General features: G+C 38.6%; 1 long non-coding RNA gene across 12 annotated transcripts; it reads right to left on the reverse strand.

Moving 5' to 3' along the window:
* Window positions 1–4617: 4617 nt before the first annotated feature.
* Window positions 4618–90903, reverse strand: LOC122233046. Of its 12 annotated transcripts, none has more exons than XR_006210487.1 (14): window positions 90801–90903; window positions 90642–90705; window positions 89422–89522; window positions 60534–60624; window positions 57994–58060; window positions 56555–56655; window positions 54623–54777; window positions 51313–51380; window positions 50910–50982; window positions 48330–48387; window positions 46136–46295; window positions 9953–10052; window positions 8303–8521; window positions 4618–4757 (listed from the first exon to the last, which is right to left on the reverse strand). It is a non-coding gene; the product is annotated as an uncharacterized LOC122233046 (long non-coding RNA). The 12 variants fall into 12 exon arrangements; XR_006210486.1 differs by having other exon boundaries at window positions 50910–51000; XR_006210483.1 differs by having other exon boundaries at window positions 8303–8448; window positions 50910–51085.
* Between the last annotated feature and the right edge of the window lie 53276 nt (window positions 90904–144179).

Consider the following 144179-nt stretch of genomic DNA (forward strand, 5'->3'; position numbering starts at 1 on the left):
TCATCTTCTGCAAATGTAACATACTTCACAAATATTAATTCCCAGCACTTACACATAATGTATGATAGTTAACTGCTATATTTAAGATGAGGTTAAAAAAGCAGGGAGATTAAATCTAAATCAGGTCCGTGGTAAACTCAGGATAAAGATTCAAAAGAAACATTTCATTCATTCATTCATTTAAAATGTTTACTTATTTATTTTTGATAGAACACAAGCCAGGGAGGAGCAGAGAGAGAGGGAGACACAGAATTTGAAGCAGGCTTCAGGCTCTGATCTGTCAGTGCAGAGCCCGATGCAGGGCTCCAACTCAAGAGCCATGAGATCATGACCTAAGCCAAAGTCAGATGCTTAACCGACTGAGCCACCCAGTCTCCCTGAAATATTGCATTTATAATACTGATTTTTCATGTTCCTCAGAAGTCCAGGCAAGGGTTCTTCTAGGTAGACAGGAGAGTTTATTTAAATATTTTCAAAGTGATGTACTAAAGTAGATGTGTCAGTATTTTCTGTATGCATGTGAAATCCTTGAGAGATTACACAATTAAAAAGGAAATAAATGAAACCTCACCTTTTACAGGACCAAAGTTCCCTTTCGCTGAAAGCATGCTTAGAGAAAGAGATTTCACTATTTTTAAAGAGGCGTGTAATCTATATGTTTATTTTTTTTCTACACCAGAGATTCTGTCTCATGGTCAGAATGTGTTGCTTAGCACTACCTAAGGGATCATGAGCTTTTCTCTCTCCATTTTCTTCCTTTCAGAACAGAGAAAGGGAGGCAGAAGTTAGAGGCCAGCAAAATCTTTCTTTGTAGGTACACTTTATATTAGTATATACATCCCCCTTTTCTTCATTAAGCTGCAGGACTCAGCGTCTTTCTAACACCTTCTTTCTGAAGCGCAACGCATTTCTCTGTTAGGACTGGCCAAGGCTTGGGAAATCATATTTCTAGTGGGAAATAGGAAGACTTTCTCTGAATAACTTTGAGTACTTGCTTTGACCATATAGAAGCTAAGACAAAAATGCTGCATTCTCTCTGCTGGCAAAAGAAAGGCATCTAGAGAGATGCAGGGCAGATAGGTTGAGGTGAAGAGTTAAAATGAACCTTAAGACTCCATAAGGAGGAACTAACATTTTCGCCGAGACGGAAGTTAAGTGCTTACGTGTTATAGTAGCGTCAGAAAACCCTTTCATTTTAGATTAATTTGGAACTGTATGGCCTGCAGGAAGGAAAAGACCCAAGATAAAATTTTAAGTAACTGCAGCTGTATTATTGAAAGATCACAGTAATTTGTTTTATTTCTAACCTTTTATTCTCCTAATTCCTTGTCACATTGTTTCATCAGAGAAAGCATGCCAGAAAAGGCTTGCCAACATTGTTTAACTTAATAGAAGAGATACATTTATAATTAGCCGTATGTGTATATAATAGGAGTTGGAATGCTAAAACTTAAACATGCTATGTTAGGTGTGGCATAGTGGATAAAAAGTGCTGGTTCTGTAAGAGGATTCAGGTTAAAAGCCTGGCTCTCCCTGGACTGGACTTTGCCTGTCTCTGCCTCTTTTTTCCTCCTCTCTAAAATGATACAGTATGTGTAGCAAAGGCACAGGGATGGGGTGAAGACTAAAGTAATCGAAGTGCCTCAGAATAGTGGCCAGCCCAAAGCAGGTGCTCTAGAATGTCAGTTGTTACCACTGAGTTAACATCATTCTTTTTATACTGCTAATATTTTTATCTGTTCCTTCCTCCTGGGTGAACTTCCGGCTCATCTATATTAAGTGATCACAATATAAATTTCCAGTGTCTAGAGTAGGTTTCAGGTTTTTTTGTTTTTTTTTTTTTATAAACAAAATCCTTGGCAAGCTTCCCATTGTGTTCCTTCCCCCCCCCCCCCCCCCGCCCCCTCTCCCACTTCGCCTCCAAGCCTTCATTAAGGGACCCACACTGGATTAATGAGTACAGACATTGACTTGTTTTTCATTTGATGGCTTTTATTTCCCTGGCACACACACACACCAAGATGTTAAGACACGATGGGTGGGGGATAGTAGAGACCCTTTGAGTAAAAGGTGAAGATGCTACTGATGTGCCACAATGTTATTTTCAGTTGAAGTAACTGCCTCTTTTGTTACTTGTTCAGAATGCACACAGAGGTGAAGATAAAACACAGGGATCGGTGGGCGAGAGAGAACGCATTCCTGGAGAACTTTACAACATACTGCACCACAGTTTTGAAAGGTCATCACAGTGCTACTTAATATTCTTAATGTGCTGGGTATTGTTTTCCATACTGAATCCCAAAGTGCTTTCAGCAGCTAGAGAGCTGCCAACCCTTTTGCACCCTGGGTTTTCTATTCCTTTCCCTCCCTCACTCCCCCACCCATCTCCTCCACTTTCCCCTTCTACATCTTGGTGCTCCCCCTCTCATTCCCTAGTCCCCTCTCACCATCGCTCCCTGGTGCATTTTTTTTTATGGTAAATACAATAATTGTGCCGTATAAGCCCACAGGGATAATGGGGCATTTGTCTCTGTGTATCTTTTTGGTAACTAAACCGGAGAAAAATGGTGAGGATTCCCTTATTTACAAACAATGTACACACAATTCCATTTAATTGGAGATGGCTTAGGCTGCTTTCTGATGTAACCTCCTTGCTACTTCAGATAAAGAACCTACTCAGGCTCTCATTTGAGCAGGCATTTTGCCTAAAAATTGACCCTTTGAGAGTCTCAGGGCAGCTCTCCACGGTTGTCATTAGCCTCTAGTGTGCATGTTGAAAAGTAGCACACGGATTGGATGCATCCCAATCAGTTAGAGTGTAGCTGAAACTTGTACCAAGTATAAAAGAAAAAAAATTAAATCAAGCCAGTTGGTCTAAAAATAGCTTCCCCAGCTCAAACTTGAAGTTTTTGGTGAAGGACCTGTCTTGCATTTTGATATTAACGATAGCAAATGAGGGTGTTGGTTACAAGTTTATAGAGCCCAGTTATCTTGTTGAATAAAGAATGGACTGGCTGGCATTGGTTGTGATGAAGAATTATTATGTCATATATATGGGTGAGGGAATACACATGTATCACATTAGATCAGAACATTTGTCCCTCCTAAATATTCTAGCCAGGAAATTAATTCATTGGAAATCTTATTTACACATATGTTAGAGATGTTTATTACTTGTTCATTTTATGTAAATGGCTCTACTTTTATTAAAGACAAGTATCTATTTGAAAAGAAAAGTATTTCTCAGAGTTCTCACTCAGTGATGCCTGCATTTCACTGAGCTTTAGAAACAAGTGCCAGCTCTTGAATTAACACATGCCAGTTTCGCACAAGTGAAGGAAAAGTAATAATACCTAACATGAAGGATTCGTTTGAAGATCATACATGCAATATAGGGTATATGCTGGCATTTCACAAATAGCAGTTAGTATTTTAAGAAAACATATTTTCCATAAAAATGGAGACCCATGGAAAAATTGCGTCTTTCATACCGGATCTCCTGTCTTTAAGCTCCTGTTACTCCAAATTAGCTGCCACCTCTAACTATCTCTTTCTGAAAATGCCCTACTGACAGTGATGCCGTAATGCTACCTGGCACCAGTCTACTCTCCATTAATAAAAATGAAAATAATCGTCATCCTTAATAAGAACTGGGCCATTTTCCGTTAGTAAAAATCGGACCTTTCAGGCGTCTATCTTATCTAATCTTAGCCTTTCTGTTCTTAACAAGTTTACAGAAAGCCAATTTCACCCAATAAGTAGAAACAGGCATATGTTAAAAGAACACATATTTAACAAATGCACATATGCTTACAAATATACGTCCACATGTGTCCACACATACGTATGCTTGTGGAAATTCAAGCACCATGGCATTTATTAATGGAAACCAATGTCTCCAGAGAAGGCAAAGCATAGTACTGAAACAGAAAGTAGTAAAAATGAGCAGACTTGAAAAGAATATGGTTAGCACACACATGTAAAGAAATGATAGGGAGTCAGGGGGCTGGGAGGCATAGCTAGGCACACAGGGGATGAAGAAACGTGTGTAGCTTGTCATGGAAGTAACCCCAGGTTGCAGGACTGTGATGCCAAAGCAAGTGCAGGACTGGTAACAGACCCACAGGTAAAGCTACATTGACGGAGAGGCCTTTCTGGAAAGAGAGAAGGAAGTGAGGATCCTTCACTTCTACACATTGTGAGGGTTTCCATAGGATCAGAATTTGTTTAGCTATATATATTTTCATTTAATAATCTGATGTTACCAGGACATGTGGGGAAGGAAACGTTCTGAAAAAGGAAGTGGTAATGAGGAGAAAAGTCCTAGAAAGTCAGACTATGAAATGAATGGATTGGTGGGTTCTCTAAGTACTTAATTTCCTGTCTGGGAGGTAGGGTTCTGACTCTGTACCTTATGAGTGAGGTGACCTATCAGGCTGTTTGCTGTGACGTCTGCTGCTTTCCTGCCTGTTTTATCTCCTGGATGCCCACAATAATCTTAGAGGAGACAACAGAGAGCGAGCATATGTTCAATACAAAGGCCCCGTGAAATCTGTGAGCCTGCTGTGCATCAAGTCGATGTAATTCATTTATTTTTTTAAAGTGGTGATGATACGCTCTTTCCTCTGGATGACAAATTACAGAGCACATCTGAAAAGCCTTCTCTTCGGGGAAAACATTCTGCTGCTTTTTTGTTCCTTGCATAGCATCTTTATTATGTATGATGAATAAAGAAAAGCAACATTGACTGAAGAGCCCTAAAAAGAAAAAAAGATAAAAGTACTGGATTTGAATATGTGATTATAATAACAGACACAAAGATAATACACATGTTGTATAGACAGTACTAAGCTAGGAGCAGCCATCCTTTGAAAGGTTTTTTTTTTTTTTTTTAACTCTTTAAGATATGAATTATGGCTAAGTCTTACTGTCTTGTCACTATGTTGGGGGCAGAGTCTAGAACTGGTCAAGTTTATTATAGCAGAGGCCACCATGAAAGTTTCTCTCTGTAGGATTCTGTCGGTTACCTGCAAATTGTGATGCCTCTCTAAGAAATACAAGAGAATAGCTTTGCTTTTCTCAAAGAATACTTTTGCTAGTTATTACTAAGACTTGCGTTAGTCCTTGCAGTATCTTTGCTATGCTTACAATGATAAAGATTTACCACTGATGTTTAAATATTATGATTATGATACTTGTCTTCAGGCTACCCGGCATCTTTATCATCTGTGATTTCTTAGTGTCCTCCCTAGACATTTCAGATACTTTTCCTGTCTCCTAAAAACCCCTTATGTTCCTCCCTGTACATAATTGTCTCTTTCTCTAATAAAAATCAAAGTCCTCCAGTCTGACCACCCTCATCGGCTCTTTTCTTCAGCTTCATCTATCTCTTCTATGAACTCAGAACCAGAGAAAGGGGAAGGGCACCTCTTGTCTGAGCCAAGTCCCTTTGTCACCCTCCACTTAGATCCTCTTTCTTCCTGCCCCAGGGGTCTTCCTGTGTTCATCATCTTTGTAGCAAATGTACTTCCTTCCAAAACTTCATGCTTCCAGGAATTTATAGGTCCCTTTTAAGTTGGGAAAACCATTCCTTTGATTCAAATATTCATCACCATTCAGTGAACATTTGTTGAATGCCTATGTATCACTTAGTGTTGGGTGTTTGCAAGCAACTGAAACATCTGGTTACCTTGAACAAAGAAGGAATGTATTGGAAGGCTATGGGGTGACCGTAAAATGAGTGGAAAAGTTTCTTTGGCCTTGGAGATGACATAGGCCAGAGCAATTCAGGAGAATCCAGGTGGCAAAGACTGAAGAAAGATCTCTTCTTGAAATGAAATCAATTTTAACCACCCTCACTTTCTGTATCACTCTTCCCCAAATTGAACTTCTAGGGGGTGACCGGTTGGTTAGGGCCACAATCCTGTTGGTAGATCTGAGAAGGGTAGGAAATATGGACTTAACAGTCTCACTAGGTAATACTGCATCCCGAGTGGGAGGAGTCGTTTTGAGGCGCTGTTGCCAGGAAAAAGAGAACGGGTATCAGCAAACCCAAAAAATAGCTAGTCACGGTCATCTACAATATGTCAGCTAGCCACCATGCCTGCCTTTAGAATAGATGATGAATAGAGGAAAACTAACATTTACTCAAAGGAAAATAATGATAAAAGTTGTGGAAATGAATGTCAGTTTGTGATAATGAGTCCAAATGTATACATACCATGAGATATATAAGAGAAATAGTCTCTTTTCAAAGGTGAAGACACATGAAATTAACTAAAACATGAATTATGACTAATCACACTATCTTGTCCCCGTGAAAAGATAAGAGACTGGAGCCAGTCCAAGATGAGCAAGTACCTGTCCTCAAGAGCATATGGTCAGTGGGGAGTCCAATGTGGGAAGAAGTAATTTTAAGACAATATAGAAAGCTATTGATATGAGGACACAGAGAAAGAGCACCTAATCATAGGGTGGGCTGATTCTGAGGATGTTTCCAGGAAGAAAAAAAAATATCTCGGCTGGAATTTAAGATCAAACAATCTGTGGTAGATGGAATGGTGCAGTGGTGAGAAGGCCATGCTAGGAAGAGAGACTAGCTGGAGGAGAGAAGCAGCATGCATGTAAAACTTGTGTGGTCACTATGTGGAGAAGGAATTTGAGGGAGCAGAGGTTGGAAGTAGGTCTGTAAGGCACTGTTAGAGCCATCACGGAACATATTAGAGAGGGCCAATAGCATGAGGATTGGAAAATGCCTGTTGGTTTGGTAGATAGGAAGCCAGTGGTGAGGTGGGAAAGGGCAGTTTGAGTAGAGCAGGAAAGACAGGAAGAAACCAGATGTGGTGCCAAGGAGGGAACTGGAGGTTCATGGGAAAGGAGAGAAGGAGGTTGACAGGAAATGGAGGATAGCATGGTGAGAGGTGGAGAGAAAGGAAGAAAAGCAGACTGACTCACACCTGATGGGGACTGAGCAGTGACGCCTGTACTCTTACACACTGCAAAGGTGAGGTTGGTAGAGAGGAAAAGACTGAGGACACACAGAAGGACACATAAAGATCAGAGGAACAAGAAGGAATGTTGGCCTTAAATGGAAGAGATTACTTCTCCTCTGATACTGGTGATCAGAACTAAGAAGAGGTGTCAATATATGGAAGTCTGTGAGTGGGAGGACAAGGACATTGAGAGAGGCTTTCATGGGTAACCTCAAGAGGAGACTAGGCACACTTGGGCATTAAAAGAAAACCTAGGTTCACATTTTGGTTCCACTATAAAAGCCAGGTGACCTCTGGAAAGTTACTTAACCAATCTAAGCCTCAATTACCCCATTTCTAGAATGGAGACCTGAAAGTACCCACCTCAAAATTAAAACACTGAGTACTGTCGCTGATACCTAGCCAGGACTTAATAATGGTATCTATTAGTAGCTGTGTAAGTATATACAAGCAAAGTATTAATGAGTTAGTTTATAATACACATGATCCCCTATTTGAGAGTAGAGTCTAGAGCCAGTGAGCCCCAGCCCTGCCACTTATCTGCTGTGTGACCTTGGAATGATAATAGTACTTACCTCGTAGGGTTATTGCAAAGATTAAATAAATTAGTTCACATAAAACACTCAGGATTCTATTATTGGTATCCTGATTTCTATTTAAGTTTCAAAACAGCACCCTTCAATATATATTGTCATCTGTATTTTATAAGGGAGGCCCTCAGAGTGCAGAAGAGTTCAATGGCTTGCCCAGAGGTAGATATCTAACAAATGGCAGAGATGGACTAAAACCCAGATTCCCTGACTCTCCACATTTTATCTGCTGGGCATTAACTATGACTTTGGATGCACTGCCTGCCTGTGACCTTTAGTACTGCTCATCCATACTCTTAACTGGTCATCATCACATACTCTGTCAGTTCTTCTTGACCATTAGCCTCCAGTCTCATCCTGGGGTCTAGGCAACTAATTGTTTGTCCTGCCTTTGTGACCAGGGCCTGAAGCTCCAGCTACTGATGGTCTGTATGTAGGTAAGAACCACAGGGTAAGTATAAATTTGATTCACCTGAGGATTGTTCCATGAGTACATGATGGAGGTCACAAACATTTAAGAGAAAGGATACCATAACACCTAGTGAATGTTACATTTGTTTCTGTGAATGTAGTGAAAGAGATCTGGCCCGTTCCAAAGATGCTACACATCTGTGCCTGCTCTACCTATGCGTGTCTACACGCATAGCATCTTTCTCATCAGTATGGCCAGGCGTTTCATTGCAATACAATTCAGCTCATTGGAAGCACCCAAAGACTTACCTTCTGGAGTGTACTGTGGATGCTTGACAATAAAAGTCTGACTCTGTTTCTGCTCTTGTAGCAAATCTGATGGGAATCTCAGTTCCAAACGTTATATCACATCGTGACCTTTCTTTGATGTATCTTGGTGTGGCAGACAGATGTATCTAAGCATCAAATCCAAAGTATTTCAGACTAGCCTTGTTCTTCGTAACACGATTAGGAGACAGAATGACCCTTCTGTGCAATCCAGTTTTACCATATAAAAGAAAACGTACGTAAAAAGCAGATTCTCCATATTTAGACATGAGGTTCTTTGGGGTCAGGTTTTATTTAATTTCCATACACTTAGGTTTTACGTTCAAAATGTATTTCCACTTCATGGACTTAATGAGTCAAACATTAAGGATTGAAAGGAGAATTCCAATAGTATTTTAAAACAATTAAGCTGCAGAATGTCAATATTTGGACACCTAAAAAGAAAATATTTCTTTTAATGAGTGCTAATGTAATCATTAATATACCAAAGAAAGGGTGCATGGAGACCATTGAATTCACTAATGTCTTAAAGAAGGGCAGTTTTAGTTCAACTGCTAAGGAAATGTTTTATTTCAGCTAGGAAGAAAAGGGTTTTATATACAAATGAAATGGCTTTACAGTATGGGAAGGATTTGGAGGGAGTGAAAAAGAAAGCCCTAAGCATCAGAAGTATTAAACAGGGATGTGCAGGAAGGACAAGGCGGAGAGGAGGGCGGGGTAGAGGGTGCTCTCTAAATGGGCTTCATTTCAGATCCTTGACTGCTCTTGCTGGCTCCACATTAGAAGCTGCCTCTGTAAATGGTAAAGGGACCCTTACATATTGTCAGGGCCACCTGATGCATGGCTGTGAACCTGACAAACACAGGGCAAGAGAAGGCACAAAATAATGGGAGAGCAGACCCTGGGACCCGTTTCAGGCCAAGAAGAGAGCAGAAAGATGCACAGAAGAAAGTCGCACAGGTTTCTGCTCTACTCAGTTATCTCAAACCCATAGGATCAATGTCAATTTTAAGCCAAATTTACTAACCTGGAGACTTAGGATTTTTCAACATCCCTTCTGTCACTGGTGGGAATTTTGATATTGATCCATCTCAGAGGGACTGTGGAATGGTCCCTCTGATGGATTCTGTGGTATAACTAAGGATAAGAACTGGGTACTTAGATTTTGTTAGAAAATGTGGGAAATGAGTATCATTTGTTAGAAGAAGAAATATTGAAACAACAACAGGGCTTACAAATGTGTTGACTGAAGGGAAAAAATTTAAATAGAGACTTGGGTGCCAAAGAAGTAAAGGGATGTAAAAATGTAACCAACTGTCTAAAAAGATTTAGTAAAACCATTCATTTGCTTAGCAAATATTTTCGAAGAACCTACTATGTGCTAAACACTGTGCCAGGCTCTTCATATACCATGGTTAATAAGACAGTTGCTGACCTTGTGGAAGATCCAGACAAGTAGATAGGAGTTAACAATGAAGTTTGATCTGCGTTCTGATGGATGATCATACTATAATGAGACCAAGAGCCAGAGCACCTACCTGAGCTTCCAGTGTGTTACTGACAACTTGTTAGGAGATGTGAAACTAAGCTGATAACTGAGGGGAAACGGTAGCCAGGCAAATGCAAGCATACCTGGAAGACTGAATGGCTGAGGCCTGGAGGACACCCGAAAGGCCTGCACAGCTCACTGGAGAAGTTGGCGGGAAAGGTAGACCACTGGGGCGGCAGAAAGCTGAAGGAAGAGAAGTAACATTTATTGAGAAACCACTGTGAGGCATGTTTTACATACATTATCTTATTTCATCTTCAATATAACAGATTTTGCCTTCATTTCACACATGAAGAAAAAAGAATTGCAGGGAGAATAGGTGACTTGGCCAAGGACACACAGCTTAGTGCCAACCCCATTAGAACCCAACCTCAACCATTTCTGTCCCTGAGCCTTCATGCTTCCCATGGATTTAAGGAAACGATAACCATTGGCACCTGGGCGGCTCAGTTGGTTGAGTGACCAACTTCGCCTCAGGTTATAATCTCATGGTCCGTGAGTTCGAGCCCCGTGTGGGGCTCTGTGTTGACAGCTCAGAGCCTGGAGCCTGCTTTGGTTTCTGTGTCTCCCTCTCTCTCTCTACCCCTCCCCTGCTCACGCTGTCTCTCTCTCTGTCTCTCTCTCTCTCAAAGTATAAACATTAAAAAAAAATTAAACAATAACCTATTTTCCAAAGATGGCTAATTAAACCACAAACCAAATCAGTCCTAACCTTTATTTTTTTTTTAATTTTTTTTTTTTAACGTTTTATTTTTGAGACAGAGAGAGACAGAGCATGAACGGGGGTGGGGCAGAGAAAGAGGGAGACACAGAGTCGGAAGCAGGCTCCAGGCTCTGAGCCATCAGCCCAGAGCCCGACGCCGGGCTCGAACTCAGGGAGCGTGAGATCGTGACCTGAGCTGAAGTCAGAGGCTTAGCCGACTGAGCCACCCAGGCGCCCCAGTCCTAACCTTTAAATAATGTCAAATCTTTTCTGGGGAAAGTTTTCATGTCTGGTACAGAGTCCCTCAACGAAAGAGTGACAGGTATATGGAGTGTATGGTGTAAGAAGCAAAGTGATAGTAATATAACGGGAACCACGGTCTTAGTTTCCTTGGATCTTCAGTATATCCGGTAAGGTTGAGGTGCATTTGCTAAATCCACATCACCCTGCTGCTGCTTGTACTTGCAGCTGAATGCAAAATTCGTTGCTTCCTGCTCCGTTCATCTTGGGACGAGGACTTTTTTGATTATAGTTAGTTTTACACTGGTCTGTGTCTTCTATGAGTTGTAAAATCTGTCTCACAGACTCACTTGGTAGAGTGCGTGAGATCGGGCCGATGTGGATTCCTAGTCCTACTGTAAACTACGCACTACGGTAAAGTGCGCTTTATATACTTTAATTGAGTGCAGTGGTGAGGTGGTACATGTTGAACAACCGGTTCTTAGGGGAAATAAATTGCTAATTTGTAACATTTGCCAATTTCCACAGTCTAAATGCTCCCCTGGTTGCCAGCTAGCAGTGTGATGTCACTGAGTGAGGACTTCGAAGAGCTGTGTCAGAGGGTTGTGTCGTCTAGTTTTCCCACCATTCACATATACTAGATATAAAAAGGTAGTAAGATAATCAGCAAGTACTGTGTTTTGAGTACTTACTGGCTTTAATGTCAATATGGCTTATTTAATTGCAAGTTTATATAACTTGATTTTTAGTAATGGGTGTGTCTAACAATTGGCTCATAGAATTCCTGAGAATTTAGCAATTGGCCCTTCCGAGCAAGTAGCAGCTGGCTCCAGCACACCGCTGAATCATGAGCGTCTAAGGCAGGAAACCTCTTTGTGCTCATCATTGTGTTTTCAGTGCTTCGTATGTGGCCTAGAACTCAGAAGATGTTTGGTTCATCAATAAATGATGAATAAAAAAAAAAAAAAAACACAGGCAAATGCAAAACCAAGTTGCTGCCTCAATAGGAAAAAGACCTTAGATATGTCCCATAGCCTCTCTGGTCTCTCATGCTTCATCTGTAAGGCAAGGGGCTTGGATGATTTTCACTGACCTATGGCTCCCTGCAGCTCTCACATTCTCCATATTCTAATGACCAAAAGAAGCAAAATCTGTGATTATCCAACTATTTTCTTACCTGTATGCTTATATTGTGATGACAACATTATAATTACCTCATGTAGGACTTAGGCACCAAGTGAATATGAGATTCAGAACTTACTTTATCTTGAATAGAGATGAAGACTACTTAATTTGCTTCTATTTACTCTGGAATTGTTAGGCCATTTGTCTAGATTTGCTTTAGCAGGGCATCATCATGTGGTCTTATATATTTGGACTTAATGAAAAAATCTGACTATTTAAGTGATAGGGGAAAAAAAGGTCCTCATTTTCAGATGTTTGATAAAACTTAAATGCTAACTTTTTTGGAGCAATGAGCTTATGATTAATTTTGTCAAGCATTTCCTTTGAAGGGGAGATCAGAATAAACACTAAATTCAATAAATAACCACATTATGAAAAGAACCCAAATGTTCATTGATGATGAATAGATCAAGAAGACACACACACACACACACACACACACACACACACACACACACACACTGGAATATTACTTGCTGATTAAAAAGAATGAAACCTTGCCATTTGCAACAACACAGATGGAACTAGAGTGTGCTATGCCAAGCGATATAAGTCAGTCACAGAAAGATAAATATATGATTTCACTCATAAGTGGAATTTAAGAAACAAAACAGTTGAGCTATATTGGAAAGGGAAGAAAAAATAAGATAAAAACGGAGGGAGGTGAACCATAAGAGACTCTTAAATGGAACAAATTGAGGGTTGCTTGGGGGAGTGTTGGGTGGGGGGGATGGGGCTAAATGGGTGATGGGCTTTAAGAAGGACATTTTTTGGGATGAGCACTGGGTGTTATATGTAGGTGATGACTCACTAAATTCTACTCCTGAAGTCATTATTATACTATATTTAAGCTAACTTGGATTTAAATAAAATTAAAAAAATAATAATAAACACTAAAGATAAAGCCTTTAACATAGTTTAAGCCATTTTTCTAAAACTCGTCTGATCCCCTCTTTCCTCACGGAATACTGTTATTCCATGAAACCCAGTTTGGAAAATGCTGGTCTTGATGATTTTTGATAACTAGCCATGAATTGGACCAGAAATAAATGGTTTTATTATTTGTTTACATGTGTTGAATAATTTACAATTTTGAAGTTTCATGTTTTCAATGATTAATTTAGAATTCTACCTATCCAGGTGTTATTAAACACCATTAACCTGATCTTTAGTAGAAAGCAAAAACAGATGGTGTATTAGAGTAATCTCACGGTAAATGTGGAAAGACTAAGACCTTTTCCTCTTCCAGATTTCCTGAAGATATTCAGTATAATTTGCCACCCCATTCACCTTGTTTGTAAAATGAGGCAGATAGACTAGATATGTCTCAGAGTGTCAGATTTATGCTGTTAGCCATGTCACCAATGCAGAGGGAGCCCTGTCAATGGGGAGGATTATGGTACTAAAACCTGAAACACATTTGGAGAAGTGAAGGGGGAACCAGAGAAGAGTTTAATTAATCTACATGTTCTGATGTTTGAATGTTGACACACTCAACCACACTTAGGTCCAAGAGAACTTAGAAAAAAAATTTCCCCTGGGAGAATAGACTTGATTTACATGGGACTTCTTTCATTAAATTCAGTGAAGCCTGCAAAACTTGCTAATGAAGGAAAATTATGAAGTATTCTGGCTCAATTTGCTTGCTTTTTCCATAATAATTTGGCCTCAGACCATCTTACACAGACTCTAAGGTAATCAAGTTTCCAAGAAATTAGCCTCTCATTCTTTAGCTTAAGATTCAGAGAAGTATGTTTTGCTCTTATCAGAAGGATTAAGAAGGTACGGTAAAACTGGATTGGTAATCTGACTTTATTGTAAGACATTTAGGTTATGTTAGACATTAAATTTTAACATATTTTTTGAATATATGCAGATGTCTCCATAGAACTTCTCAACTTTCCTAAGGCATTACTGATCTCTCAACCCTTAGGAAAAAGGTCTAGAACAGATGTTTCATGGAAGTGTGGGGGTGAAATAGTTAATTAAGTCTTTGCTATTTCAAGGATTTGAGATTTTTATGTTGCCCTCTCCAATCTATCCTATACTTTGCAGTCAGAGTGATCAATATTAGCATACAGATCTGTTTAAAACTTTCCTTTAAAGCGGTCCTAGTGCTCTGAGCAGAAGGTACAAACTCCTCAGCTGGGAGGTCCGATATGATACAACTGTTGTCTGCCACTCTCCTCTTGAATAAGTTAGGGTGGGCTTTACATTGGTTTTTGGTTTTTCCATGGTGTCACTCAACTCTCAAGTGTTTACCACACCACAGATTACTCAGGCATCAAGAACAGCTCAGGTCAACAGCAAGGATTTGTTCATTGTAATCTACTTAGGGACTCAGGCTACCTGGGTGTCTCCACGTCAAATGTTGCTGGTTGTTCTACTAGAGGGAAAAAAAGCTATGGAGAGTCCCACCTCAGCAACTAGGTGCTCTGACCTTGACCTGACCCTTGTGCTCACAACTCATGACCATAACTAGTTACAGGAACTCATCTAGCCACAAGAGAGCCTGCTGTGTGTCCAGAGGAAGAGAGGGGTGAACATACTGGTGAACAGTGCTGATGACTGCCACAAGGCTTCAGTTTTTTGCTATTGACTGTCCTCTACAGATCTACACTCCAGAGGTCATCACAACACCATCCATTTAGCTGTTCATGCCCTTCATCACAGCACGAGATCTGTTCACTCAGCCTCTTCACCTATGCAATTCTTTCACTTACTCCTCTCTCTTCCTTCCCCCTCCTTCACTTTGCATTGAGGCTCAGAATATTCTTCCTCTTCTTCCTTTCCTCTTCCTTTATAACTCAGTTTTTCTATTACCTTGTTCAGGAGGCTTCTCTCTGCATTCCACAAAGCTGGCTTCCACAAAGCTGCATTCCACAAAGCTGACCAGTCCCTTCTCTGGTCTCTGTAACAGAAACTGTATCACACTGTATTGCAAATGCTTGTTTATCTACCCCTGTCTTGGAGATGGGTAAAGAAGCATTTATAATTCACTGTTCCAAGTACCTTGCACAGTGCCTGGCAAAGAGTCAATAAATAAACAATTAATAATTGCTGTTTGAGTGAATTGGTTCCAAGAGCTTCTTTATAGTGAATAACTTAGCATCATTATGGATGTGAGAAATTCCTCATACTCTAGTTTTCAGACTATTGCATTAGTTAAAAGAATGATCCAATCATAGGTCTATTGGTTTACTTGATGACAACAATTCAGAAAATGAGTTTTAAATTTTCATGTGGCTGAGAATATACCTAGCCACTCAAGCTAGTGGTGCCATACATGGGGTTGAGCAGCAGCATGTAACATGGAGTGTAAGTTCAAAGTAAAATATTCTAACGTACTTGGCCCTTAAGAGCATAAAGTAAATAGTCACCAAATAATACTGCTTGTTCTTAGAATCCAGCCTTGCAAATACAGCTAGTCAACACAAACAGGTCAACTTTGTTTAAATACATTATTTTCCTTCTGTGAACACTTAGAAACTAGAGGAAGAGACAATACAAACATTTCTTGCTTTCAACTTGACAATCTTCAAAAGAAACTTTCAACCTATGCATCAATCATATGGGAAATTTAAACATGAAGTAAGAATAATTTTATGTCTCATTCCACAACTGATAGTGTGTGGTTAAATTACCCAAGGAGGGAGTTGAGAATACCAATCACTGTCATTGGCCTATTCTTCAAATTCTGTCCCATGATTTGCCAAGTTTCTCAGACGAAGCTCAAGCAACTCAAAGAATTAACACAATTGTTAAGGCACATTCTTAAAGTATAAGCATTTGGGATTAGCTCTGAGCCTTATGTATAAAAGTTGCCAAAAAACCAAGGGGATAATAGCATATAAGCAGGAAGAAAATTTTCATGCTACACACACACACACACACAGACACACACACGCACACACACATATGTGTATACATAATTATTTACATATATATTACATGCTTTAAAGTCTGAGAAAATTGTTACTAGAACATCAAACACCAGGTAAACTCATTTCATGGGAAAAGAATACAAAGAAAGGATTAAAAAACAAATAGTCTAATTCTGTAAAATACTTGACTCAGATTGTGGAGACCTGTTTTGTTTCCTTCAGAGCCAGAACTGGGAGAGATTAATAGTGAACTACGGTGAATGCATTCTGAGGCCAAAACTTAACATCTGCTGAAGGATAGGTGTCAATTCCATGGGACACTGGGGAAGAGAAACCCTCTGGGTCTCTGCAGTGTTGCTTTTCTTCTTTCTCAACCCCCCAAAATGGATACAACCTTAACAGAGTGAGAGGAGAGCCAGCTTGGCCAAAGAGGACTCACAGGCTGAGATTTGTTCCATGTGGTCAGCATAATCCTAGACCTAAGGGGACTCTTTACATAACTACCAAATCCAAACACCACTTTGCAAGGTACCCAAATACTTTAAACTTTATGTTTTGCAAATAATGCACAATTAATGTTGCTTATGAATTTTACACAATCGTTGTATCTTGATATGTGGTTACATTTGTGTACAAATTTGTTTTGATAATTTTATAATTTCTTTAGGTAGTCAATTTCTTGAAGACATGGAACATGTGTGGAATGAGAACTATAATTTTTTTTTTTTATAACCTAGCGTCAGGTATCTTAGGAATGGTAAACATGTGTAAGAATAATAATGAAAAAACTATTCCAGAAATGACATGAAAGTGCTGAAAAGTTCTCAAGACTTTATAGATAGCCTAGAACTAATGTTTGATTTGGGGACAAAACAGATAGAAGTCTGAAAAGATCTTTCCCCACTGTGAAGTTAAGTTGAAGGTAAGTTGACAGTATTTATGAAAAATATTAGCTAACTTATGTTTAAATAATTGTCATAATCATTATCTCAGTCAAACATATCTAAGTATTTTTACAGAAAAGTGTTTAACAACTTAAATAAACTCTTAGTGAGCCAGGGAGTGGGAGAGGCAAACAGCTGTTATACCCAGTGGTCAGAATGGTGTATTTACTCCCTGTAAGGGGTTAAGGAGGTCACTCTCATGCCCTTGAGAGAAGAGTGGAAAATGGTAGACAGCTGCCCCCACTGTTGGAGCTTACCAGAACTAGAAAAGGCAGGTCTAGATGAAGTCACTGGCTCTGAAAATCTGACTTCTTCCTCTCTTGACTGTTTTGCTAGATGGGTCCTGAGACTGCCAGAGTCCAGGACCTAACTGAAGCTTTCAAACAGAGAATGTGCATGAGAAGCCATCGAAAATTCCATGTTTCAGAGCTCACAAGATTGGTAAAGGTCACTGAGCCTAACTCTTTCATTTTACAGATGGGAAACCTGAGGCCAAAAGGGGTTCTGTGACTTGCCCAAGCTCACACAACAAGTGAGTAACACAAAAGCCAGACTCTTGACTTCCAGCCCAGTGTATTTTCCATGACACAACACAACACATGAGTCATCTGGAGAAAGGAGCCTAGAATTATAAGGGTGGGGCAGCAATTGAAGAGAGATTTAGGTATGTAGCTTTGGCAGAGTGCTCTCTTTAAGACAAAGGAGTTATTCTGGAGTAAATGTCCCCAGTGTTAACATTTAGAAATCACAATACCCAGTGGGATCTTCAGCTGTCAGGGTAAGAAGTTTGCTTTCTAGAGAAAAACAAAAACAAAAACAAGTTTGCCCTGACAAGGGTCTAACGATTGCATGGGCTCTCTGTGGGACCACAGTCATGAAAGCTTGTCTTGGTTTGTCAGAACCCCACCATGGAAGGGTGGACTGCAGGCCCCTGTGGCTAGCAAAAAGGGTGGCTTTGGGAAGGGTGGTACTTTCTAACAGATGGCTCCCATCTGGCCACCAAGTCAGAACCACTTTTGTGAAAAGGCTGCTGCTTTCCAGGGTTTCTGGCATGTGCGTTCCAAACAGGATCAAGAACATCTGGAGAACTTGGAACCAGAAATACGCTTAGGTCATGGCCTCTAGGCAAACGATCAGCAAACGGAGTCACTGAAATCTCTGTTTCGGAAAGCATTAGCTGAGGGTCTGGAAGCAGTGCTTAGGTGAGCCCATATCCATAGGTCCTACTTCTATCTCTGCCTGCTTCTCTGGGTTGGGCTTGTACTGGAGCCCAAGTTTCATATGTGAACAGTGCTTTCCAACTAAGGAATTTAGATGCACAAGGGAACAGAATAATCATAGATTCATAGGGGATGCTGGGATAGGTGGTGGAAGACCTGATCCTTGAGTCCTTACAAATGTCTGTGGTGGGTATTAGGAGGAAAGGTATGGGGGAACGGGGTTCTTCTAAGACATTGAGAGAAATCTGAAATATTTAGAACCTCCCTAGCATGTTGTAGAGTTGATGGCATGAATGTCATGAGGTGAGGTTTTGGTTTTCTTGCTGTTCCATATATTTTCTGTGCCCAGAAAGGAAGGAAAAAAGAATGACAGAAATGTAATGTGCATAGCATATATAAATTTTACTCTGAAATGGAATTTGTAGAAAAGTGCCTTTACAGTTAGGACTGAGAATCTAAGATAGTTCTCTATATTTCCGAGCTCTCTACTACCACCATCATCTACCCGCACAGTTATCATTTTAGCACTTATTACCTTGTAATTTTCCATTTTCTTCTTTCTGTTAGCTTCAGATTCTAAATACCTTGAGGGCTTTATTCCATGATCCATTCAGCACAGAATTGTACTTATTGAAAGACCAGAAGCAATGATATTAATGCAGCAATAATTGACAGTGATGATTATGATTATAGCAACAATTGTACATGTGCAGCATTCTATATGTGGCTTGCAAAGCACTTTCACATATATTGTACCATTTCAAAATTTGACTAAATTTGTGGAGGCAGATGGTTCCCTTTGAGAAAACTGAACCTCAGAAGGAAGCACTTCCCCTTGGGCTCCCAACTGATAACTGAACAAAATTCAGCCCAGGTCTTCTGTCTCCAGTTCAGATGCTTTTTCAATGGTCAAGAGGGTATCTAGATTTCAAACAATGTGTTCGTCAGAGAATTGACTCACCAAAGTTGCTAGTTTTATACATATACATTATGAGAAATGGAGGTGTGTACAATCTTGCCTTCAGTGTTTAATTATGCAAAATTTTGGAGCAACAAAGTCGCTTTTAATTAAGAAGCTTTATAACGGTAAAGACTAATTCACAACTAAACCAAACCAAAAAAAAAAAAAAAAAAAAAAAAAATCAAAGGGCCTCTAAAGCCTTAAATGAAGAGATTCTTGAGTAAAAACGTTAGTTGTTCAGCCCCTTTTTTGGGTACCACAAGCAGTATGTCTTTATTCATATCACGTAACATTGATTTTTCCCATCTAAAAAATGATAAAGCTGAACCAAATGGTGCATCTGTCAATTCCTGTCCTTAGTCTGTACAGGCTGCTATAACACAAACATCATAGATTGGGGGCTTAAACTACAAAAATTATTTCTCATAGTTTTTGTGGCTGGGAAGTCCAAGATCAAGGTGCTAGTAGATTTGGTGTTGGGTGAGGACCATGGTTCACAGACTTTCATCTTGTCCTTGTGTCATCACTTGGTGGAAAGGGCAAGAGAGCTCTCTGGGGTCTTTATTATAAGGGCACTAATGCCGTACGTGAGGGCTCCACCCTTCTGACCTAATCACTTCCTAAAGGCTAAAGGTGTGCCTTATAATGCCATCATATTGGAAGATAGGATTTTAATATATAAATTTTTGGAGGACACAAACATTCAGTCCACAACACTTCCCATGACAAAATTCCATGCTTCTGTTATGCTAATTAAAAGAGTTGGAAGGTAAGCGTTAATTACGGCTGTGCAAAGCATAGTACTCATTTCTAGTGGGGGAACTTCTTTTATTTGGCCACTTGAACACAGTTACTGATATGCTGTTAATTAGGATTCAGGAGATAAAGTTCTCCATATACAAAACGGTTAGGAATTAGAAGTCAAGGTTTGAAAGGTCACTTTTAATCAGTCCGTAACTATAGGAAAATCAAGAAACTGGGAGACATGTTCCTTAAGGGTTTGAAATTATGCCCCTAGATTGGCCATCTTCCACAGATTACCATCGGTCAAGGACATGATCAAGCACATTTAGTAAAACTACATTGAAGATTGTATTCTAAAAATAAGAGGTTTCTTAAATGCACTTCTTCACATCCTATTTATACTATTGCCTCTCCTCAATTCAGGAGCTCTGCCTGCAGGGCTGGACACTGCCACTAAAATCACTAGGATGACCTTTCTAAGGAGGACCAATGGTCTGTTGGTGAGATGTGCTAATAAATCACATGCAGAACCTGATATCCAGTGCTATGTGGAAATTACTGTTTCAGTAACCTCATAGAATGGATTCACAGTCATATCAAAGCATAATTTGGGAATGGAAGCCTTCCTTATGTAGGAAATGTTAAGCATAAGAGTGGTTCTTGTTCGCTCACAGAATCTCCTAACGGGCATCTGTTTAAATCCTGTGGTGAGAGAACTCAGAACCTAGAATCAGTAAAATATTAAAATAGCCTACTGAAAATGAATTCACTGAGGGCTTACACCAGATGCATTCAAAAGTCAACAATTTTAATGCAACCTGGGTGTTCATGAAAGGCCCAGAGAGTTACAGGCTGAAATCTTAACGCAGCCACCTCTGCGTATAAAATCTAAATTTTAAACTGTAGGTTTCATTCAAAGCAAAGTTGCTAATGCTGAAGGATCATGTTGGATCAGTGGGAATTGTTTGCAGAGGACTGGCAGGGAGGCCAAAGCAGTGGAGGCTTGATGATGGTGTGGGTCTCAATCATCCAGAATGGCTTTAGCTGATGCACCCAAATACATCGGAACCATTTTCTCTGAGTTTCAGAATCGTTTCTAGGAGTGTATGGAGCTTGTGGAAAATTAATCACTCAGTAAGGCCTTCCCTTCTCTGTTCATGTTTTTAATGACTAAAACCCAAGTAGAGTGAACATGAAGAAAAACTATGATAAAAATTAATCTAGTGGGTAGATATCAGGAACAGTCTGTAAATTGTTATGGAAATAATATCAATAGTAACATAAGCAGCATACGTGGAATGTTTACTTTGCTGCAAAATGTATGCTGAGATGTTAATTCTGACAACATGCATGTGGAGGTAGGTATGAATGTTCTGATTTTATAGAATTAAGGAAGTGAGCCTGGGAGAAAAGAAGCAGCATGCTCCAGGACACATGCCAGAGAGCTCAACAGTCACAGTTGGAATGCAGATGTGTCTATACTCATGTTCTCTCACTCTCTTCCTTGCCGGGAGCAATCTAGCTGAAGGATGGTAAACAACATGGAGGAAGTTCCTAGAGGAAAATTGGGAATTTACATGATATGATGATCTCATTTCATATGATGATGGAAATGAAATTAAATTTTAGCTTCTAGCAATTAAAAGCTCTCTTTTCCTCCTATTCCTGCCACTGCCTTTGGGTCTCCCAAAGGTTGGATATTAACCATACAACAGAGACTTTTTGATACTAGAGCATGATTTATTCCAAACTGTTGGTGGCCCAAGGACTATGTCATTCACTTGGCATGCATTATTGCTGTGAGCCTCACTATGATGCAGCAAGATGGCTAGTATTCCCATTTTGCAGCTGATTAAAAAAAAGTCTCAGAAAGTTTAGGTAATATTCCTAATATCCTGCACTTCTTAAGTGGAGTGGGATAAGAACTGAGGGCTGCTTGACTCTGACAACCAGCCCTGTGGGAAAACAGGGTATGACCTGTGTTTCTGATCCCAGGCTACTCATTAGAAACACATAGGACTTCAAAATAAAAAATGCCTAGATTTCCCCTCAGACCAATCAAATCAGAATTTCATGGTGAGGGAGGACCTGGGTCTCCATATTTTCCAAAAGCTTCCCAAGAGCTTCTAATAAGTGGTCAAGAGTGCGAACTATTGCCATATCCAGCCATTGACTAAGCCAGTTTGTGGCACATAATAATCTTTCAACAGCACGCTGACTTAAAGATTAGGTTTTGTTGTTGTTTTTGTTGTTTTGTTTTTTAGCTACTATGACAAATCTAATCTCTTATATGCTGGTAAATGGTATCTGATAGCTGACATTATCTATTCAATTGTTAAGGATTTGATAGGCAAGGATTTTCCTGGTAGTGGATAAACATAAGCAGGAGAGTCAGAAGAGGTACGGCAAAGGTCTATCTATCCTGATGGCTGCTTCATTTTTCTAGTAGATGTGGAAATGGAATTAGTAGCCATTGTGTTTAGGACTTAGTCCCGGTGAATGCCAGAGTACCCATTCCCCAGGATGGCATGCAAGAGCCTTTGGTGGACTGAGAAGAAAATTCTTGTCATTGTCCTGAACTTTTGCATCAGTGGTCACATACTCTTGATGTAATAGACACAGGTAATTCTGGTCATAGCTTCCACTATCAGTTCTCTGCAACATAATGGTCAGCATGATATGGCATAGTACGGACTCTGCTTTACTTGAGACTCATAGAATGATGGAATGAAGGATTCTATGGGTAGATAATTTCCTCCAGTGACATTTTCATGGTCCATGACAGAAGGAATGTTATTCCTTCCTTCTCACTCTGACCTCCTTCTCAACTCCAGACACATAGTAAATGATTACACAAATCTGGGGATAAAACTGTTCCAGAAGTGAGAGACCCAGCTATGTTTGTAAAGGTTGCCTGAGATGATTCTTTCGAGTCCCCACAAGCTATCATGTAAAAAAAAAAAAAAAAAAAAAAAAAAAGGACCTAATGATTTGCATTGGTAATTATGACGTTAAATTTAAATTCAAATAGGGAGATGGCTAGCAGAACGTGTTTTGAGTTTAAGTTGTCAGTATTCTGTGTCAAGTTTGAAATCAGTATACTCAAACTGGAAGCTGCTTTGTAGTAGAATCTGTGATTGAAATGCTAAAATATTGTTTTAAAATATGGATCCATTGGAAGAGATAATAATGGTGCATATTTGCATATTAGTTGGATGGCAGATATTTAGCGTGTTCCCATGCTCCTGGAAGGCATTCCTGATTGATCAGGATACTTTATCTCCTCTTTCTCTGGTTAGGCACAGACATGTACTCAGAAACATTATTAGCACTGTAACCCATGCAGCAACTGCTAATAGATCAGATTTGGCACAAAAGATAAAACCTATTATAGCAAGTTACAGCTTACAAATTATATTCATGCTTATTACCTTGTTAATATTGCAAAGTTAAAGCCTCTATAAGATATTAAGGTGGAGGTGATTATAAAAGACGGCAGGGCTGCTCAAATTCCTTTTGAATGATAGGTAAATACTGCAACCTTTTAAAAAAAAATTTTTTTTTTTTTTAACATGCTTCCATGTTCCTAAATCCAGCAGGGGGAGTATCCTGCTTTCTCAGACCCCTTTTAACACCTAATTTCAATGCTGACAGTTTATTTTATCATCCCCGCCCACCCCCCCACCCCCCCATCGTGGAGGAGCCCATTGGGAAAGATCACATTGGGCCTTACAGGATCGACTATTGAGGGACTTAAAGCTCTAGTCCTCCACTGACAGAGTCCTATCTGTGGTACCTCTTGCTCTTCTCTTCTCTTTGACACCAAAGCCATATATGGGCTGTAAGCATTTTTGTTGGACGTCCTATCTTTATAACTGAACATGAAATCATGATCAGATACTCTCTATAGTCATAGGTTGTATGATCTCCCTGTGTACTGGATAGGTTTCAACTTAAGTACTTATATCCAATCTCCCAAATTCCAACTTAGTTTATATGGTTCTGTTTCTTGCCCCCATTAAAGGAAAGATTGTGGCATTTCTTACAGGAATAGGCTGCCATTTCCTTGCATGTGAGGTAATGTCCCTTTGCTAACTGGCATCATGCTTGTTAGATCAGTGCATAGTTGTGGCATACTTTATAATATAAGGAATAAAAATCTTTGTTGCCCTCAAAAATGTGCCTTAATATGAAGAATTGTCAAACAATGGTTCATGGGCTAAATACAGCCTGTGACCTCTTTTTGTACAACTCTTGAACTAAGAATGGGTTCAACATTTTTTAAAGCATTGTAAAACAACAACCAACAAGAAAACCAAACTACATACATGAACAAGAATATGCAACACAGACTGTATGTGGTCTGCAAAGTCTACAATGTTCTGTAACTTGCTTTTTTCTTTATTTTTTTTTAATTTACACGCAAGTTAGTTAGCATATGGTACAGCAATGATTTCAGGAGTAGATTCCCTTAATGCCCCTTACCCATTTGGCCCATCCCCCCTCCCACAACCCCTCCAGTAACCCTCTGTTTGTTCTCCATATTTAAGAGTCTCTTATGTTTTGTCCTCCTCCCTGTTTTTATATTATTTTGCTTCCTTTCCCTTATGTTCATTTGTTTTGTATCTTAAAGTCCTCATCTGAGTGAAGTCATATATTTGTCTTTCTCTGACTAATTTCGCTTAGCATAATACCCTCTAGTTCCATCCATGTGGTTGCAAATGGCAAGATTTCATTCTTTTTGACTGTTGAGTAATACTCCATTGTGTGTGTGTGTGTGTGTGTGTATGTATATATATATATACATATATACATATATATACATATATACATATATATACATATATATACGTATATATATACATATATATACATATATATATATACACACACACACGCATGTATATATATATATATATATACACACCACATGTATATAAAGATATATATATATATATATATATATATATATATATACACACACACACACACACACACACACACACACACACACCACATCTTCTTTGTCCATTCATCCATTGATGGATATTTGGGCTCTTTCCATACTTTGGCTATTGTCGATAGCGCTACTATAAACATAGGGGTGCATGTGCCCCTTCGATGTAACTTGCTGTTTACAGAATAAGTTTGCTAAGTCCTGCTTAAGATGATCATAGTAATAGCAATAGTATGAATAAAAGCTCACTACATAGTGCATACTATAAGCATTCTTCCTATTTTAACTCAGTTCATTTTCATAGAGACTGTGAGATAGTGTGGTAGAAAGCTTTTAAGACTGTCCCCAATAATCACTACCTATGACATTCATGCTCTTGTGTGAACACTTCCCCTTCTGCATGGGCTGTATTTACAGACTCCTTTCTAATGAATAGTTATTTCCTTCTAATAGAATATAGCATGGGATATAGAATATGATAATGGGATATTACTGAGATTAGATTATAAAAGACTGTGGCTTCCTTCTTGAATTTTCTCTTGGGCTCTCACATCCTTTATCCCCTCTTCCTTTCCCCTTCCCTCTCTCTCCTTCTTCTCCCTCTGATGGTTGCTATGGGAGAAGTCAGATGCCAGGTAGAGATGCCCATGTAGTAAGCAACTGAAGTTTGCCAATTAAATCCATGTGTGAACCAGGAAGCAAATTCCCCACCCCGCCACCCCAGTTAAGCCTTCAGATGAGACAACAACCCAAACCAGCAACTTGTCTGGGAGACCTTATGGGATATATTGATCCAGAGACAGCCACCTTTGCTGCATCCAGATTCCTAACCACAGAAATTGAGATAATAAATATTGTTTAAAGTCTTGAGTTTTGGGGTAAGCTGTTAGGTATTAACAGGTAAATATGGATTCTGGCACCTGGAAGTGAAGATATTGCCATGACAAATACATAAAATGTGGAGTAGCTTTGGAACCAGGTGGTGGGCAAAAGCTAGAGAGGATGTAAGACTTTAGGAGGACATTAATGAAAGCTTAAAGTACCTTGAACACTTCATAGAGTTAGGGGCTTTAAGGACACTGAGAGTAAGAAACTGCAGGAAAGTAAAGAATACAGGAGAAGGAGGATCTTAACTTAGTGGCAGAAATAGTAGGAATACTGTGGCCTGTAGTTACGTGGAAGATAGAAAACAGGGCTAATGAATTGGCTGATTTGCAAGCAAAATGTTAAAGATGCTGTATCATTTCTTCTTCCTGATAACAGTAAACTGTGAGAGGAGAGGGATTGAGGGATGAAAGGAAAGGAGCCAGGACTTGGTCGTTTTGATAATGATTCTCTATGAATGATAAATGATGTTAAAATTAAGAAATAGCTTCTAAGCATAGATCAAATAGAGGGTACTGTCAGGAAAACAATCTAAAGATGAAGCTGAGGATGTGTTCTTAAGACCTCAGAAAGATAAAATGTAGTGCCTCAGTGTACTAGTTAGCCAAACAAAAGGCTCTTTAGAGCAGGTAAGAGTGTGCCTCACATGTGCTCTCTGTTACACAGCAGGACCTCTGGGAAGTTTAAGGCCCTTGTCTATCAGTCACCTCAGACTAGCCCAATATAGAGAAGGACTAACTTGGAAGAGAATTGTAGATGTGACTTTTCTTTAATGGAGTGAACACAAGTAGATTCACAGAAGACTTATTAAGATCTTATAACTGTTACATATACAGAAACATGAAGACTTGGGAGGGAAACAGAAACAGGGCAGAGGAAGCCTTTGTACCTCAGAATTCTATTGGGAAGCAGACTAGGAGAGCTGTTCAGCTGTAAACACGTGGTACTTTTCATTGATAAAAGGAAAGAGGACTCAAAGAACAGAGCCAAAAGCTCAGAGGACATAGTTGAGAGCCATGAAGAATTATTCTCAGGCCTTGAGCCCTAACTGGGGAGCTTTCAACACTTTCCTGGCTAGATTTTAGGATTCCCATGTACCATGACTCTCTTGTGCCTCCCTTTACCCCTCTGTGAATGGGAATGTGTATAGTGGTTATCCAATGCCTATCTCACTACTATATTTTGGATGTGTGTGGGGAAGGGAAATTTTCAGTTTCACAAGTCTAGAATCTTCATCTGAAGAGCAATACTCAAGAACTACACGTGAGGAGAGTCATCTGTAGCTGGGCCTGACTTACATAACAAGATTCTGGATTGAGTTGATGCTGTCATTGGATGAAACTTTTGGGGGCCTTTGGAGGGTGTGTCTTTTTCCATATTGAAGGGAATGTGAGTCACTGGGGGGGGGGGTTGGTGTCAAATAGAAGACTGTGATAGGCAGCTTCTAAGAGAGTCCCCATCTACAGGGATTCATGCCCTTGAGTGTGAACAAGATTTAGTGACTCATTTTTAACAAATATACTGTTGCAGAAGTGATGGGGTGTGACTTCTAATCATAAGTTATAAAAAAGATTGTGGCTGCAATCCTGGATGCTCTCCCCTTACTCTCTTTTGCATTGCTTGCTCTGGGGAAAGCCAGCTAGTGTAAGGAAGCCCTGTGTAGAGGGACTGAGGCCTGCCAACAACCACGTGAATGAGTCTGGAAGCAGATCTTCCCCTCCTTCAGGTAAGCCCTTCGGATGAGACCATATCCCAGGCCAACAGGTTGACTGCTGAGAGACCATGAGCTAGAGGCTAAGCTAAACACGACTGGACTGCTGAGAAAAATAAATTGTGAGATAATAAATGTTTGTTGTTTTTAACTGCTAGATTTTGGAGTAATTTCCTACATACTAATAAATAACTAATATAGATAGTACAACAGTTATCTACATTTTCTGGAAGAAATTGAGATGTAGAAACCTATTCATTGCCATGCCACTAATAAGGGGTGGAGCTCAGATTTGAACTCAGGCAGTCTGGCTCCAGATTCTGCATTTTGAATCACACAGATCATAAAGAGACTGAAGTAAAATAGATGAGAATGTACATTAAGAGTCCCTTTGCTGGTGTGGGTATATGGGTTTGTAAGCACATGTATGCACAGATATATTCACCATTAACATTCTTGGAAAGCAGGGATGGTGCCTTTTGGGAACTTTATTACCAGGTGGTGCTGGGTACAAGCATATATTTTTTAAAATAATTCTTTCTGTCAAGTAATACTTACTGAAAGTCCAGACTAGCATTCTGCTGTAACCTGGGAATTCCTGAAACAGTCTTTGGTCTCAAGTACTCACAATTTAGAGAGAATATGTGGGAGTAGGCTTAAATCAGTGAAATAAGTCCCATAGCCAAGTTTCCCCCTCCATTAGTGTTTTAACATTGTACACATTATGAGTAAGATGTGGGTTTCAAACTACTTTGCACAAGCAAAGGATGGTTGTTGTGATTTGTAACCCACCTAGAAAAAGAAGTCATGACATTATTCACTTTTGTATTTAATACCTTTGAAAGGTTTTATTAGTAGACTATTTTTAGAGCAGTTTTAGATTCACAGCAAAAATTGAGGTGCAGAGATTTCCTTTAGACTTTCTGACCCCCACCCCCACAACAACTAATACCTTTTATTTTTTATTTATTTATTTATTTTTTTAAATTTTTTTTTCAACGTTTTTTTTTTTTTTTTATTTATTTTTGGGACAGAGAGAGACAGAGCATGAACGGGGGAGGGGCAGAGAGAGAGGGAGACACAGAATCGGAAACAGGCTCCAGGCTCCGAGCCATCAGCCCAGAGCCTGACGCGGGGCTCGAACTCACGGACCGCGAGATCGTGACCTGGCTGAAGTCGGACGCTTAACCGACTGCGCCACCCAGGCGCCCCAACTAATACCTTTTAAAAGTGAAGTTGAATCACCAATTCTCGCTGAAAAATCTCCAATGGTACCATAACATATACGTAATTTAGTCAGTTCATCAGGTATTAATATGCCAGGGACACATGTATTCTCTTTGGTTCCAGGGCTGCAGTAAACTGCTAGGTGATAACTTCAATTCAAAGAATTTAACATACCTCACTATTTTTATTTGCACATTCTATGTGTTTCCTTTTTGTGTGTGCAAAATGCCACCAGGAGACCAAGATTTTGTAGACACGGCTCAGTCAATAGTGAGAGCTCTGCTTTTCTTCTAAAGGGGTTGAGTTGGGAGTGGCAGGATCTGGGGACATGGAGTAAGGGGGTATATGACTTTCAGTGATGGAAGGCTGTTCCTGTCAGACTTCTGTGTTATATTAAAGGTATCTGTCAGTTGTCAGCATGTTTTCTTGGGTTCCTTAGAGTAAGTGTTCACTGACCTAGAATAGACCTCTTGAAATGTATACCTACCTCATTGTTGCTCCTGATATGTCATTTTCATTGGCTTGGTGATCAACTACTAGCGGAAGAGTGAGCGAAGCATCAGTGACTTTGAACTCACTTGCACAGTCACTATTTCAAAGCCACAATTATGTCAAGGAGAAAGATACAGATGCTCCTGGCAGTGTAACTTCAACCCAGCTTTTCTTCTCAGAATGCCTAGTGATCAGGGGATATATCCAGTGCCACCCAGAAGGCGGTCCGGTCCGCACACTGGTAGTGTCCATTTCACCTGTGAGCTTATTAAAAGTAGAAATACTCAAGCCCCATCCGGGTGTAATTAGTCAGGATCTCTGGGGCTGAGCCCAGCAAGCTGTGCTTTAATTGGTGATTCCTATTCACACCGAAGTTTGAGAAGCGAGGTTATAAGACTGAACTACAAGGTTATTAGCATTGTCACATTTTTCTGAAATCTGAAATGCAGGTTTCCCCCACTATCCAAAAGTATAGCTTTCCTGAGGCCTTTCATAAACTGAAATGGCACAGAATGAAGGGTATCCACTGCTTTCTGAAAGTTTGCATTACCACTTCACTATTACAGAAGGCATACAATAGTATGGTAATAGCTTTTCCTAAAAGTAAAAATCCTCTTTGGATTCGTTTTGGTTAGCAAAGCCCATTACTAATACAGGTCTTTTGTAAAAGCAAAGTGATGTCACAAGAACCTTCTTAAAGTGGAAGACACCTGTATAAGAGTTTTGGCTCTTGTGGCAAGAGTTACTTTGTTTGTTTACAGTAAATTTTTTTAACACCCCTTTTTTTGTTCTGTGTAGTAGTGAAATTTGAAACGTGGTTTGCAAGAAATCATTTAAAAAGGGAGAAAACGCCTAAATGGAACAAGTTGATGCTCCTCTAACTCTTTTTTTCCCTTGAGACCCTTCTGTAATTTTTGGCTATGTAGAGATTGATTTTTCTTTTCATTTCAAAAATGCTGCTAACTTTGCTAATTGTAACAACTTCAGAATTTAAATTTGTGGTTAGAACTGAAATGTCTACCCTTAAATCCCTTCTTTACAAAACAAGTGATTGTTGTCATGGCTCCATGGGACAAACATAAACTTCCAGTGCCATTAGAAAACAATTATTAGCAAGCTCTAATAACCGTTTATTATAGATAAAAAGTTATTTAGTTATATAACTTCTCAGATGACAGTATTTAAAAGAAGATGCATATCTCTTAATCTATCTGGGGGTCTTCTCAAATTAATTGTCAGTTGAACTGTGCCAGGAAATTATTCTGCCATTTATATACTATTTTAAGCTTTATTGCAGATGTAGAGCCTCATGTCAAGGCTGGAACATTCTTAAGCTTTCCTGTCTCTTCCAAACAAGAAGATAATAAACATTTCTGACAAACTGTAATCAGGAACTGGCTTGGTAGTTAATGAACAGGTCAGAGGTGGCCATCAGGGACAGTTCTGAAGAATGTTCATAACGAATGCTCATTGGCTTAGACCTACAGCTTCATAAAAGTGGTGATAACAAGCATGGGGTGGGGGGATTAAGGAGAGGAAGTTTCTCCATGGCCTCCAGGGGTCCCAGCACTCACTCTTCTCTTGTTTTGCTTTCCTTGTGTTTCAGAGAGTCTGGGGTGTGTCTAAACTATCAATCCTGAACTGGTCAGCAACTTGGAGAGCTAGGTTTGGTTTAGCCCCTTCTCTGTGGCCCTGTGGGAAAGACCGCCATAAACTAGGACAAAAGAAGATGAGGTAGATATTGGAGCTGGCTGGGAGGGATGTGGCAAGAAGGCCCTGTAGGAGGCAAGATATTTTGTCCTATGTTTTCCTTCCTTTAGCAGTCCTGTTACTGACAACTGATGCTTTGTTCTTTAACCGCGGTGGGTGCCATTACACCATCTTTGCCTGCTGCTGCCACCGTGTCCCCCTTCTAACTGACCAAGAAGGGTAGGGATCATAAATCCTGCAATAATTCTTGATTCTCTCACCACTTTATCCCGGTATCGTGAATAAAACATACCATTCTTTTTTAAAGAATGGTGTTTGTGTGATTATGGCTGCAGGTGTGCTGAATCTGATGTTCATGTGCCATATAAGGCAAATTTCAAGTATATTACATAGAAACAGACCCTTATTTACTGAGGGATACCATAAAGCAAAAGCAATTGAGGAAAGCTAACAACCTCTGTAACCAAAATATACACTAAAACATGATTTATGCATATGCTAAATTATTTCCCATTGTGAACACAAACAAGAATTACCTGCTGTATTAATACTTTGAAGAAATTTTTGAATATCTACTACTGTTTGACCATTTTGGTCCTGGGACTACCATGCATGATTTGGCACCTGCCCCTGTGGGTAATTAGACATTGATCAAGGTCACCAGCTCACTGTCTCCCTCCCCAGCCTCCTGTCCCGTTTTCTGTTCCCCTTCTCTGGTCCTCTTTCCCTTCTTGTCCCTCTGTCTGTGTTCTTAACATTTTTCATGTAACTGGTCCCTCAGTGGTATGACTGGTTTAAAAGTCATTGTAAAATGGCTGCTTCCTAAAAGTACTTCTTACATTCATGGGTTTCCAGAACTCTATGTCAGGACGATTTACCATGTGTGTATAAGATAGTAATTTACCTAGCACAGTGGATTTCAAATTGTGGAATTCATTAGAACCACCTGGAGGGCTTGTTAAACCACAGATTGCTGGGTCCCATTCCCAGAGTATCTGATTAGTAGGTCTAGGGAAGGGCTCAAGAATTTGTCTTTCAATAACGCTCCAGCTGGTACTGATGCTGCCAGTCCTGGGACCACACTGGGTGAACCATGACTTATGACATTGTCTTAGGGGCAGTTTGTTGGTTAATGTGTCTTTCTTAGTGCAATAACTGGAGAAGAAAAACTTGCGGTAGAATATTTTCTGGAGATGAAAGACCAGATGGGGTTAAGAACCCTAAGATCATTCACTTTCTCCAGACTGCCCTTAATCTCCAGGAAATTCCCTGTATTTGGATCATTAACACTTCAATTTACATTCCTGTTGATAGAGCCAGAGTGGCTGTTGGCTAAGGGATTTTATCTTCACTGGGTGGGAATGGAGTAGCATTATGGTATATCTTCTCTCCAGATTTCTCCTGCTGGGTAGATTGTGGCCATCTGTGCATAATATTCCATTTAGGATACTTGTGTACTTTTTCTGTTTCTTTGTGTCACAATTCCAAATAACTGCTCATATGTCTCTTCAAAGACTATTTTAATCATTGGCAATGAAAGCAAACAGGAAATTTGCTAAACGATCTGGATATTCAAATATGTAGTAATGCAGAGACTTCAGGAGAAAGTAGTTTGGTAAAATTTAATTGTTAAAGGTATCTCAACTTAATAAAATGTCATGTTCATGGAGAAAAATGAAAATATTTACTTCAAAAAATGCTGAGGTATTCAATTAAAATACTTTTTTCCTTTTCCTTTGTCAGTATTTATTTAATACTCCTTCCCTTCATTCTTGTTTTAAATGATCATTTTCTTCTGGTTACATCTTAAATTGATCACCTAATAGAGTTTACTGCTTAATTTTTATTGGTAAAAGTAAATTGATAATATTGTTTGTCTTGATGATTGTAAATATTTTATAGTTTCTGTAGTCATTAAAGCAAAATGATTTTGCTAAAATTAAAGGAAAAACTGTGTTTTAAATTTGTACGAACATTATCATTTCCTCATTGTTGACCATAATAGCTTATGATAAATAGATCTCTCCATTTTCCATTTGAGGCCTCCATCAAGGACAATTACTAAGTAACTTTACAAAATTAGCAAATAATATTCCAGATAGAGTTACTCTTCTCTTGAGCTAGGCCATGATTTTGATAGCAAGATAGATTTATTCTTATGGCACCACATTAATGGTAAGAAATGCTAAAGTTTGCTAAGTGCTGTAAATGTAATTTTGGCACATCATTTACACTTCTTTTCAAAGCTCTTTTAGTTTTCCAAAGTCTACTTCAAATAGAGATACTAATTTATGAAAAAAAGAGAGGCTTTTAGGAAGGCCCCTCTTTCTTGTCTGTTTCCTGAACATCAGGCTAGAAATATGGTTCTAATGGTGGCCATCTATTGAAACAGAAATGGAAAAACCTCTAAACGTGGTGTCACCATCTTGAACTTTGAGATGTCCAGGTTTCACATATAGTCCGTAGTTAGCTCTCATTCATTCATTGTTATTCGTCATTCATTCGAGTTAGCTCATCATTCGTTGACCTTAGTTCCAACTTTGCCCTTTGTATTGGAATAAGCATCCACTGTATGTCCTCTTTATTATACCCATTACCCAAGTTCCGTTAAGGAGAGAGACTGTCTTTTAAATAAGTCTGTATTCCCCATGTAACACAGCAAAGTAAGCATTCAATATGATTTTTTGGTTGGTTTCATCTTTTTACTTCAACATAGATTATCTTAAACTCTTCCTCTCGTGTTTTGTCTGTGTTCTCATTCCTTCCGTTTTCCTTCCCTCCTTTCCTCTATGAGTTAGAGGATAGAAATCAAAGCTAGCAGCTCTTGCTTGAAGAATCTGTGTCTCTCTAGTACTTGATATCTCTTCTGTTTCTTCAATTGCTTCCTTATTTCCCTTCCCCCCCCCCCCCCATAAACATACTTTTCTTTTTCCCATCTAGAAACAACCACAGAAACTTTTCTATGAATCTCTAACCCTTTGAGTGAACACTTATTTTTGCCCCTTTGACTCTTGGCCTTCTGGAGAAGGAAGTTGTCCCTTAGCATCTTCCATTCGCTTCCTGACTCTCTGGAATCTCAGGATCTGCCACATAACTCCACTGAAACTACTCTTTGTAAACATTACTCTGACTTTCCACTTCCCAAACTGTACCCTCTTAAACCACCTTCTGTCTTTCTTCAAACTCTCCTCTCTTGGCTTCCCTGGCACAGAGCCCTCTTGATTCTACTCCCATATCTGTTGCCCATTCTATCTTTGAATCATTGTCGCCTCTTCTTTCTGTTATTTAAATATGGATATGCTCCAAGCTTCTTTGTCGCATCCAATTCTGCTGTTTGTTTTCTACTTTCTTTCTTCTATTTGTTTCATCTGCTTCCATGATTCAACTTTTGCTTTTGTGCAAGTAACCTCTATATCTTTTTCTCAACCCCACAATTTTCTACTATGCTCCTAATCCGTGTTTGTGTCTGGCTTCTAGAAATATATATTTGGGTTTCTCATTTGGATTTTAACTTAAGCATATGTAAATATAAACTCATCAGTTTCTTTTCCTTCTCTCCAACCAGTATTTGCTTTGAAATGCATCTGTGAAAAAAAAAATCTTTCTTTGAGTGACTTTAGCTTGAAACTTCAGTACCATCTTTGACAATTTCATCTTATTCATCTAAATCATCAAATCCTGGTAGTTTTTCTTCTGTCATTCATGCCTTTATTTTTACTTGTATTCTCTCTACCCTGGCTTAGTCCCTCCTTAACCCATGCTTCAACTATTTGCTACCAAGATTACATCACACCTATTCCCCCTTTACCCTGCCTATTGTTTCTGTTTTTCTCCATTTTCTACCCATTTGAGCCATCCTGAAGACTTGTAGTCTTACTTGAATAAAACAACACAAAAGTTGTATTCTTTGCTGCTCTAAAAATGTCAGTCTTTCCTCATGTCCTAACAAGTAAATTTTAACTCATTGGTCTGGTAATCAGAATGTTCTAGTTGTAACTTGCCTGCCCCATGATATCTAGTCCATATTCTATGTTCCAACCATGTACTCTGTTATATTGTCAGGTTTGATCCCAGAGACCTATTGGTTCTCCTAGACTATGTAAGATTTTCTTATAGAGATTTAAAGTGATTAAAATTATTTTAATCAAAACTAGTAACATTTTATCAAAGAAACAATATGTTTAAATTAGCATGCTAATAAATAAAGGACTCTGAAAGAAGAGTGTTTTAAGATTCCCAAAGCTTTTCCTCTAGTTCAAAGAATCTCAGCTTATAGGGGAGAGGAAAAATGGTATGCCTCAGCTGAGCTGGGCCTATCTTTTTCCTTTTGGCAGTCAAATGGAGTAGCAAAAAGGCCAGGTTGTGTGCCTGTACTGTACAGATTGTAATAGTGGGGAGGCAGTACGGGGAGGAAATGTGGTAGCATAAGTTATCCCAGGGAAAGCAGTCCATTTATTTTGTCTGCAATGTCCAGTTATCTGTATAATTTACTCCCTCACCACCTTGTCAAGTCTGTTCAAATGGCCACCTTTTCAATGGAGCCCACCCGGGTCATCTTATTTAAAATTATAAATTTTTTTCCTTCAGGCACACCTATTTCCCCTTTACCCCGCCTATTATTTTCCCTCCATAGAACCCCCCACCTTCTAACATTTTTTGTAGTTCTTTATTGTGTTCATTATATGCTGTCCTTGCTAGTATTTAAGTTTTATGAGGACAGGTGTCATGAACTACTTTATTATCATGATGCCCTTTTTCTTATTTTTATTTAAAAAATCTTTTTTAGTTTATTTAATCTCTACACCCAACATGGGGCTCAAACTCACAATCCCAACATCAAAAGCCCCACACTTTTCTGACTAAGCCAGCCAGGCACCCCTATAATGATGCTCTTCAAAGGATGTCTAACACCTAGTAGGTGCTCAGTAAATATATTTTGAATCAAGGAAGAAATTATTCAATAAGTAATTTTTGACATGCTAAGCAACTGCTAAGAGCTGTGCTGATTATGGGGACCTACAGTGGGAAACAAAGCAGAGTTAGTCCTTGCCTTTGTCTACCTTACAGTCTAGTCAAGAAAACCTGTGCCAACATTACAATGGAACAGATGAGTGTTGGGGTGCCTGGGTAGCTCAGTCGGTTGAGTGTGTGACTCGTGGCTTCTGCTCAGGTCATGATCTCACAGTTCATGGGTTCGAGCTCTGCATCTGGCTCTGCTGGCGGCACAGACCCTGCTTGAGATTCTCTCTCTCTCTTTATCTCCCTCTCTCTCTCTGCTCTTCCCCTGCTTGCACTCTCTCTGTCCCTCTTAAAATAAATTTTAAAAAAAGCAAACGGATGAGCGTTTTGCTCTGAGAACACTGAGCTACACAAGGGACCTATTGTTGGATGTCAGTGAGGCTTCTCTGAACACATGATAACCAAGCTGAGAACTGAGGATGGTTATGAGTTGAGGAAGTAAAGAATGAGAAGAAGAAAGAGGTCTCTTTCAGCATATGGAAAACATTACTAGTTCAAGGAATTGCAAGAAGTCAAGTGGCTAGCCTGTAGAAAGTGGACAGCTGGTGCTGGAAAGAGAAGCAGGTGAAAGGTGGGATAGGTTTTTTTCAAGTCCTTATAAGGAGTATAAAAGTTGTACTTTTCCCAAAGGTCGGTGGTCTCTCAGTACACACTCTATTAGCTCATGTAATAGAATGCATTTCAGAGTATGGATGTCTTCTAGGTGACTTTGATCCCCAATGGATTGAAAAAATACATTTTAAAGAAGCATGCACTCAGAGTATTCCTAGGTATAATATCACATTTTTATTTTTAGCATTTGTGGCTGTAGAGGAGTCACAATTCTGACCATGGTATATTTGGTTTGGCATTAGCCAACAGCTTGTTGTTTAACTAATATTCACATTTTACTTAAAACAGCACAGCACATTTTAATGTTATTCTCCAAAATAATCAGATAAGTGATACATATTGGGAAAGGAAAGAAAATAGCTTTAGGAGGTATTAGATATCTTTCTTGGTAAAACTTACTGTGATATAGGTGTCCTCTAATTAATATGTGTTAACATCCTGCTTTCATTATATAGGCCAAAGCCCAGACCATGTCATTGACATAGGTAGAGGTTTGCTTTCCCTTAATGCTTTCCCTTTAGTTCCTCTCCTTTTAGAGTTTCCCGTGGACGCATTAATGCCCTTCTTGGACTTTCTGGTTACGTAGAGAGACACTCTACCACTATTATTACGTGGCATTATTGGTTGTTCACCCAACCAATCTGTGCTCTTCTCTTACCTACCCTTTCTCTTTCCTATTCTTTTTGGGTCTCCCTAGGTGACTTGTTAACCAGTGTCTAATAATGCTAATTCATTCTGCTGCTTTTATGACTACTGGAACTCTTGGAAGTATTTGCATTATAAATGATGAAGGGTGCATTGAATCAGGTTGTATTCATGAAACTTACAAAAATCAGTGCAGCTGAGTTGGAGAAATCTTGTTTCTAAGGAAAAAATAAGAATTCATGGTGGGACTTATAGTGCCTTTAATTTGACCTTACATGTCTGATACTTAGTCTATTTCTAAGGCCTCTCAGTTTCCACAGAATCCATCTTGATAAAACTTCACTAGAGCTTTACTGTCTCCTGTTTGTGACAGACTGCCCTAATTTGCGTGAAACTGCCTAGTAGTGTAGAGCAAAAACATTAGTGTTACAGGTAGAGGAACTCTAGTTCCTGACAGTCACAGAAACTGATATGTTGCCTAACTTCTTTGAGGCTTGTTTACTTTTCTTCTTTTTCTAGAATGTACTTCTTTCCATAGAGTATCAATTAAGTATTAAATGATTATCAAAGTATTTCAGAACTTCAAAGGATATACAAATAGGAGATGGTATTTAAATGGTTCCTTTTAGAGTTCTGAGGGTTTTGTTTGTGTATGATTTAGGGAGGCTGCTCAACTGAAGAATTCCAGCTATTGCAACTCAAATACTGATGCATAAAATTTTTAAGGCTTATATTTTTATTTGTTTAACTAGAACTCACAGTTATAACTTCTTACTTGACTGAAGTAAAATTGTTCCATATAAGAGAAATATATCCTCTACAAATAGAATGTACAGAAATAGCATCTGAAGATTTATTACAGAAAGGAAACAAATGGTGCACAATTAAAATAGGCATGTTCTCCAGGAAAAAATGTCTCTAGCAGGCTTCAGAACGCTGACTCTACTTTTGGATTTGTCTGGTCTGGCATACATACCAAGAATCTAAAGTATTTTAGGGTGATGCAATCTTTTATTTTAGGGATCACGATATGTAAAATCGAAGGGCACCCGGGAGAGAGTGATTCAAAACCTGGCCCAACAAGAGGCAGTGTCCATGGGTGTCGGTGACCTGGCCTGACCCAACTCCTGGGCTGCTGCCGTCATGGCCATTAATTATGTCCATCTGTCACTGGAAGTGTCAGGCACACCTCTGTCATCAGGTAGACCATCTGCTCCTGCTACTTGCCCATGTGAGCCTTGGTTGTTCATTCCAGGGTGGCTATTAATGGGACAGCAGCTTAGGGATGTTTCAAAGTGGCATTTTTGTCTGTTGCCCTTTTGGGCCTCTGGGGATCTTAGAATAGTCCATTCTCCCCATACTCCAAAGCCAAAACCAAAATCAAAACCAAAACTATTCCTGCCAGCATTTCAATTAATTAGGAAATCAAGAAGGCCCTAATCTCCCTGAAAGATCAACGTGGAAAGAAAGACTTTTTTCACTTAAAATGCAGTCTGATTTCAAAAGTATTAAATACATTGGTAATCATAATAGCTTTCAACCTGATGGCAATTTAATATTTTATCTCGACCTGTAACTTTGATATCTTGCCTACAAGATTTCAAAGAAGGATAGAGAAAAGACAGAGAATTGAGAAATCAGCTGGATAAAGTAGCATGACCTAAAGGAAGGAGCTAGCTTGGAGTCTACTTGACTTGGGTTTGAGTCCCAGTCCCCCTTACTCCTGACAAAGCTGTGAATTCATAATGTAAGTAAGCTAAAAAAGTGGATGGATCATCTGCTATAAAACTCATATAGTTCTCTTCACAGGAATAACAAAGCTCTAACCCTAGAGCCTAACCAGTTATTTGTAAAAAGAAAATGGAATGACAGGACCTCAGGCAACAAGAAAAAACTAGTACCAGCTAAGATAGAACTTTACAGAAAAAAGATGACACTAAATTATCTGGGTCATTATTTTAGGAACAAACTGTGTTGCTAAACTCAATAGAATGGCTATCTTGTGCCATTAAGAGAAGACTGAATTATGTTTTGCATATATATTTCATAATATAATACCATGAAGTGAAAAAGATTTGGAGACAGTTATCTTTATTTACCTAGAAAAATCACCATTGACTATCTAGAGCATCACATTGACAGATTAATGGGATATTGCTGTAGTTTATTCTTAATGACTAATAATATATTTCTATAGGTTATTAAAAAAACAACTTTTTCCTCAAAGAATCATAATGAGTCTAGAGACTCTTCTAGTTATTTTGGTGGGCTCAAGAATTAGCATGAGTATATTATTATTTTATGAACTTTTCTTGTTATGGGATGGGGTTTCTGTAGAACCAACATTTCACACAAGGAACTTTTATTCTCACAATGCATTGAGTGAACTAACTGAGTTAGTTTCCAAGGTTTTTACTGGTGGGAATTTAAAAAATTTAGACTGGGAAAACTGTCAAGTTAACCCTATAGAGACATGCATACATAAACACCTCTCTCTGAAACTTGATTGTTTCATCCCGTTTCTCTTAATGACTACCATAGATCAAATGGTATTTTTAAAATTAGGATTTTATGATGCCCATTAAAAAAAATTAACTTTGTTCCTGAGTCAGGTAAAGATTAGAGAAGGAAGGCAGGTTGATTCTGTGGATGTTTATATATTAAACTAGCTAATCAGATGTTTGAATCTGATTCGTTTCCCTCCTTGGCATGTGGAAATAGGCAATTTTCCTTTTTAGGCATATGCTACCATACGTGGCTATGACAAAATATACATGTAAAGGGTTGGGTTACCATATACCCTTGTGTCCCCAAGGCAGACATGATTTATGTCTTATGTCTTGACATCCTGTCTGGTTTAGCGTGTATCTAATATTTTATTTTTTAACTAAGTGATATCATTAATGTCATATTAAAAATAAACCACGGTGTTCTACTGCAGTCTCATTTAGTAGTGTATGAGATGCATTTGCAGTGAACAGAGTTCCCTCTTTAAATTGTGATGGAATATGAAAGCCAAATGCTTTTCCCCAACCCTTTCCAGAAGCAAGGTAAGTAATAGTTCCCTTTTGAAGGTTGCATGCTCTCTGATAAAAATAAGCCTTCTAGGGCATGAGTAGATCTAATGGTCTTAAGTTGTGTCAGAAGAAGTTCTGATACTGTTGTCCCTGCGGGCCGCTTGGTTTTTCAGCTGTTTGGTCTGTGGCCCAGGCCCCAAAGTGCACAAACTTTTCAGGCCACTAGTATGTAGGGCCAGTGGGAAACAGTAAATTATACATTAGGAGTAAATGAAATATGCGTGGGGAAGTACAAGTCAAGCAGTTCTGTCATGGTGCATATAGAGACAAATCTGAGTCACTATATTTCTGTCGTAGTGATTTTGTCATTTACTGTCTGGTTCAAATCTAAACATAAGTATTTGTTTTACCCAGGTAGTAAGAATTATTTCAGAGTTATCAGAGAAAGTTCTTACAAGCCAAGTTGTTCACTGTTTCAGCTCTTACTGGTTTCTTTCTGGAAGCCAGGTGAAATAAAAATTAACTTAGGGGAGATTAGACTCATGTAAGTCTGGAGATGTCATTTCTCTTTAGTTGTCAAAGGAGTGCCCAATAAGATATCCCAGAAATAGGTTCATGTTACCATTGTGCTATTGGTTTTGTAACACTTTTATTAAAAATATTTTGGGGGAGGGGCGCCTGGGTGGCTTGGTCGGTTAAGTGTCTGACTTCGGCTCAGGTCATGATCTCACGGTCAGTGAGTTTGAGCCCCGCGTCGGGCTCTGTGCTGACAGCTCAGAGCCTGGAGCCTGCTTCAGATTCTGTGTCTCCCTCTCTCTCTGCCCCTCCCCTGTTCATGCTCTGTCTCTCTCTGTCTCAAAAATAAATAAACGTTAAAAAAAATTTAAAAAAATATTTTGGGGGAACCTGTGTGGCTCAGTCAGTTGAGCTTCCAACTCTTGATTTTGGCTCAGATCGTGATCCCACGGTCGTGAGAACCAGCTCTGTGTCAGGCTCTATGCTGAGTGTGGAACCCGCTTCAGATTCTCTCTCTCCCTCCCTCTCTCTGTCTCCCTCCCTCTCCCTTCCCTCCCTCTCTCCTTTTCTCCTCCTCTCCCCTTCCCTCCTTCCCTACATCCCTTCCTCCCTCTCCTTCTGACCCTCTCACTGGCTCCTGCTCTCTCTCTCTCAAAAAAGAAAATCTTTAAAAAAATATTTCAACAAAGCCCTTTGGTCCCAATGAATTTTAAGTGTAGAATAATGAAAATATCCATTTCTCAAACAATTGATCATGAATGAGAAACGTAGAAAACACTTATTGACATTTCCTGTCCACCAGGAGGGCTGTAGTGATGTTAGTAACTGTATGAAACCAAAGACACAAATCTGAAGGAGCACCAGGAGCTATTTCAGAAACTACTGATTATGTTAAAGAGATTACATGTGAAAAAGATGATTTAGCACGTATAGCTGAAGAAAGTGCTTTTATCATCACTCTGCCCCTTCATTTAGAATAAATGGCTGTTCCTGAGTTAATTTAGCTCATTCATTTCAAATTATCTTGTGCAGAAAGTGAAGCAAGAAGAGTTATTACTGCATTGATTTTATTAGCAGAAGAATTTTGCAAATATTAAATGGTATAAATGTTGTATCAATGTCATCAGCTGCTTCGAATAGAAAAATCAATTAAGCTAATTCCAATAATGGCTTGATTATTTCCATTCAACTTATGGAATAATGGTAAATGTTTGAAAGTTAATTTTGTTGAATATGAAACACTTGACAATTTTCTAAGTGCTATAGATTCAGTTAAAAATTCAGACATACTGGTGAGATTGTTTCTTGCCATAATAGTAGTACAGTTATACATGTTGGTGGAGGATTGAATCATCCTCAAAATGGCCTTGTTAAATTAGACTTATAGAGCAAACATTACTTGGGTTGGCTGTGCATATAAGTCATAATTATGTCCAAACAAGCTGATGTTCTACCAGTGGTGATATTTTCCCAATTGATACAGAAATTATAACTTTCAAAATTTGTAAATATTTTGTATATGCAGGTTAGGATAACTGATATACAGAGTAAACTTATGTTGCATTTAAGAACAGAAAAAAATACTTCAATGTGGTAATACTTGCTTTTTCTCTTGGCTGTCTACAAATTGGATTTTAGGAATGTTTACAACTTTGAAGAATCTTTTTGCATATCAACTTTAGTGCCCTTATAATCACATTGAAACTTTTTGTAATGGACTATTCTAAATTTTGATTACATGTTGTTTCAAATCAGTTGGGTGAAGTCTTTGATCAAATTACTTAAGAAATGCTAATTTTTTTATTTTTTTATTTTTATTTTTTACCTTTAAAGCTTTGAGTGAATTGCATTACTAGGGGAAAAGAGCTTACAAATAGTAAGAAATTGAAATTTACTTCTCCATGAATATGGAAGGTACTAAACAAATTAAATCATGAAATTTTAAAGGATATGCAAATTATAAATCACAGAAATAGTTACAGTTCACATGCAAAAGTCTACCAAGCTTGATTTAGGGAAAATGCTTAATATAGCAAATACTACAAACATTAGGGTTCCAATTCTTCCTGAAATTAGCAAAATCAATAAATTTCTACTAGATGAAACTAAAAAATAATATTTACTAAGTGTTTATTATATGCCAGCAACTTTTCATGGATTATCTCATTAAATCCTCATGACAACTCTCTGTGATGGGTTAAAATGATTTTTTTTCTGGTTGAAGACATATAGGATTGAGGAGTTAAGTCGCTTGTTCAAGATCACTACTCTTTACTACTCTATTGCGTCTTTGTAGTTGGGATCATATCAGAGTTATCAGAGAAAGATCTTACAACCGTTGTTGTAGTTAACCATTGTTATAGCTTTTATTTAGCTTGTGTTAATTTCTGCAAGCCAGTTGAAATGGAAAGTTATATTTTTGGGAATATGAGACTCATGAAAGTTGTTAAAGGAGTAACCAGTAAGATATCCTTAAAAGTATTGCAGCTCAGTTTATGTCATGGCTAATATGTAATACAGGAGGGTGAGACTGTAAGGTAACATCCTTCCAAGTTTGTGGTGACCAAGACCTCCACAGGAAAAAACCCACAAAGGGAACTAGGGGAAATGTTTTGTGGTAAGGAGTGAGTCAAGCCAACATTTATAGCTGGGTAATTAAATGAGGGTTTTTTTTTTTTTTTTTTTTTTTTTTTTTTTTCTGCAAGGCAAAAAGCAGGGGAAAGAAAGCCACAAAACAAGAACATATGCAATCTAAAAAACCTGATTGGCTGCAACAGTGTGATATAGTCTTGTCTTTTTGAAACAAGTCATATATCAGAATTACCTAGGACACTTAAAATAGCACATATTCACATGCCCCACTGAGAAGGACTATATCTGAAATTCTGGCAGTGGGATTCATCCTTGTTATTAAGAGCTTTCAACATGATTCTTTGATCTATCAGGATTAGCACTACGAGGCCAAAATGCTCTCAAGCAATAGGAAGTTGCTGCACTTTGGTTAGTTGGAAAAAAATTACCCTGGGAAAGTAGTTGAGTTCCTTTAAAAAAAAGTGGATAGATTTTTGGGATGTTTACAACTACAGAGACTTTCTGGACTAGCTGGGCAACTCAAGTTAGAGCAAGTAAAGATAATTTGGATAAATAAGAATAATTCCAGATTTTAGCAATTTCTCCTAAATTATACATTACAATGATAGATAAGTAAAAAATATCATTTATTGAGAGTGAACAATTTTACTGGCATCAATACTAAGTAACCTGATGTCGTCCTCTTTCTTCATCCTCCTTCATCCAGTTTCTAGTGAATTTTTACAACTCTATTATGCCTATTCTCATGTAATGCACCCTCACCCACCCACTCAGTAACTTGCTTTCTATCATTTCCTACTTTTGTCACCCTTGGGAACCATTGCTGTCATCACGATCAACAACAAATATTTATTAGACACCTGTTATGTGTAGGCTAGTGCGTGAGGTATAAAAATAGGTTCAAGTCATTTCCTTAGAGAGCAGACTTTGTTCTAGGTTTGTGATAGGGCATTCACTGAGACCAAGTGCCATGTGGCTAAGGATCAAACAGATGGCCAGAAGACAGTCATTGCAAAGGAGTAGGCAGATGCTACATGGAGGGGCTGGGGCTCAAGTTGAGTTTTGAAGAATATATCAGGGCTTTTGTTGATAGACATGAAGAGAGCATTTGGCAAAGATCCAGAGGCGGGGAAGTTGATGTTTCTGTATGAAACAATGAATACAGCAAGTGGTAGGATGGCTTTGTTGTTCCTTCTTAGCTCCCTTGAGCTAGAGTGTCAGGAGTAGATTTTATAGTTTGTAACCTCTGTTTTGGTTCAGGGAATTTAAGGTGGAGGGCAATATTCATAATTCATTCAGCTGATTGGATTGGCTTTTTATTTCTCCACTACTTCTTTCAGCATCTTATTACTGAGTTGTGAAAAAATTAGAAGATGGGAAAGATGGATAAATTCAATTTCAAACTGCTAAGCCAAGTCAAGACATTCAGTGATCTTCCTCTGAGTCCTAGAATCCAAGAACCAGAGCATGCAAGGGGCCTTTAAGAATATTACTCAATCCCTTCATTTTACATTATCTGAATTCATCTAAGTCATCTCTGAAAGTTATTATCAGAGTCCTGCCTGGAATTGGGACTGACTGGCTCCCATTCCAAAGCTCTTTTTTTCTGAAAAGTATGGCTTTCCTCCACCATGCAGTATGAGGAAGTTATGTTTCTTGTTTTCAATTGCCAAAAAAATTTGAAAGACTAATTTGAAAGATTCCAACTCATTTTGACTCATTAGATTTCATTCTTGCTCTTGAATGAGAAGCAATGGAGACTAGATAGATGTAGGGGCCCTGTTGTGGGCAGAGCTCTGCGTTGCAATGTAGGCTCTGCCTTCTCCCAGCTTACAGCACCCGACACAAGTTCTGAGATCTTTGTGCGACTTGGGTTGTCATTTGCAAAGAAGGAAGAATCTATTAGAAGGGCACTAAAGGGTTGTCTTTATTTGCTCTGAATTTTGTCTTTTTTTTCATGTTGGAAGTGCCAATTGCCAGAAAGTTGGATTGTGTCATGACTATATGTAGTTTGAATTGCAGGATTTACTCTTGCTAAATATATACTGATGTGGTGGGTTATTCTACTTGTCAAGTGTTTCTTAAATCAGCAGTTGGAGTTGGCATTAGTGAATGGGCACCAATGACTGTAGTTCTGGAGTCCTGGCACAAAGAAAGTGATTTTGCCTTCTTTTGCTGACTCTAGGCGAGTTCAGCAAGAAAGAAAAAATCTGCAGAGATGGTTTTGACGAAAACTTGGCATTTTGCTTTAACTCTGTCCACAAAGATACCCATTCATGATTAATGAATGCTTATTAAATTAGATGAATGGGGAGGACCCAGAGGGAATTTCATTGCCCAAATACAAAAGCATTGCCCTTCCGTAGAAATTCTCACGTATAGTGATAGTTTGCAGCTTTCTGCAGTGAATTTAACTCTACTTTACCCTCATACATTGTAGTCTTCATTTTTCATGGGTCAGGCTGGTTTTTCAACCTTGGATTATTTTCTTCAGGTTGCCTAGGTCTCTCCTGCCATAGGTTCTGACACGTGGCTGCCATCTTTATTTTCTAGACACTCACCTGGCAACTTTATTTTCTGTGTGATGTTGACATAAGTAAAGTTCAAATATGTTAACGTTCCTATCTCAGCAATTTTGGAGCCTAAAAAGTCACTATTCTAAGGAGAAGAGAAAAGAAAAAAGAGAGATAGATATCAGAGAAGCCATTTGTAATTAAGATATAGAGAACTAAAACCTCAGGGGGAATATCTGTCATAGCCACTGTGGAGAGAATCATCTTGTTCCTGGATGAGGGTTCCCGGATAATTTTTTCTCAGCATTCAAATCCATCAAACCAAATCACAAAGGAATTTTAAGGAAATGACAAGTTGAGGCTAAATTATGGGAGGTATATATCATAAAGGAAATGATGTACTAGTTAAGATAAAGTTTTGGCTGCTGTAATGAAGAAACTCTAAAACAATAATGACATAGATAAAATCGCCGTTTACTTATGTCTTACTTAAGAGTCTGGCCAGATGGTCCCAGGCTTCTGTTGTGGTGCTACAATCTTGAGGGACATAAGCTTTTCTTCTTTTTTATCTTGTTGATCTGCCATCCTCAATGCCAATCTCATCTCGTGGTTCAAGATGGATGCTCCTGCTCAAGTCATCACGGACACACTTTAGTCAGCAGGAAGAAGAAAGAGGTAGTCAAGCTCCTTCTTGTTAAAATCATGTATAGTGTTTCTATTCTCATCCAATTGGCTAGAACCTAGTAAGATGGTCACATCTTACTGGAAGAGAGGCTAGGACGTGTAGTCTTTAGCTTGGTGGCCGTGTGCACAGCTAAAAAGTGTCAGTATATTAGAAAAGAGTAACTGCAATCTCTGTCACAGGGAATAAAATTGAAGCCCTATTGTGCACTTAGCTTTTTACATAAATAATAATGACAAAAACAATAATATAGCAATAAAATCTACCATTTAGTGTCCTCTACTGCTTCCTTACTTACATTAGATCCAATGTTACAACAGTTCAACAAGCTAAGCAGTTCTCTCATAGGGAAGAAAACTGAGGCTCAGAAAAGATAATCAACTTGCCCCCCAGTGCAGAGCTGAAATAACATTTTTTGAATGCAGGCAAATTCTCTGATTCCTGGAGACCTCAGAAGGCTAAGATAAAGAGGTTTGGATTTTCTTCTGTAGGATGTCAGCAATTGAAGAAAGCTTGATGAAACTTAGATGAGCAATGTGTTTGGAGGTCAAGATAGATGGCAAAGTGGAGAGGTGGAAAGCAGGAAATGGTTTAGGGGCTGATGATGTGGGATCATGGGGCCTTAGATCAAACTGACAAGGGTGAAAATAAAAATACAGGACACAGGCAGGAGATGTTATTAGAGAACACTGTAGGGTGCAGGCAGAAGATAGAAACTACACCTACTTGAAGGAGAGCGTTTCGGAAGAGAAGTGTTAACTAGGTATAAAATTACTAACTAGGTAGCAAAAAGGGTAAAAAACGAAGTCTATGATAATGGTCCTCAATCTGGGGTGATTTTGCCCATCTCCCAAGGGGTTTGGCAATGTCTGGAGATGTTCTTGGTTGTGGGGAACTTGTTGGGAGGAGTCATTGGCATCTAGGGGGTAGAGGTCAGAAATGCTGCTGCACATCTTAAAATATACAGAACAAATCTCAATGCCAAAGAAATATCTAGCCTGAAATGTAAGTATTGCTCAGGTTGAGAAACGCTGCTTTAAGATATGAAGAGGTAGTGACTACAGGAAGCAGCTACCACCCCATCCTAGGGCTTCGGAAAGGAAGGGAAATGATTGGCATTATTGAAATTTAGGAGAAAGAGCCTTGTGGTGCTGACACAGACCTCTGACGAGGGAGCACTGGTCAGGTGGTGCTCATGGCCTGAAGGCACAGGGTTGTTGGGGATGATGAGGCTAAGTGCTTGAGACACTGCAAACTGGATCCAGCGGAACAGAGAGACTTAAAATAGGCATTCTGATAATATAATCAGTTGTGGGATGCAGGAAAAAAGGAATGAAAAATGGCTTTGAGGTCTAATGCTTAATCTTACCCATACTGACAGAAGTATTACCCTAACCACTTGATTTGGGGGAAAAAAAAAAAGATGAGTTTAGTTTTTAGATTGTTGACCTCCACATGGAATCGTCCAGCAGGCAGTTGGAGGACTGTGGAGGGCAAGGAACTTAAACTTTAAGAGGGCATGATATCAGCATGGGAAAAAAGGTGGCATTGGATACATAATTGTCAGATTTGGCTCATTTGGGATCAGGGGACAAACACATCATGCCCCTCGCATCATCACCCTAGAAGTGTTTTCACATTTTTTATTTAGAAAAGTTGCATCTCTGGGGTGCCTGGGTGGCTCAGTGGTTGGGCAACTGACTTTGGTTCAGGTCATGATCTCAAAGTTTGTGAGTTTGAGCCCTGCATCGGGCTCTGTGTTGACAGCTCTGAGCCTGGAGCCTACTTCAGATTCTGTGTCTCCCCCTCTCTCTACCCCTCCCCTGCTCATGCTCTGTGTCTCTCTGCCTCTCAATAATAAATAAACGTTAAAAAAATAAAAAAAAAGAAAAGTTGCATCTCTGATAAGGATTTTTCTTTTGTATCATTGTATATACTAGGCCATATGGCTCTTATCTTTGGGCTATTCTTAAATGAAAACTTATTTTTTCATCAACCCACCTTTTGTTTGTTTGTAGCCAATACAGTCTTTCTGTAATCCCATTCTTCTCATGTTTCCCTTATAAAAAATGTGTAAATACACAAATTTCATGATTTTTATAATTATGCTTCTTCATTTTACAAAGAGATTAAAAATAGGTGAATTTTCAATTGGTTTTATGCATGTTATACATACTAGAACAGACAAAAGATGTTAAATAAAAACTAAGGAAATTTGAACAAAGTATAGACATTAAGAATAACGTATGGATATTGGCTCATTAAATGTAACAAATGTATCATGCTAATGTAAGATTTTAATAATAGGAGAAATCAGTGTGGGGTATATGGCAACTCAGCACTATTTTACAGTTTTTCTGTAAATCTAAAACTAATCTAAAATGTTTATTTAGAAAAGGAGATTTTATTAGTGGTTAAGGTTTGAAAAACAGGAAAGTGTCTATAGCAGACATCCTTCGTTGCCCACCTCCTACTTTACCAGCTTTTATTCATTCATTTGCTCTCTCCCATGTTGTTCTGTGCTTCAGAAAGGCTAGTTCAGCCCCAGAGAGTATACCCTGTGTATCATTTTTTGAGGACTGCTGGAACAAAGTAGCACACACTGGGTGACTTAGAGTAACAGAAATTTATTCTCTGACAGTTCAGGAGGCCAGAAGTCCAAATCAAGATGTCAGCAGGATTGGTTCCATTCCATTGTCTCTCTCCTAGCTTTTGGTAGTTGCTGGCAATCCTTGGTGTTTCTGGCTTATAACTGCATAACTCCAAGCTCTGCCTCAATCTTCAGTCAGCTTCTCTGTGTCTTTGCTCTCCCCCTCCTTCCTCATATAAGGACACTAGTCATTGGATTTAGGACCCACGCAGGATATCATTTCAAGATCCTTAACTTAATTACATCTGCCAAGACCCTATTTGCACACAAGGTCACATTCACAGTTACCAAAGTTTAGGATTTGAACACATTTTGGGAGGCACAGAACTCAACTTCCTATATACTAGCTGTTTAAAATGAATAGCAGTGGCCAGTGATCATTTTCATCATGGGAATCTGCCACAAGTCTGGCCCAGGAGAGGAAAAGGAAACTTTGATTAGGTCTTTCTAGGAAAGGTTTTATTTCTCTTAAATAGTAAAGACAGCCTCTCTTCTTCCTTTGGACATTGGCGTCTAGATGTAATGACTAGAACTTTACAGCTATTCTATGACTCTGTGGGGATGTTGATAATGATAAAGCCACTGTATATAGAAGGGCAGAGCCAAGAGTCAGAAAGAAAGTTAAAGACTTAGGAAATTATACCTGAATCCTCCTATTTTCAGACTTCTTATTTTCTGGGACAAAAATGTCTTTGTTTTTTAAGGCATTTGAGTTGGGAGCTCCTGTCACTTGCAGGCAAAGGAAGTGCAACAGATAAACTATCTATGTTTACATGTTTCTCAAAAGAAAATTTAATAGTCTCAGTCATCCAGTGGAAACTTTTAGATGGTGTTTGAGTTTTCTCAGGACCTAGTATGACATTGAATAAAAATTGAATTTAAAGGAGTTAAAATCTCATTATACAGAAGATTTAAAATACCTTAAAATATTAAAATTAAGTAAAATAAGGTCTTTTCAACATTAACTAGTAGATTTTGATATAACACATACTTTAAATTTGCTTTTAAATTTTCTGATGAGAGGATAGTCATTTCTAAAAGCACATGTAGAGATTAGTAAACCACCTTACTGGAACTTAATGTGTCTATAGCAAATTATTGAATACTTGGGTTGGGAGTCAGTAATCTGCCACCTTCCAAAAGTGACTTTCTAATAAGAATTCCCTTCTATGGAGAACTTTAAAAATTGTTATTATCTAAAAATTCTAGCGTTAATTCAGATGACAGATCTTAAATGGATACTGTTGCTTCCACATTAGAAGAATCTTATTTCATCAAAATAAGGCCTCTGAAATAATGGACCTTAAAATATGTTTTAAGTCAGATTGTTTGTTGCAAAAAATACTCTGAAAAGTCCAGGTTTTTGTATATCTAAGTGCTAATTTTCAAGCCAATTTTACCTATTTATTTTGATTTTTAGGCTGATTTCTATTACTGATTTTATTGATATCACCTACTGATTTGATTTTATTACCAATTTTATTGGTGTGAACTTTTTGTGATGTGTCACTCCTATTGAGGCCCAGAGGAAGATCTAAAGAGACATTGTCACATGTGACATAGGTCAGAAGCCCAACTTACTCCATATAAGGGGGGAAGTGAAGGGTGAGGGTTGTGTTCATGGCAAAACAATTGAGGTACCACATTTCCATGTCAAAGAGCTTGTTTTAGTAAAACAAGGAAATCCTTTTGTGATCTTGGTGTTGGTAATATGATCACTACCAATATGATGTGGCATTACTTTCTACACACAGAAACTTTATTGCTTTTAAGTCAGTGAAATCACTTTACTGCATCCCTAAAGTATCTATATTATCTATTGTATCTATATTAGACTATAAAGTCTGGTTATCATTTACTATGCTACTCTAGGTTGAAAGCTGATGGATCACATGGGAGGGAGTCATCAGTGTAGGGGAAGGTACGAATACCTGAGACATCTGGCCAGTGGTAGATTCCAGAGAACCATTTCAGCGGCATGTGACTTCTTGGGCTGCATGGCTTCTGCCCCAGAATCAGGTTCTCCCCAGACAGAGAGAAGGAAGGGATACAGACAATTTTTGGAAGGTCTTTTATACACAGGGAACTTCTGGATTAAGCTGGCATTCTTCAATTACAATTAGAATATTCATTTTATATTTTCTATTTAAATGGCACGTGCCTATCAAATCAATATCTATTAAGTAGGGCACAAATGAGATAAATAAAATAGATGAGAAGAAGTTCTTGTTTTGAAGCTTTTGAAAGGAAGAGTGACTTTGTGAAGATATTGATTTATATCTATATGCTGAGATAGCTACTCTCTTCCTGTTCCTGTTGGTTTGTTTACTATACCTTGTCTGCTTAACCGGATGCTGGGTGGGCATCAGCAGATTTTCTCAAACCTCTTTGGTTGTCTGCATCTGTTGATATAGGGAAGCATCATAGAATAGTACAGTCATTTCCAAATTCTTCTTTTAACAGCGCTTCAACTAAGCATCTTATGAGGTAGTTGAAGACATAAACAGATGAACGTAGAGCTCGTGCATTTAGAACAGGCAGAGTACAAGTGCCTTCACCTCCATCTTTTGAAAACCACTGTCGTACTTAGTCATTTCAGCCAGTGAATCGGTCAGTCAACAAATACTTATTTAATAATGATATTTGCAGATGTTGCCCTTGCCTGTCTGGAGCTTACATTCTGGATCAGAAAGCAGGCACTAAATGCATGCTTCACCCTGAGGTAAATGTCCTGATTTCAGGGCAAGGACAAGATGCTGAGCAAGATACTAACAGGTACTTACTTTAGGTTGAAAGAACAGGTGAAGCTTTTCTGAGGCAGTGACATTTAAGATGAACATCAGGGAAGAGTAAGAGTTGTCCCAATGGAGAGATGGGGAGAGTGTTCCATGTGTGCAAGGTGTGCAAAGCACCTGAGTGAGACAAATTTGGTGGTATTAGGGGATTTGGGGTCAGAGAGGCCTGGCCTAGACTTGGGGTTCTGGGTCTGTGTTCAGCAGCCCTGTGACTTCCATCAGGTTATCTGCTTTCTCTGCACCTTAGTTGTTTCACTGGAATGTGGGGCCAGCAATACCCTTGCAGTATTTTCCTCTGGATTAAAGAGGACTACGTAAAGCAGCTGTGCTCAGTAGAGCCTGTTTTAGCATCGTCATTGTTGTCATTATTTTTATTCACCTTTAGAGAAGTCTTTTTATGTTATTGTACTTAATACAGTCATGTTTTGTACTAAGGGGTTGGGGGTCACATTTGGGTAGTTAGAACAGGAAATCCACTGTACATTAAAAAAACTATTAGCTCAAACCAAAGTAAAATATTCTTCACCACCCCATCATGCTCCCATCCGTTCAGGAGCTTATAGGTTTGAACATGGGAATCTGATTGAGAAAAGGGTTATCTTTCTTCAAGTTTTATCTTTTCTGTTTCTTCAATCTTTCAAGTAAATTTTAGGGAATCTTGTTCTTTCTTTGATTCTTGTCTTGGTAATATTGACTCAAAAGCAAAACCCATAAAGCTAGGGGAGCACCAAGTATGCAGTTCTGTTCTTCCCCTTCTGTGTGGAAATGGCATCTCAGAGCTCAAGGGCTTGTTGCATGGGTGTGCGGGCAACATACTTTATCCTCATCCACCTTCATGGATAAGCGCCTTCCGGTGGGGCAGGTGTGCCTGGGGGAAGTACTACCCTAATGAGCACAGTGTCTGATCTGGATTTTGTCCTAGATCTTACAATGAGATGAAGAGGGCAGGAGAGGGAGGAGACATCTCTTTCATTGCTCTTTATATTGACTTTTTCTCCCAGAAGCCGTCTTGGGAATTAAGATTTTTCATGCTCTTTCAGCGAAAGAAATGATGAGCAAATTGGTTCAGTATGTTTCCTATGTGACACTGTCTTAATTAAAAAAAAAAAAAGGTATTTTCTGATTGCATGAAAAGTTGTATATGTAATAATCATAGAGTGTACTCCACCTTTTAAAAAATTGTTTTTTAATGTTTATTTATTTTTGAGAAACAGTGAGAGACAGAGCGTGAGCTGAGCAGGGGCAGAGAGAGAGAAGGAGACACAGAATCTGAAGCATGCTCCAGGCTCTGAGTTGTCAGCACAGAGCCCCAACGTGGGGCTCGAACTCACGGACCATGAGATCATGATCTGAGCTGAAGTTAGACACTTGACTGACTGAGTCACCCAGGCGCCCTTTTACTCCACCTTCTTGTCAACCATTCTTGTCTCATTTTGAATATATTTCTTTGAACATTGCTTGTCTAAGTCTTTTTGTTACCAGGAAGGAACAACAAACTATAGAAACCATGAAAGCCGTTATGATTATCCATCACTCCCATGCTATATTCATTTATTAGTTCTTTGAACAAGTATTTACTGAGCACTTACGATGCACCAGGCTCAGGCAAGTTTCAAGGATAAAACATGGACAAGACTCTAGTTACTCTGGTCTGTGTCTTGCAAGCCACAGCAGTTATTGGACAGGGGTTTTTTCAAAGTGCAGGTGTCTTTTATTTTTTCTTTATTGTTTAGCTTTCACTACTCATGACATGTTGGTCAATGTTCTGATGGTATTAAAAGCGTGGAATGAGGTCATAGCACTTTCTCTGTTCACAGTGTTTCAGTAGCCTGTACAACTCCAGACATAAAAGGACACATATATTTATTTATAATGGAAAATAGCTGTCCACATCTTTCACATGGCATATTTTTCTGATCGTACAATATAGATCTTATCTATAAATGTATGTATGTATACATTGTATACATGTACATAAACATATATGGTAGAAAAGTGAGAACCTATGGAAAAACCGAAGGAATAAAATTATCTGCAAGCCTACATCCAAGAGATAACCTCTGTTAATATTTTGGATTATAGTCTAACATGTTTTATTGTATACATATATGGTATATGGGTATTGGGGAGTGGAATTAATATTTATTGAGTCTTATATTCTTGGTGCTATTAGGCTAGGTATACATATTTTCTCATTGAATTCTAACTACCCTTGCAGTTGGGGGAATAGTGTTCTATCCAATTTACAGGTAAAGGGATTTTGACTTACCCATGATCTCTCAGCTCGTAAGTAAAAGAGGTGGGGTGCATGCACACAAAGAATATATTTTAAAAACCCTTTCTATTATAGCTGACTGTAATTATCCAGACAGTTCCATATTTATCCAGGTACTTGTCAGGATGAGGGTAAAATTAGAAATTGACATTGTCCTGGTTTAAGGGGGGAAGATAGGGTGGTAGAGGGGGTCTGCTTTGTAAGATGTGAAGTTTTTTTCTCTGCTTCCTTTTATTTAAATAAGCATTAAAAAAAAACCCAAATCCTTCTGTAAAATAAATGAACTGGTCCAACTGTTTACTTGGACTTTCTTTTTAAAAATCTTTTAAAGTTTATTTTGAGAGAGAGCGAGCACAAGTGGGGGAGGAACAGAGAAGTAGAGAGAATCTCAATCAGGCTCCTCACCACCAGCACAGAGTCCGATGTGGGGCTGAACTCATGAGATCATGACCTGGGCCAAAACCAAGAGCTGGATGCTTAACTGCCCAAGCCACCCAGGCGCCCCTTACTTGGAACTTCTTATGAAGTTTTGAAGGACATTTATGTTGACCTTGGGGCATGTTCCTGGTCCCACCTGGCAATGTTGGAGAGAGGAGAGTGGATTTCTGGCATGTGAGGCACCACACCCCAGTGGGGCGGGCTTTCGCTCCCTGTCTGGGGCTCAGATGCAGCTTCACGCATCCTATGAACAGACTGTAGCACACACATGGTCTCCGCTGTGTAAGTTTCCTAAAAAGCAGGGCAGAATGACAGGACTTGGTCTCTCAACCAAGATACTAAAGTAGTCACAGCGTTCTTTTCAGCACCTATGCATTGTCAGTTTAGTAAAAACAGTTGTGTAGGTATTCTTGCAAACTGGGTTGTAAAATACAAGCCTTTGGGCCTCCCAATCACAGGCTGGTGTTATGGGTTCTGTTTTCAAAGCACTTGCTTATAACCATCCTTCTTGTATTACCTTTCCTCCATGTGGTGAGTGCTGCTACACCCCAGTCAAAGGAAGTACGTAAAAGTAGGGTCAATCTCATTGTGCTTTTGCGGATTAAAGTTTTCTCATGGAAACTATAAAGGCTCATCTAAAAACCCTTCTATAAACTATAAAATAAGCCCCTAAGACCTACTTGAATGTCTATACATTAAATGCTTAATGTAGGTACAAAGACCAAAGTGATTTTTGCTTTTCTAGGGTTTCCTTCTGAAATTCCACAAAGTCTTTCAAAGTTACAACCACAAGGAATTCGAGACGCACGCTTCATCTGCATGCCACCTAATCTTCGGGGTGTTGTGTCTTAGAGCACGCAGTGCATAAAATCACTGAATCCACACGAGCCTCCGGCAGTTTAGAATATTTATGATAGAGAACAATAACAAGGTAAATTAGGATGGAGCTCTGGCTTGGGTTTTAAATTTCCCAGATTTTACAAGTCCAAGCATTCTTTTGCCATCCTGACAGGGTTTAATACTCAAGATATGAGCTTCAAGGCCTTGTGAGGGTAATCAGATTTTAACTATGCTTCCACGTTTAGTTCTTAAGGAGTTTAAAAAATACAGTCATTAATTTGAATTGCGACTATTGCGACATACAGTTCTTGAAAATTTTACTCTCTGAGCTATTGACTGGATAACCATGACAAAAGCACTTTCCCAGCATCAGCTAAGCAGATCGTGGGCCCCTGCTGTACATGTTCTCCTGTCAGGGGAAAGGGGCCTTAGGAGCTGGTGGATATTTAGGAGTGGTGACATTATTTCCCTCCCAGCAAAAGCAAAACCCTTTTCCACCCTTTGGTCTTCTCCTAAAATACCAGTATCATAAAACTGTCTTTTAAAACGTTTTTTTTCCCCAAAGATACAAAATGTTGATATGGAAAGGGAATTTTTCAAGAGGAAATCTGAATATCTGCTGTTATGAATATGGAGGCAGGCTTGGGTTCGGTTAGTGCATAACTGCCTGGACAGGGCCTTATTTCAGACCTTGACTCTGGCATTGGCTCCACAGAGCTGCCTGCTGCAGCAGCGTAGAGGTTAATGCTGGCCGCAGCTCTGCTGTGGAAAGCAGATGAGTAATCCCACCTTTGGAGGGTGACACTTCCTCACACATCCTCAGTATAAACAATGCGCAGGCAGCGGGGTATTTGCTGGCAAGGTATATTTCTGTGGGAGGTAGGGAGCAAATGAAGAGGCAATAAAAAGAGACTTAGATAGTTGAAAACTACAAATCTCAACGTGGCAAACAGTTCAGAGCATGGTAGCTGGCCAAGTAGAGGAATCTTAAGTGCGCAAACACACGTCTAATCTCTGAGACCCTCCAGGTGGATCTGTGGCAGGGAAATGTCCTGCTGCATTTCACCTAGTATGTTCTCTAGACCCCACAGAGGAACCCCTCTGGGTTTCTTCCTAGCCCTTCTGCTCGTGTTGTCATCCTGGCCCTTTGTCTAGTCAGTGTCTCTTCTCTTTATATTTGTCTCCAGATGGATGCTTCTTGGGAGACTGGAGTCTAACCTAAACATACCATTTCTTTTTGATGTGCATGATTCTCCCTTTCATCAACTAGGAATTCTTCACAAGAGCTTAAGGGGCATCTGGAAATATCCACCCAGGCTTCACATTGTCCTGCGGAGGAGAACTTTTACATCTGTTAAAGGAGAGACATGCCCCCCACCCCTCACCTCCCAGTAGGCAGGTAGTGGTCCTAGGATGCGGTCTTTCTGAGAGCTGTAGAGACCACATTACTCTGCACTTACTTTTCCTGTGTGTGGAACTGATGCACAGTATTGGGTCAGATGTCCACCCCCCCCCCGCCCCCACCGCCATCATGGGACATCTTTTAGAAATATTGTAATGGGAGATTAACTATTTCTCTACGTCAATTTTGGGAAATTTGTTATGTGGTGCTAGTCTGAAGAGTGGTTTCGCAAACATCATGGATGAAGAAACAAATAGATTTTTTAAAAAGTGCAAAGAGACTTAGATAGTTGCATGATGGCTAGAAGCATGTTTCTAAATGCCTTTGAAGATCCAGGGAAAGTTGGCTTGAGGTGGATTTATAAATTTCCTTACCTAAGCTGAAGGATATTTGTGACTCCAGTGTTAAAACAAGCAAGAAATCATAAAAGCAAATTAAGTACCTAGTTTCTGGACAGAGCAGTGAGAATGATCTTTTAAAATATGATCCGACGATTCTGGGTCATCCATACCCAGTCTGTAATCATGTCTTGCTACCACCACCATGTTCTCTGGGCTCTAGCCCTACATGCTGAATCCACCAAGTTCTTCTCTACCTCAGATCCTTTACATATGCTGTTTCCTCTGGCCCTGATGGGCTTCCCAGCCACTCTACATCTGCTAAATTTTTCTCACTCCTGAGTACTATTTTTTTTTAATTTATTTTGAGAGAGAGAGAGAGAGAGAGAGAGAGAGAAAATCCCAAGCAGGCTCTGCATGGTCAGCACAAAGCTTGATGCAAAACTCAAACTTAAGAACAGAGCTACCCACGTGCCCCCCGAATACTGGGTTTTAATATCTTTTTTTTCCCCCAAGCAGGCCATCTTCTTTGAACCCCTAGTCTTGTTTACCTCCCTCCCATTATCCATCTTAATTGCCTACAGTATATTTTTTAGAGCACTTATCTCAACTAGGAATACGTGGCCACTTGGATGGTTGTTTTTCATTGTCTCCTGGGCTAGGCTATAAGTTATAAGGGCAAGGAAATCTTCCTTGTCCATCATTGTGTTTTCCACACTCAGCACAGAATATGGTGCATAGAAGTATCTAAAAGAAGTATCTAAATACTTCTAAATAAATAATGGATGGGTAGAAAAATGGATAGGTGGAAAAATAGATTCTTGGAAGAATAAATGGAAGAATGGATGAAAGAATGAAGGATGCTTAAAATAGTAATCTAGAATAAGTTTTGCATTTTTACCCAATTAGTAGTCTGAGTTTAATCACCTTAACCAAAAATCAGAAGATAAGCCCTCTCATCCTTAGATGCCAGTTGGATCTGTCTCCTGGGAAGCTGGAAACAAACAAACAAACAAACAAACATTTGTACAAAAAGAAGAGACCACATGGGCACTGCCTTCCTGGGACCCCTTGTTTAATATATAACAGCCCTATTTACTTTTGTCATTGTCCTATCATAAGATTAACCACTGAAGAGAAAATGCTCCACCTCATTGGTATTTATGCCATTTGTTGTATTTCAAACTGTAATGCTTCAATATTGTGAATATTGTGAACGTGCTCTTTTTTCAATGAATATAACTCTAAGTGAGGATTATGAGATGAATGGACTTTTACTGATACAATATAAATACTAGCATTGCTTACTTAAGGAAAACTATGTAAAATCCTACACCTTTGACCCATGAAATGGGTCTCACCAGTTCTTTCCAAAGCAGAGAACTTTCTTTCTCCTTGTGTTGTGAATGCACAGAGAGACTCTATTAAAACATTTTTTGTCTGTACATCTATTATATTGCTACACCATTTTATTTTATGAATAAGCCAAGGAGGAACGTTTGCCTCTCATAAATCTTTTACAAGAACAATTCCAGCAAAAGAAACCGCAGATGTAACTGCCAGTTTTAAATTTCTAACAAATTACTCTGCCAGCCCCACGTGTGCTTCCAAGTTGAAAGCTCGCAATACTTGGAAATTTTATGGAGATTCCTGCATTTTAGCTTTGGGATGAACTTAGCCAATGCTAAAATCATGTTCTTATTTAAGCCTAAGGAATAATGGTGTTTAATGTTTACTTAAGACTAACCTCTGCTACTTTGTCCCTGTCTACTATCTTGCCTGCCTTTGATTCCTTTCTTCACAGATGTCCCCAGTTTTCCATTGAATTCTGTGTTTCATTGGCTTGCAGGGTATGACAAACACAAACTCTTGGTGTCAAAAGTAACACTCATCACGTGGTCTCCCCCTGAGTACATTAATTCTCCTACTGGACTGTTGGGTCCTTGTGCAAGGAGGATGCACGTCACCTTGGTACCTCTCAACGCTGTACAGTGACCCATGTCTTGAGGATGTTTAGTTAATGTTTATAGAATGAAGCCAAAATAAGTATCTTTTTTGGCTGTTGTTGAGTTATTTATGGTACTAATTTTGTGCCACATATTTTGTAAAGATTTTGAAATGTGTAAAAAACTGCCACTTCTTCATATGGGGGCATGGTGGTGATATGGAAGCAAGCATCTTCAAACCTGATAACATTATGATGTATATGGCATATATTACAATACAACTTAGGGTATGACTTTAATAGACTTGAGTGGAACATAGAATTTTTTTCTCATAGATACTGATAAAGAAGTAGATAGTTTTATACACAGATATATACAAATATGACATCAGGTTCAAGGACTCTGTGTAAAAGCAAATACAAGGTCTACTCTTGAATGATTGCTCTTGACCTTGTAAAATCTTATGAAGAGATATTTGTGTATCCCCGTTTTTATACTTTCTAAGCTATAAAAGTGGGTTTCTACCTCACCTCATTAAATTTTGCAATATTACAGTTTGGAATTAAATAAAAATACAGAATTTGGCTTGATTTTTGAGCCTGCATTATAAATCTAACTTTGGTAACATTTTAAGTTCTCTTTATGTGTGTTTTTTCCTAACTCAAAAGTCTTTAACAAATCTTTCTTTAAAAAAAAAATTCAACTTATTGAATAGGTAATACAGTCACATGGCACAAACCAGTATATGATATGTCTCTTTTCCTCTGACCCCCAGCTACCCTGTTTTGCTTCATGGATTTAATTACTGTTTACTATGACTTATGTATCTTTCCAGAGTTAGTTTAGATTTACATATGCTTACACATACACATGTGTGCTTTGTGTGTGTGTGTGTGTGTGTATGTGTGTGTGTGTGAGTGTGTGTGTTTTAAATGCAAGTGGTAGCATCCCATATACCTTACTTTGCACCTGCTTTCACTTTAGAGCATATGTTCAATCCTTTCTTTTACCCTGGGTCAAATATTTGTGTTACAGTGACTTTCCATTTGTGGGTTCATGTGAATGTCTGTTGCAAGTCTGTTCAGTAACTGTTGTATGTAATTGAGATAATCTGTAAAATGACCCTATGGGCTAAGCCACCTGCAATATTTTGCTTTCTTTATTACAAAAATGGATAAGACTCTGGCTTCTGTCCATTGAGGGTCACAGTCTCTGTGATTATCCTTATTACCAGCTTCAGTTTCTGACATGTTGGGCAAGATGAAACACAAAACTACTTTAGTAAGCCGCCTATAGAAATTTGGCAAAGAAACAAGAAATGCCTATCATTTATTTCTTATTATATTCCGCCTGCTTAAAAAATGTCTTTCATTTTTGCTCTGACATGTCTACTCTACTGATTTCAGTCACTAATTCTTCTCATCACCCCCACCCCAACTTTTAGAAATTCTAAGGTCCTGTGTTTACTTGCTTAGAATCCCATTGCTGTCCTTCGACACATTTAACATATATGCACATTACCTTGTTAATCAGCTTTTCAGCTTGTCCTTGCTGGACCAGAAAATGTCAGGGATGGGAAAACATCTTTTCTTGTCCTCTTTTATTTCTTTACCTAAGAAGTTAAAAAGAAACTGTGTCATTGACTCAAACTGAACTAGAGCAGAATTCTGCCTGTTAGTGGGGTGGCAGTAATAATTCTGTGACTCACACTCTTGCAGTAAGGTGCTTAGTATCATGTGTTCTAAGAGTAGATTTCTGCCTTTTTGTTTGTTTGTTTGTTTATGGTTCAGACAGTCCAAATTCCGTACTTCTAAGGCAGGGAGTGGGAGTAAGAGAAGAAAGAATGATGACTTATTAGAAAGCCTTGTTCCAACCTAAATAGTTGTGGTTAACTAGTCATGTGTCATTAGACAAGCCATTCAGCATCTCTGATGATGGCATCTTCAACTACTCTGAGCAGAAGACGGCATGTTTACTTTCATGTAGCTTTCATTTGTTGCCCATTGGATTCTCATTTTTCTGATGTCTTGTTACATTTATTTGTGCCACAAATCATGGTAGCCTCGGTTTTCACTCCTGTGGAAAGTGGTGCTACTCACCATTTCTCTGACTTTCAGTGCTGCTATGGAGATCAAACAAGGTTACTATATGTGTGATACTACAAAGTACCTGCAGATACAAAATATTAGTATACTGTTTCTTTATATGTGTACTGGAGCTGAGCTCTAATTGCTTCACGTGAACCACTCTTGTTTCCTCAAGGAGGATGGGGTTAGTCAGCTCCAGAGAAGGCGGAACTGTTGCTCTGTGCACCGTACTCCCTGCATTCACTCCTCTTTGAAATGCACTTGTCTAATGCTGGTGTCAGATCATTTGAAAAAAAGTTCCTCTTAAATACAGAGAACAAACTGAGGCTTGCTGGAGGGGGGTGGGGGGTTGGGGGATGGGCTAATGGGCATTGAGGAAGGCATTTGTTGGGATGAGCACTTGTTGTTATATGGAAGTGAAGAATCACTGGGTTCTACTCCTGAAACCAATACTGCATTGTATGTTAACTAACTTGAATTTAAATAAATAAAATTAAAAAATAAAATTATCGAAATTTGAAAAAAAAAAAAAAAGCAAGTTCCAATTGCCAGTTCTCTCTTACAAGTCATTCTTTTCTGTATTTCAAGGAGATGAGTTTACGGTTAGTCTAGTTCAGTCTGTGCAACGAGTAAAATGCATTGGCAGTTTCAGACTCTCTAATAGAAATGCTTTGAATTACCTACAGCTAATTCTTCCTCAGTTTTCAATAGAAAACTGCCCGATCATTTGTGCACAGAATCTGAAGACTAGGAAAAGGCTGCACGGTATTTCTCCCACATTTACCCAAAGACAGGACAGAGAAGTACAGGTTACAGTCCAGTGAGTTGGGGCCATGCACAAGTGACACATGGCAATCCAAATCTCTGCCTTAGGGGCGCCTTCACGCCCAGCGGCAGATTAATAAAAACAAGAAGAATGGGCATTTTGTGAATCACATAGTTTCCTTAAAAGAGACATGGCTAAGACAGACCTAGAAAAAAGCTGATCATTTAGGATAACATAAAATCTTTCATCTTTACTTTCAGAATATTTCTAATGACTCCATTTCTGGAACATTCCAGATTTAGAATTTTTTTTTCCTGAATGAAAATGTTATGATTGACTTGTGTATGAATGTTAGAGAATATGCTCATTTTAGGCTAGCCTTTTCAAATAAAGGCAAATCAGAATTTAACATTGAATTATCAGTTACTGAACATTAAAATAGCTTGCAAAACATCACAGAATATATTTGAATGCTGTTGATTTTCTTGAGTGTATAATATAATTTATAATAAATGAGGGAAGATTTATAATCAATTATCCTTTTATTCAGCAAATACTTATATATTTCCATGTATAAGTTAGTGTTAAGGAAGAAAGTTGGAAATTTATGAGGAATAAGATATCATTTTGAATAGTCTGAATTAGGAGAAGAGTCACAGCATAAATATTTGGAATGAAGGAATTGAACAAGATTCTAAAAACGAATAATGCCTAATTAAATAATTGTGTTTTATCCATTCAATCTGTGGGGCTTAGTGATGGTACTGAAAAACAATTCTAATGCTTTTCAAAACTCAATTTAAAAATTATTTTTCAAATTTTTCCTGTGATTTGTGGCCACTTTGATGAAACCTTCCATTAACAGATATTTGCTAACATTACTTCCTCCATAAATTTCCTTAAATTTACTGCCATTTTGTTCCTTAGGATGTTGAAAGGAAACTATTTTGCATAGTACATTATGCCAAGAGAAAATCACTTTATTAAATAAATTTAAGTAATATACTATATTGCTATTACATAAGACTTCATATTTTGAAGAATAAGTTGGTGTCCACCCTTTTATTTTGGAATAGTTAACTAAGGGCAGACTTTATTATCCAGGAGGAAAATATTCTATTATGAAATGAATAACTTAAATGCATGTTCTCTTTTATCTAGCATGTTTGCGAAGTATTCCCTTTCAGTCCTGGATGAGGCCACAGGGATACAAACTGTTCAAAACAGGGATAATTCCAGTGCTCTTTTTCTGTTAGCCAAGCCAATGCAGGGAAAGAGCCAAGTTGAGTGGGACACATTGGGATGGTGGGTGCATCACCCAGGACGGAACAGTCATCCCCAGTCCTTGTGCCACAGGAAAGACTTTGTGGATAATCCATGCAGATTGCATGCTTTGATTTTGTTCATTTAATAAAATAATTGGAACAAGTAAACTAGAATCATGTTTTGAGTGTCTGCCCATGTATAACATTTTTGGACTGAGTAGTTAGGTTGTCACAAAACACCCTCTTTTCTCACAGCTTCTGCCTCTTGCTGTTGCAGAGACATTTGGCTCTGCACCTCCTTTACGAGCGGGTGTTCCACGCCAGAGCCAGGACTCCAATTTCCATCCTGGTTCAGAATCTGCAATCACAGAACTCGATATTTTACCCCTCTATTGCCTCCTTTCTCTCCCTTCATTTATGGCATCATGTGTATTTTTATGAATCCCTTCCCTTTTTCAAAGTTAAAAGAAAGAAATAGGTAAACACAGATGCTCCTGCTGTAACTCCATATGGAAACCCACTTTCTAAATGAGCAAGTTGTAGATCTAAGTAATGAACTGAGCTGTCTGTCTCGAGCTTTTCCCTCTGGGAGTGTGCAGCTGGATGGGATTCTTAATTCAAAAGAGCGAAAAGAAGGATATGCGTGTTGGGGGCGGGGTGTGTGCAATGGAAGGATCGATGTAGTCTGTAGGGACATGCAGGGAAAAATCTGCAAAATGTTAATCTCCACCATCCCAGATGATTCTCAGCCTATTCAGTTGTAGGTTTACAGTAGCATTCTAGAGACACTTGGAATTTGAGAAGTCAGGATTAGATGAACTTTCTGGCTATTTCTTGTACCATTCACAATTTAGGAGTCCTATTTCATCAGAACCAAATCAAAAGGCTGTCTGTAGGAACATGAAGTCAAAGTTCTATTATCACCTCCTTGATCCATAATGTCTATATTCACATTTAAGAATCCAGTTTATTAAAACAGATATAAGATTTGAGGGCAGGAACCCTTGTACATTTTTATAGTATAAACCTAGCACTGTGAACTTTCATGAGTGGTTAGGTGGGTCAATGAAAGGATTTTGTACATAGCTTAAAATTAATAATCAATGATTAGATTTTTGTGAAATCTTATTGGTTTCTTTGCTTCTTTTAATTTATAGACATACAATTTTTTGAGGTTTGTAAATGATAAATTCAGATTTTATATGTTTTTTTTTTGAAAACTTGGTAGATACTAGGTAGGCGAATAATTTCTGGAGATATCTTTGAGTCATGAAGTTGGAAAGAAATAAGAAATAGAATTGTTGCTGATCCCCAGCAGAATTATGCTGGTATTCAAAGACTGATTCATAGAGCTGTAGAATTTGCTTGGTGGGTTCAGAGTAAATCCGGGAACAAGGAGAGGGTTGATAAAGATATGGATTTTTAGTAAATACGTTTGAAGCATTCCGTACCATGGGGAAAAACAGTTTCAAACTTCCAAGAGCTTCTCTGCAGCTGGGAAAGTAAATTCCTATAAAACCTTTTTCACGGTTAACTCCAAAACATGAAGGCTGGCTTTAAACACTGTACTGACTCATGTCTTACCCAGAGGGACAGATTCCCAACTCTGTTAAGATGTGCCTGCGAGGATTTCCTGTACAGAGAGATAGAGTAGCTATTGCCTTTGCTGGTAATTTCTAATCACGGAGTGAGGAGACCACATGTCTTTCAGGATTTAGGTTTTCATCTTTAATTACAGCGGGTTAACCCATAGTGCCTCATCATTCCTTGCTCAAGATTCAGTCATTTGTATGCCTGCTTTATAATTAGTGCCTTTTTCATGTACCATTATAATCTTGAGGTTTTCATTAAATCAGCTTACTTTGTAATTCAATTAATTTAAAAGTAAACTTGATATCACTACCATAAATGTAAAGTCAGTGACACAGGCCATAAGTCAAAGGTAACTAAACATACATGCAAAGAAAACAAAACGGTGTCCTTAAACTCTGTCCACTGTTGTCTGTCCCAGTCTCTTGTGCTTTAGGTCTCTTCATTTTTTGTTAAATGGGAGAGATTATCAAGTCTTCCAACGAAGTTAAAGAATCGGACTACCACAATGATCCATAATCCCTCACTTAATCAGAATGATTGAAAGAGATGAGAAAAATAAACTTGTTGACTTATGATGTTATTTAATACAGTGTAACTGTGTCCTTTCAGATTATCTTGCATATTCTGGAAAACAATTTGAATATACCTAAAATCCTGGGGACTGTCAGTAGTGAGGCATCCCACATCTCAGGAAACACTGCCATATAATAAAGTAAGGCTTTCAGCACAGAAACTGAAGCAACAATAACAAAATTACAGAGTGTATATTTCTCATATCCCTGGAATGCTAGCATCATCATTTAACTAGTTGGTTTTGAGTTACAAAAGGAAAGATAGTAATAAATGTTTATAAACTTAAGATTCAAAGGTAGGGTTATGTAAACCTGGTTAGCTTTAAGGTGGCTTTCAAATACCTAAAATAATTTTATTTTTATTACATATTTGCACTCCAACCTTCTTGAAAATCATGTAATGATCCCTTTATGTGATATGTGCCTATATATACAGAATGCACATGACTGTTATAAGATTAGCTCTTTACTGAATTACTGTTCCTATATTTTTTAGGTAATGAATGACTGCTATCCTTCTTGAAATATTTTGTTGGTGTTTATTCCTTTAACTTCAACAGCAATTTCCGGGGAGATTTAAAAACAAATTATGACTGTCACATCCTGATAGGGACACTAACAGTGAGGTCAGTAAACAGGCTGTTAGATTGGAAACCAAAGTGGTTAACAGTACAGTGGACTCTTGGGGTGCCTGGGTAGCTCAGTTGGATAAGTGCCCAACTCTTCATCTTGGTTCCGGTCATGATGTTACAGTTCATGAGATCGAGCCCCACAGCCCCACTGACTGTGCAGAGCCCACTTGGGATTCTCTCTCTCTCTCTCTCTCTCTCTCTCTCTCTCTGCCCCCTCCCCTGCTCACTCACTCTCTACCAAATAAATAAATAAACTTAAAAAAAAAAAAAGAACACAGCAGACTCCGCATTGTAATCTTAGCTCTACTGTTTACTGTCCATGTAGCTTTGGTCAAGTTAATCTTTTTGTGCCTGTTTTTCACTGGTAACATAACAATAATAGCAGTCTCTGCTTCATTTATTGTACTTAAAAAGTCAATATATGTATATAATGTTTAGAGCAATACCTCACATGCCGTAAACATTCAGAAACATTAGTTGATATTACTACAGTTACTATTTACCCTCGATGGCCTTTTGCCATACTATGAGATACAAAATAGAAAGCATAAAACTACACTGAAACCGTAATCATTATCACCCCCTTGTCATATTTTAGTGAGTATAAGTAGTGGGCAACTTAGGTTAAACATAAAATATTCCTGAGTTTGAGAATTACTGTTCTTCTACTTCAAATCTTCCTGAGGATATTACACAGTACGAAGGGATATTATTCATAGGAGGGCTGGCGTAATACTCAGCACATAGAGCTGTCGATGGTGCTAAGCTTTACAACAGCAGTAGGACGTAGGAACTTGGAGAATCTAGTTTGGAGGCATGCCACCACAGTGATTAAAAGCTTGTAAAATAAGATCTATGGAGGAAGGCTAAAGAAATTTGGATTGTTTACCCTGGAGAAGAGAAGACTTAAGGGTGATTTAGTGCTGTTATTGAAGCATAAGAGGGTTCTTTTTTAGAGTCTCATGGTAAGCTTTTCTGTAGCTCTCCCGAGATCCAAACAGGAGGAGGTGGGCTGACAGTGCAGCACAAAGGATTTAGGGTAGGTAAGAAAAGCTTTTCAACAGCAGCATTTTTTAATAATTTGAAAGGGGGACTGTGTGAGTTTTTTTTCTAGAGGTTTAGTAATAATCATTTGAAGTGGTTTGATCTGGTCCTGCCTTGAGGCATGGGAATGGGGTATTTTGCTGTAATGTCACCTTCCACAAATCAGTAAAGGACTGGCCCACCCGACTCTCAGAATAGCTATTTTATTAAGACAACAACTCTTCCCATCAGCACGAGTGTTAAGTAGCCCCAAATAGTAGAGCCCACCAGGAAGGGCTGCAAGCTAGGTTTATTAAGTAGAAACACAAACATATCAGTCCTGGGGACGAAGGCTCTCAGCTTGAGCCATGATTAACTGTGCATCCCGCTGGATCCTTCTGTAAGTTGTTCGAGTTGTCAATCTAGAAATTTTAATATATTTAACAAGTTTTCACCAGACACACTCTGTGTGATAATAACTATGCTAAGTTCTAAGGATATAAAAACAAGTAAGACATATTCTTTACCTTCAAGAAACTCATACTCAGGATGTAAAAAAACAATTACAATGCAGTATAATGTTTCCTTAGGAGCATTTTGCTCTGGGATCCTAGCGGAGAATGCCCAACATGGCCTCGTTGGGTCAGGGAAGTTTCCAATGGATGTGGCCCTTCACATAAATCTAAAAGGATGAATAGGGTTCACCATATGAATTTCAAAACAAAAGAACAAAACTGCAGGAGATTCCATGCATATGGAACAGCATGTGCAAAGACATGAAGATATAAGGAAGAATGGATTATTTAGGTAATTAACTATATGTTTAGAACTGCTCTACCGGTAGGATACATTAACCACAGGTGGCCAGTAAGCCCTTGAAATGTGATATCTAGGGACATCTGGGTGGCTCAGTCAGTTAGGCATCTGACTTCGGCTCAGGTCATGATCTTGTGGTTCATGAGTTTGAGCCCCCCGTCAGGCTCTGGGCTGACAGCTCAGAGCCTGGAGCCTGCTTCAGATTCTGTGACCCCCTCTCTCTCTGCCCCACCCCTGCTTGTCCTCTGTCTCTCTCTGTCTTTCAAAAATGAATAAACATTAAAAACAAAAAAGAAATGTGTTATCTGAATTAAGATATGTTTTGAGTATAACACAAAGAGACTTCAAAGACTTAATACAAAAAGAAAATATTTCACTGTAGTTTTTTTTTATGTGTTACATGTTGAAATGGTGTTATATTGAGATAAAGAAAATAGGTCATTAAAACTAATTTCACCTATTTTGTATTACTTTTTTTAATGTGGATACTAGAAAAATTTAAATTACATATATGGCTCACATTGGAGGTTTGCATTACATTTCTTTTGGAATGGCCTATAATATAAAGTTCTGCTGCAGTGAGGCAAACAGTGGGAGATGAAGCTGGAGAAGTATTCATGAATGATATTACCATGGAAGAGTAGATTTAGAAATTTTATCTGCAATTCACAGTATAAAATACATAATATACTGCAACTTATTGCGCACACACACACACACACACACACACACACACACACAGAAACATGCATAGAAACCAAAACAAAAAGTTTGCCAGTTTACTCCTCTGCTTTGCAGTACATGCTGATATTCTCTATCCTATTCTATTTCATATTATTTCAATGCTGGTTGAAACCCATTAAATAGATTTCAGAATCCACTAATCCACTATTGGATCGCAACTTACAGTTTTAAAAATGCTGAAATATAATCTGATCAACTAATCTGGGCTTTGTCCTTTAGTTGCTCATGTGCCTTTTTCGGTACCGTGAATACTATTAGGTTTATCTGTAGAATCTATCCACATGTATAAAGGGGATTGGGTAGAATTGAGGAAATTACCAGATTGCAAACATGGAGTTGAAATCACTTCAACAGTCCATGAGAAAGATCAGGATGCTGTAAACTATAGCCATGGCATTAGCAGTAAAGAGATGATAATCAGGGAAAAGGTGGTGAAGAGCAAGGGAAACACTACTTAGAAGGTATATTTAGTAATGGAATTCAGTAGGTGATTGGAGGTGAGGTGGGAGAGTGTAAGGGTCAACATATAGTCTTTGGTTTCTAGTTTGAGTGACAAGATGGAGGTGGTGCCATCTGCAGTGATAAAGAATACAGACAGAACCAATTTGGGGAAAGTGGATTCAGGTTTAGACATACTGATTGCAGATGCCTGCATGATATGTAGAATGAACCATTGGGCAAAGTCAACAGTGTTTAGCTTAGATATAAGACTGTAAGTATAAATGGAAGAACCCAAGGACAGTGTGTGGAATGAAAAGAGATTAGGGAAGAGGACAGAATTCTGAGAAATATGAACATGTGAAAATCCATAAAAAGGATAAAAAAGGACAGGGTAGGAGAACATGATCTGGTGAAGCCAGGGAAGGAGAGGGTGTCAATGATGAGTGACAGCTAGTCATTCCACAGAAAGTCAAATGCCGGGAAAAGCCAGTCTGATTTGGTCTAGGAGGCTATTAACAAAAGATGATTTCATTCAGGCTTAGGATACTGCAGTTGGGTGAGAAACTATCAGAAAGGAAACAAACATGATAAACTGTATACAGTTTTTCAAGAATTTTGTCTGGGGAGGGAATGTGAGATTAAGGAATGGCAAGAAAGAGATCAGGAATAAGAATGCATGAGTAGAGGAACAAATGACAGAAAATGGAGGACGCAACCTTAAGCAAGTGTTTTGGCCATTGAATTTTTTTTTAATTTTAAGAAGGAAAAGATTTGAATTTCCTTATAAGCTAAGATAAATGGGCCAATGGAGAAAAATCATGGAAGATTTTAATGAAGAAAAGCCCTTGAGGAGATAAAGAGGTCTTAGAGCTGAACCAGAAGCCATGGAATGAAGAGTAAAGGGACAGGACTAGATAGGGAGAATGGGAGGGCTGTGGAGACATGTGATGGTTGCTGAGCAAAATAGAAGGATCCTTTCCCCAGTCCTACCCTGGGGACTGGACAGTGTGTAGCTGGTGGTGCTGGATACAAAGGATATGCCCTTCATCAGCATCACTCATCAGCCTGGACAAGAAGAAACAAAGCAAGAAAAGACGAGAGGGATCAAAGAAGTAAGGACCTTAATGAGGTCAGAAATCAAATGGATTTGGAATAAAAGAGGACAATGAAAGAAGTGAGAGGACACGATAGTCAGGATTTAAGGTTCAAAGATCAGTTTTATGAGATAGAGGCTTTGTGCAGAATGGCATGTACTCAAGGTGACTGTAATCCCACGAGAACAAGTGAGCCGGATGGAGAACTATAATTCAAATGACAAAGCTAATTTTTTGTTTGTCATTGGATGTTTTCAGGTCTAAAATATTTAAACATTTAGTCATCCCAGACAATATCCATGTAAGCACTTTAGACTTTATTTGGATAAAAGAAGTATGTGTTTGTGTGCTCCTCATTCTGTCCAGATACTTGGATTGATGGGCATTGATGATGAGAATGATGGGGATTCCTACCTCATACAAAAGGATCTACATGGTGTATAAATAGTTAAGTGAAGTGTAGTTCAGGATTCAATTAAAAGGTTAGTAAGTGGTTGTGTTGTTTTTACAAATTCTCAAATGTGACACATACTATTATTAAATTATTAGAATATGGCAAAATGTAATGAATGCTAATAAATTCAGTGGACAATCATAATAAAGTTGATTTCAGGTGCAAGTGAAGTGACCTTTGTCAGTGGTCACTTTTAGACCCGTGTCTTTTATACATGTGTCTAGCAGAGTGCAAGCAAACATATGAAAGGAAGGTGTCTTGTTGAGAAGTTTCGTGTATCAGGGTATATCCTTAAAAAAGTAGATAACTGGGGCGCCTGGGTGGCTCAGTTGGTTAAGCATCCGACTTCGGCTCAGGTCATGATCTCGCGGTCTGTGAGTTCGAGCCCCATGTCAGGCTCTGTGCTAACAGCTCAGAGCCTGGAGCCTGTTTCAGATTCTGTGTCTCCCTCTCTCTCTGACCCTCCCCCGTTCATGCTGTCTCTCCCTGTTTCAAAAATAAATAAACATTAAAAAAAATTAAAAAAAAAAGTAGATAACTGTTGTGGGCATGTGCCAATACCTCAGAGTGCAGCCAGTGAGTTAGTTGATATACTGTGTGTTCTGGGATGACTCAATTTGGGGAGCTTGGACGGCAGTGCTAGAGAGATCCAGTGAAGGGTGCTAAATAATGAGATGCATCAGCCTCACTTTCTGTGTGCCCATTGCAGGAACATGATCCTCAACTCTATCCCCATTTGAGAAAAAAGACTCTGAGTTCTGTTTTCATACAGAGCAAGCATAACAGTGCCAAGCCCTTGACAGTGCCAGAAACTTCCTAAGGCTCTTAGTTATTCTGGCAACTATTAGAACGAGAACATTGCCCTTTATGTGGCCAAGCTTGTGTTTTCCGGGTGGTCCAAAAGCCATGGGCCTTGGGGATCCTACTTTTGGACAGTATTTGTCATTTTGTTCTTGTTTTTCAGGGAAATGATAGTTGCAAAAGCACAAACATGGACAGATTGAAAGCTTCTCTGAGTGTTTTTCTTTACTTTCAGTGGCAACTGTTGGTTTTTATGCTTCTTACTACTGTTATGCAAAGCATGATTTCATGGGATGGTCACATTGCTAGATGTGCAACAATAGGAATAAAGTAAATGTGTGGGGCACCTGGGGGGCTCAGTCGGTCGAGTGTCAGACTTTGGGTCAGGTCATGATCTCATGGTTCGTGGGTTTGAGACCCACATTGGGCTCTGTACTGACAGCTCAGAGCCTGGAGCCTGCTTCCAATTCTGTGTCTCCCTCTCTCTCTGCCCCTCCCCTGCTCACGCTCTGTCTCTCTAAAAATAAATAAATGTGAAAAAAATTTAAGAAAAAGGAATAAAGTAAATGTGACCCTCAAATGTGAGTCACAGTGGAGAAACCCAAGGCTACAGAGTGCTACAGTGTTAGGTCATTTGCCCACATCTTGTAAAGGTTCCTGGATTTCTATCTGACAAGTTAAGTCCTGCAGATCTTGACCTATGCTTCAGAATGAACAGTTTGCTAGTACACTGCATGAATCATGTATAGGAACTCAGCTATGGTGTGGTTTGTTTTTAAAGTAGAGAATGTTATTTTTCTACCTTACAAATAATGTGCCTTAAACATTGGTATTGCCAAAGATTGGTCATAAGTGGATATCTCAGAGTTGGCATTGCTCAGAGAGGAAAAGCAAGCAAGCAAACAAACAAACATCACCTGGAATTCTTATCAACATGTTGTGTAAGGTCCACTTTGAAGGGTTAGTAGCCATTAGGCTGACAATTTTCTGTGCCTGTTGAGCACAGAAGGGTGATGAATCAATCCGCCAGTTCACTCTACCAGGGGCTGACATGCAAAACCACCTGCTGGCTTAGACAACATCTCTTTTCTTTCCCAAAGACAAAATGATACAGTTCCTTGAAAGTAAGGATTTTATCTGTTATATATACATTTGCAGCTTAGGGCCAACACTGAGGGTAATTTGTGTGGTGTTCAGTTAAGATTGGTTCCCTGTTTAGGAATTGAGATAACGAAGTTGATATGTAGATAGTTTCCCATTGAGTAGATTAATAGAGTTGTCATCATGGTCATTGTTATCTTCATCAATGAATCACACTTAAGTTCAGGACATTAGAAGAGGCTCAGAACAGGCACACCATGCCCATCACCACATGTTTTCCTTTCTTCCAAATTCCAGGATTTCTTGCAATTCAGAGTTCAAATATACCTACTGTCAGCTCTTCAAGGTAACCCCCAAAGTCCATGATACACAAGATTGTTGTGTACGACATAACCTGTATTGTGTGCCCTGGGAGAATTTTGCATGGCGATGAGTGATTTGGCCCAGATGGGTGCCCAGCCTGATGAGCATCCACATCTCAGCTGATTTTGCTGCCTTCTACTTAGTCACTTGAACTCTTGTGAAGAGCTGCTAGGAGCTAATGGGGTTATATCTGTTTTTCATTTATACTTATACGTTTGTAGAGGAGGTTTCATGCTAGAGTGGTGTTTGCAACTGGGCATTGGTGAAGGCCTGTTGAGAGGGTCGTTGTGCATGTCTAGAAGCAGCACAGAATCCTCTCTTTCCTGAGTGAAACTGGTAGGACTACTTTCACTGATAACTAAATCATGCTGTTACATTTTTAAAACATTGCATGCGTTTTCAATACCCATGGAATTGTAGGCAGATGAGAGAAAACATGAAGGGGCTCTGGCAAGGAATTAAAAATAATGGGTTCTGATTCCCACTAAGTGGGTGACCTTGAGGAAGTCACCTAGCATCTGGGGCCTGGGTGTCATCATTTGCTAAATAAGGTAGTTCTAGTTCTAACTTGAGAATACACTTGGGGACTAGGAATTCTACGTCAGTATCCTCAAGCCCTATTTTAGGTTAATGCTCTAAGAGATGACTTTGCAGAGATCACCAGCCTGACTTATGCTTGGCTCATAAAACTCTGAATTTCTTGCATTAAAGACTGTGAGGTGCAGGAGGAAGCAAGTTTATTTTTTAGTGAATGGTCTAAGTTGTTAGGTTCATTTCTCATTTCGTGGAGCACCTCAAATTCCCTAAATTTTGAGCTGGGGATAGGACATTAAAAACCATATCCCTCTTCCGTGGCACTGGCCCAAGGTGCCCACCAGCTGGCCCATCTGCTGGGGCACATCTGCTCTAATAAACAGGCAACTCAGGCTTCCCTCTGGCTTAACAAACATCTTTTAGAGCTTCTAGGGTCATTGACTTTTATAAAACTGTAAACACAATGCAGGAAGCTCCATCCAGGATATCCAGACACTGCCAAAGAATGTGGTGCTTGGGTTGGAGATGCCTGCAAATAGATGTGACATAGAAGAGATAAAAGGGGATGTTGTCTGTTCTTAGTGGCCACAGAGGAGAGCGTTCAGCAGCATTTGTAGGAGAGGGGAGAAGGGGTCACTGAGTTTTCAGGGGCCTTGTCTCATGCACTGCCCTTGACCTTGTGTGCTCTGGATTTCATCCCTCGAATGGTTCAGAGAGGCGAGCTCTGGAGGTTCCTGCTTTGCTGCTTGTATTGCATAAAGCTTAGAAATCCCTAAGGGTTTCCATGGGTCTGCTGTGTTTACGTGAGAAATACTCAATGGTGGCAGTAGCTTCCTTCTTCTGTAAGGCTTCTTTTGCCTGTTACTTTGGCCATTCTTTCTTTGGCAAATTTATTTCTCAACTTTGAGTTCTTCGTACTCAGAAAGGGATGCTATACAGCCACTCAGAACAAATTTATTTGAAATGAATGTACATTCCTTATTTCACTCCCTGCATTCCTCCCTCTCTCTTTCCTTCTTTTACTTTCTTCCTCTCCCTATCCGTCCCCTCTCTTCCTGTCTTCCTCTCTCCTTCTCTCTCCCTTCCTCCTTCCTTCCTTCCTTCCTTCCTTCCTTCCTTCCTTCCTTCCTTCCTTCCTTCCCTTCTGTTCTCCAGTTTCCCCTTCCTTTCTTCTTTTATAAAAGTTCTGTGATGGTGAAAATAAATTACTTCTGTCTGATCCCTGATGCACATGTTTTACTATAATGTTATAATGGTAATTGACATTTGTATCATTTCTTATTCTAATGAAAATACTGTAATAGCTGTTATTTAAATGATTAAAACTCCTGTAACATGAAGAATGCAAGGTATACTTGTATGCATTTTTATTTTATTATTTAAAAAATTTTTTTTTAATATTCATTTTTGAGAGACAGAGACAGAGCATGAGTAGGGGAGGGGCAGAGACAGAGGGGGACACAGAATCTGAAGCAGGCTCCAGCCTCTGAGTTGTCAGCACAGAACCTGACGCGGGGCTCAAACTCACGGACTGTGAGATCATGACCTGAGCTGAAGTCAGACGCTTAACCGACTGAGTCACCCAGGCATCCCATACTTTTATGCATTTTTAAAAATGAAGCACCTAATCTGAGGTCACAGTCAATGTCTAAAAGTTTTATTTGAAGCAAAAAAGCCATAGTAATTTAACCTATATGGGAGCCACTAATGATTCTCAGGACTCATTCTACCCAACCCTACTTTTCTGAGACTGTACTTTGTTTACTATGTAAATAAAATGTAGTTGGAAGAAGTCAGTTTCAATATAAAGGTCTTATAAAAGTCAACTACATTACTTTATAGCACACCAAAATCATTTAGTTTTGTCCTTATACCCTGGATGACTGCATTGATTTATCCAAGAAGGAAAAAAGTTTCATTTCTAAAGGAAGAAAGTGCAACAAAATAATAGCCAGTATCAGAAGATGAATTAGGGAGGGAGAGTAACATCCTTGGCCTGAGCTCACCCTGGGAAGGCTGTGTGACCCCAACAGGAGGCCACACCTCCTTAAAGTTGGCCCAGCCTTTGAGGCATTTCCATACTAAGGGCCAAGCTAATCTTGGGAAGTTCCTGTTGAAGGCAGTGGTGCATGTAAAATGTGTTGACTGAATATTTATTGATAAGCTATTAATTAAATCCTAAGAACCTCAAACTGGCATTTAATCTGTCTGAATTCCAAAGGAATTAGTGTAGTGTTTACACAAATAAACTCACCTAAGTATTGCACAGTGTAAACATCTCCTCGTGTTGAACACCCAATTCAAGAGTGAGGATATTAGTTTTTCTCTTTTACTAGGTTCTTGTTTGGTTTTTCTGCACAAGGTCGGGTTTAATAATTGTGACTTTCTCAAATCCTTTGAAACAAAGGTCTGCTCCTATGGTTTGGCCTTTTATTTTGTTCACTTTCTTTGTGTGGATAGCTGAGCCCTAATAAAACCATTGCTCAATATAGGAAATACCTGGAATGTTTTATGAAATTTAGGTCATGACTATGTTGATGTGCTACTAGATTAATATATTATTGTGCACATATTATGTTATCCTTCTGCAGGCCAGATATTGTCTTCCTTGTTGGGTGGACACAAGTAAACAGTACTGACATAGTTCATGTCTCTAAGGAAGTTGCAGAAAAAGATAAGCAAACACATGCATGGTTACAAGTGGTTATAAGTACTATGACAGAAATGATGAGGACACAGTGATAAAAATAATGCCTTGATGGGGTGATCAAAAAAGAACTGTCTGATGAGCTGAACATTAAACTGAGTCTTGAGAAAGAATTAGAAGGACCCTGTTTTTGGATAGGAGTGCTTTGAAGTGTATTCCAGTGAAAACAGCATTTCAAGACCTCTTAGAGGCTTGTATAGGCAACTAAGTTTGGCCACTGTGGCTGCCTCGTGTGCCTAATGACAAGGATTCAGAGTTACTGGCTGGGAGACAGAATTGTGTTGAGTGATTTGAAAGACTTTATGTGTGTGGAGAAGAGTTGTAGATGATATGTACATTGTTGGAATATCACTTTTCAATATTTGTGGAATGTGGGTTGGCAGAGAGCAGGAGAAAAATGGGCTAGTGAGAAGGTTTTTGCACTAGTCTAGGTGAGCCATTTAATGGTGGTAGTGATGGAGATGAGTGGCTCAAGATATACGTGGAATTACCATTTGGCAGATTGGTTTTTGGAGATGAGGCAAATAGAGGGATACAGAATGGCATCCCATGATATTGAAATTTACTGAGATGGAAAATGTGAAAGGGAAACAGTCTGGGAGGAAGGGGAGGGTGGGGATTGAGTGGTCTACTTTGGACAAGTGGAATTTCACATGCTTATGAAATGTTCAAATGGAAACAAGTGGTTGGATACAAAAATCTGAACTTCCTGAGAACTTTGGGCTGGAAATATAAATGTGGTAGTTATCAACATACAGATGACATTTAAAGCCATAGAAAGAAAGAGGCCAAAGGACAAAATTATGGAGGCCCAGAGGCAAGCTCTGGACTCTCCCATATTAAGAGGTCAGGTAGAAGAGAAGACAGAAGCAACTGCCAGAGAGTGAGAGAAATGAGAAGCGAGTGATGTCATGGAAGTCAAGTTGAAAGTTTTTTGAGATTAGAGAGAGAATGGTGATAATGAGATAATGAGTCCCATGACTGAAAAAAGAGACCCTCAGATTTAACAATGTGAAGTCACCAGTGACCTTGTTGAGCAATTTCAAAGAAGGGAATGGTAGAGCCACAGTGGAGAGGCTGAGGAGTAAAGGGGAGGTAGAGAAGTGTAGACATCAAATAAATGCTACATAAATGAGAAAATGAAGTGAAGAAAAGCCAAGAAATGGAAGAATAGCTGGGAAGTACTGTGGGACCCAACGAAGATTTTTTTAAAGGTATGTTTGCCGTTAGTAGGTAGATGAATAAATAAACTGTGGTACATCCATACAACGGAATATTATTCAGCATTAAAAAGAAATGAACTATCAAGACTTGAAAAGACTTGGAGAAACTTTAAATGTGTATTAATGGATGAAAGAAGCCAAGCTGAGAAAGCTACATACCATATGATTTCAACTATATGGCATTCTAGAAAAGACAAAACTGTGAAGACAGTTGGTCAGAGGTTGTACGGAGGGTAGGACCTGGGGGAAAAGATAAACAGGTGGAGCACAAAGGATGTTTAGGCAATGAAAATACTCCATATTGTATTATAATGATCAATATATGTCATTATGCGTTTGTCCAAACCCAATGAATGTGCAAAATCAAGAGTGAACCCTGATGTAAACCGTGGACCTTGGATGATTTTGAAGTTCAATGTAGGTTCATCCTTGGTAAAAATGTACAATTCTGGTGAGTGATGTCCATAATGGGAGAGGTGATGCATGTGCTGTGTGGCTAGGGATGTATATATGGAAAACTCTCTATTTTTCACTCAGTTGTATTGTAAATCTAAAACTGATCTTAAAAAAGCCTTAAAATGTGTATGCTGATCATAGGAGAGAGAGGCCACCAAAGGGAGAAGGGATGGAGAGGGCTTAGCCTCTTGGAAAAGAGTCTTCTTGGGATGTAGCCAGAGAAGATGTGGCCAATTTAGGCAACTTCATGGGTGAAAAGTTTGGGCATCACCTTCTTGGAATTTCTGGCTCCAAATGAAGTATGGGATGTACTCTTCTAAAGGAAAAGGGGTGACAAGGGATAGAGGTAGATGATTTGAACTGAGAGAGAAGATATCAAACAGTTATATAGATAGAGGGAATACAAGCCCATTAGAGAAGTAAACATAGTAGTAATTCTGGGCTGTACTGAGAGCTCATGCAGGGCTTGTTAATATGGAGTTAAGTTAAACCAATATAATCACTATATTTACAAGCATGACTCATGATAGAGAATAAGGATAATTTTAAAAATATTTTTTTTATATTTTTCTCTCCCATTGTCCCTTTTATAGTTGTGCAGTGGGGTAAGTTTTCTTTCTGCCTCAAAAAACAAACAGACAAAAACAACAACAACAGCAGCAAAAAACAGACACACACACACACACACACACACACACACACACACGCAAAACACCTCTGTACAATCCATATGCCTTCTATGGAATAGAAGATCCTACAGGTATAGTAACTATAAAAACAGTCTAGATTCAGAAATTAGAAGGTTGAGTTCTACCTATTTGTCAGTATTTCAGCCTTCAATCTTCATCCAAAGGTGAGATTTCTTTTCTTTCCACACCTCCTTGTTCCCCCTCACAGCCAGGGCCTTGCTAACTTCCTTTTAGGTTTATCCTGGGTTGGTGTTCAGGCAGAGAGAAGAGGAAAGGAAGTGCAGAGGGTTCTGCTCTGCTTGACAGAAGTACTTGTAAATGGATAGATATTTTGGGGCCTGGCATATATTTGAATCTGTGTCATCTTCTGAGTACTTTTATGAGTTTTCCTAGATTCCCCTTCTAAGCCCCTCCAAGTGCAGCTCCTGTGATGTAGGCATAATTCCATTCATGTGACTACCTCTCTTCTTAGCTCCTAGTTTTCCAGAAGTCCAGACCACAGGTATTCTCCAAGGGAATCCCATTGCCCTTCCAGTTTGTCATTACACCTACAAACCACCGTGGGCGATCACTAGCCTCAAGGAACAGCAATGCTTCCTTTGCTCTAGTAAGTTACAGTGCTGTGGACTCCATTTAGTCACCTCTCCTTAGCTCCCACATCAAAGTAGTTTATCAGTGCATCTCTCTTGTCCTCAGGGTTTCTGGGACAGGGGTCAGAACAGTTGTCCCCTAATCCCTCATCTGCAGGTGTGGTGTATTGAGCTCTGAGTGGTTCTTTAGAAGCAACCCTGTCTAGTGTTGACTTTACAGGGTGGGTATCCCTAGACACCCCTTCCTTTGGTGGTGGACACTTGGTTTGGAATTCTAGCTGTTCCCACCAAACAAAGCCTCTTTTGTTCAAAATGAGTCTTTTACTACCATCTTCAGAGATGAGAGGTTTGTAAATGTCATGGAATCACTTTCACTCTTTTCACTGAAAATTTGCATTCTGGTTAGTACTTCACATCAGAATTTTATGTTTATCATTTTCTGATACCTCAAGTCAAAGTTCCATTTTGATATCCTTTAAACCCATTTGTATATTTAAGTGAGCCTTGGTACATATCTGAGGAGCACCATTATGGAGAACATCTAGAGTCAGTTTTTTCAGGCAAGTAGTATGAAAACACAGAAGTTGGATGTGTTCCCAAAGACATGGTTTTATTGAAGGACCTTAGAATCACAGCAGAACCATAAGAATAACTGAAGACAGAAGAAGACTGATGGATAGTGAGGAAGTCGATGGATTGAAGATCATAATTAGGTTGAAGCATATTGCAGTGGAGGTAACTGGCCAGATGAGCTGGATAGGGTGGAAGTGATCGTTAGAATAGATTGTTTACTGATCATGGGAAGGGTCAAAGGATGACCAAAGGAGAGCATTACAGAGATGGAATGGAGGAAAAATTAATTGTTGGTCAAATAATGAGAAGTAGAGTGATAGATGTTTCATCTTTGAGTTGGTCTAGTCTGTGATTGCTGCCTGGGTTGGGAGTAGGTGGGAGGACAGAACCAGAAGTAAAAGTCCTACGTGAACAAGGAGTTCTGACCAAAGTTGGTAGAAATGCCAAGGAGGGGGCGCCTGCGTGGCTCAGTCGGTTGAGTGTCCAACTCTTGATTTCCACTCAGGTCATGATCTCACAGTTCATGTGATTGTGCACCATATCTGGCTCTGTGCTGACTGCATGGAATCTGCTTGGGATTCTCTCTCTCCCCCTCGCTCTGCCACTCTCCTGCTTGTGTGCTTGCTCGCTCTCTTTCTCTCTAAAGAAATAAACTTAAAAAAAAAAAAAAAAGAAATGCCAAAGCGATAGGGGATGAAGAGTAGAGAATTTAGGTGATGTGAGTCTTAAAGGAGCAGTGGTTTTGTAAGACTAAAGGGGAAGCATGGTGCAAAAGCGAAAAGGGAAAGCTGGAAAGACACATACAAGATGCCTCTACATCAAAATTTTAAGATGCTGTATACATTACAAATTGTGTCATATCCCCTTTTCTGAGAATATGTACACAAAATGAGAGAGAAACATACACTGTATTAGAAAGGGCACGGACAGCAGCCAGGAAACTAGATTACTGTAAGTTATGCTCTTTCTACAAATGACTGACTATTGGATCTGGGGCAAGTCACTTAACCCTGAATGCCAAAACCCTGCATTGAAATAGCAGCTTACAAAACACTTTAGTAATCAAGTTGTCGTTTTTTAAGGATAACCACCCTATGTGGTACACTTTATCTTATCCTTTTTAGGATGATTAGGAAATTATATCAATTAGGAAACTGAGGCCCAGAAGCTTTAAGTGATTTGCCCAAATAGCAGGGTTGGACTTGAGTGTAGATAATCTAGTCCAGGTCATGGACCAGATCTGCTCTGTAGTCATCCATTTCTACTCTACTGTCATCCTGTCTGCTTTCACTCTAGACCCAGCAATGCCCATCTAGACCAATACAATTTGTATTTTGAGTTAAGAAAAACCAAACTACTCTCTTATTGTAACTAGCCTTGAAAACACTTATTTGAAATTGAAAACCGTTACTATTTTATGTATTTGTGACTCAATCTTTTTATATTGATGATTTATCTGGCAGCATCATACATACATTTAAAGTAAAGAATATTTCTGGGGCGCCTGGGTGGCTCAGTCGGTTAAGCGGCCGACTTCGGCTCAGGTCATGATCTCGCGGTCTGTGAGTTCGGGCCCCGTGTCGGGCTCTGTGCTGACAGCTCAGAGCCTGGAGCCTGTTTCGGATTCTGTATCTCCCTCTCTCTGACCCTCCCCCGTTCATGCTCTGTCTCTCTCTGTCTCAAAAATAAATAAACGTTAAAAAAATTAAAAAAAAAAAGAATATTTCTAGTTGTGTTTCCCACATGAAGATTACGTGGTGTCTTGAACACATCATTCTCCTGGAAATAGGAAAACATTATACAGCTTGCTAATATTTCTGCAACTTGCAGCTCTGTGCTATGGAGGACTTTGGGAAGTCTAGTCCACCAGATTCAGTAGGCAGAGAATGAATGTGGTTCCAGAATAGAAAACTGCTCTTTTAATTCTGAAGACCACTGAGATGCCAGTCAATCTAGTGCTTACAGCTGTGTGCCTCCAAATGTATTTATTATTTTTTCACATTTAGTCATGCTTTACTGTGAAAAGAGTATCTTTTTTTTTCCCCAAGCTTGTAACACAGATAATTCTTTTCCATTGTTTTTTCTGCCTTGTATTACTCTCACTTTATAAAACATTCCCAGTCTTTTAGAATAGTTAACCATCCCACAACTGACCTTGTACACGAGAGTACACAGTAGTCCTATTAAACATTTAACAAGACTTGATGAAAATTGCATTCATATGGATCATGGCAAAACTCTTTAATATCAGTCTATCTAAATGATACATTTTTGCATATTTTCATATCCAGTGATTTTTTTTCATTTGGTCAAGCTCATCTTGAAGAAATTAAGATCAGGCATAGAATTTTAAGACTGAGAAAGTGATTTTCTCTCTTTTTTTAAAATACAGACTGAAGAACAAAAGCAGAATCTCCAATTTTTATTTGCATTTTTCTCTTTTTTAAAAAGTTTATATATTTACTTTGAGAGACAGAGAGAACTGCACACGTGTATGAGAGTATGAGCGGGGGAGGGGTAGAGAGAGAATCCCAAGTGGGCTTCTCACTGGGAGCCTGATGTAGGGCTCGAACTCATGAACCATGAGATCATGACCTGAGCTGAAACGAAGAGTCAGACACTTAACTGACTGAGCCACCCAGGTACCCCTATTTGTATTTTTAATGTAATTTTAATAGTTGAGTTTTTTAAAGATTATGATATAAGAATATGTAAATAGGGGCGCCCAAGTGGCTCAGTCGGTTAAGTGGCCAACTTCAGCTCAGGTCATGATCTCATGGTTCGTGGGTTCAAGCTCCACGTTGGGCTCTGTGCTGACAGCTCAGAGCCTGGAGCCTGCTTCTAATTCTGTGTCTCCCTCTCTCTCTGCCCTTCCCCCACTCGCAATCTCTCTCTCTCTCTCAAAAATAAACAAACATTAAAAAAATAAAAAAAAGATTATGTAAATAGTATCTGCATTATTTTAGCCAATAGCCTTAATACCTTGAATAAAAAGCTATAGCTGTGAAGAAACAAGAGTATGCTCATCATAGATAAACTATAGATAAACTCTTTACGTGTACTTAGGACATAAGTATAAGGTTAAGATTATTGAAGACTATTATATAATAAAGGTTATAAATTGGTAGTTTAATATGCATTAAAGTGCTTTTACTTATGCATCATTCTTTTGGAATACATCTGTTGGAGTAATTTTTTTTAAATAAAAACAAAACATGAGTAAGCACGTCTGCAACTATAGTTATTTTTAATGTTGAAAATTGAATTCACACTTTTTAGGGCAGCAGACTTCTTTAAGGGCATAGCAGTACCTTAATTTTATCAAATAACATAAAGCAGTGCTTATCTTCAGTTTTGAATGAGTAGAAAATGTAAGCTAAGGTGGGGATTTGCAATTTTATTACTTTTTACCAAGACCAATCCCCTATTTTTAATTTTTTTTATTGTTTTATTTATTTTTTGAAGGAGAGAGAGAGCATGAGCGGGGGAGGAGCAGAGAGAGAGAGCGAGACACAGAATTCGAAGCAGGCTCCAGGCTCTAAGCTGTCAGCACAGAACCCTATGTGGGGCTCCAACTCACGAACTGTGAGGTCATGACCTGAGCCGAGATCGGACGCTGAACCGACTGAGCCACCCAGGCGTCCCTCCCCTATTTTTAGCCTCTAAGGAACACCTGAGGCACATACCACCCTTCACATGCCCACTGGTAAAGCCTCCCCAAACTAGATGACCCCCCCAGAGCTATGAATCCCTGCCTCTGGCTTGTCTCTAGATGATCTCCTGGTATGGTCTCAGACAGATGCTGGGCTCGTTCCTCCCATGTCCCTCAGCTTAGCTACTGTGAAGGAACTGGCAGGAGGAGGAGCTGAGAGGAGGAAGAGGTAAAGAAGGAAGAAGTAAAAGAGGTTAAGGGACTAAGAAAGAGTGGCCTCAATTATCTAAAAATCTTTAAATGATGAACTACATAAGAAAATTGATAAGGAGGGTAGAAAAGCCCATAATTAAAAGTGAAACCCACTGAGGTGCCTGGCTGGCTCGGTTGGTGAAGCGTGTGATTCTTGATCTTGGAGTTGTGGGTTCAAGTCCCATTTAGGTGTAGGAATTACTTAAAAATAAAACCTTTAGGGGCGCCTGGGTGGCGCAGTCGGTTAAGCGTCCGACTTCAGCCAGGTCACGATCTCGCGGTCCGTGAGTTCGAGCCCCGCGTCAGGCTCTGGGCTGACGGCTCGGAGCCTGGAGCCTGTTTCCGATTCTGTGTCTCCCTCTCTCTCCGCCCCTCCCCCGTTCATGCTGTGTCTCTCTCTGTCCCAAAAATAAATAAAAAAAAAACGTTGAAAAAAAAAAATTAAAAAAAAAATAAAACCTTTAAAAAAACGTAAAAGTTAAAACCAATGTGACCAACTGCAAGTGAAAATGATATGCCACAACTTATGTTCTAGGAACTTAGACTCTGATACAATCAACTGCTAAGCAAAATATTGTTGGTTGAGGGTTAAATAAATGGAGAAAATAAAAGCATGTCTATTGCAATAGCATTATAGACCCACATATGGAACATAAGATTTGAGACCAGTAAAAAGGATTTGGGGCCAAACATTAATTTTTTATCTCTAAGTTTGACTACTATTTAAGTCAATTAGTGAGGTCTTCGGGGTCACTGGAGCAGAGATAGTCTGAGAAACCTAGGAGAATTGGAAAATCAGTGATTAAGTGTAGGTTAAGACACTTTGAAAGCAGGTTTTTCTTGTATAACTTCCAGGCTGAAGGCTAGAACTCTGTAGCACCGAAATATCTCAAGATATTTATCTAACATTGGCTAAAGTCATTGAAGAAGAAAGTGATTGTGTTAGGAAATCTTTCAATGCCAATGAGACTAGGCTTTTCTGGATAAAAATGCCCATAAGCTTGACTATGGCATACATCACCCAAGAAAAATCTATGTCTGGTTTTAATGTTGGTATTTAGCCTTTGGCTAGGTTCAAATGCTGTAGGTAATTTCAGGCTTAAACCCGCACTTGTGTAAAGCTCTGAAAAATCTCAGAGCACTTAAGAGTTATATGAAAGACAGACCTGCAGTCATCTGGAATTCTAATTCCAAACCTGGTGCAACCAGGGTTCTTTATGAGGAACAATTTGCTCTTTTGTGCCTGCTATTCGGGATTGTGTGAATAACCTTGTCCATAAGGCATTAATTTTAAACAATGGTTCTGGATATTCGGTATAACTTGTAAATATAATTCCTGACATTAATGTTAGCTTATTTCCCCCACTTCCAACATGATATTCTTGCTCTTGCCCTGAAAATTTAGTTATTTATTACTCTTTTTTTTTTTTTTTTTTTTTTTTTTTAGAATTACTACCTTAGAAAACCCTTTGCCCCAATTCTCATTTTGATAGACCAAGACCATCGTCCTGTTTTCTCTGTACTCAGAATTCTAGACATGAGTCAGTAAAGATGAAATAAAGTGTTCTGAAAATTAAGGGAGGCCAATTAAAACATTAAAAATGGAAAATAATCTTTCCTTTGATTCTTAAGAATACTTCTCTCCTCCCATTTCCCCATTTAAACAGACTTTCCTACTTCCCCAGCCACTTCACAGAGTGAGGTAAAATTCCTTGCCTTAGTGAAACTCAAGACTCTTATCTTGAGACACTGCTTCTCATACCAATTAGGTAAGTGTGGTCTGCTCTTTGCAGTTGGATTAGGATGTGGTGATGGAATTCTCCCAGCTTCTAATTAGTGTGCAATTCATAGTCCTATCTGAAGCTGTGAAGTAAACCAATCAATTACCATGCCTAGCTCAAGCTGACTTCCCCTGCTTCCCCTCTCCCTCCCTCCCTCCCTCCCTCCCTCCCTCCCTCCCTCACTCCCTCCCAAGTGCCAAACACTATTCTAGGTGTTGAAGACCAAAAGTGAGCAAAACAGACAAAAATCCTTACCATCATGTAATGTACACTATGGTGAGGCACAGATATACACAATTAAAATATATGTCTTGTCAGATGATGGTCCATATTGGGGATAAAAATAAAGCAGGCAGGGGAGATGAATGAAGGTAGACAAGGACTGCGATCTTAAATAGTATCATTAGGTAAGACTCTGGTAACAATCTGACATTTGAGCAAACCATGTGGTGTGGGTGTCTGGAGGAAGAGTGTTCAAAGCTGGGGAAACAGTAAGTGCTGGTGTGTTTTAGAAAGAGCCGGAGGTGGTGAGACAAGTGGAAGGAGGGAAGAAACAATAGCAGACATGTTGAGAGAGGGCCAGATTATATAGAACCTTGAAGACTGTTTTTACTCTAAAGAAGATGTGAGCCCTTTGGAAACAATAGAGGAACTAATGCCCAGACTGTCTGGATTTGAATCCCACCTTTTCCACTTAACAGCTGTGTGACCTTGAGCACAATACTTAACCTTTCTGGCCTCAGTTGCCTCCTCTGTAAATGGGGATGATAATTGTAACTTTACAGGGTTGTGATGATAAAATGACTTACTGTAACTTAAGTACTTTGTACAGTGCCTGGTGGCTAATAAACCTTATATATGTGTTAACTGACTGGTTGGCCACTGGAAGGCTCATCTGCTGCTTAGAGAAATTACTATAGCAGGCTCAGGGCTGGGAGCAGGGATGGCATTGAGGGGATTATCTGTGTAATGCAGGCTAGACATAATAGTGGCTTGGAGCAGGGCAGAGCATTGGAGGTGGTGAGAAATGGTCTGATTATAGATCTATTTGGAGCGTAGAATCAACGAGATCAACTGTCGAACCAGATATGAAGTGTGAGAAGAAGAGGAGAGTCAAGGAGGACTCCAGGAATTTTGCTCTCAGCAAATTGTCATTTACCAAAATGGAGGAAGACTATGTGTGAAGCAAATTTTTTTTGAAAATCAGGAATTCCGATTTTAGGCATATAAGGTTTGATGTGTCCCTCGGTCATCTAAGTGGCATTGACTAGGCAGATGTTTTCTTTGTTATAGAGCAAAGCAGGCATCAGAGGGAGTCCAAACTAAAGGGAAAGTAGACCTCCCCAGAGAAAGGGATCACCAAATAAAGGAGAGAAGCCCGCAAGCAGTTAGCCATTGCAATTACAGTCTGAAGGAATAGAACCTAACGTTAAATAAAACTGAATGACCAGCGGCTGGAAATCTATTGCCTGTGCTTCACACAAAGGAATTTATAATGAATAAAAAAGTGAAATAGCCCCAATCGATTTCTTTAAGAGCCATCGCAAAATCCTAAATCTTCTTAAAGATTAGATGAGGTTAGATGAGCATCTCCCCAATCCTGCCTCTCTGAATCCCATGACTATCTTAACTACATTCTTCTACGTTCTGATTTATTATCATAAAAATAAAGCAGTTATTATTAAGCAGTAAGATAAGAACTGGTACTGTACACTTTGATATACAGCATATTAAATACAATTTTAAGGGATTGGTAACTGCACTGCTTTGTTTAATTGATTTAGATGTACTTTAGAAAACTTTTAAATGATATCTGACAAGGAAGGTTGTAGTTGATTAAATTGCTGCTTATAACAATTTCGGTATAAAGTTGGGCATTGGTCCTTGATTAAGGCCATTGTTATATTTTAATTTTGCATATGTTAACTTCGTCTTTTTTATTTCAAGCACTTTGAAAACAGTGTCTACTTCTTATATTTTATGTTTTCCATATTCAAGGCTTCTGATTTTGATGACTTATGATTGCTGATTGCTTGCAATTTTAAGAAGACTCAAACATTGGTCTATTATTTAAACTTCACAATCAACTCTTCTTATAAAGGCATCTCCTAATCAAAAATCTCATGGGATTGAGTTAATTTGTTATTAGACATTTAATTCTTGGGTTTGCTTGACTTGTTGTATAAACTTGGTTTTTTTGCTTTTGTCTCTCTCATCACATTCTAAAATTAATTTCAGTCGTAACCCTCTTTTTACTCGCTTCCTGAACACTTAAAAAAAGAAGGGGTGGGAGCTTTCAGCTGGAAAGTTTTCACGCTTAATTTTATCTCAAAGCACTATCTTCTTGAAAGTTTTAGCAAAATACATTTAGCAATAGGTATATTTTACAGAGGGAATAAAGTTTCCATTTAAAAAAAAAATTTTTTTTAGTGTTTATTTCTGACACAGAGAGAGAGCATGAGTGGGGGAGGGGCAGAGAGAAAGGGAGACACAGAATCAGAAGCAGGCTCCAGGCTCGGAGCTGTCAGCACAGAGCCTGACGCGGGGCTCAAACTCACAAACCTTGAGATCATTACCTGAGCCGAAGTTGGTCGCTCAACTGACTGAGCCACCCAGGCACCCATAAGATTTCCATTTTTAAGCAATTAAGTTTTGTGCATAGACAATAGTTGAATTGATGAAAGTGGAAAAATATGAAAGTGGTGAGTTCTACAAATCAGTTCGTACACTCATAAATTAATTTTTACATATCTCTCCATAAAACAAACTTTCTTATTGATAGATCTAGAGCCTTGTTGCCCTGGAGTTTGGACTTTCATTTTATGATAAAAAAAATTTAGTGTTTGAGTTTAGGGTATAGAAAGTTATATAGAAAACAATTTAACAGAGATCATATAGGGACAGTTGAAATAATGGATGTTTATGTAATTTTCTTGACAATATATTTAGATTTTTCTGTAAATAGCAGAGGGAATAATACAAATTTCACTTTTGAGTAAAAGGAACAAAGCAATTTGTATAAGTACCATATCTCATTTCCTAATATTCTTGGTCTTTTGCAATGAGAAGTTGTAGAAAATGTATGTAGTGTCAGCTACTGTCCTTTCAGGATGGAATGGAAGGTGATTGGCCACCTTAGAAGGTTTCAGTGAAATAATAGCCCATCTATTCCTGATTTCCGGGCCCTGTTATTTACATGAAACAATTAGCCTATAGAAATTAAGGTTGATGGAAATTTTTATAGTGTTTTAAACACTAGTCAGTACTTTGATATTCAGTTTGAATACTTGGTTATTAAAAATTACTTGTTCACATCCATTAGGATTGGTATTATAAAGAAAAAAAATAAATGTTCGCAGGGATGTGGAAAAACTGGAACCCTATGAATTGTTGGTGTGAACGTAAAATGGTGCTGCTGCTTTGGAAAATGGTGTGGTGAGCCATCAAAAAATTAAACACAGAATTACCATATGATCTAACAATTCTGCTTCTGGGTATATACGCCAAAAAATTGAAAGCAGGGACTCAGATATTTGTACACCCATGTTCACAGTGGCATCAATTACAGTAGCCAAAAGGTGGAGTCAACCCTGTATCCACTGATGGATGAAAGGATAAAGAAAATACAGTATATACATACAATGGGATATTATTCATCCTGAAAAAAGAAAGGAAATTCTGGCTCATTTAACAACGTGGATGAAACCTGAAGACATTATGCTAGGTGAAATAAGCCAGATAAAAGGACAAATATTGTATGATCCCACTTAAATGAGGTTCCTAGAGTGGTCAAACTGGTAGAGAGTAGAATGGTGGAATGGTGGTTGTCAGGGGCTGTGGAGAAAGGGACTTGGGGAGTTAGTATTCAATAGGCAGAGTTTAGTTGGAGAAGATGAAAAGAATTCTGAAGATGGAGAGTGGTGATGGTTGCCCAACAATGTGAATGTACTTAATGCCACAGAACTGTGCACTTACAAATGATTAAAATGGTAAATTTTATGTATATTTAACCACAATAAAAAACAGTTACTCGTAAAATAAAACCCACTCCCCTTGACATTCAAAACCCTTCCAACTTTATCTTCTTTCCTTCATGTCCCTGGGATGTGAAGATGTTTTCCTGCTGTTTTTCATAACCACCTCACCCTTCTCCTGCTCGTGTACACCTGGAATGCCCCTCATGTCACTTCCTCCTCCTACCTGCCCTTCCAGGTTCTCCTCAATGACATCTTCTCCATTAAGCTTTTCTCTCCAACTGGAGAGAATCTCTTCAGTAGGTCGCACTCTGTGTGTGTGAATACCTAACATCAAAACAGTCAGTTGGGTGAATATAATTGATCATCAACTATTCTCCCCACTATACTGTTTTTAAAAATATTTATTTTGTATCAGACATAAGTCTTCACTTCAAAACTGGTTGCTTCTATAACATTTAAATTGGTGCCTTATGTATCTTAATATTGTTAGCATTACCTGTTTTTTGCAAAGGGTCATACTTAAGTGTCATGATAAATTTATCATTCATATTTTTGTTTTTTACAAAAGGAGCATCAAGGAGGTGAGTCTTTGAATTAATAAACCTACATGGAGCCTTGAATCCTGTCCCAGCCTCTGGCTGTGACTCCTTAAGATCTTTGAATGCACTATTTAACTTCCCTCATCCTGAGATTTTTTTCTCTATGAAATCAGAATCTTCCTTATACTATGAGTATAAGCTATAGCATCATCAGACAGTGTTTAGGGTACTATTTAAGACATTAGAAAGTGACAGATATTTCCGTTGTGATCCTGGCATCATTTATAGCTGTTTAACTTCGTATAAGTCACTTAATTTTCTTAATTCTCAGTTTTCACACTTTCAAATGAGGACAGCAGCCACAATAAGCTTCTATAAGCTGTGTGACAAGTGGTAATTTGTAAACACAACATGATATTAAAAAGTAAAGGAAAGAAAGTTATAATCATTAAAGCATGGTTCCATCCACCTAGTACAGATAGTACTTGTGCCTTAAATAATAAAGGGATAAAACAGAGGCAGCAGAGTACTGTGAGTGGTGTGAATAGTGAGTGCTGGAAAGGTTAAAAAAATCATAAAGGTCAAATAAAATTATCTCATGAAATCCTCTCCTGATTGAGTTCTTTGGGAATGGCCTATGTCAGTTTCTAATCCCAATTTGATAACTCACCTGATAGGTTTTTTTTAAATTTTTTTAAATGTTTATTTATTTTTGAGAGAGACAGAGACAGAGTGTGAACAGGGGAGGGGCAGAGAGAGGGAGACACAGAATCCAAAACAGGCTCCAGGCTCTGAGCTGTCAGCACCCAGCCCGATGCGGGGTTCAAACTCACAAGCCATGATATCATGACCTGAGCCAAATTGGATGCTTAACTGACTGAGCCACCCAGGCGCCCCAACTCACCTGATATTTTTGTTCATCAGTAGATGTTTCTAGGATACCTCTTCCTCAATCAGATTGGGATTGCCTAGGAAAATAATCAATTGAAAATGTTTACTGGGCATTATCTGTGCTTGGAGCTTGGCTGCAGGGACTACGAAATGAGTAAGATATTGTCTTTACCCCATGAATCTTCTAAGACATTTGGGAGAGACCAACATATAAAGAGACATGCCATAATACATGTGAAAGCAGAGAGGAGAGTGATTATCTCCCTGGGGAGGGCAGGGAAGGCTTCACAGAAGAAGCATCATTTGTATTAGGTCATAAAGGATGAGTGGACTTTGCCTGACAGATGACAGTGACAAGTCTTCCCAAGCAGAGAAAATGGCTTAAACAATAGAGTTGAGAAAGGGAAGTGTGTGTGTGTGTGTGTATGAGCATGTACACGCACATGGGTACATATGTACATTTGTTCCAAAGTGAACAATGAATAATTTAAGGATTATCTGCTGTCTTTGGTCTATATCACTACTTCTTTGTTCTTACTGTGGATAATTGAGACAACTCTAATGACATAGGAACATTTAGAATAAGTTTTTATGCTTGGCATTCGTATTTTAGATTTTCCCAGTCTTTCCCCGATGCTCATGGTCCAAGGGGCTCCTTGTAAGGAATTTTTTATTTGCTCTAGAATCCCCCAATTCCACCTCCCACAAAGATAGTCTGGTCAGGATACTTTAGGGCCACCAACAGAATAGCAAGTTGCCAAAATAAATGTTTTCCATCAAGATTTCACACTTGAACTTAATGAAATAGACATTTTCCAAACTGTTTCTTTAGAGCTAAGTTTTTCTTTAAGATTTGTAATGAAAATATTTCATGACCTGTTGACATATTCATATGGTGATTTTCAAAAAGCAGATTTCGTTTACAAAATGGACTTGGCAACAAGTAGGAATATCTGGGAAGTTGAACAAGGCTGTTGACAGGGAAAATTAGGGCTGAATCATAACTGACATTGTTTTGCAGCTGTGCCATTTTTTAAGACTGACCAATGGGACAGGGCCTTATAGTAATAATGCTGAGATTGGCAGCTAATGACCATTCATAATGCAACTGCATGGGTAGAAGTCCACAAGTACAGAAAAACTCATTCATGTAACTGATTTTTCTTGGTAAATGCCAGGGGAGAAATTATTCCATTGAGAAGAAAGATAGTAAAGATGAAATTATGTAGCATTTTTTCAAATGAGCAGAATTAAAAATAAGATTTTTATATACTCTGTTCTATATTTTCTTTATCGTATCTGTGATACTTAGCTCTTTCACTGGTTGAACTAATTGACTGACAGATATCTAACTTAAATTTATAGTAACAATGCAGTTTTGACTGGAATATATTTTGTGTTCAAACCAGTAATTGAAGATTAACAAGGCATGTTCAAATTCAAATGATACAAGGCAGCATCTGAAATAATTCTAAAAATGAATCACTTTTAACTATTCTTTTAGAGTTTTGGAATTTTTATTAGATCTATTCTCATGTTTCTAAGTTTCTCCTAATATCAGTAGGCTAAAGGATGTAAGAATGATGTAAATTTTGTCACTTAAGGTTCCCTAGTGACAAATCCATAGCTAAAAATCTAACCAAATTCTTTAGATGCTATAAAGTTTGCAATCAGTCCTGAAAATAGTATCACAAGACCTTGTGAAGAGTGTGGATTTGAACTTTGGTCTTGGGAGACAAAGAAATTACTTTTCAGTGAGGAAGAGATCACAGAGGACTTCTTGGGGAAGGTGGTATTTGAATCAAGTTTTAAATAGGGAGCATGGGACTGGTGATGATGGGGTTCACTAGGGAGAGAAATATGGGAAGGTAATTGTGCAATGGGACAACTCCAAGAGGAAAGAGAAAGACATGTAATTTTTAGTTGTGTAGGGTATTTGGACAGGTAAGAAGGTCCTAGGTGGAATCCAGGTTTGGAAGTTGATGTAGTATTTTATTTTGACATTTGGAAACATTAAGAGGGTAGTTTTCATTGGATAACACAGCCAGAGTAGATTTCAGAAGTTAGAAACCGAGGCCAGGAAACCTATGTAATAGTTAGCATTTTTGATTGCTTAGTAAATATCACTCACTGTAAAACAAAATTTGGATGCGTTTTTAAAATCCTTTAAAGAATTTATTTAGATTTTACAGATGAAGAAATTAAGGCCTATGGTCACTCAGTTGGTAGGTGACAGGCTGAGACCAGCCAGGTTTATGTGACTTCATCACTATTCTCTTGACCATGAAATATCCTACCAGTATGTGAGCTTCTTAGTTATGTGCTTGGTATTACAGTTCTCTGCTTGCTTACATCTTTCTTCCCCCATACACCCTTCACCTATGCATTTATTGCCCACCTGATTTTTTTCCAGTTTTACTGAGATATACTGACAAATAGCATAGTGTAAGTTTAAGAGGTACTATATGGTGATTTGATACAGCTATATGTTGTAAAATGTTACCATGATAAGGTTAGTTAACATTCCCATAGTCTCACATAATTACTTTTGTGTGTGTGTGTGTGTGTGTGTGTGTGTGTGTGTGTTGAGAACATTTAAGATCCACTCTCTTAACAAATTTCAAGTATATAGTACAGTATTGTTAACTGGAGTCACACTGCTGTATAGTATAGCCCCAGAATTTATTGATCTTATAACTGTAAATTTTTACTCTTTGACCAAAATCTCCCCATTTACTCCACCACCCAGCCTCTGACAACCACCATTCTACTGTGTTTTTATAGTTCATCTTTTTTAGGTTCCACATGAAGGAGATATCATACAGTGTTTGTCTTTCTCTGTCTGACTTATTTTACTCAGCATAATGCCATCTAGGTCCATCCATGTTGTCACTAATGGCAGAACTTTTTTCTTTTTATGGCTGAATAATACTCCATTGTCTATACATATACCACATTTTCTTTATCCATTCATCCTTGATGGACATTTAGGTTGTTTCATGTCTTGGCTATTTTGAATGATGCTGTAGTGAACATGAGAATGTTTTCTTCAGGAAAGTGAATTAGTTTCCTTCAGGTATATACCCAGAAGTGGGATTGATAGATCATTTGGTAGTTCTATTTTTAATTGTTTGAGTAACTTCCATGTTGTTTTCCATACTAGTTGTACCAATTTACATTCCCACCAACTATGTACAAAGATTCCCTTTTTCTCCATATCCTTGCCAACACTTTTTTTTCAGTTTCTATATCATTTATTTCTTCTCCAATCTTTATTATTTCTTTCCTTCTGCTGGCTTCAGGCTTTGTTATTCTTTTTCTAGCTCCTTTAGGTGTAAGGTTGTTTTTTTTTCTCTTTTTTTCTTTCTTTCTTTTTTTTTTTATGTTTCTTAAGGTAAGCCTGTATTGCTGTATACTTCCCTCTTAGGACCACTTTTGCTGCATCCCAAAGTTTTGGACCATTGTATTTTTATTTTCACTTGTTTCCATGTATTTTTTAACTTCTTCTCTGATTTCCTGGTTGACTCATTCATTGTTTAATAGCATGTTGTTTAAACTCCATGAATTTGTGGTCTTTCCAATTGTTTTTAAATTTTATTTATTTATTTTGAAAGAGAGCGAGCAAGGGAGGGACAGAGAGAGAGGGGGAGAGAGAGAATCCCAAGCAGGTTGTGCATTGTCAGTATAGAGCCCAATGCAGGGCTCTAACACAACTGTGAGATCATGACCTGAGCCAAAATCAAGAGTTGGATACTTAACTGACTGAGCTACCCAGGTGCCCCAGTCTTTACAATTTTTTTTCTTGTGGTTGACTTCTAGTTTCATAGTGTTTTGGTTAGTAAAGAAGTGTGGTATGATTTCACTCTTTTTCACTGTTAAGACCTGATTTGTGACTTAACATGTGATCTATTCTGATCTTCTCGATCTCATGTGCACTTGAAAAGAATGTGTATTCTGCTGTTGTAGGATAGAAATGTTCTGAATATATCTGTTAAGTCCATCTGGTCCAGTGTGTCATTCAAAGCCATTGTTTCCTTGTTGATTTTCTATTTAGATGATCTGTCCATTGATATAAGTGGGGTGTTAAAGTCCCCTACTATCATTGTATTATTATCAGTTAGTTCCTTTATGTTTGTTATTAATTGTTTTATGTATTTGGGTGCTTTCATGTTGGGTGCATAAATATTTACAAACCTCTTATCTCTTGGTGTTTTAGAAATAGCCACTCTAATGGCTGTGAGATGATATCCTATGGTGGTTTTGGTTTACATTTCCTGATGATTAGTAACGTTGAGCACCTTTTCATATATCTGTTGGCCATTTGTATGTCTTCTTTCTAAAAATGTCTATTCAAATCCTTTGCCTATTTTTAGTTTTTTATTTAAATTTATTTCCTATTGAATTGTATGAACTTCTTGTATATTTTGGATATTAATCCTTTATCAGATATGTGGTTTGCAAATATTTTCTTCCATAAACTGCTTTTTCATTTTATTTATTATTTCTTTTGCTATGCAGATGATTTTTAGTTTGATGCAATTCCACCATTAATTTTTTATTTTTTGCTTGTGTTGCTTGTACTTTTGGTGTCCTATCAAAAAAAATTGTTGGAAAGACCAATGTCAAAAAAGCTTTTCCCCTATGTTTTTGTTTGTTTGTTTGTTTTGTTTTGTTTTTTTGTTTTGTTTTTTTTTTGAGGAGTTTTATAGTCTCAGGTATTATGTTTAAATCATTAATCCATTGTGAGTTAATTTTTGTGAGTGGTGTAAGTTAGGGGTCCAATGTCATTTTTTATTTTGCATGTGAATATACAGCGTTCCCATTTATTGAATGGACTGTCTTTCCCCAGAGAATATTCTTGGCTCCCTTATCAAATAGTGTATGAAACTATATGTGATGGAATATTTCTGGATTCTTGATTCTTTTCCATTGGTCTACGTGTTTTTATCAAATTATTTTAATTACTATAGTCTTGTAATATAGTTTGGAATCAGGATATGTGATGCCTCCAGGTTTGTTTGTCTATCTCAGATTGCTTTGGCTCTTTGGGGTCTTTTGTAGTTTTATACAAATTTTAGAATTTTTTTTTCTATTTCGGTAAAAAATGCTATTAGGGTTGTGTCAGGAATTTCAATGAGTCTGTATAGGTGGACTGGGTAGCATGCACATTTTAACAATATTAACTTCTGATCCATGAATGTTTGTTATTTATCCATTTATTTGTGTCTTTTTCAATTTGTGTCATCAGTGTCCTATAGTTTTCAGTGTACACATCTTTCACTTCTTTGGTTAAATTCATTCCTAGATATTTTATTGTTTTTATGCTATTGTAAATGGGATTGTTTTCATCAAAAATTTTCTTAAAGTACAGTTGACACACAACGTTACATTAGTTTCAGCCAAAATTGGGATGAATGGGCATCCTTGTCTTTTTCCTGATCGTAGAGGAAAAGCTTTTAGCCTTTCACCATTGAGTGTGTTAGCTATGGGTTGTTGTACATAACCTTTACTATGCTGAGGCATATTTCTTGTATACCAAATTTGTTGAGAGTTTAATCGTAGTGAATTTTGTCAAAGCTTTTTCTTCATCTATTGAGATGATCATATAATTGTTATTCTTCATTACATTAATGTGCTGTATCACATTTATTGATTTGTGTATGGTGAATCATTCTTGCATGCCAGGGATAAATGCCACTTGATTATGCTGATGGGCCTTTTAATGTGATGTTAAATTGGGTTTGCTAGCATTTTGTTGAGAATTTTTATATCTGTAGTCACCAGGAATATTGGTCTGTGTATTTCTTTTCTCATAATGCTTTTATCTGGCTTTGGTATCAGGGTGATGCTGGCCTTGTAAAATGAGTTTGGAAATACTCTGTCCTCTTAAGTTTTTTTGGATGAGTGTGGGAGAGATTGACATTAATTCTTCTTGAAAAGTTTTAATGAATATATCCACCTGTGTATCAGGTATACTATCAATATATACTACATTTCCATCATCAAAAAATGCTCCCTTGTCCACCTAGTCAGTTATCTATCCCTACCCTAAGCAAATCCCAATGTGCTTTATCACTCTATACTAGATTTGTCTTTCCTAGAGTTTGATATAAATGAAATAATGTGATACATACCCTTTTGGGTCTGGCTTCTTTGGTACAGCATAACATTTTTGAACATTGTGTGTATCAGTATTGCTATATAGCCTTCCAGTGTAGGCGTATATCACGATTTGTTGATCCATTCACCTGTTGACAGATATTGGTATTGTTTCTGGTTGTGACTATTATGAGTAACACTGATATAAACTTATGTGTACAATATTTTGGTAGTTATATATTTCCATTTCTCTTGGGTAAATACTTAGAAATACAATTTCTGGGTCTTATGATAACTGTATATTTAACTTTATAAGAAACTTCCAGACTATTTTTTCTCAAAGTTATTGTCATTTTAACTTACTATCACAAATGTATAAACGTTTGGTTGCACCACATCCTTAGTAACACTCTGTATTTTTTTTTCAAATTTTAGTCTATCTAATTGGCATGTTGTGGTATATCACTGTAATTTTAGTTGGCATTTTCCACATTGATGATATCGAGTATCTTTTCACATGAGTATTTGCCATTCACATGTCTTTGTTGTCTTTTACAGACTTTGTAAATTTAGTTTTTGCCTTCCTATTACTTAGTTGTAAGGATTCTTTACATATTTTGGATACAATCCTTCATCAAGTATATTTTTATAGTTTATTATTTTTTAAGGTTACTGCGTTTTTTGTATACTGAGAAATCTCTACATATTTCCAAGGTGGTGAGAATTTTTCTTATTCTTTTTCCAGAAGTTTTACAGTTTTACCTTTTAGATTTAGGTCTGTGACCCATTTTCAATTAATTTTTGTATGTGATATAAGGTAGAGACTGAGGTTTATTTTATTCTCCAGATTAATACCCAATTTTTATAGCAACATTTATTGTAAAGATTATTCAGTTTCCCATTGAATTATATTAGTACCTTTGTCAAAAATTGTATGAGTCATTTATGAAATTTGTTTTGTTCTGTTTGTTTATAATACTACACTGACTTGATCAATATTATCTTATAGTAAGTCTTGAAATGAGGTAGTGTAAGTCCTTCAACTTTGCTCTTCCCTTTATAAGGTTATTTTGACTATTCTAAGTTCTTTGCAATTTTATATGAGGTTTAGAATCATTTTATCAGTTTATGCAAAATCTTGCTAAGATTATAATTTCAATTGTGTTAAATTTATTGATCAATTTAGAGGGAAAGGAAATCTTAATACTTCTGGGTTTTTCAATTCATGAACACAATATGTCTGTCTTTTAATTTAGATATTCTTTAATTTATTCACAGTATTATTTTGTAGTTTTCAGTGTAGACAACTTGGATATATTCTGGTAAATTTATTCTTGATTATTTATATTTTAAAATATTATTTTAAGTGATACTATGTTTTAAATAGAATTTTCCAGATGTTGCTAGAGGCATGTAATTGATTTGTGTATGTTGATCTTATAACATGCAGTCTTGCTAAATTAACTTATTAAATCTAATAGTTTATTTTGATAGATTTTTTTAGTGTTATTTGTATAGACAATAATGTTTTCTGCAAACAGTGTTTAACAACTTTTTTTTTTTAAATCTATGAGCTTTTTACTTGTGTATCTTGCCCTGTTGCATTGGTTAGAATCTTCAGAGTATAATGTGGAATGATAGTGGGAAAGATATTCTTGCTTTGGGGACTGTAGATACTCTTCCTTTGTCCTTAGGTAAAAGCAGTATTTCGTCAAGTATGGCATAAGTTGTTGGTTTCTTTGTAGATTTACAAGGATAGAAGTTTCCAACTATTTCTAGTGTGCTGAAATATTTCTTATAAATAGGCATTGAATTTGGTGACATTTTTTTCTCTGTAACTGTTAAGAATGTTATTTTTAATTCTGATAATATGACAAATTAGCTTAATTTTTAATTACTTTTACTGATTCTTTTTTTGGAATTCCTGAGATAAATCTCATTTTATCATGATAGATTGTTCTTTTTATATGTAGTTGAATTCTGTTTACTCATTTTTTTCAGGGAATTTTTACAGTGATGTTCATGAGAAATATTTGTACATTTCATTTTTTTGTAATAATCCTTTTCAGGTTTTGGTATGAGGGTTTTCCTACTCTTATAATACGAGTTAGAATGCATCCCCCTCCGTCTCTATGTTCTGGAAGAGTTTATATAAAATCTAAATACTTTATCCAATTCATTAGTGAAATAAGTGGACCTGGATTTTGGGTTGAACTCTTTGATTATGAGTTCAATTTCTTGAGTAGACAGAGCTCTTGATATTTTTTGAATGTTTATTCTAGAGAGAAAGAGAGCACAAGCAGGGGAGGGGCAGAGAGAGAGGGAGACATAGAATCTAAAGCAGGCTCCGGGCTCTGAGCTGTCAGCGCAGAGCCTGACACAGAGTTTGAACCCATGAACCGTGAGATAGTGACTTGAGCTGAAGTCAGCTGCTTAACTCTCTGAGCCACCTGGGCTTCTGGTATTTTTAAAAGTATTTTGTATTTTCTGTCTGTCTTGGTTAATCTTGCTACGGATCATTAATTTTATTAATATTTTCAAGTAATCCAACTTGGGTTTTGTTAAATTTCTCCATTGTCTTCCATTTCATTAAATTCTCCTTATTATTTCTTTCTTTCTTATTCTGATCATATTTTGATCTTTAAATTTACTTCTTAGCTTTTTAAAGTGGAATTTTAAAAATGAACATGGAGATTATTGATTTTTAAACTTTCTTTTTTAATTTAAATATTTAAATCAGTATTTTTTCTATACACTGTGTTAGCTATGTCTCATAAATGTTGACATTTCCATTTTCATTAAGTTTGAAATAATTTCATACGTCCCTTGTGAATTCTGCTTTGACCCATGGTAGAAAGTGTGGTTATTTTATTTCCGAACATTTGAACATTTTCTAACTACCTTATTTTTATTGATTTCCAATTTAATTTTTTGTGATCAGAGATAGTATTAAGACTAATTGTAGGACTCAACATGTGGTCTGTCCTAGTATACTTTCTGGGGCAAACCTCCTATAGTCTTTCTCTGCTGATACACAGTCTAGGTCTTTGCCAAGAAATCAACAGGGGCCTATGCGCCTCGCCCCCCCAGCCTGTTTGCCGCCCCCCCCCAAAATTCTGGATACTTTCTTTGTGCCTCTCTTTTTCTGTTGTTCTGCCCTGCAGATTCCAGCCAATTCACCTACTTTGAGCTCTGATCCATGCCTTCTAATCTCTGCAGGACCACAGTGCTCAGATGGTCCTCCAACTCACTGAACTGTATATTAGGGAATTGAGAAATGCCCCTATATAAAAGTCAAGTCAATTCTGGGTCTCACTTTGTGAGCTTGCCTTATCTCAGGGATCACAGTGTTAGGCTGTCTGTTGATTAATGTCTGAAATAGTTGCTGATATATATATTTTTGGTTTTATTTAAAGTCGGAGGAGTAGTTAATTTATTTTATAATGCTTGGAAGTAGAAGTCCATTCCATGAGTTTTTGCATGTTCACAACAATTGTGTGCGTGTGTGTGTGTTCTTTATATCTGGAAGTCAGTTTTGTTGGATATGAAATCCTGAGTTCACATTTTCTGTCCTTGCTTATTTAAACATGTTACTCCATTTTCTTCTGGCATAATCTGTTGCTTTTGAACAAGTGTGACGATAATCTAATTTTCTTTCCCATATAAGTTACTGGCTGTTTTTCCTTCAATGCTAAATAGATTTTTTTAAACATGAAGTCCAATAATCTCACTAGAATATGTCTTGGTCATTCTGAAGATTACTATTGTCCAATATAGGATATGTTCTTTTAATAGGAAGCTTCCATATTTGTGGAATATATATATATATATATATATATATATATATATATACACACACACACACACACACACACATACACATATATGTATATATATCTATATGTATATATACACATATATATATACATATATATACACATATATACATGTATATATATACATATATATACATATATACACACACACACATACATACACACACACACACACACACACACACTGTGTTGTATATATTTTTTTCATTTCTCTGGTTTTCTTCAGAGACTCATCTACATTTTGGATTTTCTTTGTCTATCTTCAATATTTGATACCTTCTCTTGAATCCTTTTTCCTTCTTTCTTCCTTTTTTTTTTTACATTTTTTAAGTTTTCTCTTTTTACCTTCCATTTCTATTAAGATGTTAGCTCTTGTCATCGTATGTTGTTTTCCTTCTAATTTAGTTTTACAACTGATATAATTTTTCTTATTTCTAATTCTTTTCTGATGTAATTATATCATTTCTGAGTTTTTTAATTCTCATTTATTTTATCCTTTATTTATTGTACTATTTTCTTAATATGCTTTAGCCTAGTTAAACACATAGCCTAGTTAGATAAATAGAATGTTACGGTTTTAAACTGTTTTGTGGAGATGTCTTTTAAGCATATTTTCTTTCTCTGTACTAGTCATTCACTTTCTTTGTCTTTTTTTTGCTTTCAATAACTTTCCATGGGGGTTGACCTCAGTAATTTTATGTTACTCATTTTTATGTGGAAGTTGTTTCCCTGAACTTTTAGGCGGAGCATCAGGTTAGTTTTTCTAACTTCAAGAGTTCTTTTTATGTGCTCTTAAAAAATATGGCAAAAGTACAAATGAAAGACTAGTTTTTTAAATGAGACATCTTTACTAGTAAAACTGATTTGGGAGTTATTTACATGGAGGCAATAGCTGGAATATTTGGGGTGGATGAGCTTCCCAAAGGAACAAATGAAGAAAAAGGACAAAGGTCCAAAAACAGGAAATACTGAAAATTCATACTTCCTGGCAAAAGATGAAAAAAAAAAAAAACTTTAGAAAGAGGGTAGTTCTAGATTTAAGAGGAGGAATGGAATGGTGTCTTGAAGTTAAGAGAAAACTGTGACTAAAAAGAGATGGCAACAGGGTTTAAAATGACATAAAGCAAGTTAGTAAAATTAGGGCTCAGTAAAATCACTGATATAGTTGATTAGAGGAGGTGAGGGTAGCAAGTATGAAAACCTTATTTGACAAGTGTAGTGGTGGAGAGAACAAGGAAAGAGTTAATGTGAACGGTAGAGTTGAATAAAATCTTTTTGTCCAAGGTAGTTGCAGTCTGATTATGTGTGAAAGCCAAGAGAAAAAAAATATAATCTGTAAAGAGAGAAAAATCGAAGATACTAAAGAGAGACGATAAATGAGAAACAAAGGAAATATGAGGAAATTCAGGGATTTTCTTCCTCTGAAATATGAGGAAAAGTAGAAAAATACATAAAAAATAGACTTGCAGTTCAGAAGACCAGTAAACATATATTGAAAGAAGATTCATCTAAAAAATATAGCAACTTGCTTTCTGAAATTTCCTGACTCTATTGCCCTCCTCCATTTTCTCCTGTAACCTTCTCTTTTCTTCATCTTTGTTTTCCCTTTCCTGCGCAATTCATATTCCACTCCAAGCAGTTTCTTTTCAGCGTGAGCCACTGTCTTGGTAGTCCTGGCTGCTTAGTTTTGAATGTCCACAGGGGTCAGCCTGCCTTACTCCCTTAAGACCTTACCATGAGCCCCTTGTATGCACCTATTATTCGATTGGCCAAACCCTTCTCAGTTTCAGCTTCTGTTCTGAAATCAGCCTGCCTTATTATATATATTAAATACCTGTTGGGTATTTCAGGAGTCTTTGCTTCTCTGGTGTTTCAAATATCCCATTGTTTCTCTATGCTGTCTCCCACACAAACATTGATACCATGCCGTTTTGTTTGTTTGTTCTTTGTTTTTTATTGGTGGTGGCTTATCCTCATCTGATCAAGTTGGAGACTCATGGGGATACATTGTGACTACTTTTGATGTATATGTTGTCTATGTGATTTTTTTTCCCCTTCCCTCTTCCCTCTTCTCTTCCCTCTCTCCCTCCCTTTCTTCCATCTAGATACATTATCTTTTTAAGACCACTATGGTTTCTACCATCTTTCTAGAGTTCCTACAGAGAACCGGTTTTTAAAAATATATTCTAGGGGCGCCTGGGTGGCTCAGTCGGTTAAGCGTCCGACTTCGGCTCAGGTCACGATCTCACAGTCTGAGTTCCAGCCCCGCGTCGGGCTCTGGGCTGATGGCTCAGAGCCTGGAGCCTGCTTCCGATTCTGTGTCTCCCTCTCTCTCTGCCCCTCCCCCATTCGTGCTCTGTCTCTCTCTGTCTCAAAAATAAATAAAAACGTTAAAAAAATAAATAAATAAAAATATATTCTAAAGGAAATCAAATACAGAGAAACAAATCAAATGTAGACAATGTTTCTTGAAAAGTTTGAAAAACACTTGTCCTCGATAGCACAATCTCCTCAAAATATCTGCTGCTTGAGCCACTTCTCAGGGCTCTTGTTCTGGTCCAGCATAGGTCCTGGGAAGGAGAATTACCCTGAACTAAGGACAGAGGGTGGAGTTCTAAGAGATTCAGAGATAATGAAGACAATTACTTTAGGTAGGAGTAAATGAATGTGCTATATTCAAGTTAGAGGGAATACTTGAGAATCTACCTGATCAGAAGAAAAACAAAGAAGAACTAGCTGGCCCTTAGTTCTTATGGTGATGGGAAAGGCTACACATCCTTACTCTGGGTCAGAGGAGGGGGTTTCTTGTCTCACATTCATGTTCTTCCTGGTAAGAAGGTTGATTCTATGTATGAATTAGATAATGATGACAGGTCAGAGGCACATAAGCGATTGCTATTTCATTGAGTGCCTTTTGGGAAAGGTGTTACTTAATATTTTATATATATATATATATATATATATATGTATATATATATGAATATTTTAATATATATATTAGATATATGAAGAAACTCCTTGAAAGGATGCCATCCTAAATCGTTATGAATGCAATCTGCTACTTTCTAGTTTAGGTTGATTTTTTCACATATTCAGATTTCTTGTAGTGTTTGTATATGTCCTTTATTTGATACCCAAGTCTTGAAATTCACTTATTTCTGAAAATATTATTTACCGTGTGCCTGAGATAAAGCCATGGTATATCATGGTATTTTTCCTACATATCATATACAAATGTGGCAGATCATAAATGTTTCAAAAAAGTATTTAAGGTAGAGAGGAAATATTGGTTCAGTTAGTTAGTGGTCACTTATGCATGAAGAAACAGAATGATTAATGGAAGAGTTAGAAGTGAGCAACATTTTCGGTGATTAATATGATTTTGACAAGCAGGATATGGAAGTGGGGAATGGAGAAAGAACAGAGCAAACCATCCAGCAAGAGGGGCTGGCTTGAACAAAGTTATCAGGGTACCAAAGATACCTTGCTCAGGCAACATCAAAAGGACCAGTTTGGCTAGAATATGTGACATGTAAGGAAGTTGTGAGCATTAGTCTAAAAAGCTTATACATATTATCAAGGAGGGTAATGGCAGGTAGAGGGATCTGTACTTAATTTTGTAGATTAAAAAGCTCTTCCAGAAGTTTTCAAATAATAGACTTATGTGATCAGAGCTAAAAGATAACTCTTGGTGCAGGATGGGTCAAAGAGGATAGAGTACAGAACTATGGAGATCACAGTTATGACACTTTTCGACTTGATTATGACAATGCTGATTGGTTTTGTTTAAGTTTGAACTGATGCCCTTGACTATTAGCCTTCTCTTCTCCCTGTGCATATGTACACATGTCACTTTTATGTCTGTTGTCTGAAAAGCAGACTGTGTATTAAAAAATGGTTTCTCTGTATTCCTGGGCTATATCTTAATAAGCAGAGATTCCAAATATTTCCAGGATAAAGAGATCTTTAATGATATGTAACAAATTAGATTGTGGAAGGTCAGGAAAACACTTTTTTTTCATTGAAAATTAAAGACATCTGGGTTTTTCATTGTAAATATTTTACCTGCTTAGGACTAGGCTGCCTGATAATTTTAGGGACAATTTGCAGTAAAACATATGACTTTGAAAGCTCATTACATGCTATATATTTTTTCAAAATTACAGTTGGATACCTATAACTATGTTCTTTCAAGAGATGATAATCTTTTCTGAGGATTTTTGTGATATCAAGAACATGAATGTATTTTAAGAAATACTCTAACTAAGCAAATAGAGGTCAACTTGTTTCTCTGTTCTCTCAGGCCAGCACTATGAATTTCTGAAAAATAGATACAAAATAACCTCAAGTTCTTATGGCAAATAGGCATTACAGGATTACACTCCCTGCTTGATCAATAGCTTCATGGTGTGAGGATGCATATTTCAGGCTTACCAGCCTAAAGTATTTGTCATCATAGGTTTATAGTAGCATTTGAGTGCCTACTATAGAAAGAGCAATGAATGTGAACTGGGCAACTTTTTTGAAGTGACATTTAGATCCTTCAACCTATATTCCATGGAATCATATTTAAGAATTTAAGAGCTAGAAGAAGCATTAGATATCTTTTAGGCCAGGGTTCTGAATATGTGCCCTGTGGAACACTAGCCCCACAGGTGGTCTGTAAATAAGAATTTTTGAGGGCTGTGCACTGTACTCCTTGCTTGGGAGATACACACGCTTATTAGTATATTGAAGGCTCTGGAGTTTCCTAGTTTGAAGCCAGTTTGATTTTTTATAACCCAAGGTTCCTCAAACTTATTTTATCATGTGTTTGTACGTGTCTGTCCATGTATGTACACGTTCAATAAATTAACATCCTGTGGAACCCATGCTATTTAAAAGATGCTTTAGGAAGCTAATTGTTCAATCCCTTCCTTCTCTGGGAAACTGAGACCTAGGGAGTTTTACTCACTATGGAGCATATTTTCCAATTCCTGTGTTGCCACTTTTCTTTTCAATGGTCTCATTGATCCACATGTAATATGCGATTAGCATTGTTGTAATTATCCCTTTATTTTTTCCCTTGTTACTATAAACTTTTCTCCTACTGATAGACTTTTCACACAAATAGAAAGATGAAGTTGGAGACAAGCAACTGCTAATTACGAAGGCTTTGCGACTTGATTCTATAGTGCTTCGCGCTAAAGGAACTGGAGTCTCCCTCAGATTCCACATGTGTTGCTTGTACCCTGCATGTGCCTGTAGTCTAGGTATTGTAGTCAGGGTATTGGATTGCCCCTTTAATATTGGATTGCTGAAATGTGACTATTCACACTTTGAGTATTCCATTTGTGAATCACCGTTGCTTTCTTTATCCTCCTGTGCCTTTTGTCATTTTAACATTTACCCAATGCTTCAAACTAAGAGTAAACAAGAGCAAAGTAAGGCAAATTAGTGAAGGGTGATTTCATCTTAACTGGATGTGTTCGGGCTTACTCAGCACCTATGTCCCTAAGAACTTTTATTGTGGGAAAAGGGTCAAGGTTATGTGTTAAAACAGATAAATAAAAAAAAAATCCTGTAGAAATAATTCCAATTTCAATGGAAAGAGTGAAAAGAGAAAAGTAAACTGAGTCAGAAACTCAGTTCTAGGCTCTACCCTTTATTAGGTGTGTGAATTTGTTCAAGACACTTAACTTCTCTGACTTGGTTACCTCACCTGTAAAACAAATGAATTAGACCAAGTGCCCTCTGGCTTCCTTTTTAGATCTACTAGTCTATGATCCTTGAGTGTTAATTGTCCATGGTCTGATTGCTAAGGATAATCAAGATTTGGCTATACTGTTCAGACTGAGAACATCTCGATAGAATGGCTTAGGAAGAGAAGGAAAAGCAGAATCTCTGTTCATGTTTTCACTGCCTTCCAAGCTACGCACTTTGTTTCACATAATGTTGCAAAATAAAAATCACCTTATCGTTTGCGATAGTGTACTTTTGAGCCTTTCATTTTATAAGGTGCAGTCTTCTTAATTTTTTGGAGAATTCTAGCCTAGAGAAAAAAAAAAAACACATGGTACTTGAAAGAGTATTTCTGTACTAGAGAAATCACATAGCAACAAGAAAGCAGAAAGTAAACTGGCCTCCCAAAGAGTTCTTTGCAGACCTAACCCGTAATGCCAAATGCAATAAAGGACACGGGCTGTTTCCATGGGGAAGATGTTGTCGAAAGATACAACCCATTAGAATGTATACATAGACATAATTGTATCTAAGTTTGTGACATCTTATACAGCATAGCCATTTCTCCCTTTGGGAAAACCATCCTGAAAAATTAGTCAAGTAATCCTCCCTGGAGAGTAGAAAAAACATAGACCTTCTGGACCATGTCAGGGTTCTAAAAGTTAGGAAAGCTTATCAAACAAATTGGTTGTGGGAAAGGTTTAGTTATAGCAGCTGGAAGCTCAATTCTGTAATCAGACTTGTGCTCAACTCTACAAAATCAGTCAGGAGGTTCTTTCATTGTTTATTCTCTGCACAGATATTTCTTATCTTTGAATTCCCACAGGGACTCTCATCACCTCCTTTCTTCCTTGGAAGCTTTGTGCAGTGCTTGGTGGAAGCTATCCTATCTGTCACTAGTCTGGCCAGTGATGAGAGGGAGGTGCTTGAAGGAGAGCGGAGACATACTGCTTAACGCTAGCATTTCACTTTCGCCCCCTTACTCTGCATCTTGTTCTTCCAGCTTCTCAATGAAGGCAGCTAACCAGGAGGGAGAGTGAGCCTCACATGAATAGACATTTGTTTTCACATACAATGCTAAACTGGGATTGCTGGCCCATGATGTTTTGCATCACCAGATGCTTTAAGAATGCAGTGAAAACATCTTATAAAGTGAAAACCTATCATTTGTAAAGCTGCAAAGAGAGAGCTTTGTTTGCCCACACAGCATTTCTCAATGGAACCCCTGAGGCCATGAGTTTTTCAGGACAAGTTTCAACTCTGTTGAGCGCACATTTATTGTGCTAAGGAGAAAAGGGCCAAGTAAGCAGGGCATACTATTGTGAATCTTGTAAAGACTGCATGAGTTTAAAATCTCTGTCTGTCTGTCTTTGAACTAGAGCCAATTCACAATTACCTGTGATCAAAAGACAGAGTGTAGGCAAATTAAAGTGGAATCCACCTAATCTCTCCTTGACATTGGAAATGCCACCCTCACCTTCACTTGTAGAGTTATTTGCAACAGAGCAGCCTATCAGTAGCAACAATTGTACTTTTTGGGTTTTTGGAGGAGGTTCTAGCCAATAGGAAAAATGGCCTAAGTTTAGATAATCACAATGTGCCTGGATGTCCAATTCAAATATAATCAAACAGACTGTGTGTATCGCCATGGTCATTTTTTAAAAGGAGGAAATTTCACAAAGATCTGGTAATACCATTAAAACTTTCTCAAGTGACTGACAAGAATGGGTTGTAGACTAACAGAGTTGGGACTTTTTAAAAAGCAACTTCTGCCAGCCATTTGTGAATAAAATTTCCTTTTGTTCATTATTCTTCTACATTCTCCAATCTTCTCTTCTCCCATTGTTCTTTTGTTAACTCCACACCTAATCTTTCTTGTATCCCTGTAGCATCATACCTGTCCTAGGGGCATGGAGAGGCTGGATGCAATATTTGTAAGTTATTCTTGTGATTTGGAGATAGAATTGATCTACATATAAGGCTATATTAGTTTCCATTTCCCTTCATGATCTCTGAGCTGAATGGCTCTTAATGTAGCTGTTTTACATTGATTTCTTGTGTATAAAATTTCCAATTTCTAGGACATTAATGCAGATTTTAATTATATTAGCACCAGAATTTACCTCTAACTTCTGCATGAGAAGCATTTCCTTGAATGCATAAAGCTGAAACAAAACTTCCTGGGTAGAAATCCTCTGTGAGGGACACCATTAAATGAGAATATTTTGTTGTAGTGTTCAACATGGCAGTACTTTGGGCAAAAGGCATCGAAGTTCTGGATGAATATGGAAATAATATGATTTTTACAGCCAAACTCTGGGATTTGAGAAGAATATAGGCCACCACCTCCTTTCCCCAGAAGAAGAGAGAGAGCTAGTGAGAGGGGTGAGGGGAGAAGATGGAGGGAGGGACGGAGAGAGAGAGAAAGAAAAATAAAGAAGAAGGAAGGAAGAAAGAGAAGGATATAAAAAGAAAAAGGAAGAAAAAGGAAGGAATAAAAAGAAGAGAAAGGAAGAAAGAAAGAAGCGACAGTTTGGAAACTTGAAAATAATTTAAACAAAAGAAAACAAAAAGGGAAAAAGAAAAACAGATATCCATTTCCTTGAGCTTCAGACAAGAAAATCTGGCGAGGCCCAGACTGTTTCTTGTGCTGCCTTTTCCCCACAACATTAAATCATCATTGTGAATATGATGTCAACTGCATGTCTTAAGGCATTGACTGGAAGACAGGTATATAACCTGGTACAGATTAGAAAGTTACATTACCAGGTGTTAAATGCTGACCAAAGGGTGAGTCTGAACTACCCCAGCTCTTCAAGCCCGTAATGCCAAGTCTCTAAGTGCAGTTTCCTGCCACCACACCACTCCTGATTCCTGGTGGGCAAATAGAATAAAACAGAACCTGAAAGAACTCTGTCTTTAAACATAGAAGGAGTGGCTTTATACTGAGTGGTTTTAGAAAATACGTCTTTATTAAACTAGAGCAAAGGATTTCCAGAGCTAAAACCTCTTTTGAAGAAAGAATTTGTGGTGTTTACATTCCTCCAAGGCCCAAGAATCTTAAATTTGAGAGAAGTGGGCAAAAGTATTCATGCTAACTATTAAAGGCAAGGGCTCGGAATATGGTGATCTTAATGATTATTGGAGGCCAGATCATGGAGAATGTTAAAATGAATCATACTGGTTTGTGTTTAGTAATTAGCAGGTGGCAGACGACCCAGAGTTAGCTGTGCTCTAGCTTCTTGCATTTACCTAAAAAACAAACAAGCAAACAAACAAAAAAACCCAGCATCTTTAGTATCAAATTTGGCGTTTAGAGCTGTTTCTAATTTTATCCTTAGAATCTGCTTGAACATTAATAAGTAAAACGGTGGGATAAACCATGTAATATCCTGTCATGGACTTTGGATGGAGGATTATCTAGATTTTTTTTCTCTTTTTCTTTGTATAGTTGTTTATCTCTTGAAATGAAACTCTTTTCAGTATTAAAATAAAAATTATAAGAATGAATTTGCAGTTGAAATTCACCAGCAGTTCCCCTATGAAAGCAATGGTGTGTGCAGAGGGAGTGGGACACATTTTATTGTTTTCCCTGGCAGTGGTATAGAATTGGTAAAAAATGTGGGGCCATAACGAGTTGATAGGCATTAGCCAATCCTGCAGGCTCTTCAAAGCCCCCATTGCATTCAGAAAATGACTTTAGAGAAAGTATCATGAAAGACCTTCTCAGCTGCATATGCAAACACCAGAAATTTAATACATTGAATACAAAATTTCTTTGCATAAATATGTATCATTTGCATTTGTTGGAAAAGAGAAATTGTCACTATCATTCCTCTCTTTTATTCATATTTGTTTATCCCTATGTCTTGTACCCTCTTTTGTGTTTTCTTTCTTCCTTTCTCATTGTAAAGAGATTGGGAATTCTGTAGATGTGCAGTGACGAGAGAGGCTCTGGGGCTCTATAAGATACTACCAGGAATCACTCAGAAACATTCTGATGTTTTCTCCTATGGGAGACCATCCAGGAAGACTTTGGACCCTGTGCACATTAGCCCAGGGCACAGTGGACTGCAATGTTTCTTTGGAACATGTGGTTGGCCAGTTTAGGGACATTCTGAAGAATGTAGCTTCCCCATGCAATGAATCACCCTCCTGTTTTCTATCATCCGATTTCAGCCTAGGACTTATGTATTTGCTCTTTCCTGAGGGTAATTTTAAGGCATATGTAGGTGGTCTCTTGACTATGTCTTCAAAATTCAAAGGGTATGAATAAAAGGATGTCCTTGTCTCAGAACTTAGAGTCCTGGAACAAACAGATTGATGATCATAACAATAAAACATGCACCTGAAGTTTACACTAGACAATCTTTTTACCTCCTCTTTACCCAAACGTATTGCCTAATTCTTAGCACTGTGAGCCTCAGGTCCCTGAGAATTCTTAGCTGTTGGCAGCATGATACCACTCTTGGGATTGTACAGTACCCACAGTCCTCTGACATCTATGTGGGCGTGATTGATAGTTGTACTCCTGCTGCCACTTGCCCTGCTCATAAAACCCAAGCAGAGAGAGTGACAAGCTGATACCTTATTTTCTGCCATTAGCAGGATCACTTTTTGCTGTTCTGTGTAAATTAATTTGTTTTGTGAAAGGAGTAGAGAGAGATCCAGAAGGCAGAAGGAGGAGCACAGGCAAGGGAGGAGGTGAAACTCTCCACACCCAGCCACTCGAGGCTGACAAGGAGTCCTGGGATGCCCTTTCTTCATTCAGTAATGTTTTGCTTTACTCTTTTCCTAAAGACTACTTTCAGTTACTCAGTTTTCCTTGAATCACATTCCTCCTCATTGGTGCCGGAAGGCTCCGTTTCTCTGAATATTTTCCACAGGCAACTGTTGTTTGTTCCTGACCTGGATCTGAGGGCAGTTGGCTATGGACTGTCTAGTTCTCACCTCTCAGGCATCTTATAACTGATCAAGGCTTATTCACAATCATTAAGTCTTCTTCAATTCACATTGATTCCAGGTTGATCAGGGGATCAATAAGAAGGTACTGGCTCTGAGAACTGTGGCCCCGGGAATGCTGAGAATAGGGAAGGTATAGGAATAGAGAGATTTAGAGAATTTCTGAGAATTCCAGCCACCAGGGTCTAGACTAAAATCAAGATGCTCAAAGATAGATGATTCCCTGGGACCTCCTTCTTTTGTACTGTCCTTTGAAAGAACTGCAACTCCCAACTGGGCCATCCTGAGCCAGAAGCTTTTAGGGGTTCAGATTTGAGCTGGTAATTAATTGTGTCTCTGTCAGGAGAAAAACTAGTAGGATGGAATTGCAGCAGTGACCAAGTTTTTCAAGGAGACTACAGAGCTTGAGCTCAGGCATGAGGATTCTCAAGGCTAAATAGAAACTTGAGCTCAGGCATGAGGATTCTCAAGGCTAAATAGAAATAGGCCCTTTTTGCTTTCTAGGGAAAGCTACCAGTTAACACAAAACCCACTTAGGATCTTACTTTGCTATGCCCACTTATAGGTGATAATTAAGGAACAAACTTAATCTGGCAACACATGAACAGTATAAGTTAATCCAACCCATTCCTCCCATGATCAGTTGACTTGGGAGGAGAATTAAAATTTAGTTTTTGATCACCTTTGTTCAATAAACTAAAGTAAAGTAAATACTCCTCTCATCTACCTCTAAACCATGATCTGGTATTAGTCCGTGTGAAAAAAGTAGCAACAATTTTATTCTCTAAAATGATGCTGTTTCCATGTGTTCATTTTTCAAAGTGAAGTGCAGAAATTATTTCTTCAAGCTTTGCTAAAAAAAAAAAAAAAAAAAAAAAGCCAGCAAGAAAATTGACCATTTTGCTCTTAAATGAGATTAAAGAATTTTCTCCATCCAGGCCCCAAGTTCTCATAACTATCTATACCATCTTCCCAATCATTATATGACAAGAGTTGTTTTATAAATCAAGAGCTTATACGCAAGTTAGACACATTGAATTGTAATTTGTTTTAATATCCAAAACTAAAAATAATTTTTGCAGTGGGCAAAACCCCAGATGTGTTTTGTCAGTCTCTTTTTCACTTAATGGCTAAGGCTTTATGTATTTAAGGAAAATTTTATCCATGTGTTTCTCATTTATTTACACTTAACTCATCAGTATGTTTAGTATGAGTTATTTGATGTTCAGGAACCCTTTTTAACCATTTTATGTGCTCATTTTATATGCCTATGAAATGGGAAGTTATTTTATGCCAACAAAAGCAAACTACGCAAAGCCTATCACCATCATTGTCAATAAATATTTATCCCTAAAATTTCAAGATTGATTTAAAAATCTGAGCAAGGAATTTCTGAATAATTCTAGATAATCAATGTAGTATCTGTTTTCTTCAGACAGTCTTGTGTGTTCAGGGGATTTTATACCTAAATACAGCCTTGTATAAACAAAGAATTTGGGGTCAGGGTCTTCATAAGGATATATGTCAAGTAGTGAGCCCTAGGAAAGCCAAACACTGGCTATTTCCATGCAAGTCTTTCCTGATAGTATTGGTGAACCCACCTCATAAGTACCATACATCCCTTCAAGTATGGTTGTCTTACTTTGCTCAGCTGCCATAGCAAATACCATAGACTGAGTGGCCTTATACAACAGAAATTTATTCCTCAGAATTCTGGAGGCTGACAAGTCTAACACCAAGATATGGCAGGGTTGGTTCCTCGTGGGGACTTTTCCTGGTTTGCAGATGGCTGCTCTCTCACTGTGTCCTCACATGGCCGTGAGAGAGAGCACCAATGAGTGAGTGAGTGAGTGAGTGAGTGAACACATGCACAGGTTAGCCCTCTAGTGTCTCTTCTTATGAGAATATTAATCCTATTGGATCAGAGCCCACAACTTATGACCTCATCTAATCTTAATTATCTACACAAAGGCGCTCTCTCTAGATACAGTCACATTGAGGATTGGGGCTTCAACATATCAATTAGAAGGTGTGGGGGACAAAAGCATTCAGTCCATAACAGTGGTCAGTGATTAGAGAGAAAGAAATCTGTTTAGATATCTATAATCTTTGAGTTTCAAATCTGGTGTTTTGTCCTGAAAACTATTTCCCCAATAGGTGCTTCCTTACCTTTGCCCATTTAGCCTTCAGTGTTACAAACTAACAGGATCCTGTTGAAAGCATTTCCTTCATATTGTTGATGGAGTAGATAGCTGTGCATTTATTAAGCATGCTTATTGAGTGGGCACTCTGCCTAGGTACTCTGTTAAGTCCCATAAATAGGAAAATGGGTAATGCATGCTTATGGTGATGCTCAGGCTGGTAGGGGAATTGGACAGAGCAATAGATGTTATTGAGGTCTTGTCCATTCTTGCCTTAGTCCATCTGAATTGACCCTCAGGCAAGTGTAACCAGGATGTTCAGTGGGGTTAATGTGCCCCAGGGGCCACTCCATTAACAGAGGTGGGGTACTTCAGCTCCAACACCATCTGATGTGACAATTCTTAGACATGTAGATTCATTTCAGAGGGATGGAGACTCCGTTGCCCATTGCTGCCATCTATTCTTTAACAAACCCCTTACTGGGTTTCTTGTCTTTCTTGTCTCACTTTTCCTCATCTGTGATTTTGAGATCATCCAGAAAATAAACCACCTGAGTCAAATTCTTGTCTTACTGTTTCTTTTTGGGAGAAATTTAAGCTAAAGCACAAAGAACACCAGGAGTTGCAATATAGTGATAGGAAATGTAACAGAAGTATGCACAGTAGGAGGAGGCAGTAGCAGAACACTGACCAGTTCTTTCCTTTGGTCGAGATTCAGCCTCACCCCTGCAGTATACACCTTATGAAGGCAGGGGTACCATCTATTTGCTGCTGTATCCTTAGAGTCTAGTACAGGTCTGGCAGATGAGATCTTCAAATATATTTGTTGAACAGTTGATCCTTCTTTGCCAGAGTGAAATCTGAGGTGTAGCAGGGTACATCACTTGTAAATCCAGTCAGTCGGTAATGATACTGCATCACACATGTTCTAATGTGTCATCCAGGGCTCCTCCCTCAACCTACTCTAAAAGGATAATGAGTTGGCTAGAAGGTTATAGGGATTAGGAAGTGGGGTAGTGTGTACTAAGGCTGAATTCTGAGCAATTGTGGTTTACTTGGGGACCCAAAAGTCATTTAAATATGACTGGATTGTGGACGGTGAATGCTGGCTGGAAAACAGAGATGAAGGGCATACATAGGTCGTGGTCAAGCAGGGAGACATAGTAGGCCATGCTAAAGGCATTTGGGCCCTCATTGACTAATGATGGTGGTGGCGGTAGGGCAAGAGTTCTATGGAAGAATTTTCATTGGTGGCAACATCTGATTACATCCTAGAAAATAGAAAACAACAACAGCAAAACTCTTAAGTTTTCTCCTCTGCAGTGAGGAGGATAGATGGGATTAGGCAAGACTAGAGAGAGCAGAATGGATTCCAAGGAGGTCTGGGAAAGTGAATTAACAGGATTGATGGTGAGATGTGTAGGTTGAGGTCGAATAAAGAATTAAGGTCCATGTCTTGGCATGGGTACCTGGCTGGTGCTAATTCTTGAGATGAAACAGGTAAGAAGGTAGTCTTATGAGAGCTGATAGATATCAAGGTACCCAGGGAGCATTCAGGTGAGAATATTTAAGTTCTAAGGAGAAATCTTTGTTGGAAGTGTAGGTCTGGGCGATAATTTGAAGTCATGAGGGTTAATGAAAAAAATAATAAAGAAACATTTAAGAAGTGCTTACTATATGCCAATCACTGTTCTGATTACTTATAAATGTTAACTCCTTTTAGTATTCATTATACCTAATACTAAGAATATTTATGTTAAGTAACTCTAATTGTAATAAATATTCTTAACTTGTAAAATAATAAATATTAACTCAGAATCTAACTCAATAACCTTATGAAATAGATACTGTTACTCCACTTTGTAGATGAGGAAACTCAGGCACAAATAGCTTTAAATAACTTTCTCGCAGTCATTTAGCCTACTGAGTGTTGGAGCTGGGATCACTCAGTTGTGTGAACAGAGAAAGAAAGTGTCACAACTGTAGGGGATGGAATTAAAGCTCAAGATCAAATAAGGCCAATAAGGGGCATCAAGAGAGGTAAGAGAAATTTTAAGAAAAGGTGGAAATTTAGGAGATTGAAAAGAAGACTTTACTTGGGTCACATGTCACTGAGAGATCAAGCAACGAGAAAGCTAAAAGATATTCTTTGGATTTCACCCTGAAAAAGTCACGAATGACAGCAGTTTTAATGAAATGATACCGGTTGGCCATTCGACTCAGATAATCTGACGGTCAAGAGAATGCTACGGGCAAAGCTATAAAGACCAAACAGCTTAACCAAGCTAGAGGAATCCATCCAGAGAATGAGTTTGAACTGACAAGTTTGTGCTGCAAATATTATATGAGGAGATTTGAAGTGAGCCAAACTTCCCGGAGGCTTGCAGCTACCAACGATACCCAAATGGGCAAGACTTCGGTAGCAGTAATGCCAAAAAAGGAAGGAAGGAAGGTGGGAAGAAGGGAAAACCTGAATGAGAAACACGGTAAAATACGAAAATTGATTTCATAACCCATGAGGATGTTTCTCAAAATCATTAGTTTTTGAGACCCAAATTATTTGCTTTTGATATTGTTCATATGTGAAGAAACAAAAGTGTTACATTGGACTCTGGAACTCAAAACATAAAGAATAAAAAGAAGATTCGTGTTAAATCCCTTGCTGATGGATATTGGCAGCCTGCAGGAAACATGTGGGAGAAAGTTCTCAAGCTCGGAATATAAGTGGAGTGGCTTTTGCACATGCAGGAAAAAGCATGTCCAAAGACAGTGGTGAAGGCTGAATGTGGGAGTTAGAAATCAGTGTAGGCAGGCCTAATGAGGTGGAGACAATTCTTTCCTCGGTCACGTTTTAAGGTAAGTCAGGAGTATTTGGACATAAGCTGCTGTGGTCAACTATCTCTGTAAGGGACATTTGCTGATACCTGCAGTGAATTCATTAGTTGTCACTGATAATTGAATCAACTCAGGGTGTTTGCCTGACGGACACTCGGCTTTCATTCTGACTTGCCAGGTTTTAAAAAACAAAGCTTTAAATCGGTCAGCTGAAATTGGTTTATGAATTGCTAGAAATCCCTAGATAGATTTCCATCAATTCAAAACATCATGGACAATCCTGTATTTGCAGTGGGCTTTGAGTTATTCATGAAATCCTATTGAACATCTTTTTTGCATTAATTTAGTGATATTTCTCACTGACGTCAAGGTGATGAAAAATAACACTAAACCTAACTTGGCTGACTGTGGAGAACTTGGAACCCCACCAGGCATGCTGCAGGCAATTTCTGGAAGGCAGGCAGGGGGACCCGGCATGCCTCAGAAACTACCTCAGAGATGAGCTTTAGGGAAGAACGAGTCTACAATTAGAAGAATAAAACTCAAAAATATTTAACTGCTGACAGCAGTTTCTGAAAAGTTATAAAAAATATGAAAAACATGCACCAATGTCAGAAGTCAGCAGAAGGACACCTAAAAACAGAAAAACCAGCATTTTCTTTATTTACCAAACACTTCTATAGGTTTTACTGTGTTCCAGATCCTCTTCTAATGGCTGTATCAATATTCACTCATTTAATATTCTTGATAACCCTTAGGAAGTGGGTGCTGTGATGAGCCTCATTTTACAGGCAGCAGTGGTATGACACAGAGAGGTTAAGCAGCTTCCTCGTTGGTCGTACAGCTGGTATTGAGCTGAGAGTTAAACTTGGGGAATCTGGCTCCAGAGTTCAGGCTTTTAGTTACCACGCACGCTCCGTCTCATAAAGGAGAGCAAAAGAAACGACCTGTTATCTCTAATACTCAGAATGACTTGCCCACATGGTGGCTTCTCGTTAATTCTAGTTATACTACATTGTGCCATATAAAACTGGCTTTTCAGTATTGCAAGCCAGCCATCTCTTATGTCACGCCGGCATTGTTAGGGGAAGCAGAGGGGCAACATTGATGATCTTGAATAGTGGCTAATACTGGTTTCCTTCTCCGTGCAGTTGAGATCCTGACTCTAGCACATGTTAAACAATTATAATTAGGAATAATTTCTACAGTATAAACTGTGAACACAGACTTCATGGGAAACTTGTAGACCACTGGTTCTAAGGGATTACCTTCAGAGAATTAGTAGCTTCAAGAAATTGTGAGAAGCAGAAAATGAGAAAGGTAAACGTGTAAATAGCTTCCGTAAAGGATTTTTCTCTGGAGACGTACATTTTTAGAACAGAATCACTACATTTGCATACTTTATATTTCAAACAAGATTTGCATTTCTCACTAACTTGAGAAGATATCTGTACCCCCGTATTCATGGCAGCATTATTTGCAATAACCAAGGCATAGCGACAACCTAAGTGTCCATAGATGGATGAATGAATAAAGAAGTTATCACACATGCACACACACACACACACACACACACACACACACACACAGGAATATTATTCAGCCATAAAAAATGAGGAAATTCTACCATTTGCAGTAACACAGATGGACCTTGAAGGTATTATGCTAAGTGAAATAATTCAGAGAAAGACAAATACCATATGATCTCGCTTACATGTGGAATCTTAAAAAACAAAAAACCTAATTCATAGAAAAAGAGATCAGACTTATGGTTACCGGAGGCAGGAGGTAAGGGAAGTGGGAATTGGAAGAAAGTGGTCAAAAGGTACAAACTTCCAGTTATAAGACCAGTAAGAACAAGGGCTACAATGTACATTATGACTAGAGCTGACACTGCTGTATAACAGGAAAATTAAGAGAGTAAATCATACGAGTTCTCATCACAAGAAGAAAATTATTTATTCTTCTTTTATTTTTATTGTATTCATATGAGAAAATGGATATTAGCCGAACCTATTGGGGTAATCATTTTGCAATATATGTAGATCAAATCATCATGCTATATGCTTTAAACTTAGGGATGTAGGTCATTTATTTCTTAGTACAATGGGAGGGAATAGATTGTGTTTCTGGCATGAAGCCTCTTGGTTACTGGGTTGTTTTGCACCAATTTCTGTCCATTTGATTGACACATTTCTTGGAAATGAGGTTCTTTATGTGTTATCACGAAGTCTTCCTATCATTTCTTTTCCCATAGTAGTTCTCCCAAGAGTCATGTGGCTCATTATGGAGAGGGCTTGCATTTTTCATAGCAAGTGTCTTAATAGCCAAAAGAAAAGGCCATTCTTATTAAAATATCTTATCTTTGGTCCAAACTTTTCTCCTCAGACTCTGGTTTCCAACTGTCTATTCATCATCTCCACTCAAACTTCTGACCGAGATCTCAAATTTAAGATCTCTAAAATGACCATTCTCTTACCTGCAGCTTTCTCTTATTTGAAGAACATTCTGTTCTCCAAATTACTGAAGCCTAAAAGTTCATTTATTTTTTTTTTAATTTTTTTTAACATTTATTTATTTTTGAGACAGAGAGAGACAGAGCATGAACAGGGGAGGGTCAGAGAGAGGGAGACACAGAATCCGAAACAGGCTCCAGGTTCCGAGCTGTCAGCACAGAGCCCGACGCGGGGCTCGAACTCACGGACGGCGAGATCGTGACCTGAGCCGAAGTCGGCCGCTCAACCGACTGAGCCACCCAGGCGCCCCATGAAGCCTAAAAGTTTAGAGGCATCTTGAGTTCTCTCTTTTTCTCACACCCCTCATCCAATCCTGACTTTTTCTTCAGAATATGTCCAACACCCAGTCAGGTCTTTTCTACCTCATGCTACCACCGATTTGAACGACCATCTTCTCCAACTTAGATTGTAGCCATAGTCCGCTTAACGGTCTCTGTGCTTCTCCTCTTGTACCTCTACAGCAGCCAAAGTGATCCAGTGAAAATATGTCAATAAATGTCACTAATCTGCCAAAAATCCTGTAGTAGGTCCTCCTTCCCAGTAAAAGCCAAAGCCCTTTAAATGGCCTCTTACATTTTCTCTATGTTCACCCTTGCTTCTCTGCTCCAGCCACCTGGCTCACTGCTGCTTCTCACATGTCAGGCACATTCCTACCTCGGAGCCTTTGCATTGGCTGCTTCCACTGACTGGAAAGCTCTTCTCACAGACACCCCCAGGATGAATTCCTTCAACTTCTTTTAAATCTTAAGTGAAATGTCACTTTCTAAAGAAGCTCCCCCTGGCCATCTTATTTAAAATAGGGCTCTGGACTCCGAGTCCTTCCAGTCCTCTTCCCCCTTTTTGTTTTCCCAGGGTACCTCTCACTTGGCAAAGGGTAGAGTTTACTATTACATTTATCTTCTAGTGACTGTCTCCCTTGATTAGAAAGTGTATTCCTCAGGGGCAGGATCTTTGTCTGCTTTGTTCACTGAAACATCCCAAATGTCTAGAATACCATCGGACACAGAGTAGATACTCAATAAATATTTGCCAGATACACAAACGAAAGAATTAACTTAAAAAATGTGTGTTACATGAGACCTCTTGAATGAAAGCCTCGTTGGCTATCTTGCTTTTTCATTTCCTCATGGTTAGCCACAAGTGTTACAAATCTGTACCAACTATTTTTTTTTAACACTTGGCTATTTAAAACTTCATGTTCTTTAAACTTCCATTTAACATACCTGCTTGCAACACAGTCCTAAAAAATAGCATCTGCCATATTAATTAAATCCATCATGAATTTGTCATTATCTAAAACACAAAAATAGACTCCTAGAGAAACATTTGGAAAGTAGGGCTAGATTTGCTATCATTTCATGAGTTTCCCAAGTTGTCTTTCTAGTCTCAGAGTCAAAAAATGATCATTTGCCTCTTGATTAAAAAAAGAAGAAGAAAAGAAAACCATGGATGTTATTTGAAAATGAAGAAGATGAGTAACAATTTTGATGAACTCCACGATTCTTAGTACAAAAGAGATTTGCTACAAAAGGATTCCAACCTTGCCTGAGGAGATGTGCACTGGAACCAGAGGACTCAGTGTGAAATCTCCTCCTATTTTGATTTAAGATGCTAAGTAATAAACAGTCCTTGAAGCTACCAGTATCCAAGGACACAGATCTAGTGTTTTCCACCTTGTTTGAATGTTCAGTTTAGGCAACACATGGCAGCTGGACTCAATCCTGTTGTTAGGAACGTCCCTAAATGAAAGTGCCCGGTCATTACTCATGATCCAATTGGTATGCTTAGAGAAGTGGGCCAGCCAGCTTTTAGTCTGAGATCGCCTTTAATGGGGGAGAGGGAGAAAACTTTGGAACTAAGAGGCAGAAAACAAAGATAAACATAGAAACAGCATGGCCAAGTGTTAAAATCACAAAATGCAGATGGGAGAGTTTTATCTTTCTGTAGTCAGCAGCTAGGATTAGGTGGGACCCTGAAGGCTGCAGTGTCATCAGCACGGTCAGTCTGACAGAGTGGAGGCAATCACTCACAAAGCCCCCTACACTCATAAGACTTTATTCAAAACTGTAGTTGCTTTGACGGTACTACTCTTCCCAAATTGTCTAGAATCCCCCTCTTTCATAACTGAGAGTAAATAGTACAAAGTATGTTACTTCCACTTTGCCAGTTCTTTGATTTTTGAATTAATTGTACTTTAATGGAGTAAACATAGTTGTTATTTATGAGGGCCAATATTAAGGGGTTGATAGCATGGACTCTGGAGCCAGACTGTCCCCATCACATAACTGACTATATGACTTTAAGCAAGTTACTTAACTTACAATTTTCTCACCTGTAAAATGGGAATAATCACTACACCTACTTCATGAATTTGTGGGAGTGATGCAAGTTAATATATACAAAGGAGTCAGCACAGTAATTGTAAACATCATATAAGCAATTGCCTTTTTTTCCAGTGAACAACTATTGTCATCGTGATGCTCTTAATTGTGATTTAGGCTAGACGTTATCATTTGTACCTAAGAATTAGTTCTTGCCTTTCTGAATATCTTTAGCATAAGATTGTAGCATATCATGCCAAGGAAGGAAAACAGATGAGGAGGGTTGCTGCTTCCTACTACTTTACATCACTGGTTTCCAGAGGGATCCAGGCTAGGCTGTTGAAATAGAAAAATGTGCAGTGATAACATTGCCAGGTGTGGAGTTCAGGGTGTGTGTGCATGAGGAGGGACTGGCTTCACTCAACCTGCTTCTAACACCACTCTCACAGAGATAGATAAGACATTCTAAACCATTATATAGTGTGTGCTTTTAGTTATGAAAGTTAACAAATCCTATTAGAGAAATTTCATGACTTCTAGAAACAGACCAATTCTCCATGGATTCACCATTTTATATATGTAAACATATATCATTTTTGCCCACGTATTTGTTATGCATTGTTATGTATGTACTCCCAAAGTTGGCAGCTTAAAACAACAAACTTTTATGAAGTCACAATTTCTGAGGGTCAAAATTCTTGGAGTAGCTTAGCTACTCCAAGGTCACAGCCAAGATGTACGCTGAGGCTATAGTCATCTGAAAACTTGACTGGCCTGAAGGATCCCCTTCCAAGTTGACTCACATGGCTCTTGGCAGTAGATCTCAGTTCCTCAGCACATGGGCCTCTCCATAGGACTGCTCACGGTATGGCGGTTGGCTTTCCCCAGAGTGAGTGATCCAGAGAGCATGTAAGAGAGCCCAAGATGCAAGTCCCTATGACTTTTATAACTTAATATCAGAAGTGATATAAGTTTTGTTCAATTCTATTGATCACATAGCAACCCTGGTATAATATGGGTGGGGATTACAGGAAATATAAGTACCAGAGTCAGGGATCATTGGGGACTGGCTACCACAGCCATATTTAGCTTTTTAAAGGGTATTTATATCTTCTTTTAACAAGTGAAACTATAGCCATAAAATAGTCTGAATTAAAAATAAAATGACAAGGGGTGCCTGGCTGGCTCAGTTGGTAGAGCATGTGACTCTTGAAATCGAGTTCAAGCCCCACACTGGGTGTGGTTTACTTAAAACAATAAAATGACAAAAATTATACCTAAGAGCATGTATTTTTCATTAAGCATTGCAAGTATGTATACACACACACACACATACACACACAACATTACTATATGGGCATGTGTGCACACACATTAGAAATGCAGAGGGGTGCCTGGGTGACTCAGTCATTTAAGCATCAGACTCTAAGAGAGAGAGAGAGCGAGAGAGAGAGAGAGTGAGTGAACACACAAGAGCAGGGGAGGGGCAGAGCAGGGATCCAAAGCAGACTCAGGGCCAATCGCAGACAGCCAGTTATGGGCCTTGAACTCATGAACCGGGAGATCGTGACTTGAGCCAAAGTCTGACACTTAACAGATTGAGCCACCCAGGAGTCCCAAGCGTCTGACTCTTGAGTTTGGCTTGGGCCATGATCTTGCTGTCTGTGAGTTCGATCCCTGCATTGGTCTCTGTGCTGACAGTGCAGAGCCTGCTTGGGATTTTGTCTCTTTCCCTCTCTCTGCCCCTCCCCTGCTCGCTCTCTCTCTCTCTCTCTCTCTCTCTCTCAAAATAAATAAATAAAATTAAAAAACAAAAGAAATGCAAAATATTAGTCCTGCCCAGACTTACAGGTCAGGATCTACATTTTAACCAAATCCTCAGATAGTTAATATGCACATTGTTTGAGGAACACCAATATAGGATATTTTTTAAACTTTTTCAATTCATAAAACCTAATATATCCTGAAAATTAATAATGGAACAGAGCTAACAAAATTACCTATTAAGTTAATGTTTGATACTGAAGCTTTCTATTCTCTCTGCCCCTCTCCACAACCCCAGTTCCTTTCCTACACACACACTACACAGAAATACAGTCTGGACCTCCCGAATGTGGACATCAACTAAAGCTTTTTCTTTTTTCCCTCAGAAGAAAATAGGTGGAGTACTGCAATGACATTTCAAAAAAACCATGTTTTGAGATAAGAATTGTTTTTATTGATGGCAGATGGGAATAGACTTCCAAAGGATACAGTTGGCTCTAGGAAAAAGAAATAGTTTTGAAAATCATCAACTGGTATTTGCAAAATGTCATCAGGGACTTTCTTTTCCCCTCGCCTAAAACAAATACAGACAATTCCACGTAAAGAGAAAGCCTATGTATAAAATTCAGCCATGTGTTTGAAATGATTCCATTTTTGTAAGACAGCTTGAAGTGCCATGACAGTTGTGCAGACAAAAACTTAAATTTGTTTTTGTGGTGTTAATGGATTTGTGTTGGTCTTGTTGGCATTGGGATTAATACCCACCCCCTATTTCATTACAGGGTCAGTCCCTAGAAAGGAAACCTTGTAGTAAAAGCAGTTATGCAGCCTGCAGTTTATTATACCAAACATCAAAATATATTTTCCTGTGATTAAAAGAGTAATACAAATTCATTATGGAACATTTGAGAAATGCAAAAAAAAAAAAAAAAAAAAAAAAAAAAAGGAAACTAAAAGTTATTTGAAATCCCACCAAAAGATACCTACTTTAAAAAGAGAGAACTTTGGATGTCTGGGTGGCTCAGTTGGTTGAGCATCTGACTCTTAATTTTGGCTTAGGTCATGATCCCAGGGTCCTGGGGTGGAGCCCTGATCAGGCTCTGCACTGGGATATTCTCTCTCTCTCTCTCTCTCTCTCTCTCTGCCCCTCCCCCACTTGTGCACACACTCTTTTTCTCTCTCTAAAAAGAATAAAAAATCTTTTATAAAAAGAGACCTTCTATTAATGTTTTGACCTATTCCTTACAGTTTTTTCTATGGTATGCCTCATACATGTGTATAGAATATGGATGACACACACACATATACAAGAGGGAAACGTTTAAGATTCCTGATGTGAGGAAAAAGAAAAAAAAAAAGCATATTTTACAGTGTAAACAGAGCTTCTGAAACTGGTAAGTGTCTAGGTGACATTTCTTGCCATCTGTACACCAAACTTACTTTACACACAATGTTTACAGTCCTCATCACTGTGAGAGCTCCTTAGAATATTTTTGTTGCCTCCAAAAGAAACCCCATACCAATCAGCAGTCTTTCCCCATTCCCTTCCCCCACCAACCCCAAGTAACTACGGACCTACTTTCTATCTCTATGGATTTGTCTCTTCTCGTCATTTCATGTTAATAGAATCACATGATGTGTCATCTTTTGTGCTTGGTTCCTTTCACTAAGCATAGCATCTTCAAGGTTTATCCACATGGTACCATGAATCAATACTTTGTTCCTCTTTATGGCTGAAAAGTATATCATTGTATGCTAATACCATAATTTGTGTATCCATTCATGAGGTCGTGGACATATGGATTTCTACTTTTTTGGCTATCATAAATAATAATGCCATGAATATCCATGTACAAGTTTTGGTATGGATTATGTTTTTAATTTTTTCATGTATATACCTAGAAGTATAACTAGTGTGTCATATTAAACTATATGTCTACATAGATTCCATGTTAAACTCCATTTTTAAAAAAAGATTTTATTTTTTTAAGTAATCTCTACACCCAATGTGGGGCTTAAAATTCCAGCCCCAAGATCGAGTCTCATGCTCTACTGACTAAGCCAGCCAGGCACCCCTCCGTATTTCACTTTTTTTTTTAAGTTTATCTATTTTGAGAGGTAGGGGGAAGGGGCAAAGAAAGAGAGGGAGACAGAGAATCCCAAGCAGGCTCCTCACTGTCAGCACAGAGCCCAAAGTGGGGCTCGATCCTATGAACCGAGAGATCATGACCTGAACTGAGATCAAGAGTCAGATGCTTAACTGACTAAGATTTTGATGAAGTCCAGTTTTGAGGAATTCCAACTGAATATGCCTGATATATGCGATACAACATATGGATGATATATACACATGTACATAAAATTAAGGTCCTACTCAAACCACCCTTTAACTAAATAGAATTTCTGAGTGCTCTAGATGTGTTATTTCAGAGAATAACATATGGAAAGCCATTTTAGGCAAGGTTTATTGACTCTTTTGCAATGCAAAAGGCAATTCAATAGGTTCAAACATTTCCTAATACCTTCAAATAATAGTCTCCTGGTCTTAATTTCTCTTCCTATTCTCTCCTTTGGATATATTGAATGTATATGTTGAATATACTGACTGTATATATTTGAATTGAACATATTTGAAATTCCTAGTGTCCAATGCCATAAAAACTGTTGAATGAAAATAGGAAGTAGAATCTTTTTTATGACTGTTGGAGGGACTCATTCAGTTAGTTTTGCATTATTTGCAGGGGAAAATGTTTCACATTCTTAGGGTAGCTTCCATCTCTTGTTTAAAAAATAATAATATGGGGCGCCGGGTGGCTTAGTCAGTTGGGCGGCCGACTACGGCTCAGGTCATGATCTCGTGGTCTGTGAGTTTGAGCCCTGTGTCGGGCTCTGTGCTGACAGCTCAGAGGCCTGGAGCCTGATTCTGTGCCTCCCTCTATCTCTGCCCCTTCCCTGCTTGGTCTCTGTCTCTGTCTCTCTCTCTCAAAAATAATAAACATTAAAAAAATTTTTTTAAATAAAAAAAATAATACAATTGCAACTTATTATTTCTTCGGTTGCTTGTGCTTAGGTGTTATATCTAGTAAATCATTGCTTAATTTAAGGTCATGAAGATTTACACCTATGTTTTCTTCTAAGAGTTTCATAGTTTAGGTCTTTGATCCATTTTGAATTAAATTTTCTATATGATTAGGTAAGGGTACAAGTTCATTCTTTTGCATATGAATATCCAGTTGTCCCAACATTTGTTGAAAAGACTATTGTTGCCCATTTAATTGTCTTGACACCTTTGTTGAAAATCGATGTCTCGATTGAATCTTTTCTCCATGCTGTTGCCAGTGGTTATTCTAAACTGTAGAGCTGATCATATTTCCCTTATATTGAAATGTCTTCCATGGCTTCCATGGAGTATAAGGAAAAGATTAAATCTGGCCGTGTGCAGTGTGGTAGGAAGGGCACGAGCTGTGGAATAAGCACAGTTTTGGATCTTGCTCTGCCTTTTAATCAAAGTGTAACCTGGAACAAATTATTCACAACCAGAGTGTGAACCTCACATGGTTAGGGAGTTGCCTCTCTTGGTCACCACCAGAAGCCCAGCACCATCACAGAACCTGATACATTGCCACGTTCAGAAAATATTCATTCTATAGTGAGTGAATCTCAGTTTCCTCATCACAAAATGGAGATTACTGTAACGATTTCATAAGATTCTGATTAATGCTAATTTGCTGAAGACGCTCCAGTGATGTTAATTTTTTTTTCCTTAAATATAAAATACTTGCAGAAAGATGCACAAATCATAACAGTGTATGAACTGAAGCCAAGTGAACACGCCTGCATAACCACCACCCAGATCAAGCACTCCAGAATCTCCCCTACAAATCCGTCTTATCACTGCTTCTATCACTTTTCCCTATATGGATCCAGGCCCTTTTAAGATTTGGTTCCTTCCCTATCTTCTCCCTTGAAGTCCCTGTTGAGCTTTGCGTTTGGGCCACAGTATCTTTGTATATGCTTCCAAATTTCCTTTGACACAGTCTCTACCACACTGTTATTGTACTCATTTCTTTAACCTGTTGGTCTCCCCCACTAATTGTTGAATCCAAACATATCAGGGTACCCACCACTTGTAGGAGACATTCAATAAGCCGTTGGGGAATTCAAATCAGCTGATGTCATTTTGAGCCCATGGAAACAAAAACCATTTAATTTGAAGCTATTATAATATTTTAGAAAACTTAAAGTAACAGCAGTTTGGCAGAACAGCACAGAAATGGAAAAGGCTGGGTGAACTCATGATTTGGGCAAATGTAATATTCAGCAGTTATTCAAACAACTCTACGTGAGTTTTAATTAGTTAACGCTGACTCTTTGAGAAATGTGTCCATGGTCATGCCCCTGGGTGCAAAAACTGTGTTGAAAACCCAGATTGCAACAAATAGTTGCAGTGTGAGACGATAGAGGGAGTTTCCTATACGAGCTATTTCAGTTTATCGTCAGCAGCATGCATGACCACAACCAGGGTCTTTTGCCAACCTGGGTGGGGAAGGAGAAGTGACAAGGGAGATTCTTCTAAACTGTGTGTCCACCAAATGCAGCGCAGCCAGCAGGGAAGCATCTATGAGTTGTAAAGACAGCGTTTCAGGGTGCAACCAGGACTCCTTGTTAATAATGTGTGACACATGGCACAGCTGTGAGGGTTTGGTGCCAGGCAGGGTGAGCTAGTGGGAAAGCACGTGGAGAAGCCAGACGATTTAGACCTGAAGAGAAGCTTGTACTGCTAGTAGGAAGAAAACAGGTGATAAAGCCATTTTCCTGCACAGCATGGGGAAATCACTGTGATTTATTCTCTAGGCTGCCGGATGATTGTGCAGTCCTGCATCCCTGAGATCGCATTTTCTGATGTCATAGCAATGTAAAATGGGTGTGGGTGTATGTGAATGGAGTGGGAGTGGGTTGGGGAAAAAATTAAAGGGAATTTTTAACAAATGGAGTGTGTGGATGTGTGTGGGGTGCGTGTACAGGCGCACACATATTTTAAGAGAAGGAGAACACAAACATTTTCACCAGAGCCAAAATGTTCCTCTAGCTTGGTGGGCTTGAAAAGTAATACATGTAGTTTAGATACTTGGCATGCTGCATGAAGAAAGTTTTCACATTTTGTCATGCTTGTTTAAGGAGTCCTCACTGTCAGCACTGAGCAGGTTAGTGACCCCAGGGCTGGGTGGGGAGGAAGGAGAGGTGCATGTCAGTTTGGCTGTATACAAAGAGTAGGAAACAGTGACCAGGAAACTCACTATGGTCTCAGAAGTGCTGTTTAAGGCAAAGACTACAAGCACATTACCATTTCATTTTCTTTTTTTTCCCACATGGCAGAAATCTTACATATGTTTCCCTCATGTTTCTATGGTGATGGTGTGGCAATGCAGTATATGAAGGTTGGACCTGTACCTTTGTTTAGAAGAAGTGTCTGCAAATACATTACGGCTTATGTAGGTGGTAAATTTTAGATGTTTTTCATTAAGAAGTGGCAAATTGCCTTATGGTTGCCGAGTTTTACGTACAATTTTAGTCTGTCAGATGACTAGTTATATAAAGTTGTCAAGTGGTTTGTGTCATGGGAGAGTTTTGGGTTGAAAGATACTTAAGCATACAGAGTCTCAGACATTTTAAATTTGGGGAGAAGTCTACTAGACTCTGACATTAGAGGGATGTGATCATGGAAAATCAGAAAATTGCTTTGTATTTCCCCTTAAGCTATGAATGGGCTCCTAGGGTAATGAGATTTGCATTTACAAACAAAGCACAGGTGACTGCATTTCTGGATGTCTTCTGTGTTGGTAGAAACAGCCTCAAGTTTCACAATTTGAATTCAAATATTGAACATGATACATGAATCCCTATCTTTAATGAAACTGGGAATCCCTAGGATGCTACAAATTCAGCAATTCAAATGAACAGAAATGAACACTTTCTTCCCACGGCTAGTTCCTATCCTCCTTTTCCTATCTGGCTCCAATGAATACCTAAGGAAGCAGGTATTTAGGCTAGAGGATAACCTTAGCACACAGAGAACCTTAAAAACAGCAGAAAGAATGTAACCAGATTATTAAAAGAATACCAAGGCACAAAATCATTACCTTTTAAAAAGGAAGAAGCTATATTTTGTATGCATTACAATAAAAGCATATTCTATTAAATCTTTTGTACAAAGACCATAAATACCTTAAGATTATAAGTATGTCCCTCTGTTGTTTTTTATAAATAATGTGCAGAATTTTCTGATTTTAATAATGCATTATTTTAGCAGTGGTATAATCTGTTTTATATCTATGTCTGGGGAGAATAAACTCTGGTCAGTCTAACATAATATTATGATTAAAGGAGACAGAAGGCCCACCTGCTAAATATATCTTTCCCTCTGAACACAGTTCTTAGGGATGTTGAACTTTAAAATCCTAAAACCCTCTTTAAAGCAAATGTGCTTCCTGGAAGTTCATATTATCACAGCAGTCAGATTCAGAATCATAGACTGATAAAGCTGGTGCAGAATTTGTAGGCATTTTTGCACTACCCCTTTTTTAAAGATTTAGAACACTGTAGTCCAGAGGGAAACAGAGGCTCATCCTAGGTCATGGTTTGTTGGGGCAGAACTGGGATGGGACACAAGTTTCCTGAAAGAACTCAAGGCCCCAGCAACATGACCTTCTCTCTTCACCTCGTTTCTTTCCTCATTATCTTTTCAATCTCTTCCCTTTGCTGCAGGTGTATATCTTTCATTTGTATCAATTCCTAGATGAGGGGTGAGCCTATAAGCAATAAGTCATAAGGATGGATATGTTTTCCAAATTTATATTTTCTTAAAGTTAATCATACTTAGGATAAAATAACAAAACATTAAACACATTATAAACAGAAAAGTATTTGTCCTCATGTAATGCCAGCTTTTTACAAGAGAGGGTGGATGGCTGTTGTGCTTCTGGTCAACCCCGAGATTCTGTAATTCTGAGCCAGAACTGCAAAATGGTGAGAGTATGGGATGGTAGTCTGTATGTGCTTCATAGCCAACAGGAAGTAGTTTGAGGTTAAAAACCTATTCCTTTTCCCCAAGGGAAACAAAGGAAGGAATGTTTATCCAGGGACATGCTTCTAGTAACTGGTTCTTTTCCCACCCTGCTTACTCTGAGTTGCCCATTGCCAGCCCACATTGGCCTCTTTGGGTCTCACACACTGTGGTCTTTGGCAAGACAGCATGTCCTTGTACTTAAGATGCAGGCACCCAAATCCCACCACAGGGCACTGGCTCTTGTGGAACTTCTGGCCTCTTGCTAACTTCTCACTGTCACAATAACCTCTACAGCAGCTTTCTCTTCTCGTTCCATCGGCCTCCCTCTGTTGCAGGTGTGTTTTTACTTAACCCACCTTAACTGGGAAAGTAGGAAGTACCATGGCCATTGAGCCATCTTCTTGAAATGGGGAAAGGAAGTGTTTCAAGGAGAACAAATTAATATTTAACAAGTGCTTCCCCTTCACTCTCTTATTTTGAAGCTTTTATTTCCTTGACCCTTTTAATCAGTCGTCATGCTGATGGTTCTTATGAAAGACTGACCAATCATATATGTATATTTGTCATGCCTTCCTGGGTGGAATCAAGCTGGCAGGGGCTGGACTAGAACTGTTTGTTTATTCATTTGTCAAATGAGGGTCAAGACTTTAAGAGGTCTGATTGCATGACTTCCTCTATATCACAATTTATCTTTACAGAGAAACTAGTAAATTTTTAAAAGACACTGATTTAGTATTTTAGATGGACAGGAAAATACATTATTAAAATATTTAGAGCAAATTAGGAATACAGACTACCAAATAAGATCTAAAACCCAGCATTACCACCAGACACGTAGGAACATTTTTCTTCCAACAGACAGTGGTCTCCTCCAACTCCCTTAGGGTACAATGAATAATCAGTTTCTTTACCACAACCTCAGAACATGAGCAGAGAAAGCTCAAGTGAGGGCAGTCCCCCTATGATTTGGCAGCTTATGTCTCCATCATCAACTTTTCTGGACTTTCTTGAAAAGTAGCTGTCATTCCTGGCTCACGGTTTTACTCAATTCCATCAGAAACTAAAACCTGGGTGGCCTGGAACCTCAAGAGCATGTTAAGAAGCCAGAGAAACCAGTGTCCCTAAGGTGTAACCAATCCTAGAAATAGAAAAGGTCTTAGGAAGGGAGTTTGGCCTGGCACCCTGCTGTCCTCGAGAAAGGCCCCCTTTTGGCTCTAAATCCTGTGTTCTTTCCACAATATACCACTCTACCTAAAGCATAAGTCTTGGTGTTACTGGCTATCTTTGGGTCTTATTAATTTTGACTAAGTGATTTAAGGAAGTTTTGATAATTTATTTTAACTTTTCTCTCTACATCTTATGGTACAGTAGGTCATTTGGGGATTCTCTGGGAACAAACCCCAAAGTTATACCAATATGTTTTTGGAAAATTTGCCTCTGAATTATATTGTTTTAAATAAAGCTGACATCTCCAAGAACATTAGCACAGCATTATTGAAGTAAAGGTTCTGTGAGTTCTGTGGGATCCTGAGGCAGAGGTATAGTTACTATTTGTGAAGTCTTCTTGGAGAAGGTCAATCTTGTGTGATGCAGGCATCAAGTGACTCAGAAGGTGGCAGAAATGAGCCCAGAGGTTCTTTTCTGAGCTTTCACTTTGAGCTTCCAAGTTCACCCTCTGCTTGAAGTTCTCTCCTAATTCCTACTCAGACTCCCGAGGGTTTCTTAGTTCTTCTTGTCTTCCACTGGACCCTGTTGACTATGGCCATTCTTTAGAGTAACTTTCACCTCTCCCATCCTTTCCTTTAACCATATTTCCCAAGGGAATTATGTTCTTACCAAATCTAGGATGATTACTCCTGAATAAGTAAAATTAAATGGAAAGACCATTGGGTTGCATTTTGGAAAGCCTAGTTCACTCTCTGGGTGACTTTGTTGGAGCCATGTCACTTCCCTAGGATTTGCTTTCTCTACCTATAACAGGAGCTTGTGAGATCAGATGATCATAGTAGTGAGTTCTTCAGAAGAAAAGCAAAAAGCATTTCAACTCTAGACTTTCATCAGTGATAATTTCTGAATTTATAGAATCACTTCTGATTGTCACAAAAGCTCTGGTCTACATTTCCATCTACCAAGGATCATTTTTCCTTATGTGTGCTTCCAGCTCCCACATGCAAAATGCCCACCATTGGAATCATAAGCTTCCTACCAAACAAGATCTAGTAATTCACTCCCTGTTTTCCAGAAGTGCTCTCCTTGGGTACCCAAGCCTGAGCTATTATGGTCTTTTTTGATCCATTCTTTATTCCCTGCAGCCTGTCAGTCACACAGTCTGCCATATTTTTCTCTTAAAATCTCATGTGTTTGTGTTTATTTCTTCCTGTTTAGTGTGTGTGTGTGTGTGTGTGTGTGTGTGTGTGTGTGTTAAAATATACACAACACAGGATTTATTTTAACCCCTTTTAGGATATGATTCATTGGCATGAAGTACATCCACATTGTCTGCAGCCATCACCGCTTCCAGATCCAGAACTTTTCCACCATCCCAAACTGAAACTCTGTATTCATTAAACAATATCTTTATGGCATGATAGAGTATCTTTGTATGTCAGAACTAAATATTTTAAGATCATCTGCAACAACCCCTTATGTGATAGGTCATATACAGCAACCACGGGCCAGATAGATTAAACCATAAACTTCATCCTACTAGCCCCGAGCTGCATTACCACTCTCCTAGCTTGCTTCTTTGCTCTGACAACTCCAACTTCCCATCTATCCCATATATTACTTCGGACTGAATCTACTTTTATTTTTTCCCTTTCACTTCCTGCTCAGAAACTAGAAGGTCCACAGTTATATTTCACTCAGATATCATTTTCCCATCATTTTTGTTGCATATCCTCTACTATGCCTGCTTCTGCTACACACACACAAACACACACACACACACACACACACACACACACACACACACACACTTGTTTTGGTGGTAATAGTATGTTTATATTTGTCCTTTGAGATTCAGACAGGTTCGGAAACTAGCTAGGATTATAGAGTTACAATTCAGACTCTCTTCCAGTATTACAGAGCTAAGTTTCAGGTTATTTCTAAAGGGCCCAGATTAGGCATATACCTCATCTGATGCAGTGAGATAGTGACTAAGATCAGCATTGAGGGGCCACCTCAGTTAGCTTTGCTCTAGCTTCAGGTGGCCAGTCCAACTCTGGTCACTGCTCCTTCTCTGTCTTCTCCCTTAGCAACAATAACTACCAGCGTTATTGACCTGGTGTGGACCAGGGCCTGGGCTAAACTTTCCATATAGTATTTCATTGAATTCTCATATTTATTTGTATTTTACAATTTCCAAAAACTATTACACTAGTGACTTTCAATCTTGGCTGCACATTAAAATCACCTAGAGTATTATTAAAAAGTACCAATGTTCAGGCTTTACCTCTTGATTCTCTTTGTCTGGGATGAGACCCAGGAGCAGTGTAACTTGTTCAAGGTCATGCAGCCAGCAAATGGTTAAACCTGCATTCAAACCCCAGTCACTGTGACTTCAGAACCCAAGATTTTCACCCAGGTTCTCAACCCTAGTTGTGGATCAGAGTCACCTATGAATCTGTAAAAACTGAAAATTTTTTATACTTCCCCCCATATTATAGGGAAGTATAAAATTTTATAGAGAGTAACTATAATATTTTTAAAAATAAATAAATTAATTAAAATAGCCCCTGAGATGACTCTAATGGTCAACTGGAAACAAAAACATGGCCTTAGCCATGATGCAGTATTACATCTCTTTGGATCTGATTTAACGAATGTATGATTTCTCCATCCATTGATATTTGTGGGCAGGGTGGCATGTTGGAAAGTATTGGGAGAATATGGAACAGTAACAACATTGTATTGTTGAATAATAAGGAATGAAAATGGGACATGTAATTCTTTAAGTAACCTACATTTGCAAGCAATTATTGAAATAAACTCCCATTAAGCCATATCTTTGCAAGCCTAACTTGGCACAATACAATTCTGATCATTCAATAGGAACTCCACATGTGGAAATAAGTAACCATAGTGAAAGGAAATAGGGACTATGACCTGACGGGTCTTAGCATAAAGATTTGTGAGTGCTCTGAATGTAAGAACTGACAAGGACGTCCAATGTGCTGCTACTTATTTGAACTTCTACAGAGGCAAGTTTGTTGTTGCTGCAAATCATGGGTACCATTTGATTATTAATATTGTTAAGCTGATGTCTTGGGAGCATAGCCATTATCCTATTTTGGCTTCAGATTCAATTCTGGTTATTGACAAATGGTGGGATGGGAGAAGAGATTGACTTTGCTGCAAGAAAGAGGCCCTAAGAGGATAATGTCTCTAAGGACCCAGTAAAAAGTACAGTTATATAATTTGTTGAGATGAGTTAAGTGGTAATTATCCTAATGTTTGACATTTACAGATTCTTCCCATAGTACTAGACATTTAACTTAAGCACACATTTGACACTGAAGAAGTACTGTTCTATGTAATGTGCTCAAAACTTGCCAGTGGGTGTGGTGCTTTTTTCCTTAAAGTAAACAAACAGCCTGAGATTTACTAAAGTCATTATAGAATACAGGGAAATGAATTCACTAGCACATTCCTATAAGGTTATCTGAAAAATATGATGATCTAATACATTTGAAGAGTTACCATAATTGTCTCCATTAAAATGTTACAGATCTATTGTTTTCCTATGACTTCCACTCTCTTTCCCGAGATTTGGACATGTGGTGCCGTCTTCTTCTTCTTCTTCTTCTTTTTTTTAAGTTTATTTATTTAATTTTAAGGGAAAGAGAGAGCATGTGTGCAAATGTGCAAGTGGGGACAAAGAGAGAGGGAGAGAGAGAGAATCCCAAGCAGGTTCTGCACTATCAGCATGGAGCCCGACGGGGGTTTGAAACCACGGACCGTATGATCCTGACCAGAGCTGAAGCCAAGAGCAGGAAGCTTAACCAACTGAGCCATGTAGGCACCCCTGGACTTTTGGTGCCGTCTTCTCAAGGAGAGCCAATTTTATCACCTCGGTGCCTATGTGAGCAGTGCCCTCCGTTCACAAGATAGTATACTAAGGACTTTATCCAGAATACCCCTCACACACAGTCCCATATGAAATATAGCATTTCTCTCATTTAAAACAAGGAATCTAAGACAAAGCCCTTTTCATTTAATTCATTTCTTTGCCCACATGATCGGGTAGCTGGGATGTAGAGACAAGCTTCAAACTATCTCACTTCACAACCCATGCCCTACACAGCGTCCCTCTCAGTCATATACTACTGTTGGGGAAGAAGGTAGTAACAAGACAGAAGTCAGGTAAGTTGCACGGTGGTCTGCAAATCTGGCTGCACATCAGAATTACGTGGGAAGGTTATTAAAAATAAAGATTTCCAAGGAACACCCTTAGAGAGGCTGATTACGTAGGTCAAAGTTTGGCCACAGACATAGCGCCTACAGTCCTCTGCTCTACTGGCTGAGCTTATGCTAACTTAAATAAGTCAGATGGAGAAAAACAAGTACCATATGATTTCACTCATACATGGAATCTGAAAAACAAAAAGCAGAATCACACCTATAAATACAGAGAGCAAATTGATGGTTGCCGGAGGGAAGTGGTTTGGGGATGTGCAAAATGGGTGAAGGGGAGTGGAAATACAGGCTTCCAGTTATGGAATGAATAAGTCATGGGCATAAAAGGCACAGCATAGGGAATATAGTTTATAATATTATAATAGCATTGCATGGTGACAGATGGTAGTTACACTTGTGGTGAGCAGTTAGCATAACGATAGAGAAGTTGAAACACAGTGTTGTACACCTGAAACTAATGTAACACTGTGTGTCAACTCTACACATTTTTTTTAAAAAGGAAGTGAAAGGTACACCTTGGAAATCGATCATTTCAATCGTTTCAGAATCAGCTGATTCTGATGTAGGCAGTCAACATAGCATTTGGAAACCACTAAATTAGGTAATACATGTCAGCAAAGTGCATTTAAGTAAGAAGAGGCTGCATTCGCTTAAAAAAAAAAAAAAAGACTACACTCAAAAGGTGTGTAGGTACTAAGGATATAGCATGAATACTGAAAACAGCCCTGACATGATGGTATATTAGGGGAGACAGGTTGATAAACCAGAGTATACAGGTAAAAGTGCTTTCTTAGAAGTAGGTGACACAAACATTCCAATAGGGCACAGGGGAGAAAAGGACTTACATCTATTTGTGGAAGCCAGCAAAGACTTTGCAGAGGGGGTATAATATTTAAGTGGAACTTTGCATGGTCTCTACAAAGGAAAGAAGAAAGGAAGGATAGCATCCCAAGCAGGAGGCTGTGAGATCAAATGCTATGAAGTGAGGAAAACAGGTATTTGGGCAGCAGCTTGGAGGTGTGGTGGGGCTGGTCTAATGCACTGGGGCAAGAAGTGACAACTTGTGCCGTAACCAGTGACCACTGGCATGTTTAAATGAGGCAGTGAAGGATAAGGCCTGCATCTGAAAAAGATCCCTGTGGCTTAAGTGTGGGGCTGGCTTAAGGGAGTGAGGTTGGATGGAGAGAGACAGAGACGGTGGGGGGGGGGGGGGCGGGGGAGGGGGACGCAAAGCAATGGGATGGAATAGAATGAAGCTCACACCGAAGCAGAATGAACAAATGTGGAGAGGAAGGAAGGAGTTGATGCCACACATCTGAGAGAACATCACCAGAAAAAGAGAACAAATTGGATGAAAGGAGGCAAGGAGTCATGGAAGAGACTGCAATTTCTAACTCCTTACAGATAATGATGGTAGCCCAGCTTTCTGGGAGAACATCTGTTGTTCCTGGAGGTGCCCAATCTAATCCTAGGTTTTCTTTCTGTTTTTACTGGCACAGGCCATCACTCCAAATAGAAAATAAATTAATGTAAGTTTGAAGACAGGTGAAAAAATAATTTTATTCTTGAAATAATTATATTTATAGAAAGAGAAGTGTGGTTTTTATTATTTTATTCATCCTAAATTGGGATTGGTGGAAGCCTTGGGCCTTCCATATTCCTCTTTGAAAAACACATGGGGATCTTTAAAGAAAACCTTTTTAAATGTTTTCTGATGGACTAATGTTGAAAGCCCAAGCTCCATTAGTCCCACTGGTCAAACTTAAATCTCTTAACATGTAAGTCTTTCTGTAGTTGCTTTCCAGTAATAAAATGGGTGATGGAATTTTTAAGAAAACATTTTACGGTGCTGCAATAGATGAATTTTTCCACTGGGGTTTATATAATGACTTTGGAGAAAGCTAAAACAATGTATAAAATAAAACCCAGTGGAAGAAAAAAATTATGAAGAATTCCCACCTGAAATGATGGAATGCCTCTAGTTGTAGAGTTCTGCATTTTCTTTCACTATCTATTTAATAATTAAAGGGCCCCTTTAGCAACCAGAATTTCCATTTTGAAGCACTTCATTCTAGGGTGCTATGAATTCCATTGGCAGAAAGCAATAACTTGTTCCAAATGTGGGGGGGGGGGAAACATTCAAAATGGGTACTCTTGGCCTAAGAATCTATCAAGTAAATACAGGGAGGATTGTTCTTCCTAGATGGAGGATTTCTTGAGGTAGGGATCGCCTACTGGAGACTTGAACCAACTATCAAGTCCTGACATGCAAAACCTTATTGAAATCCCATAGAACAAGGTTTGGGTCCCTGCTGTGCCACTCCTTGGCCACATGTTCCTGGGCAACCAACTGAAATTTTCTGAATCTCATTTCCCTTCTCTCTAGGATAGGGGTGGTGAAACTCACCTGACAGGAATATTGTCAAAACTCTAAAACATGTGTTCAGATTGCTTTGTAAATTAGACTTATGTAATTGTAATTATTACAGTTCTAGAACTTTGTTACATACGTAAACACAACTTGGTTTTATGTTATCTTGCAAATTTTTTTTTTTTCTAGAGAGATATCTCCCTGATTATTTCTTCTTCATCTGTGTAGCCAACAGTTAACATTTTTAAGGCAGGGTATGCTAACTTTAGGGAATAATGAAACTAAGGAAGCTCTAGGTTTGTGTGGTTTGCATTTCAAAATGAGCTATTTGCAGTTTTTAACACAATAACTTCCAGTGCTGTAGTTTATAAAGCTGGTATGTTACCATTGATTCTGGCTACTAATATGAATCATAGCTTCTGCTATGGCATTCTACCTATGGAAAACCAACTACAAAAACAAATTTTGTCTTGTTCTGAGTGTTCTTAAAATTCCCACATGAAAAAGGAAATACCACAGACACATAGCAAGCCAGTTCTGGAAATCCCAGATTAAAAAGGAGGGGCAGATTGTGCTTTTCACAGCATCTTCATTAACTTCTATTGGTGTGCTAGCTTTCCGATGTGATTATTAAGGAAGTCTAAAATAGATTTTGTCCTGGGTGGTCAAATTGTCAAGAGCTAGAACTAAAACTCTGCTTCCCATGAATTGCACCATAGCCATGAGCCTTGTGTGTTTCCATGAGTATGGAGCCGTGCAGAGTGTATGTTTATGTGTGTAGTGGAGAGTGTGCGTTTATGTATATATGCATGAATGCACATGCAGTTGGAAGACTGAAAATCTGGAGACATGGATCTTAGTTTATCTGTCACTAAGGAACTAGGAGAACTTGAGGGAAATCATCTCACCTGCCTGAATCTAATTTTTCTCACATGAAAGATAGAGGGCAGGATAAGATGTTCTGATATTTTTTGGTCTTGTAACCAACCAACTCACCGATATTTTCAGTAACCATCAGAACTTACGGTATTTTGGGGTGTCGGGGTGGCTCAGTCAGTTAAGCGTCTGACTTCGGACTTCAGCTCAGGTCATGATCTCACGGTTCATGGGTTCAAGCCCCGCATCGGGCTCTGTGCTGACAGCTCAGAGCCTGGACCCTGCTTCAGATTCTATGTCCCACCCCCCCATCTTTGCCCCACCCCTGCTTGTGCTCTGTCTCTCTCTGTCTTTCAAAAATGAATAAACATTTAAAAAAATGTAGAACTTGTGGAATTTTTTATTGTACATTCAGTGTTGAAAGGAAAAGCTTTTGTCAAACTGGTTTCTGTGTTCCAAAGGCATAGACTGTTCCCCTAAGGCAGTATTAGATTCTCCATACCCCTCCCCCCTTCCAAGGCAGTAGAGGGCGCATTGGGGCATATACACCTGATTCTGCAAAGTCTCCCGTACCTGAAAGCAGAACTGATAACATCTTTTGTCAGAAGATCTTAAAACATTAAGAATGTCTTCATTTGTGACAGAGGAAAGCTTCCCAAGTTGGTGACGGAGAACAGGGTGGACAAAAGGAAAAGCCAATTTTCTTTTGTGTGTTCTACTTTCTGCTAAGCTTCCTATTTTGATGAACCCCTTGAAAATCCACAGAAAAGTTTTCAACCCCTGTAGATTAGAATCCTGCCAAGAAAACAAGTTCCGTCCAACTTTCAGGTGGAAATCATGAGTTAATAGATATTGAATATATGCCACGTTACATAGCCTTTGTACAAAATGATACTCATAGCCATCCTATGTGATTGCTATGGGATTTACACACCTTACAAGACAACACAAACTATACATATGAAATCACAAAATTTCCCACTGATATGGGGCTACCGAAGTTTCTACCTTAGAAAATTTTAGGGGCGCCTGGGTGGCTTAGTTGTGTGAGTGTCCCACTCTTGATGTCCCGCTCAGTTCATGATCCCAGGGTCATGGGATTGAGCCCCATGTCGGGCTTCATGCTGAGTGTAGAGCCTGCTTGGGATTCTCTCTCTCTCCTTCTGCCCCACGCCCCACTCATGCTGTCTCTAAAATAAAATTAAAAAAAAAAAAAAAAGAATTTCAAAAATGTATCCTTCATTCCTTCCTCCAAATGGGAATGTGATCCCTCCTTATCTGTGTCTTATGATCTTCAATCATAAGAGATTGTATTTCCTCTATTTCTACAGATAAGGGATTTTTTTCTAGGCTCTGGAGGTTTAGGAGAAACTAATGATCTCACATTCAAACAGGCCTAATAAAATTATACAATATTTCAAGCCAGGTATTATAGTTGAGAGATACATCTAAGTGGCATGCATCCATTCATACACCAACTATTTACTAGGTCTATTCTTTGCATAAGGCACTGCACTGGTTGACACTGAACTGAATCAAGCCCTGGCCTATTCTTCAGGAATTAACAGCCTAATAGGGAAGTTAGGCTTGGGCAAAAAGAACCAAAATGCAAAGCAAAAAGAGCTGAGGCTATCAGAATATAGCTGAAGCAGGAAAGGTTTCTAGGATTTTTTTTAAAAGCTGTTTTTTTTCTTTACCCTCTGTGTTGGGGGTTCCCAAGACCACCCTGATGTTTAATGATTTTCTGGGACTCACGTAACTCAGCATGTGGTCATGTCCATGGCTATGATACAAAGTAAAATCAAGGGAAAAAGTGTATGTGGCAAAGTCCATAGGAAACCAGGAGCAAGCTTCTAAGAGTCCTCTCTCCCAGTGGAGTCACATAGGATGAACTGAAATCCTCCAGCAACAAGTTATGAAAACATGTGTGAATTGTTGTCTTCCAGGGAAGCCCAGTTGATACTCAGCACCAAAGGACTAGGGTTGGGAGGCTAGTCATATAGGGACCCTCTGCCTAGCACATTCCAGAATTTCAGACTCCCAGAAGGAAAGCATGTGTTCAGTATAAATCACATTGTTTGTACAAACATTTGAGGCACAGTGAGCTATTCTTTATCAGCTCTGGGAATGGTGGGAACACTTCCCCAAATCCAGCTCCCCAGATGCCAGCCCAGGACCAACCTTGGAAGCAGGACTTTCAAAGGATAGCAGCATTTGGGCTGGTAGATTAACCATTTTTTGTACACCATCAAAAAATTATCAAAAAAAAGTAGTAATGGAAAAAAGTTGCAGAATAATTAACTCATAATTAGTAGACTAGAACTGCTCCAAATTGGGCTACTTGTAACACATTCAAAAGGAGGCAGAGTTCCATGTAACTATTTCATTCATCTTTTCATTTTTTGTGTGTCTATATATACTATATGGTAAGCTTTGAATAAAGGAGTGACAACCATTTATTCATTTAAATCTATCATATAAGTCAGCACCCCGAAGTGAGAATGAGATTTCATTTAGACATTCACAATTTTTCACTGAGTGCTTTGTGCCAAACACCGTGCTGGGTGCTGGCTGACTTAACATGACCCAATCAGAGCAGGTTCCTGACCTTGCAGAGCTCACAAGTTGTCATGTTCTGCTTCCTCATCCCCAGCTCCATGATGCTGAACTCAGTGAGAAGGGGAAGCTCAGATGGGGGAGTTTTGATTTCTCATCAGTCATGGGAGGTAGCAGTGCCTCCTATAGCCCAGGGAATTCTAGGCTGGATAAGAAGGCTTTAAAAAAACAGCTCTAAATCAAAACAGTTGACTCCATCAACATGTTGTGCTGTGCTCTGGAATGCCAGACTAGCCTTTGTAGGACACAGAGTCCTGAGTCCCGAGGTTAAAATGGTTGAAACCATAGTTGAAAAAACTGGGAGTCCACTCACCCCAGTCCAGGAAGCCAGGTAAGAGGCAGCACAGTGGTGCCCAGCAGCCCAATCACACAAGTGTGGCCAACACCTCCTCCAAGTAGTCTTCCATTTCCACATTGGTGGCCTTCTCTTTCTAGAGGCATCTCTTGCTGCCCATGCCATTGTTGGAAAATTCCCCCTCTTCTACACTAAAGCTAGAATTAGGGCATTCTCTTATGATACAGTCTAGCCCTTATTCCCACAGACTTCCCCACTTGTGCTCAACACAACCAGCTATCCCATGACCAGGGGTGTTAATAAATGCAACCATCTTAATTTCCCCTGCAATGGTTCTTTATACAAGCTTGAGAAGCAGGTTGGATCCTTAAGTATGGTACTGAGTAATCACAGTTGTTTGTGGGGAGGTCTGGGGGAACACAAGTAACTTAAGTTAAAAAGCCAAATGGATAATGTTTGTGAGGCAACATGCATATTTATCCTGGTTATGATGAAAAACAAACAACAAAAAAAAACCCAAAACAAAACCTGGTGTGACTTGCTTTGGGTTCATCCTGACTCAACAGATATATTTCTATGTGAAAGTTGTCTTTTTTTCCCCATGGTTTGAAGAGTGAATGACTTCTTAAGCATAGCCGGGAAGGCAGTCAAAAGAAAAGCATGACTCAAGAGCATGAGGAGTGGACTGAGAATTGGGAATTATGGGTTGTGTTTAGTCTAACTATTGATTTAACCTCTGAGCAAGTTACTTAACCTCTTGTTCTCAGGAACCCTTCTCCACCTCTTGTATAATAATTTTTGACTAACAGATGTTTTAACAACAACATAAAAAAAAATTGGCAAGACAATTGACTGACTCCAAATTGATTGGCTCTGTCCACAAGCACAGCTCAGAACCATCAGACCTTAAAAGCACTGACATGACAGGACCAAGAACTGATTCTGGTAACTTTCCCTCTAAAATCTATGCTTATTTGTAGTACATTACACTTCTCCCTCAAAAAAGCCACGAATGTCAGGAGTGATTTGCTATGCTTTGCTATGACCTGCCCTTTCCTCACCAAACTCCTATCTAAGGCAAACCATAACAGTAAACCCTTCTTGAGTGCCCTCTACATGCCAGGTGCCCCTCCAATGGCTTCACAGTTAGCAATCCATTCCAGCCTTACATGCAAATTATGAAGTAGATGCAGCCGAGGAAAGTGAGGCACAGAGAAGGTAAACAACTTGCCAACATTCCTGAGCTAGCAAGAGACAGAGCTAGGATTCAAGACAAGGAAGTCAGGAATCTATGCACTTATCTATGACAAGGTACCGCATCTCTAAAAAGAAGAATGGCTTGCAACAGGAAACCATAAGAGGGTCACACCACAAAGTCACCTTCCTAACAAGCCACCAAGGACACGTGTTCAGGCATGAGTTCAAATCCAGCCCCTGCTACTTTTTCCCCTAATCTTTCTGAGCACCAGTCTTCTCATGTATAAAATGGGGTGAGTAATGCTTACTTCTGATATGATCCATTTGAAGATTAAGTGAGAAAAGGTACATAAGGCACTAGTCAGTTCTGGCGTCCAGGAGGAGCTCAGTAGCCATTCGCTGTGATGAGGATGAGGATGGTCTGCAGGTGGCAGTTTGACTCCACCCCTGACTTGGCAGCATTGAGCCTGGATAAAGTAGGACAAGTGAAGTGAATCAAATGTGCAATCAGGATTTAACCACCATTTACTCTCTGCTGCCATCTAGGTGAATGGAACCAGAGCCACAAGGATTCACTAATCCTTTAATACCACCATTGGCCTGTGCTGGGTGAAGGGTGTGCTCGAAGGAACCCCAGGGGACTTCTGGAGCAAGTTCCCTTCACCTTCAGTTAGCAATTACTTATGAGCTCAGGTCAACTGGCTCTAACAGAAGGACTTTGAAGAGTGGGTCTGCAGCTTCTCCATCCTGGGTACATGTTCCTTTCCCACAGTCAGCAACTTCCACTTCACTTTATGTTTTATGGCGGTGAGGGGTAGGAGCTGGGGGAGCAGGAAAGTGTTGCTTAGCAGCGAATCTCAGAGCTGCCTTGTGCTTTTGTGTTTTTTCAAGCCAGGGTTTTTGTCACTCTGTCTGATGGAATCATATTGGCGTTCTCCCTTGTCAGGACCCCGTGGGTCAAGTGTAGGCGTGTGTGTGCTTTATAGAAGGGTCCCCGTTCCTGCCTGGTGCCTCCTCAAGAGGATGGTTGTGGCTGGTTTTGTTTAACAGACACTTCATGCTGCAAATTCTCAAGTGCAAATCACCTTTTGTTTCTTTTATCCCTGGCAATAATGAAGGGCTGAACTGGAGCTTAAATAATTCTTTCAATGAACACATTAAACAGACTCTTTCATTATAGATGTTAGAGGAACGAAAATAATCTGCACAAAGCCACATTTCCTTCAGAAAGTTTTAAAAGAAGTGAGGGAACTGCCATTGAGGGAACAATTAATTTTGTTTCTGTAGGAAAATGGGGAGGGGGGATGAAATATGTTTTAAGACCTTCGAAAAGATTTCTGGTGGGAACATTAAACAACTGAGTAAAACATTCCCTGGGGAAAGACAGTGCTATTTGGATCTGTGTTTCTGTGGCCGTTTCTTATTATCTTCAGAGCAGATGAGGAGTAGAATTCCCCCTGTTTTTGAGGGCTAAAACTTACTACAGAGACACATTTTGAGAATGGCATTTCTATACA

This window comes from Panthera tigris, chromosome D4 (genome assembly GCF_018350195.1).
Source record: "Panthera tigris isolate Pti1 chromosome D4, P.tigris_Pti1_mat1.1, whole genome shotgun sequence".
NCBI lineage: Eukaryota > Metazoa > Chordata > Mammalia > Carnivora > Felidae > Panthera > Panthera tigris.